The sequence below is a fragment of the Pezoporus flaviventris genome, unplaced genomic scaffold (genome assembly GCF_033815535.1).
Source record: "Pezoporus flaviventris isolate CSIRO_AGI_PZ_B2104156 unplaced genomic scaffold, CSIRO_AGI_Pfla_v1 ptg000005l, whole genome shotgun sequence".
NCBI lineage: Eukaryota > Metazoa > Chordata > Aves > Psittaciformes > Psittacidae > Pezoporus > Pezoporus flaviventris.
Genome location: NW_026892553.1, coordinates 19,752,064 through 19,894,365, shown reverse-complemented (window position 1 = coordinate 19,894,365; position 142,302 = coordinate 19,752,064). Strand labels below are relative to the sequence as shown.

Below are 142,302 nucleotides of genomic sequence, written 5' to 3'. Positions count from 1 at the left end.
CAGGGGGTTGGAACTGGATGATCTTAAGGTCCTTTCCAACCCAAACCAGTCTGGGATTCTATGATTCTACTTGGAAGTCAGGCATTGCTCCTCCAGCTGCTGGCTTTGCCAGCTCCAGAGGTCAAAAGATATGGAGGGTACAAAAGAGGCCGTACCCAAACCCGAGGTCTACACCCTGAATGTGTGTTGCTACACTGCACTGAACACAACCAGAGAGGGTCTCAATTAGGCTCACTCTGAATTTCAGGGGGGTTATCTGTGGAAGAAACATACACTGAACATCACAAACCAGCTCAGCCCTGAACATCAACCCTGAACATCACAAACCAGCTCAGCACTGAACATCAGCCCTGAACATCACAAACCAGCTCCACACTGAACATCAGCCCTGAACATCACAAACCAGCTCAGCCCTGAACATCACAAACCAATTCAGCCCTGAACATCACAAACCAGCTCAGCCCTGAACATCAGCCCTGAACATCACAAACCAGCTCCACACTGAACATCAGCCCTGAACATCACAAACCAGCTCCACACTGAACATCAGCCCTGAACATCACAAACCAGCTCCACACTGAACATCAGCCCTGAACATCACAAACCAGCTCAGCCCTGAACATCAGCCCTGAACATCACAAACCAGCTCCGCACTGAACATCACAAACCAGCTCCGCACTGAACATCACAAACCAGCTCCGCACTGAACATCACAAACCAGCTCTGCACTGAACATCACAAACCAGCTCTGCACTGAACATCAGTCCTGAACATCACAAACCAGCATGAAAATCAATGGAATTGTCAATTCTTACGGAATTGAGAGTCTTGAATAATTCTGGCCTAAAGTATTACTTTAAAGCATTAATAACCAGGCATCAAACATGGAGGAGACACAAAATAACTCATTAAGGACACTCACCCGGTGCCCCTACACCAGAAGTTGATGGAAAAAGACACACGATGCTATAATGAAAGGCTGTATTCTAATGCACAGAACACAAGAAACCAAATGGAGGTTTATTCCATAACCTTCATGGACTTTTCACCCTCAATACTGTTGTTCTGGTTGCCAGCTAGCTGTTGGCATGAGTCAAATCCAGAGGAACCAGTGTGCAGCTGAAGAGGTTACCCCCTCCCAGCTCTGTGTTTTCAAGAGGCATTTCAGGATCAAATATTTACGTACTAGTGAGCCCAATTATTTTCCATGCTTATGTCACAGTGAGCTGGAGGGAGTAAATGGTTTTCAACCTCTCACCAGTTCAAAGCCTGCCTTCTCACTTGAGGCGAAGCATTTGCTTTGACTTAATACTAGTAATGCAGTGAGCTTTACAGGGCATCTTCAAGGTAAAAATCTGTGCGAGCCAGTAAAAAAAAGTAGCATTTTACTGTCTATTAGTTCAAGAAGTAGGTTCTAAATCACGCCCCTTTGAAAATGAAGCATTTCCCCAAATGTCAAATGCACTGCTTGTTCTTCACTGCCAGCACAATGTGCGGTACAGGGCTAGTAATATCATTTCCAGGCTGTTATCTAAACAGCCTATGAACAAAGCAAGAGGGGGAAAAAGCGTCTTATCACCTCCAGCTTTAAAGCTGCTGCAAATTCCAACACTCAAGTGCCATCTCTCAGTGAACACAGAGAACAGAAGAGCTCCTCTGCATGGAAACACAACTTTAATCTCTCTTCAGGAATCACAAAGCTCATTCCCAAGGACAACGGAGGCTACAGCAGCACAAGTGCTTCTCAAGGCAGAAAAAGGGGGAAAGGTCTGCAAAGCAAAAAGCAAAGAAAGGGAGGACCACCGTGTATCAGCCTGGCCTCCTAAGAGGCTGAGCAGGAGACCACCACCCCCCAGTGCTGTGCTCTGGCTATTCATTACCTCAGCCAAAACAACTGAAACAAAGCAGGGTGTGTTTTCTACTGATGCATCAATAGCAGGAATCAACTCCTCCTTACAGCAAACACTTCAGGCAGAGGAAATGCCGTCCTCGAGATTCACCATTCTCCTGGGCATTTCTTTTCTTTAGACGAGAGCTTTATATTTGATGGGTTTTAGCTTCTTTGCTACCCAAGAAGAGGCTGAGCCACAGAACCACTCCCCAGCTGAGGGAGGACAATGCACTACACCACCCATGGAAAGAAATCCTTCTCGGGCCATCTCAAAGGCCTCCAGCCAGCTCTCACCAAGTACAGGGTAATGGCCAAAGGTTCCATAAGGAGGCTGATCTCAGCTGGGCATCAGAGACCAGCACTCCGCTGACAATGACAGCACGAATAATCACCTTCAAAGCCCCAACTGGGGGAAGCTCTGCACCTCCAGCAGCCACCAAAGCTATCTCTAGCACATGGTAGCCCCCACCCTGCTGTGCTCTGGGCTGGATGGAGGACCAGCACCACTGTTCTCTTCCATTACAATTGAGGAGTATTTAAGACCAGTTGCCAGCCCACTTACGCGGGAGACTGAGCAGACCGGAATCATTTCCTCATGCAAAGGCAGGGAAAACACATGTGCCATTTCAACTGAATTCCTTGCAAATTCAGTAGCAATTTGATTTTGTTGTTTTAATGAGGCAGATTCCAGAGAGTGCATTGATCTGATCAGCCTTCACATTCCTGGCTCGCCTCTCGGTGACAACCAGTTTCCTTGCATGCATTATTGGCCGATTCCATTTCCTTTCCCTAAAAAGAAAAGGAGCATAATTTTCCCTGTAATCATAGCAGGAATTCGACCAATACAAACATGCTGCATTAATGCAAGCTGTTCTTCAACTTGCCTCAGAAAGAGGGAATTCCAGAGCTGCGAGCTGTAACCCTAGAGGCAGCCTCGCCGTTCTCTGCTGCTTTGTGACCCTCAATCAGATTTCCTGACTTGAGGATGACAAATCTGGGAATGAAACCAGCAACAGAACCCGGTTACAATCGCTCTGCACTGCTGGTTGGTTTGCCCTGTCTCAGGGTTGGGCTTTCCTGATCTTCACTTTCCAGCCGACAGGTCTGTGTGAGATGGTTTTTCCCAAACACGTATTCAGATTATCAGTTTTCCAATTAAGATTTTGATTTTAATGCTAACAGATTAAACACGGCGATTCCTACGCCTCATGGCTCAGAGAAGATTGATTCCTGCATACGTTCCCCCATGGAAATGCAGTTATATCCACATGCAAGGGTTTTCTCTCTCTGCCATCAGCACTATTCAGCTCTGACCCATCACTGCTCCATGGGACAAATGGGCCCAATCCAGCATCACATCAAACCTATGTGAAGAACTGCAGCACAACGCAGCACTGACAGAGTCACTCTGACTCTTAATGCTGGCTTTAGCAGTGATTCAGGTAAGTGCATAAATATACCCTGAAGTATTTTCCTGGGCCTCCTTAGGATAAGTCCTGAGCACGCCAAGGTATCACCATCCCACCAACACCACTTCCAGGCACTACAGCAGAGGGGAAGCAGCTGAGCTGTGGGAAGTCAGACTGAGACACCCCTATCACTGTAGAACACTTCAAGGATAAAGCCCAAAGCTGGAGAACCGGATTGTCAGTGCCTCCAGTGCATCCAAGAGTTCCACAGGCTTCTCTGCAGCAGCTAATGCGGGAGGCTCTGCCAGCTCCGCACACTCATGTGGAAAGCTCTCATCTGCCCTATTTGAGCGGTGTTTTCACAGATTAATATACTTTCACAGTAAAATGAAGGGTTATAAATTGCTCAAATTGATTTCACGTCAGCACTGAAGTCAGAGTGAGCAACACACCTGAGGTGACCCCATCTGCTCAGGGGAATGTGAAACCACAGCGCATCGACGGCGTAATGGGCTCCACAAGAGTTCATTTCCCTCTGATGAGATGCACCATTGGCTATTTCATTGCTGGAGCTTATTGCTGCTTTAAAAGCAAAATGTTTTCTTTACAGAGACAGTCCCTGCCTTTACTGCCGGGTGCTGCCTTCTCCTGCACAGCAAATGCATTTTAATCACTTTGCACAATGAAAATGCCTCTATTTATTCTGCCAGGCCAAGAGATGGAAGGTGCCCCCGTGCCCATCTCTGCACTAGAATTACAAAGGGAAAAAAACTCCAACAAAACGTAATTTGACTGGTTTATAGTATTAGGAGGCATTTAAGAATGTTAGTACTTGAACCGTCAAAAGGTACAGCTCTGAAGGTAACTACAGAAAACAGCCCACTTGTAGAACAGAGGAAAGCAGGGAGTGAGGCCTCCTGTGTATCTCCCAACTCCTGCTCCCACAGGGAATGCAGGCAGAGGATCCTGTTTTGCCAGAGCAGCTGGGACAGAGGCAGCACCACCAGGCTGCACCATGCAGGAGACACTGCAGCATCTCAGCATGGCCATGATGTTCCTCTGCAGAGACCCTGTCTGAACATGTCCCCATCCAAAACATCTCCCTCTCCTAGGGGGGCAGAGCATCACATGGAGTAAGTGGGTGCAGCCCCATGGTCAATGCCTCCCTATGCCCCGCAGAAGCAGGGGAGCACCTTCCCCTTTCAGAGCAGAAAAGCAGCAGCAGAGCTGGCAGGGGCTGGTACCCCAGCAGCAGAAGACAGGTCCACAAGTACCGAGGAACTCCTCTGCACGCTTTGGACTGGAGACCTCTAAGCCCAGACATCAAGCACAGTGTGTAAAAGCTGCTGAAGCAGCACATAGGCAGCTCCTAAAAGCCCCCTATTAACCTCCAAGCCTCATTTCACTGATGAGGGGAAGGGCATCAGCATTTAATTGCAGGGGAAGAACAAAGAGGCAGGACACAGGGAAGGAACGAAGGAATCTCAACCATACACGTTTCCCTATGGCTGCACCCTTCAAGCCACCCCCAAAAGCAGGGGCTGGTGGCATCTCCCATCACACACTTCACTGCTCCACAGACGTGCCAGGAAGTTGATGCTAGCCCTTTGCAAAGGGCAGAACACAGCTTCCTCCTACAGCAGCCAGCCTCTGGACACCCAACAGGGTCTGCGTGGAAACGCAGATGAGAGCACGAGAGGCCATCGGCGTGGGGCTGTACTGCAGATCTCAAATGAGGACGCAGGAAAACAGCAGCAAAAGCCAACAGGCTCCATCCTGCAAGGAAGGGCCCCAAGGATGCATGCTGAGCCCTCCATCAGCTGTGAGCAAGGGCTGTGCAAAGCTGCCCGAGATGCACCAGCATTCTGGAAGATCAAGGGAAACGTGACCACTCTGGTACAGACTCAAGCAGAGGAGAAGGAGCCCAGGCAAGAGAGCAGCCCTACATCTCAGGCTCAGCACCACAAGGAGCACCGAGAGGCAGCAGCCCCATCCAGCACACCCAGAGCCTCATCAGCTGCATGCAGTGCCGTGCTGGCATTGAAACTCCAGGCAGCAAGAGGAAGAAACAAAAGCAAAAGCAAGCATCTTCCCAAATCTCTCTTCTCAGCAGTGTGCACTGCCATGCAATACTTCCAAAGCCATGGTTTATGTGGCTCAGGAGGGCAGTTTCATGCCCTAACTCCTGCATGATGGATTTTACAATTTGTTAAAGAAACTCATCAATCCTCAGCAGTCATTTTTAATGCCCAGAGCCTCCACAAACTCCTGCATTTTGCTGATCCCCCAATTTCAAATCACTTGAAACTGCTGCTACGATTACAGCTCTGCTCCTAAAGCTAAGCATTATAGCCCACTCCAGACTCCCAGCTTCGTGTGCTAGTGTAATAAACAGATTAACTGTGATTTATGAACAATAAGTTCTGGTTATTTGAAAGGAAACATTACTTCCCTATACTGATTCTGACAAACTGGGAGCTCCCATTATGCAGACAGCTCTTCCCACCTACCTGTAATCATCAGTTTAGAACATCATCGCCAACCTGGGCGATGTATCACATAGTTTTCCACTGCAAACCTGGTGTATCCCAAGCACCTGGCAGGAAGCACTGCCAAAGGCAGGACGCCAGCCTGGAGTGACCCAGTGACACCAGTACTATTGTAACGCATTAATAACAAAATCAACAACAAAAGAAGAAGCTTTCAAAGAGGACAACTGCCACTGTATGGATGGCAGCAAGGAAGGAGGCAGCAAGGCTTTAGCAAGCAGAGGAGCAACTAGGAGCAGGAATCATAAGATGATACAAAGATCTATTTGTGGTGCTTGCTTGCAAAGTCTAATTAGGTTTAATATTCTCTTTCCAAAAGCTGAATTCCTCCTTTGAATCCACTCTAAAACGTCAGCTTCATCTTTACAAGCCCACAAGCAACAGTTTACAACTTCACGTGCACTCTCACAACACACCTACAGCTTTGAAGCTGACCACCCCGCTCACGTGAGACTTGGCTACTGCTGAGCATCTGGTTTTACATGCGTTCAGTTAACCACAATCTGCTGAGCATCTGGTTTTACATGTGTTCAGTTAACCGTAATCACTTCTCTCCTGCATGGAGAAGCCATGCAAGAAGCCTCCTCCCCGCACAGTGGCCCGCAGAATGGTGCTGTGCTGAAGTGCTGCTGCCAACACCTGGGGGACCCTCCTGCACTGTCAGACTTCACTGGCTTAAAGGCACTGGAGTATTAAAGCACCCCAAACAATAGGACCTGCCTCTGCTGGGCAGCTCTTGTACCAGTGGACCCTTCCCAGCAGCACTCCCACCATGGTGCCCATCTCTTCTCACCTAATGGATGCAACGCGCATCTTGGACTCACCCACCCAAGGCATGATTACTAAAGATCAAAGGCTTTATATACTTAAACCTCTTCAACAGAATAAAAGAAGCCTCAACTCCCTCACCTTGCCTCTAAAGCAGTAACAGCAGCTCATGAACAGGGGAAAGTCTTGAAGGCTTCTGAATAAGAAACGTGGAGAGACAATCAGTGATCTTTTATCTTCCAGACTTCAAGAGGAGCCCAATTCTTCAAAGAAAACCCAATAAAGCCCAGACATTCTCATCATACCAAAATAAATAATTCAGCCATGCTTTAGAGGCCTCCACCATTAGGGTTGGCTATTTGATACATCTGTGGCTTAGGTGTCTCTAAGCTGATTAGAGATAACCTGATAGAAGCTTACAATGTCAACACCAGCTTGACTCCCAACAGGTAGGAATGGACAGTGCAAATAGCTGTAAATAACCAAAAGGGGGGCTATAGGGATGCTGGGGAGGGACTCTTCATTAGGGACTGTAGTGACAGGACAAGGGGACAAGGGGTAATGGTTTCAAACTGAAACAGGGGAAGTTTAGATTGGATATAAGGAAGAAGTTCTTTCCTGTTAGGGTGGTGAGGCACTGGAATGGGTTGCCCAGGGAGGTTGTGAATGCTCCATCCCTGGCAGTGTTCAAGGCCAGGTTGGACAGAGCCTTGGGTGAGATGGTTTAGTGTGAGGTGTCCCTGCCCATGGCAGGGGGGTTGGAACTGGGTGATCTTAAGGTCCTTTCCAACTCTAACTATTCTATGATTCTATAAGGTCAAGAGAAAGAGAGGGGAGAAAGGTGACTGGCAGGGCAGGCTCCCCCCATTTGCCACAGCAGGTTAGTTGCATAACTCAAAGGTTAGTTTGGATGAGAACTCCAGAGCAATACCATATGGCACTTGCCAAAAGACCCACGAGCAAGTTCAGCTCATGTTCATCTTCACGGTATGCAACAGAGCTGCTGTCAGCTGAGAGCCCGAACCAGCAGGTAGGCACATGGGCAGATACCAGCATGGATAACTGCATGAAAGCAAAAACACCTGCCCTCAAAGAGATTCCGGTGTAAGATTTTAGTGCAGTCAAGGCAGCTACAATCCATTCCAACGTTGTCAAATGCAGTGAGTTTCCAAAGGATGAAATCACTACTTAAATAATCTTCCTCTTTCAAAGAATGCCTGTAAGAGAAGTGCAGGAGCTAACTGTACCAGTGAGACTGAGTGAAGGGAGGATTCTTTGGGCTGGGATTTTTCCTTCTTAACTGCAATAAAGAAAAAGCCCAAGGCTCTAAAATTAATAATCCAATCAACTTTGCTACGTGAACATTGTAACAGATAGGCCTGAATGAGGCTTTCTGTAAATGCCAGACAAGTTCCCTTGATCTTTATCAGCAGCGAGGCTGCTCTAGCTTCTGTGGGAAGAAATTCAACTTGGTGCCAAATAGCAACATCTGGGTGAGATTTCACTTGTCAGACCAGCAGTCCCTTCAGATGCCAAGCTAAAAATACTCACATTCATTCTGAAGGATTTCACATTTGTATTTCCTTTTAACAGGAGTGGTTAAGGGTACATTTCCATTCCACCATCCTTGCACTGCTCTCTAAAGCAGGGTATTACACATCCCCTGCGCAGGACCCCCAGCAGAAGCAGGGGGTAAGACACACGTCCTGCAGTCCCAACTCCTGAAACCACAGGGCATCTGTCCCCAGCTTCAAACAAAGGCACCATGCAGAAGCAGGGCCTGCAAGAGATGCCTGGGGACCACGGTGGGCTCCGATAGCACTCGAGGACTGCTCCAGCATCCCCCCAGTAACCGCATTCAGCCCCAGGCACCCCCTGCAACGGGCGTCCCACGCTCTCCACCTGTGCCACAGCAACAGCAAGTTTGCCAACCTGCAATGAGCTGTCATAGCACATACCTTGGCAGTGTGGGAGGAAGCAAAGAGCACGCTGGTGGGATTTGATTTGAGACACAACAGCCTTAGTGATGTCGTGAGATAGAAACCTCTCCCCTACCATCAGCAGGGCCAAGGAACAGGAAATCAGACTGCTGTCTGTTGAATCCACTTTTTACAGCTGAAACAGCCTCTGGCACTACAGCCATCAAGCCACTCTTGAACAAGCAGCAATCAACATATCCACCTATTAACAACGTGGGTTTCTATAGACTTTGAGACTAAATTTAAAGATAACAATGGCACACAGTTTTCAAAGTCTAATGAATTGCTCTTCCAAGTCCAAACCACTTCATACAAGGTAACTAAAGCGAGCTCCTTGGTGGTTCCAGCTAGGAATTCCTCTTCTTCAACAGATTGCAAAAGACCTTGAAAATTAGTCAGAAGCTTTTTTTATAAGCAGCAGTGGTCAGGAATTCTTCCATTAAATGCTTTTGATCCCTACTACCAAGGATGGTCATTCTGCACACCAAGGCTTTCCAGAGTAACATCAGCTCCCAAATCCCTGCCCAGGAAAAGCGCTCTCACTGCCAGGGTGGAAAAACAAAAGGAAAAACATAAGAGCAAGGGATTCAGCCCTCCCAAAGAGGCAGAAAGATCCAAGCTAGAGCACCCAACTCTGCTATACTGTGCACAACCTGCAGTAACATAGGGTGTCGTTCCTACACGCAATAGGAGTTCTCGCTGCGATGCTTGTGTTAAACGGTAGGGCAAGGAGGCAGCACTTTGTATTCCAGCCAGGTTATCAATCTCTGAAGTTAGTCCACATTTCCAAGGCCTGGAAAGCCAATCTCTCAGTAGTTTTACTCCATTCTGTTCGCTGCACTGACAAGTATAGGGAAAAATACACTGTTACCTCCTCAGCAATCCAGTTGATCTCACACTGAGAAAACACAACACATTAGACTGCATCAGGCAGCCGTGGACCAGTACAGAGCTTTGCCATGATCTCTCAGGCTTCGGGTCTTGCTATTAATGATGCACAGCCAAAAATGAATCAATTACTCTGCAGAAATATCAGCATGAAGGAAAAAAAGCCCCACTTGGCTGCTCATGCCTTCTTTAAATACAGGCAGAAGTGCCATCAATAGAGAACAATGGAGCCTCAACAGGAAAGCACTCAATAACCAAGCAATCATTTCATTACCATTAACCATGGATGGAGTAAGTTTTGCTTGTGTAAAGGCCCTAAAAACCACTGATTGCAGATTCAAGTGACATGGACTCGTGTGTATCAGCAGGAGAACAGTGTTTGTCAAAGCTTAGTTTTGCCAAAAGGACAATACATCGCATTAGAAGAAGAAAATACATCAAATTATCACTAGAAAAGGAAGAGCGCTGCCACCATAGCGTGGCACCAGGTCACCAAGCCCTCACATACCCCTGGGGGATGGCACTCGTGAGCATGTCAGCCTCTCTCATGGAACAACCAACTTTGTTTTGCCGTGGATAACAACGATCAACGCGCACTCTCTTCAGTCAGATGCTTACCAAGCGTTACACTGGGGTGACAACCAGATCACGTTACTGCAGCCTGGGACTGGCAGAACCAGCCCAGATGGTGCTCGCACAGATAGGGAAACGCTGGGGGAAGTGGGGTTTTCATTTATTGTTACATTTCCACTTGAAGAGGTGCAGTCTTTAAAGTTACAATTGCTGTTTCAGTGACAGGAATATTTAGGACAAGCCTGCCAGAGCAGCCACATCCCAGATCAGGTGTATTATTTAGCAGAAATTAGCATATATAATATATATACAGTCACATGAAAACCAGAAAACTTCCAGCCACATGCACTTCTGGTTGTGAGATGCTGAGAAAGAGCACCAAAAGCATCTCCTCCTCCCTGGACCACCCTCAGCACCCACCTTGGAAGACAGCAGCGTTCTGGATGACAAGGAACTTGAGCTCCATGCTGGCAGACTGCAGGAGCTGCTCCATGGTCAGGCGGGCTGTTGCCTGGTACTTCTCCTCCATCTTCCTGGAGCAGCATGTGGAGCCCTTGGGGATACATACTTGGAGATCAGAGCCTGGAGAGGAAGAAGGGCACAATATTTGCTTGAGGGGTTGGAATTAGCAGGAGACAACAAACTCTATACGTTAGCGTCACTGCAATCACTGCTTGGGCAAATCGATGACATTCCTGGGATTGTCCTGAGCAAGCAGCTTGGCCGAAGGAGCAGATTGATAAGGCAGAGCCAGGATCGCTGAGCAGCAGCCCCTGGGAGCTTGCTTTGTACTCCTGCCAGCACGCTGCTGGCTGCATCTCCCACACATTCTGTCCACTGACGTGCCAGTGCCGAGCAGAGGGATACAGAGCATCACCCTGCTGCTCCTGCATGCTGACCAGCACGCTGGTCAGGAGCTGCAGGCAGCCAGAGAGATGGGGTCAGAGATGAGGAAAGGAGCCAGGATTTGGAGCTGTGGATTTACAGCACCAGCTACCACAAAGGAGAAACATGACTGCTACTGCTGAACCCAGGACAACAATGAACAGAGCAGCAACAACAACACAACAGGACGACACAACAGTAATTGACCATTTCTTAGTTCAGCCTTCTGAACTGTACACGTCTCCCGAGTCCTCCCAATTCCACCATTCCTTCCTCACCTCACTGCAACAAACCCCCTCCACCCATTCACCAGAGTGGTAGAAGAGCCAGAGGACAAAGGTTAGAGGAACACTGATTGCTCTAGCATCTCGAGCTGTAACCCAAAACACTGGTCAGTGATGCTAAACTCTGGTTTTCAGACATTCCCAAAGCTTTCACTCCAGGAGGCAATAGACAAATTTTAGGAAAAGTGCTGTTAGCCAAAAATAGATCAAATCTAGAAAAAAAAAGAATACTCATTGTTTGGATTCAGACAACAGGAGAAGGTGGGACAAAAGAACTGGAAATAGCAGCAACAAAAAGTCTCATTCTGGATCAGCTTTCAGTAGCAAACCTTGGCCCCACAAACACAAGCAAAGCAATGAGTTCCTACCAAAGCAAAGAGCCTTCATCATGCAGAACACATCTAACCTGATGCTGCTGTTAGAAACCCAAGCAACAACTCCGTTAATAACGGCTATCCAGGGCCAGGCAGCAGTGAGGACCTCACAGTTCAGTGGCTGCCATCTAAAGAGCATCGTACCCAGAGCAGGAACAGCTCCTTCTTAAGCTCAGCACTGCCCAGAATGAGGATTAGGAAGCAGTCCCCAAGGAAACGACCGACAGTACAGACAGGGCAAGTGCTCCCCATAGCCCTCAGCCTTCACCCTGCCTTCCCCTTTTTCCCCTCTATAAAAGTCCCTTTGGTAATTTACATCCTTGCTATGGAGGGATCACTCACCCTTTCGGGATCTCCTCTCCTCCTCAAGAGTCTTTACTTTTAGCACATCCACTCTCTCACTAATTACTACAAAGGGTCAAGTCACTTCTGTAAGCAGAACAGGATTAATATTAACGTCAGTTCAACCGTGCACCTCCTGAGGAGGAGTCATGCACACCAATGAGGGAACACCAGCTGCCAGGAGCAGTGACAGCAGAAACCCTCCTGCCTTCAGCCCCATCCCTTCCCAGGCACAGCCTGGGGGAAACAAAACAAACCCCTTCATCTGCAACATGGATATCACACACGGAAATGAGCTTTAACCAACGCACGTCCTGTCATCGCTGCAAAACTACGCATGGCAAAGGGCGAGAAAGCCCACAACTCCCTCCCAACTGCCTCAGTTTCCCCTTCAGCAACACAGGGTGCGCAGCACAAATTTCTCCATCAGCAAGGCCAAGTTGGACGGGGCTTGGAGCCCTGTCCTAGTGCCTGCTCCAGTGGAAGGTGTCCCTGCCCATGGCAGGGGTTGGAACTGGATGAGCTTTAAGGTCCCTTCAACCCAAACCATTCTATGATTCCCTTCTCCTGTTTGGAGGAAGGAAGGGGAAGAGGGGAGCAGGCACCAAGAAGACAAGCCATATTAGCTCACGGCCCTTGAAATCGCACTGTAACTTGCCACAGTAGTTGTCCTTGCTTGTGACAGGGGAGTTGGAACTGGCTGAGCTTTAAGGTCCCTTCCAACCCAAACCAGCCTGGGATTCTCTGATCAGCCCCTCTGGAGAAAAGAAGTCAGCACCACTAACCTAAAGATCGACTCTCAGTGGCTCATGAACTCACCCACTCCAGAGGAGCGCAGTGACGGGTATTTCACGCATCAAAACCAAAACCACAGGGACCATGAAACCACCTAACAGCAAGACACGGCCCTAATGAGAGCAGCAGCTCTGTAACAGCAAGCTAAAGAGGTTTTTTCAAGTCAAGTCCGAGTCAATTTACACCGCAAAGAGGCTTAGCATGGTCCCTTTAACACTACAATACAGCCAGAAATTCCTTGCTAATACAAAACTTATTTCCTCCTACATTTATTATATTAGGATACATTTCAAATGAAGGGGGGGGGGGGGAAGCCTTCCATGATTAATGGAAATTCCAATGTAGAAAATCCAAGGGCTGGCAATTAAGAGATCTGTGCAAGGTCAAGCCAGGGATAGGAAGCAGCAAGGTCATCTCCTTGCATCCCATCCTTCTTTTTAGCTATTAAGCCAATTTCTCCCCTTAAGTGGATCTTTACTGTTGTGAAGTAAAAAGACAGACATGCTGCAGCAAAGCCATCACGGGGGAGGAGGAAAAGCCTGGGAATTAACTCCAACCTCTTAAAGCATTTTACAGACACAGCCAACTAACACCAGTGACCAAACCATCATGGGAAAGGCAACAGGTCAACACAGGCTCTTACAAGCTACCAGGGACAATGTCCTCCTTGGCACAGAGTGCTGCTACAGAGGGCCAGGGAACAGGGGCCTGACTCCCATCTGTCAGCTATTTGCTGTGTTCAGCAGACCCAGATGGTGAGCAGACCCTAACAGCTCCATCTGGAAGTCCCAATGGTAAGGAAAGGAGGTTTGGATGCTCAGGACCCCAGTTTATTCATACCATTGCTTGGAGGTCCCCTCTCCTGCACTCACACTGCAGCATCACCCAAGAGACCCAGATCCTGCATCCCAAACTGTGCGTGCTCCAAAGCGTGCAGGTGCAGAGACACGGCCACCGCAAGCCTACGGACCAGGCACCAGCATGAATCAAACTGCCACATGTTCTGGCTCCATAAATGCAACGCAAAATGTCCCGTGAGTCATCAGATCCTACCCCTGCCTCCCAATCCACCTCCTCCAAGCATTTAATCTAACACAAACACCTCCAGTGATAGCTCCAACTTGCGAGATAGCGAAGCCCATTCAGCTGCCTAATGGCCCTTACTGTTTTATCTCCCAGCCTACTCACTCTCCTTTTACTTAAAGATTCAAGCCATCCCACCTTGGAATGCCAGTCTCATCCCTCGCAAACAACCTTCTCCTTTGCTATAAATCATCACACGTTCATTTTTGGAAAGAAGCATCCCACGAATTCCCCCAACAGTTTGATGAAATGGCATTTGGAAGCTCACATCCCAGACTCTGCAAGGCGATGCCAGGGGGATGCTAAGCTCAACACCCAGCTCCAACGGGGGAGAAGGAGCTGGATGCGGCCCCTTGCATCGGCTCATGGGTGCCAGGCACTGCTGTGGCATTTATGGCGTCTTGGGGAGCCACAGTGTAAATGCTGCAGCAGTTCTCACCCGTTCCTACCTGACAGAACCAATCTCTACAGCTCTGGTGATTCCAGCACCGCTCTGCCTCTTCCTCCTCCTTCTCACAAAGGGAATTTCTCCTGAAGTCCGGGTAGCAGCGAATTTAAAGAATTAAATTTGACTTTGGAGCACAGTTATTCCCAGATTGGTGGCTAGCCCAGCAGAAGTGAAAGTAATGTCATAGAATCACAGAATCAACCGGGTTGGAAAAGACCTTTAAGATCGTGGAGTCCAACCATTACCCCAGCACTGCCAAGCCCACCACTAAACCACAGCACTAAAGGCAAACTGATCTCCCCTCATGGCCGTGCCTCATGATCTCCACTCACAGACAACCCTCATTTCCCCTGATGGGCACCCCTTGCACCCCATAGCTGCCCCTCACTGCCATCCCTTATCTCCCCTCATTGCCATCCCTCATCTCCCCTCACTGCCATCCCTTGCCTCCTCCTCCTCAGTGGGTTAAATGTCAAACTTCAGTGGATTAAATGTCAACCCCCCTCCTTGAGATGCTGTGCAGGCGGTTGTGAGCTCCTTCGTGAGCCTGAAAGCTTGTATTTGGATTTCAGCATCCCAAGATAGCTCCAACCCTGTCATCAGACCCTGACGGAGGAGCCATGCTTCCCACTGGAGCACACGAGCCTGCCCACCCAGATCCAATGGCAGCTGAAATCGGATTCACATTCCCCCAGACTCACCCCAGGCATTGCCTAAATGAGAACCCGTCCCTGCCTCGTGTTCCACCGCCGCAGCCTCCTCCACAAGGAGCAGCAGAACCCTTCGCTTCCTGCAGTCGGGAAAACGTCAGAGGGCTTCATCCTGCCCTCCCAGCACACCGCTTTGTTAATGGCACCCATCAGAAAGCTGCTGCTTTCCTCTCTCTAACTGTTTCACACTCAGCATCATGCTTTAAACAGATACAAGCAGTAATTCAGCCTTTAAATCTAGTGGGTTTCCCCCCAGCCATTTCAATCATTCCTCTCTTTTTAAATCAAACCCCTGCTTTTAAATTATGTGACTAGGAGGTCATGCATCTGCCACTGGCTTTTAATGCGCAGCGTTTGTGGAGAGGGAAAAAAATGCAACTGTTGAGAAGCCAGGTTAAGTGCTGATCTTTTTAAAACCTAATTAAAGAGATATGAATTATAAACCAACCTCATTCAATAGGTGATGCAAGTTGGAACAGTATCGGTACCACATGGGATATTTATTAGTGCTTAATTAGCCTTTCTTTTCTATTCCATCTTGCGTTTCCGAGGGCCATCTGACTCTGGATGCTTCCCTAAGCCCTGCAGTGCTGCCAGGCAAATATAACGCCATAACACCACGTCTTTTAAAAGAAGAAGCTGGGGAGAAACTAGGTTTGATAGAGTAGATGTTTCCTTCTAACAAATCTATCAACGACACCATCATCTAAAGTATGGAGCTTATCTTGCGGGCACCCACTCACCACGTACGGTTGCTGCGCTCGCACGCACGCACCTTACAGCCATTCCAAAGGCTGGGAAGAACAGTGCTCGGGATGTTGTTAACATCCACCCTTGGGAGCAAAGATAAAACAAATGATCTCGCTATAAAGCCACTGCCTGGGGAGGTTACTGAGTTTTAGGGTTCTGCTCCTGCTCTCTGAACTAGCAAGAGAGCAACTTGCCAGCCTGGAATAATGAAGAACAGAAAACTCAATTAGCTAGTAAGCGAAGATCTGAAACCAGCACGCTCAGCTGAACGGAAAGGATGCATGGGGAGGAGAATCATTAGTCCCACTCAGGAAAAGCAGCATAAAAGAGTAGGAGTACAAAGGGAACCAGCTCCCGAGCAAAGGTGCATTGAATCCAGCGGGAAGAGCTGGGGTGTTTAGGTTGTGTGTTGGCACACAGCAGCTGCCAAGAGAAGAAAAGAGAGAAGAAAGCTTGACATGCTCAGGCAGCCGGCTGTAAAGCTTTACACCTCAACTCCAACAGCAAAAGGTTCGTGTCCTCTATTTTCTTTGGGTGAATCCATATTTGCTTCCATCAAAGAGAATGAACAAAAAGCTAGAAACTGCACTCTGCTGTGGGAGGAGGAGAAGAGACGCGCTGCAGGTACCACTGCCGAGATGAATACTCCTCAGCATCCACACAGCCCAGAGCAGACACATCTATCCCCTCTCCCCGAGTCATCGAGGCAACAGCTTGCCCCTTTCTCCTCTATCCACAAGGACCAGCCCCGTTATCTGGAGTGTCACCACAAAGAAATCCAAACGTCGAGGAGGAGAGGAGAGCAGACAGGGGAAAAAACAGCAATTCCAGCTACAGTTTATACATGAGAAATTATGCAGGGAAAAAGACAAAAGGAAGAAGAAAACCAAGAAGAGACTTTAGTTATTAATGAATGCAAAGTTCCTCCAGCACAGAACCGCAGGTGGCTCATGAGCTGGCATAAAGTCTCAACTCCGAAAGCCTACTAAAAGCACTCTCCCATCACCCTGCCTTCGCTCCTCTCCAGCACAGGGCCTCTCATCTAGCTTGAGTCGAGCTGTTGCCATGAATTACATCCTCCCACTGCTCCCAACAGTCAGCCACAGCTGACAGTAGTTCAGTCGTGCTGCTCCCCACCTCCCAGCATGCCAAAGCATGCTCCAGAGCTACAAAAACCCAGTCCCCAGGCTTTAGGACCAGAGGAGACCGAGTTCCTGCTCGCTGCCTGATGCACGCCTTCAGCTAGAATTATTCCCGGAACATTCGTACTGCTCATGAAACAGCATGACACTTCCCTCCCATTTATCAGAACTGCCTTTCTCCTCATTCAAAGCATCAGCCTGGTGTGGCTGGATCCTCTCCAGGGAGCACTGCACTCATGTCCCCCAAGCCCATGCACCACTGCTCCGGTAAAATGGAGCCGTGGGACACTTCTCCCGCGTGTGTTGCAGCTCAGCAGTGTTTCCTCTGCTTTAATGCCTTGAGCCACAACTGCTCCTACTGCAAAACGTGGCGTCCTGAAGTCACTTTTCTGCTTGTGTCAAAACCCCCCTGACAGGTTTGAAGTAGGTTGTTTCAAGCCTTAGTTTCTCTAGGGTGATGTGATCTATAAGCAGAGGTTCTCAGAATTGATCCTGTGCTGATTTGTGGCTGGGAGCTCCAAAACTTTTCTAATTGACAGATGTATGAAAGGAAGAAAGCCATAAACAGAAGCCTGGGAAATAGTCCTTGAGTGATGTTTCCCTATTACAGAGATTTATGCAGCTGCTACTAGGAAAAGCGAGCGCTCTGAAGTGTAATTACTACAGAGTCATGCAAGATGGGCCAGATCCAAGGTATAAGCAAGCACTCATTGCTTTAATTATGATCAAGTTTATGTACTTAGGCAAACGTAAAATCCACTTTCGATTTGATATGCGGGAACTTTATCATCATAACAAGCTGGAAGTGTTCACTTGAAACACCAGCCCTGTTACAAGATATTGATCCAGCTACCCACAGGCTCTGCAGAGAGGTAAAGGGCTCCTTCCTCCTCCTGAACAGCATTGGATGCAGCTGGGGCTCCCAGAGGGGCACCAGCAACTCCAGCAACCTGAACCCAGCCAGGAAAGGAAATCTCCAAGCGAAACCACGCACTGAAATCACAGCCTGGGCCAGGATGCAGGACGCCACTGGCTCCTGGGAAGGACCCACCACGGTGCAGCCCCCAGGCTGCAGCAGCCCTCACCACGCTCAGCACAGCTGCTGCTCACCCCTCCATCACATCTCCCTGTAAATATACACTCCAAGAAAGTTACCTAGGGATCAAAACAGGCATTCACTGCCTCCCACAGGAGGAAGGGAAGGCATTTCTTTGATTACAAAGAACAAAATCTGTTGGTTTAGTGGTGATAAGAGCAGCTCCTTCCCCTCCCTGCAACTCTCCATCCAAGCATTTAATCACAAAGTATTTCCAGTGCTCCATACTGACAAGGAGACTGAGGCTCTGCAGAACGGAGGAAGAAGAGATGCTGCTCCTGCAGCTAGTCCAAAGGGCACATTAAGAGTCTAATATTATATGGGAAGGGGATGCAAGGATAGGAAGGGGTAGGGGAGGTACTCTCACACCAGGACTTACATCCCCTCTCTCCTAGATCTCACAGCTGTTGATGACCTGAGGCATTGCTACAGTCCTAGAGCCCAAAGGATTTTGGGATGCACACCAGCAGACACTCCACCTTCCAGTCCCACCTTCTCCCCTTCCTCTCCTCCGCTGCAGCAGATTAGTGTTGAAGCAACTCTTGTGTCTCTGGCCCTGACTCCCAACACAAGAACCATAACTCAACACATGGTTATTAGAAGCAGCTACCGCTGGCGATGATCTCATTGCACCTCCCCTGTGTGTCACGTTTGCCTGCTATCTCTTCCCTTTCCTACTTTGATCAGAAGCTTTCCAGGGCGGGCTTCTCTGCTGCATATTTAACCCAGCACAACCGCCTCGGAGCTCCCCAGGCAGCTCCATAACGCAGCCACCAGAACCTCATCCTTCTGCGTACACACAGGCACCCACCCAGAGGAGCCCACACTCCCTCCCTCATTACCAAAAAGCTGCAAAAGCAGCTTTAAAAGGCAGGAATTCAAGTATTTCACTTACATTTTATAATAGGAAAGAGGCATGTATACGGAAAGCAGCCTAGCAGGGTGTAGCTGATGAGGTTTGGTGCGGTACCACCTGTGATGCTAATTGCACAGCAGAGTAACACCTCACCCTGCTCGGTGCTCGCTGCCCGTTTCCAGCCTGTTTCCCCGAGCCGTGGCATCCCCTGAGCCCGGGCTGGGAGCGAGAGTCCTGGGCTGCACAGCGAGGAGATCCCAGACCCCGATTTAAGGCAGCGCGGAGCCCGGCACCCCGAGCCCCAGCCGCCGGGAGAGCCGGCTCCGCACCGTCCCGCTAAGGCACAGAGACCCCCTTCACCCTTCCGCACCCTTCCGCACCCCTCCGCCGGGGCGCTGCGGCGGCGAGCCCCGGAGGGGAGGGCTGCAGACCAGACGCCACGGTGCCGGGCGGTCTCACCTGGCACTGGGCTCTCAGGCACCCACTTGGCTCCGGGCTGCAGCACCTGGAAGGAGGCGCGGACGGGGCGGCAGGCGTCTTCCCCCTTGGGCTGCGCGCTGGCCGGGGCACCGAGCAGCGCTGCCAGCAGCAGCAGGAGCGCTCCGCCGCTCCCGAACATGGTCCCGGGCTACTCCGCACCCGCAGGCATCGCGGCCGGCAGCGGAGCCGACTCCAACCCCGCGCTGCGCCCGGAGCGCCCCCAAGGCCCCGCCCCGCCCCGCCTCGCCGCGCTCCCATTGGTCCCCGCTCAGCCGGTTCCGCAAGCTGATTGGTGCTCGCCCCGCCACCCGCACACTTGCCCCGCGCGCGGCAGTTTCCAGCCCGCGCTGCCCGGAGCCATCAATGAACCACAGGGGCATGGGGACAATGGGACACGGGGACAGTGGGATACTGGGACAGTGGGATACTGGGACATAAGGACACTGGGACAGTGGAATACTGGGGCAATGGGATAGTGGGACATGGGGACACTGGGACAATAAGACACTGGGGCAATGGGGCACTGGGACAATGAGACAGTGGGACACTGGGATGCTGGGACAATGGCACACTAGGACAATGGGACACTGGGGTAATGGGATACTGGGACAATGGCACACTGGGACAATGGGAAAATGGGACCCTGGGACAATGGGAAAATGGGACAACGGGACACTGGGACAATGGGACACTGGGAAAATGGGACAATGGGGCACTGGCACCCCCAGCCGGGCTAGTACAACGCAGCTCCGAGTCACCATCAGGAATAGGTGGCCATGCGCAAAGAGTTGTGCTCAACAGTTGTGCTTGAATTCCAGCCGCGCACACTGAGCTGGAAGGGCCCACGCTGCTCATTCCTCAGCTGTACAAAGCAAACCCAGCAGGGTGAGGAAAGGCTTTCTTTTAAACAAAGCAGGGGCCACGTATGAAAAATCGCCGACCCTGTGTTCAGCCCGGGGTGCTCCCCTGCAGCCTGCACGGGGAACCAACGAGGGAGCAAGTATAAGCACAAGAAAAATCTATGTCAGATTTGCAGTGCAAACACAGGATCAAATCATCGCTAATGGCTTGCTACCAGCTCTTTTTCACCCTGGAATCCTGAAGAGGGATGACAAATGAGCGCCCAACCTGGGTGTTTGTTCTAAGAAAATGCCTGCCAGGAAGACATTGTTAAAATACGTTATGGATATGAGACTAATAAGCCGGAATGTGCAACGTGTCTCACTGGTGAATGGATTGCGGGAGCCTGTTGCTGTCTGCAGACCGCGCTATTTATTCCCTGTTTATCGTGCCTGGTAAGCGCTGCTGACAAGATTCCCATTAACCGGCCAGCAGAAAGACCTGGGATTCACAACAACCTGGAAATCTCATTTTGCTCTGGGGCGCAGGTGCTCCTCAGTGCAAATTGTGCCTGGTTTCAAGAGGGAGAAGGGCGGGCAGATGCTCAGTGATGAGGATCCATCCTTCACACGTTTCCGTTTCTCCCGGTTCCTCACGTGCAATACCATCACACATCCTTCAGCTCATGTGGCTGCATCGCACTGCGTGGTTAACGCATCTTCTCTGCATCTCCCTCATTGATTCACTGATGGATTTGTTATGTTTATGCAACAGTTTGGGGTTCAGGTACCGCACTGCTTTAAGTTAGGAATCAATGCGACCAAATTGCCAAATACAAAGGCTGGTGTTTGAAGCGCGGCTTTACACGCACTATTGCAATCTGCACTGTATTTATGAGCTGAATTACAGGCATCTAAAAGGTATTCACGCACCTCCTGGGTTCATCTTCAAACCTCTGTGTGTATTGCATTTAAGTACAGGAGGCTTTTACCGCTGCAGGTAAGTACACAGATGCTGTCAGGCATGCCATTAGAACAAAGAATTACACCCGGCGCCAAAGAGGCGCGTTCAGGGATCTGCACTAAGACGAGCGAGCGCTTGCAGACTTCAAACCAAATTAGCAAACAACATTAGTGCTCATCGCTGGATCTGGCTCCACAGTGGGATCCGTCATTATCCTGACAACGACTCCCTGTAAAAGGAAGTTTATTCATCCACCAGGAGCTATGGCAGAAGTGAGGTAGCGCTTGTGGAAGCGTACAACAAAACCAAGTGGAAGCTCTTTCTTTCAGGCACCGGTTTAGCTTAGGCCCAAAGTCCACTGGCAGGCAAAAAAAAGAACTCCCATTTTAACTGAGGACTCGTCCTAAGGGAGCAAGTGTTTTGTACTTGTTTCCCCCAGTTTTCACTCCAGCATTACTGACTTTCCTTGGGGTAATAAGCTCAAGGATGCAGCTGGGTGGAGATGGGGGGTGAATGGCATCCCATCCATGGACCAACAATATTGTTGTGTCCTGCAGCACCCAAAGGATGCTCTCCACCCTGGTGCCTGCAGAAGCATTCCCAAGGTGAAAACTGCAGACTCTTTGACCTCCATAAAGACTGCAACAACCCAAAGAAGATCTGAAGCTATTTCCCTGAGTACTGCTCATCCACATCACTTGTCCTTTTAATGGCTGAGGGTAGCAAGTGCAGGGTTGTCCCAGAGGAGAAAGCAGACGACTTGCTCCAAGATCAAAGGCAAAGTCACTGAGCTAGTTGTGTGCCAGCAGATGTAGTAAAAGCCAAGTTGTCTCATATCCAGGATGATCATTTCCCTTGTTACAACTGCTCACACCGTAAAAACTTCACTTCATCATCTACCTGCCGCAAGCCTGTGGGTAATGAGAGGCAGGATCATGTGCAGCTGATGGGATCAAACGCTCTTACAAAGCTCTCCACTGGGAAAACCCTGAATCAATTGAAACACCAAGGAGAGGCATAGGAGAGGGACTCGGACTCCGCAGTAGATGTGCTCACCAGGTTAGCAACTCAGTCCAATTTGTCACTGTAAACAGGGTGGATGAGCTCCATGGGGACAAGGCCAGCAGAGCCATGCCTGTAGCAGAGGGAATCGCCGTGGGGCTGGGGAGAAACGAAGGTACCTGGAGCACCTGTTGACACATGTGCATGTTTACAGCACGTACCTGACCGCCTGCATGGGCATGGTCACCGTGGCTTCCTCACCCCTGTTGCAATCCCTTATGCTGACTGTGGCCCAGCTACATCACTGTAGATCTCCTATGTCCTGCCGAAACCAAGAGCTGCAGGCAGTGATGGCTTCTCCCTGTCAAAATGACCCTTTCCATCTTATTCTGCACCTTGCAGAAGCTGCATTTTCAGGCGTTCATATAGATTTTGTGGAGGAGGAGAAGGGAGAAGCTCTTCACTATCTAAAAGTACTCACACATTGTCTGAAAAAGAAAAGCACATTTGCTATGGGGCGCTGGGAGGAATGATGGATTGCGAGGTAGCAGACATCCCTCCCCTCTTTGGCAGGATATTGTATTCCATGTGCCATATTGGAATGCTGATAGATCCATAAAGCATTAGCCTTTTCCTCACCCCAAAAAAGCAGTGGCAGTGGCTGATAAATCACTGGCTCTCCGGAGTTTGTTGGGAACAGATCACACAGCAGAAGCAGTGAAGCCTTCAGAGAGATGCATCACTTAAAGACGCTGCAGATGCCAATAGAGCTGTACATCAAGAATGCACAGACAAACCACTCTGCCTGTCCAAATGTGAGATACTCCAGAACTGGAACTGTTTCTGTCACACTCATATCAGAAATGCCTCCTAGAGCCTTGGAAAATCTCTGCCCTACAGTCCTAGGGATCTCCTCTTTCTTTCCCAAAGTGTTTGAAGAGCCTTGTCTCCCACATATAGATCACAAAACTTGCTAAAGTTACAGAATATTTGAGGGGTAAAAATCCAGCCAGATCCAAACCTTTCCAAACCAGCTCTTAATTGTGGATAGGGCACAGGTTTTGCAGGGGCAGCTTGATATACAGCTAACCGTTGTCAGAGAGTCACAGGCTGGTTTGTGTTGGATGGGACCTTAAAGCTCATCCAGTTCCAAACCCCTGCCCCGGGCAGGGACACCTTCCACTAGAGCAGCTTGCTCCAAGCCCCATCCAACCTGCCTGGTTATCTGAAGAGTTTTGCATCCTTTGTAAAACTAAAGATACAGACACAGCCATTGTGGCTTAAAAGCTTTTCTACTCCCCCCCATCACTGGAAGACCCCAAAGCACAGCAGAGGATGAAACAGGCAGTGTGCTGGAGTTTGGGCCATGCTGCTCACAAGGCACAGCCCGCAGGGAGGAAGGATGCTTGAAGCACTCCTCCCCACTGCCCAAACTGCAACACCCATCTCTCCTCCAGCCCACAGCGAGTGGGGCTGAACATCAGCAGAGCCCCGGAATGCTTTACAGAGGGAATCAAAGCAGAAAAGATGGGAGAGAACTATTCACCGTGCACTGCTGCCTCTGCTGGGAGCACAGGGCAGGCGTTTCTCAAGCTGATATTTTCATTTATCATCTCCTGGTGATTAATCAACTGAAGAGACGCTGCCAGGAGACAGCCCAGAAGGGATCAACCCAGAGCATTCATCTATGGAAATGAAGTGCTGCCGACAATTACCAACGCAGGGCTGTCACACCATGGGCACCCCGCTCACAGGGGAGCTGGGATGTAGAATTACAGGGCTCTGCTGTGAACTGGCTCTGCATGGAGCCAGCAGCCTGACGGATCGGCGCATCCAACCCTGGGCTGAACCCTGCAGAGATGCTGCACTTCTGACTCCATCACAGGCTCAGCAGCACAGAGCGAGCTCCGCAAGCAGCTGGAGCAGCAGGCGACGTGGTCAAAGTGCAAGCCTGGGTCAGTGCGGGTAACCCAGGTATGAGTTGAGTGGCTGCACGCACTAAGGGAGCCCCGTTATGGGATGTGGAGAGCCTCGAGATGGGATTTACAGCAGAACCCACAAATATTCTGCTGAACAGATCAACTGCTCCCACTCCAAAGGAGGCCGTGATGTATTCAGGTGCCTTTCCAGGAGTGCTCTTGTCCTGTGCAGTGGCACCACAGTAAAACTTGATTTATGCCTTCTTACATTATATTATTGCTTAATATTATATGCAAAAACGCTGCGAAGAGGTATAATGGAGGAGTATTTCTGCTCGGCTCATGCAGAAGCTGTCTCCAGTTGCATGGTAATGAGGTGCTTCCAAAGGGATGAGGAGCGTTAGACTGCTCCTCAAATGCTGCTTTGCGGGTGGAAGAGCGGACGGGTGACTCAGTGGCAACTTTTATACCCAATAATTCAAGGAACTACAGGGACACAGTGTTTCTGTCCGTCACTGATGAGGAATCATTGCTGGAGCCAGTGGATTTGGAGCAGCCCCAGGGAGCCATGAACCATGGCAAGGGAGGACACCTTGGAACAGAGCAATGTGAAGCAGCATGAAGAGCCTCCCTCAATGACAGGGTGGCTCTGGGGCCAGCGATGGGCTCCTGCACTGCCCAGCTACCATTTGCAGGATGGAGATCTCTGTTCCTTCTTCCCATTCAGGCTTCCCACTCTCCTCTTTCTCACCAAGGAAAATCCACTGCACACCACGGTAAGGATCAAAAACTGCAAACCAGAGCTCCTGCTTCTTGCAGCCACTTTCTCCCAGTGCCCACAGACACCTGAGGATGCTGTGAGCCCTATCCTGCAGCTGGGGATTGGCCTGACGTTCACTGGCCACACATTCAGCTCACAGCAGGGCACAGCACCAACCTGCCCCTCTGCTGCAGGCGCCTGCTGCTTCCAGAGGCTCTCTTGGCCTGTTGGGGCTTTTCCTGCTCCAGGTCTCCCAGCACAGGAGTCACATCTGTGCCCCACGTGGCTGCTTGTACGGCAGAGCCCACCTCTGCTCCCTTGTCCTCGGTCCCTGCTCCAGCCCATCATGACCTCGCACTGATTTGGTTCCTTCAGCTGCATCCATGGCCTGACCCTTCCAGAGGTGATGCCAGCAGCAGCTACACCAGAAGCCATCCAAGTACTGCTCCCAGCTGGCCAGGCTTGGAGCTCACATTGGGGTTTCTCATTAGCAGCATCCTCACTTGCGTCTGTGAGAACATGAACAGACCTCAGAGGGCTTGGCTATTCACATTGCACCCTTCTTGCCTGAGCCAAGTAACCTAATAAAAAACCCTGTAAGATTTAACACTCACCCACTTGAAGGCACTTCCCAACCCACAACTCTTTATCCCGCTGGATGCTCAGCCAGGTTTCACCTTCCATGGAGCAGGACAGCATTATCAGCAGAAGGGAAGCTTCCTTTTAAAAGGAGCCTCACTGGACATCCACGTTTGTCTCCTTGCCAAGCACAATAATGAGCCCCCTTACGTATATCTGGTTTTAAATGCTAAATCATTCCTGCATACAGTGCATCAATGGCAGGCCTTGCAAACAGCTCTTGGGGGGTTGTTTTCTATGATTACTATTAAACATTAAGCAGGTAAGTGTGAAGCAGATTCGTTTCTCCTGACATCCCCCCACCCTTTAAGTAAGACTGGAAAACATGGAAAACGTGGAAAAGCTGAGCTATGGTGTCTCAAGCAGAAATGCTCCTTAGCTGCGGGCATCTCTGTGTGTGTGCATGTTCTGGGGACAGGATGAGGATGAAAGGGCGAATGAGCTGCTGTGCTCCATCACTCATCCTGTGACTGGTGTAGGGCACTTCCACAGACTCGGGCATTACTGCAATTAGGTCAGAACTCCACTTTAATGAAGAAGGTATAAAAGCTGTTGACAAATGACTTAGAGGGCTTGGCCAGCAGTAGAGGAAGCAAAGAGAAACAAGCCCCAGCTTGTGACTGTTCGTGCTTTGGGGCTGTCTAAAGAGGTCTCATGGAACAGGAGGTGTTGGGGACCAGGCTTGGAGCTGGCACTGCCCAAACACAGGACCTGGAGCATTAAAATGTGGAGGAGAAGAGCTGCTGGGACCGAGGCAGTGCTCGGTGGGCATCTATCTGCAGGGGAACCTGAGCGCAAGTGCATTTCAGGACCTCATCTTAACCTCAGTCTAAGTGCAAGCATTTAGAAGCAGAAGTGACCACCATGTATTATTCAATGGGCTGTTTTAGGAGAAACTGAATAATTTAAGCAACACATGCTTAAAGCCAAGCGACTTTTCCTCCCTGTGCCCCTGTTTCTCTCACTGCAGCTCCTCTGAGGCCAGTAGTAAATATCCTGCTGATTCTTGCAGAGTGGAGCGAGCAGCATTTGGGTCTTACCGACAGCCTTCCAGGGCTTTGCTCCCTTGTGTGACCTGGGCAAGAGCAAGGAGGAAAGGCTCGGGGATAAAGAGGTTTGGCTCTGCTAAAAGCTGCTCTCACAAATAAGAATTGCGGGCAGTGACCGGTATTTAGGGCGAGTGGGGATGGCTTTGGTTTAGCTGCCCCTGGAACGCGAGCCCCTGATCCAACAGAGTGCATTCAGTTGAAGGGCAAAGATATCTCCTCATTGCATGGTCCAAAGCCTTGAACCGATACAAACGCACTCTGCCAGGGCAAGCAAACCCATAAAGGGTTCACTTTGCTCTGCAGACAAGTGGCAAGGGAACACGGAGCGGTTCCCATTGCAGGCCATGGTGCTAAACAAAATCCTGCCACAGAGAGGGCCTGGGCACAGCACCAATGCACTGCAAACTGCCCAGCAGCACCTGGACTTCTGGGACATCTTCCACAGAATTACTTCAATCCAAAGTGATCCCATCGGAAGCAGGCGTGAGTGCAAACCCCAGGCTGAGGTTTGGGTTGAAGGGACCTTAAAGATCATGGAGTTCCAGCCCCTGCCACGGGCAGGGACCCCTTCCACTGGAGCAGCTTGCTCCAAGCCCGTGTCCAACCTGCCCTTGAACACTGCCAGGGATGGGGCAGCCACAGCTTCTCTGGGCACCCTGTGCCAGCGCCTCAGCACCCTCACAGGGAAGAGCTTCTGCCTACCCAGGTAGGAGACTTAGAAGTGAAAAACCTGAGCCCAGAAGCAGTCACCAACAGTCTTGTTGCAGTACATCAAGCATCAGCCATGCGGTGCTACAGGAGGGAAGAAACACAAGCAGAGGTGAACATTGAAGCACTGGGGATTCACAGTGCGGTAGCTCCATCTCAAACACCTTCAGCCCAGGCAGCCCTGGGAGCTCCTTCATTGCCTTGCTCCCACACCTCTCCCTGTGCAACATGGGGATAACGTTTTTTCTCTGCTTTACCAAGGAGAAAACTTCCTAAGTGCACCAAAGAGGTTTCCTGATAGAGAGGTACCAGTAAGACGGATCCAATTAGTTCACCTAAGGGTCTGGCACGATGAGATGGGCCTAAGCATCTGAGCGCAGGATTTTGCACGAACGGCAGAGCATTCCCATAAAATTGAGAATGTAATTTAGCAATTTGGAAAGAAAATCGACAATCTTGGGAGAAAACGAATAGCTTTTGACTGTGCAATATAAGCTTACCTATCAGTGTGCAAAAAAACACGTATAAAACATTAAAGAGACAACCCCAGCCCTAAATGTAAGAATAAAACATCCTTGAATTATTCCTTATTTCCCATCTATGCGCATTTTCAGACTCCCCAGGAATAGGGAGTCTCCATGCTCCTGACAACCTCAGCAATTCCTCAGGCAGTAGGGAAGTAGCACCCTCCCTGCAAGCTGCTGCCCACTGCCCCATGGTGCTGAGGCCTCGTCTCCATGGGTTGTGAACACTTGCAGGGACGGTGACTGCATCCCTGCCCTGGGCAGCCTGTTCCAATGTCCGAGCACCCTCTGGGGCAGGAATTGTTCCTCAGCTCCATCTAAACCTGCCCTGGTGCAGCTTGAGGCCGTTTCCTCTTGACTTAAACGTCCCCTTTGCCTCTCAGGATGCCAAACCATAGGCTACGCACACTCCCCAGCAGCTAAAGCCATCAAGCACAGTGTTAACATCACCTGGATGCTCGATCTCCCTAAGTCCTGAAGCAGGGCAGCTTTGTCATCGCTGGGGTTAAAGCCACCCCAGCTCATGGGGAGAAGGAACTCCCTCCATCCCACCTCCCTGCTGTCTCTCCCCAGCATCACTCACTACCATTTACTCCTCTCCCAGGCAACAGGACAAGATGCTCTGAGAAAACACCCCTCAGCTGAGCAAAGATCCACATCTGATGAGATGGTTTGGGGCACTCGGTGCGGGAGGGCACACACTGAGCCCTCACTGATGCACGGAGATATTTACTGATCCTTAGCTGAAAGCAAAGTGCTTCAGTAGCTGCTGCGAGCATAGACAGTGAGTTCAGAGACACAGAGATTCAAGCAGTGTGAGCAGTGAGAACAAGTACAAAATGAAAGCTGCGCCAGTGTTTCTGCACTGGATCTTTGATGCAGATCGATCAGGTATCTGTCCTGTTTGGGATGCTCGCATCCCCCATCAGCTCTTTCTGGTATGCTCCCGTGTGCTAGGTTACAACAACAGCAGAAACCCAAAAGCTAGTCCCACGATGTGTGCAGCTCCTTCTGTCAGAGAAAACCTGCCCCTGTGGTGCAGGTGATAGGGTCTGCAAAGGGAATTCACTGACCCAGGCAGCCCCCCAAGCACACCCGTGAGCTCAGCAGCACCCGTTCACAAACCTGCTCAGAAATGCTGCCTATGCAGGCAGGCAGCTACAAATGCAGCTGCAGGTGGAAGCCCTGGGCATTGCAGTGGCAGTTTTGACCTTTCATTCCGGGACAGGAGTGAAATGTCAGCACCTGCTGTGGAAACACAGAATAATGATTAAATGAAGAGCTTGTGAGCCTGTGGTAGCACAGCATCACACCAGGATGCACTGGGATGAAACCATACCGAGCTTCATGGTCTGAGTTAAGGACAGCAACTGCCTGGGCTGAGCACAACAGGCTCAGTCCCTGCTCTGGACACCTGTATTTCAAGGATGGATAACCCGTAGCTGCAGCCTGTCAGCTCAGGGATTGCCATATCTATATCAACTGGATTGCTATGGTCTATAAATGCATCACAGCCTTCCACAGACGAAGAGTCTGTAACTACCGTGGAGACCTCAGCCCATCCCTTACGACTTGCAAGAGCTTCGCTGTGCTACAGCAGAACAGGCCAAGGTTAGCTCAGTGTTTAATTACAGGTCTGAGGTGCTTTACAAAGGTTTGTCCAAGGAGTTCACCTTTTGCTTGTTCTGGTTATGAAGCAGGCTGGATGTCCCTGTTGTGATCGCAGTCTGATGTCTTCTAAGAGTCCAGGGGAGGGCATGGAGCTGCTGCGAGGGCTGGAGCAGCTCTGCTCTGGAGCCAGGCTGAGAGAGCTGGGCTGGGGCAGCCTGGACAAGAGAAGGCTCCTGAAGGGGAGACCTGAGAGCAGCTCCAGTGCCTGAAGGGGCTGCAGGAAACCTGGAGAGGGGCTTGGGACAAGGGATGTAGGGACAGGCCAAGGGGAATGGCTTTAACCTGCCCGAGGGGAGACTGAGATGAGCTCTTAGGCAGAAGCTCTTCCCTGTGAGGGTGCTGAGGCGCTGGCACAGGGTGCCCAGAGAAGCTGTGGCTGCCCCATCCCTGGCAGTGTTCAAGGGCAGGTTGGACACAGGGGCTTGGAGCAAGCTGCTCTAGTGGAAGGGGTCCCTGCCTGTGGCAGGGCTTGGAGCTGGAGGAGCTTTGAGGTCCCTTCAACACAAACCAGGCTGGGGTTCTATGGTTTCTTTTTGCTAGGTTAGGAACTTGGTGACCTCTCTGAGTCCCTCCCTGGCTCCTCCTCACGCTGGCACCGGGCTCTGCTGCAATTCATTGCACCTTTACAATGCCCACGGTTAAACTTTAAGACCCAGCTCTTTCCCAGACCCAAGCGTGAACACCCAGGGCTCCTCCAGAATGGCTTAAAACGTCCAAGGAGACAGACTGCCTGACCTGCCTGTTTCAGCTGTTTGTCTTCACCTGTAAATGCATGACCACGGGGAGGGAAATCCACGGCAATCGCTGTATTCCTTGCTTTCCAACAGCTGCTGTTGCTAACACGCAGCCCCTTGGATGCTTGGCTTTAGTGGCCATTTTTTAGCATCATCCTTTAACGGTTAAATACAGCAACTTCCCTTCAGATCAAAAAACCTATGGCACCGATGCCCTTGAGCTCTCTGGGGTTTGGCCTGAACTGAGGCCAATCCACCAAACACTGCTCCCAACACCCTCTCCGAGCCGAGTCCGTGGAGCTTTGGCTCATTCCAGCCGGGATGGGCTGAAGTGCCCTGACAAACCCCTGCAGCCCGGCGCTGCCGGGGGAGCTGCTGCACGGGATGGGGCCTCTTGGCCTCATCAACCCCGCAAAGGGGATGCGCTGCCCGGCCCTGCTCCTGCTGCAGCGGTGACAGCGCTGGGGCGGCCTCCGCACACTCATCACAGGCGCCTTCATCCTCACCCGCTGCGGGGGCCGAATCCTGGAGGGGCCCGCGGGCAGCACCCAGCGCCCCGCAGCGCGCAGGGGAGGGTGCGCCCGCTGCCAGCCGGTGCCTCGCTGCGCTCTGCTCAGCAGCCGCCTGCCCTCGTGTGGCGGATGGGGAACAAGAGGACGGGGAGCTGGCGCTCAACCCATCCAACAGAGGTGCTGAGCGGGGACCGGGAGCCCGGCGGGGAGCACCTCGCACCGCTCAGGCCCTCTCCCGCTGCACGCAGCGCTTCCTCGCTCCTTTCCCTGCCTATTTCCCTCCCCACCCATCAGCTCCCCCTTCTCCCGTAATCCCCAGGTATCCACAAGGAAGTGCCCCACCAGAGCCCAGCGCAGCACTGAAGCAAAGGCTCCAGCATCTGAAATGGGGAAAACCTGCTCCAGTGGAAGGTGGCCCTGCCCGTGGCGGGGGGCTGGAACTGGGTGAGCTTTAAGGTCCCTTCCGGCCCAAACCAGTCTACGAGAAGCCCCATTTGAGTTCAGTTTATGGGCAGAACACTGAGCAGTTTTCTTGAACAGCTCTGATAACCCTTTGCAAGAGGGTACAGGCTTGGTCGCAAAGGCAATGGCACCCATGTCACATACAGGGGTTTCCAGGCAGCCTCCGCTTATTAAAGGGGATGAAAGCTTTACCCAGAATCAACATGATCCAGAATAAGTAAAACCAGGGCAAATAACAGATCCTACAAAAGAATCTTCCTCACTCCACCAACTCTTCTTTTAAACAGTGATTTATGGGCACCTTCCAAATCAGCACTGAGAAACCAGCCCTGATGCAAGCCCAGGCTGCATCGAGGAGCAGAGCGCACTGCCTGTGCTGTGACAGCCAGGACAGTAACTCAACGGGTGATGCTGCGAGGCCAGGAGCGAGACGGTTCATAGCCAGCCCTATGAATGGGGCTGCAGCTCAGACATGATCCTTGACATGCCAACAGGACACAGCGCAGCGCATCCTGCCTGGGCCTTGCAGGAACCCAAACCCCAGCAGGATAACATACCTGTGCATCCGCAGCGCTTCCCATGGGACACAAGCAAAGTGGATCTGGCTCCGATTGAAACCCAGGATCAGCTCCCACAAAGACAGGCGGGTCCCACAGGTCCTGCATCACCGCTCTTCCCAAGCCCCTTCACTGAACTCTCCCGTTTGCAGTGCTCCTCGATGGCAGTGGGCACAGCCAAGCTCCAACAACTCATCCCCGTCCTCTTCACGCAGCTCCAAAGCCTCCACTGGGCCTCTGGTTTGTGACAGCCCATTGGAAAATGAGGGGGGAAATGCCATAGATAGCATTAACCTTGGTGGCACTCGTGTTCTACAGCCTGAAACAGCAGCAGCGTTTGCATCCTGATACCCAGCTCCTGGCAGCAATGGGTCCCACAGGGAACCCTTCCTGTGAGCCCCATGGGCAGAGCAGCCACATGAGCAGGCTCAGGTGCATGGAGCAGGATGCTCACACAGCTCCAAGTCCACAGCCCAGGAGTTCTGAGCCCTGCTCATCCCATCTCCCGCCAAGAGCCTTCCAGCAGCCGGAGCATCAGCACCACAGCATAAACTGCCCGAGTGAGGAACTATTAAAGGCAGCACTGCAGCCCTGCCCACACGCCAGTGGAGGCTCTAATTCCATTTTATCTGCTTGTCATCACCTCCTAAAACAAGCCAGGCCCACGTCTGAGCTGGAGAGGGAGGCGTAACGGGGCAAGAGAGATTTTGGTACACAGGAATCCTTCTGAGCAGGGCTGTTTACAGCTCTGCTGCCTTGGGAATGGCCCATCAGCAGAGCTGGGGCAAGGCAACAACCAGAGTTAAGGCACTTAACTAATAGATGAGGCATTAGGCAGAAGTTCTTCCCTGGGAGGCAGTGCTCAAGGCCAGGTTGGACACAGGGGCTTGGAGCAAGCTGCTCCAGTGGAAGGGGTCCCTGCCCGGGGCAGGGGTTGGAGCTGGAGGAGCTTTAAGCTCCCTTCCAACCCATTCTAGATTCTATATGATGCTGTATATATGCTCACATATGTACATGTGTATATATATGTATGTAAAACCAGCACTGGTGGTTTCCCCTTTGGTTCAGTGCTGCAGTTCCCTACATCTTATAAAATCCTTTGGCAAATGAAATGTCACCTTTACAACCAACACTTCCAATGGGAAAGGTGATCAGCCAAATAACTGGTGACCCCATCGTACCTGCAGACGTCGAGCAGCTTAAATCAGTAGGAAATGTAGAAAGCCAAAGGGAACGCAGCGTGGTATCCTGGGGTGTCACTGCAGGGGGTTTGATAGGGGAGGAGACCAAGGATGGATGCAGCACAAGGATGGATGGAATCGCTCCCTCAGGCAGCAGGTCCGGGTTGAGAGCTGGTTTGGATGCAGACAGCCCTTCAGTGACCAATAGAAACAAATCTGAAACACTTACACCTTTCTGTCACCTGTGATTTTAACCCAGTAACAGATGGAAACTAAACCCAGGTTTTATGGATGCGCCGTAACTACTTTGGACAAAATAACTTGGGAGCAACAGGAGATGAAGAGCAGCAGCAAGCACAGGGGCTGGGTGCTGGGAGAGATCAGAAACGCTCACCTGGGCTTAGGGCACTGATGGAGACATGAACATGCTACAAAACTCACCCTGAAGACCATCAGCACCAGAAGATGCTTTAAAAAGCAGCGATAGCTCAGAAGTACTACGAGCGATTGGAACAAGTTTCCTTTAAGAGGAAAGTCCCCACTGGATGCTCCGAGAGATAAACACTGATTACAGCAGGGAATACCCGCACGTGTATTAAATAACACAGAGTTGTGTGGCCGGAAGCGATCCCAAATATTCCCAATCCATAAAAAGCCCTCTGGAGTTTCCAGATCCGGAGTTGCCTCTTTCCACGAGGAGCCCTCGCTCCCATCCGCGTGCGCTTGTTCCTATTTATAAACCTCCGGTAAAAAATGCCTGGTGCCGAGTCCTTTCTGACGTCCCGCTCCCAGAAATAGCCCCTGTGCCAGCTCCGGGAACAGCCTCAGCCCCTCGGCACCCACGTCCAAGGGCTGCGAGGCGTCTCATGGGTAACCAACCCCAACCCTCCTGGTTTAAGCAGCAGCCCAGCAGCGCCTGCACCTGCACAGCCACAGCAGCACCCATGTGTGGCAGGGCGGATCTCGCCCCTTTCCTCCTGTGCTGCAGCAAAGGGTTAATGCAGCCCCCAAATGGGGTTCGGGAAACAAGGAGGGAAGTTGAGGAACCGGGGTCCGGATGAGGGACCTGGGTGTTCCTCCGAGCATTTCCCACCCCTTTCCTCCCCGGGCTGGTTTACCCTTGCAGGAGCACTCATCCCGCGTCCACAGCTCAGTGCTTGGAGCAAAGTCAGTGAATTCCACCCAAACCACCCAACCTGCAACTCGGAACCGACGGTGCAGACGCTCGCCCCGAGAGCGGACACCGGCGCTGTTAACAGATAGCTCTGCTAACAGACCCTGCCACGGTGCTCGGACACCCTGGGATAACACCAGCGCCTTGCACCAAACACTGGCTGTGGCACCGAATCCCCTCTGGCACGAGCCTGGTTCACCCAGTAAGACTGCACAAGAGTATCAGCCACACAAAGCCAGGCTTGGAGCATCCCACAAGAGCACATTCACACAGTAGCAACCTCGGGTTTGGTTCCTGCTGTGAACACATCCTGATGCTTCCCACTCAGTTGGGGTATGGTGCTCTACTGTAAATCACCATTAGAATCATAGAAGAATTAGGGTTGGAAAGGACCTTGAGATCATCCAGTTCCACCCCCCCTGCCATGGGCAGGGACACCTCACACTGACCAGAAACGAGACCACCCAAGGCTTCGTCCAACCTGGCCTTGAACACTGCCAGGGATGGAGCATTCACAACCTCCCTGGGCAACCCATTCCAGTGCCTCACCACCCTCACAGGAAAGAATTTCCTCCTTATATCCAATCTAAACTTCCCCTGTTTCAGTTTTAACCCATCACCCCTTGTCCTGTCACTACAGTCCCTAATGAAGAGTCCCTCCCCAGCATCCCTATAGGCCCCCTTCAGATACTGGAAGCTGCTATGAGGTCTCCACGCAGCTTCTCTTCTCCAGGCTGAACAGCCCCAACTTTCTCACCCTGTCTTCATACGGGAGGTGCTCCAGTCCCTGATCACCCTTGTGGCCTCCTCTGGACTTGTTCCAACAGTTCCATGTCCTTGTTATGCTGAGAACACCAGAACTGCACACAGTGCTCCAGGTGAGGTCTGGATTCCATCAGGTCCCATGGACTTGTGCACGTTCCGGTTCTTAAGATGCTCTCGAACCAGATCCTCTCCTAAAGGATCTCCTATCAGCACAAATTCCAACCCATTTCTCCTCGCTGTCAACAAAAGGCACAGCCAGAAGGGCTTTGCACTCAGGGACCATCTTTGCCTTCTGTCTGTGCGGGGATTTGAAGCCCAGATTACAGCGCTCCCCAGCACAGGATTACAACTCAGCCTCGGATTAGATTCTGGGGCAGAACACCACCAGAGCCCGCGCAGGGGCTCTGCAGCTGCACTTGAACTAAGCAAGGACTCCTCTGCTTGGTGTACTCCCTGCTGTGCACAACCACCCCTGGACCAGGTCTGGGCAGACAGGGACAGCATCAAGGATCCAGTGTGGCCTCAGGCCGGCTGCATTGGCCACCGTAACCCAGACCAGCAAAATCATCCTATCAGATCTCCACAGTGCTATCAGAAACCCCCTGGTGCTGCTCATTTAACCAGAGCTGTTTGCACCAAGGCAACTGCAGCGACCACGAGTTGTGGTTCTAGAGCTCTGCCCTCTTCAAACTGGATGCTTACATGCACATTAAGAAGGCAACTGGAAAAATAACCCATCCGAAGCCTAAGCATCCCAACAATGCTCTTCCTAAGGCACCCCTTAGCACATAACCACCCCAAAAACCAAACCACAGAGCAACTTGACACACTCGAGCAAGGCAGCAGCCTCAGCAACACTGAGCTCTCACAGGCACATCATTGCTCGCAGCCCCACAACACACAGCTCAGGTCCAGCTCCCCCCTTTGCCAGGCAGCATACAGACCCCTCGAGCACAGAACACAACATCTCAGCTTGTGCGGCAGAGCCCCAGCTTCCGCATCCATCCTGCCAGCTCCTAAGCTGGAACACACCAAGGTCTCCCTGCGGTCCAGACACGCTGCAGCTCCCATCCCAACTTCCAGGCTCAGGCAGGCAAAGAGTAAACCAAAAAGGAGCGTTACTATTGCTTAGGGTGAGCACCATCACTTGAGGGCATCCTTCTCCTGGAGGAGAAACACCCCCCTTCACAGCAAAGAGCCTCCTTGAGGCATCAGCAGCAAGAAGAGGTTTGTAGTAGATCCACCTTGAGGAGGATGCTGGAGCGGGACAAGGCTGCAACCCAAAGGGTCTCCTGGATTACCTTTGTCTTCTGCAACCACGCTTCAGTGACATACATCATTAAACACAAGTTTAACGTCAAAAATGTCTTTATTGGCAAGTCCACCACAGTCATTCCCACGTTATTACAGAAACAAGCTCCCACAATGTCCTTCCCTGGACCACTGCTTGGTGTTGGCTTTGTGGGCTTTCTTTTTTCCCTTTCCATGGTAGACAAACCTTAGTATCTGGAGAAGTTTCTTTCTTCCCATCCCTTCAAGCTGCGGAGTCACCAGCGAGCCATGACAATGACTACAGCCTCCGCTGTGGGAAGTGAGGACTGACAAGAGCAACGCTGTCAGCGATGAAGGTCCTGCGGTTTACAGATGGATACCGTGCAATTTTTCTCCTACCAAACTAATCAAAATTGCATCGTGATCCACCCGACAACAGCAAAACAGAGCTCAGCAAAGTGCTGGCCGGGTTGGGGCAGCGCAGCCTGAAGACAAGTCCTCCTTTCCTCCACAGGCCGGGACAAGTGCAATACTCTACATATAGCTACAAGTAATGCAACAAATCCCCACCCATGGAGAAACCAGCGCAAGGCACCTTCACATCTTCCACGGGACACAAAAAAGAGGGGAGGAAGGGAAGCTTCAAACCCCATCATCCACCACAGATTCACCACCACCACAGTCAGTTTTGCATGGATTTGCACAGCAATCTGAGCAAGCTGGGATGCAAACCTGCAAAACTGACTGTAATCAGCACCATCTTCTCCAGAGCCTGCCCCTAGCTAAGGATGCGCTTTATCTAGCAGTACTGTAAGTGCCCACATTACAGTAGGTCCGATTCCAAGCTACCTGCACTATGAGCACTTTGATACTGCTAGGACAAAACTACTTCCCAAGCAATGCCTTCAATACCAACACCACTTGCACTAGAACTTGCTGGGCTAGAGCCGGATGGATGCATTGGGGGTGTTTTGGATGTGCAGGCAGCAGCTTGTGCCAGAAGGAGCATTTAGGGCAGTAGATTCTACGCTACTTCACTAACTGCACTAGATGCACCTTAACACAAGAACCGTTCACAATGCACCTCTAAGGTGGCCAAACAACAATCCTGGTTAGGTCCATGCCCCGCCACCGTCACCGCATCGCCACAGTAATGCCAGAAGTGCTTATACTGCAGTAGATCCTGAACTCTACCTGCACTGTAAGCACTTTTGCACAACTCAAGGCCCATCATCACCAGAGAGAAACTCTTCTTTAAAAGCTCTTCTTGTCTCAGCACAGCCACAGCATCGCACAAGTGCCTTGACTGAAGCTTGGGAGCCAGTGGTACCTGCCAAGAGAGAAGACCAATGTTAACGATGGACTAACGTTAATGGTGCAGCACACAGATACGGATTTGCTACTCGATGTAGCAGAGATGTTCTTATTGAAGCATAAGGGGAGAAATGGGTTCAGAGTTTGGAGGAGGCCGCGAGCACACCAAGCAAGGAAGCCTTTGCAAACTGGAACCAAGGTGGAAATGGCTTCTCCAGCTCCCAACGGCAGTGACAAAGCACTTCGACAGGCACCAAAACATCCCGTCCTACTGCTGCCCTGCGCTCAGTGCCTCCATACAGCACGTGAGCCCTTTGACTTGACCCTTCCGCCGGAGCTTCACCCCGTACCTTGCATCCCCCAACCAGCACGGTTCTGACACACGATCCCGCACCCCCCGCACCACATAACGCGGTGTCTGTCCTCCAGATGATGCCGCGGGAGCTGCGGCGCGGCACAAAAGCAACAGCGGGAAGGGGAACCGCGCACGTCCATACACACACGTTTAAACTTCCCTCCGCGCCACGCCGGCAGCGCCCGGCGCTACGAACCTCCCGAGGTGGCACCGAGCTTTCCCCCGCTCCTCGCCCCTTGCCGCCCGCCCCAAGGCCGCTTCCAGCGGCGGAGCCGGTCCCGGTGCGGACCCATCCGCTCGGGGGGGGGGGGGGCGGGCACCGGGAGCGCGCGGCCGCGCTCGCCACGTGCACAGCGGTACCAGCGGCACCCCCCGAACACACACACACAGAGCGGGGGGTGGCGGGGGGCACCCGGAGCATCCCCCGGGCAGGGGCCCGGCCACGCCGCACCCCGGAGCCGGGCAGGGGGTGTGGGGCGCCCCGCCACGTGCTGCCCGCCCCGTCCGGGGGGCCGCGCGGCGGCGATTAAAGCGCAGGAACAAAGCACGGTGGGAAATGCAGTTCCCCATTCAAAGACCCAAAAACGCGCCAAGCCGCGCGACCGCCCGCTTCCCACCGCCCCCCCTCCCACCACACTCCCCCCCCCCCCCCCGCCCCGCACCCCGCTACCGGCACGGCCTCCCCCCGGTAACAGCAGCGCCCGCCGCGGGTACCCCGAGCCCGGCGCTCAGCAGCGCCGAGGGCGGCTCCGCACGGCCGCGGGCGGCCCCTTTGTCCCGGCCCGACGGGGCAGCCCGGCTGCCTCCAACCGCCTCCCCCCTTTCCTCCCGCCGCCGTTCCCCCGCCTGCTCTTGCCTGCGGCCGGGCGGGAACGCGTCGGGACGCGTCCGAACGCTGCGGAACGCGGTGCCCCGACGGCGGCTCCGCCGAGCGCGTGGCGCGGCTCCCGCCCGCGAAACGGAGCCGGGGGGGGGGGGGGGTGGAAGAGCAGGAGAGAGCGCGCGCGCACCCGCCGCCTCCCGGCCGGACCCGTACTACAACCCCCAGCGCGCCCCGCGCGTCGCACATGCGCCGTGCACCGCACCACACACCCCCCCCACACCCCCCCCCCCCCCCGCACCGCACCGCACCCCCCGCCGCCATGTGCTCGCCGCGCGCGGGTCCGTGTCCCCCACCCCCCCCTCCCCGCACCGGCCACGCGACCCAACACCACCACCCCCCACCCCCCCACCACACGCATGGTGCGGGAGGGGTGTAACGGGGGGGGACACACGGGGTACACAACACACTCACACACACAACACGCGGGGTCCCCCCCGCACCGCAGCGGCCGCTCCTCAGCCCCACGGTTTGGCCTCCCACCGCGGCCCCGTCCATTGTTGGTGCCGCGGGACCCACGAAGGGGACGGACACACACAGACAGCGGCCCCGGGGTGCGGGGTTGGGGGGGGAGCCGCGGGCCCACGCGGAACGCAGGGCGAGCCCCGCACACTCCTACAGGTGGGTGCTGCTGCCCGCAGCCCGCGGTGGGACACGGGGGAGCCGGGGCTGCGAGCCCCGGGCGTGCATCCCCCCCCACACACGGCTAAGCCGCGCTGCCGGCGGGGAAAGGAGGCAAAAGCGGTAAAAACAACCCGAAAAGGGGTGCGATAAAGGAAGGGGATCGAACCCTAAAGGCGTGCGGAGGCTTTGAGCACCGCGGCGGCGTTCGGGAAGGGGGAACGGGCAAGAAGCGCGGAGGGAAGGACCGGGACCATAAACGCGTTACCTTTGAGCCCGAGCGCAGCCCTGGAATAAAAAGGGTTTTACGAAAGTGGCGCGAAGACAATATCATGTGATCGCGGCCAGGGCGGCTCCTTCCCGCACCGACCAGCCAAAAACAGAGCGGGGAATAAAGGGGGGAAGAAAGTACATCCGCTCCCCACGCCATTAGCATAATTAATTGTGTCCTGCAGCTGCCGCCGCCGCTCCCCGGCCAATGGCAGCCACCGCCGGCCGGCCCCCGGCTTCCTCCCGCCCGGGGAGGACGGCGATGGCCGAAGACCTCGGGGCTGGGGCGGGGGACACGGACGGAGCCGCCCGCAGGACGGCGGGGTTCGGGGTGGGGGGGGAGCGCTCATGGGGGTGCTGCGGGGGCTCCCCCCGTGGGGCCGCAGCAGCCATGCGGCCCGTGCGTGGCCGCGGTCACCCGGGACCCCCAAGCTCGGCGCTTGGGGGCGGCTCGCGCTCGTTTTGGGGTGAAAAGTCCCCAAATGGTGTGTGAGCGCTCCTGGCTTGGCCTGTGCGGCGGCAGGCCTTGCCCACGGTGCCAGCGGAGCCCGCACTCCGTGGCCTTCCAACGCCTGAGCACCCCGAGGGCTTTCGATACCCCTTGTGATCACCCCCACGGGTCTTAAGACACCCCCCGAGGGGTTGCAGCACGGAGCGGGCGGCACTGGGGACCCCCGGTCCCGACACTCCGGGCGGCCCTTGCAGGAATGCCAAAAATGTGCTAATTGTGCCCTGGGAGCAGGCGCCTTCCGCAGGGATTAGCAGGCATCATCGTTAAAACTAATACCAGCGATCACCAAAGCGATCGATAACGAAGTTTTGCCGCACTTTCCTCCAGTTCACTCTCTTCAGTTCGTGGAAAAAAAAAACCACCACTGTGAAGTGCCTCGTTTAACCCTAATCATCGGTATCTGGAGTTAGAACAAAAAGGTCCCCATGGAAACCGAGCAGTAATCTATCAGTATTGCGTTCGTTACACAACGAGAAAAGGGCTTTTGTCCCGCCTGTATTTACTACTGTTTAATTTCTTCTTTCACACTCCCCAGCCAAGTTCTGTCAGGTTTGAAGGGCGAGTTGTGCCGAGCTCCCCGACTTTCCTCCCCGCGCGTTGTGTGTGTGTGAGGCCTAAAACAAAGCGCTCCCGGAGCAGGACGGGAGGGCTCTCCGCGGGCAGACCCATGTCCGAGCCTGGCTTAGGATTTGTTCCAGAAGCTCCAATTTGTTTCTTCATTATCAGTGGGAATGCGCGGCCGGGTTGTGCTCCGCAAACTTCATGTTGTAACGCCTGGCGTAGATACGGGATTTACTGACTCCTGGTTGGGAGCTGCGCAGAGGGCTTCTGTAATGGAGGATGCAGGGACAGTCAGAATTGGGGTTTTCTCCTGGTGCCTTTCTGAGGTGCCTGAAAGAGAGCAAAACGCTCAACGTGAATCCAGCAATTTAGTGCGAATGCTAAAAGAGAGCAAAATGGTCAACGTTTAAATGAATAACTTAGCATGGGTGTGTAAGTTTGTTACCAATCCCCCTGCAGAAACGGTATAGGGAATTGACACAGGAATGAGAAATACAAAAGCATCTTGGTAACTCATACACGCACAACAGGATAGAAAACATCCCGAAGTAAAAGATAACTTCATGGCTAACTGTGAAACAAAACTTGTTAGAACTTGTAGCAAATGAGCACTAAATGTGACACAAGTTCTAGAAAACTGTCTTCTTTGTATGAGAGAAGAATCCTTTTGTATTACGTTGTTATTATTTGACATAAAAAGTTCTATACTGAGTGTTACCCAAATCTTACAGGCGAATAAAGTGAGCGGAGGAGCTTTGCCTCAACACATGCTGCAAACGGATCCCCTCTTCTCTGTCAGTGCAGAAATAAATGAGTCTTTCAACAAAGAGAGCTGAAGATGGTGAAATAAGTCCACATGAAGCGTGGCACAGATAAGATTAAATGGTATTTTTACATCCTCCTGCTGACCTTTGACTTGTATTTTTGTGCATCTCGGGAGTTCGGGGGGGGGGGGGTGTCTGCGAATACATCAGCTGTTCAGAAAAGGAGTGCTCGAAGGAAGAAGCACCGGGGCCTTTCTTCATCTCTGCCAGGGCACTGCAGAGCTCAGGCGTTCCTCCCGCGGGAGCTCTGCGTGTGGGGATGGCCTGGTCGCACACACGTGATTTATGGGTTGTAAGGTGGTGCTTGTAAAGCACGGTACTCGCTGTGGGGAGGTTTGGTTGCAGGTTAGGAGCATCGGTAGTTAGACTAAAGGGAGGTGTGATCCCCACACAGAGATACAGCCCAGAAAGTGTGCTTTCCTGAGGATCACTTTCCGAATTTGTTGTGAAATTAAAAAGCTCTTTTCTTGTGCCAGAAACGCAGAAATTGGGTAATTTTTATCTGTACTGGGATTATGTGCATGCGAACATGGCAAGGAGGTATTTCTGTTTCCTTCATTGCACGTTTCAGTGCTGCAGATAATTCTGTTCTGTCTCTTCTTGGTTACTGATTCATTCATAAGCCAACAGCTATGTCCAAGGATTGCCCTGGACTGTCTCTTCCACTCCTGTTTCCCTCAGGAATCAGACCTATTGTCTGACCTTTTCCACCACAGTGAATTGTGCTGGACTATCCGGATGCATAAAAGGAATTAAAATCAGGAACAAGTATGAGGGGTTTATCTTTGTGACACAGAGAATTACTCCTTCAGATCAAACTATCCCAAGCTGCGCATCGGTTGCTTCATGGGGAGATTTCTGTCAGATCTGCCTTGTTTCTCAAAACTCTGGGAAGAGTTGGAAGTCTTAAGGAGGTCTTCTGCTAAGCGTGCAGAACAGCAGCATGAAATCAGTGTCCAAAGCCCTGTTTTACAGCCAGGTCTGGAGCCTTTCACACCCCATGTTTTGTACTTCTGGAAGAAAACGTTCGGAGAGATCAGGTCACCTTAAAAAGAAACACAAAATGCAAAGGAATATTTAAGAGGAAATGCTGTCATCGTTAGCTGCAGTTGTTCTGGTCCTGCAGAGGCTGATCACTTCTCCTGTGAATGCTCACAGTCACTGCTTGGGTAGATCTTTGGGGCTCCTTAAAAATGTGTCTCCGTTTGCCTCCTGCACGCTTTGGGGTTTCCACCTAACTCTGGGTTATCTGTCATCTGCTGCTGAGCTGCCTTTGTTTTAAAGCATTCAGCTGAAGAACATGTACAGGGAAAATGATTTCCTCTTATGACAGAATAAAAAGAAATATTCTTAAGATTACAATGTGATTGTTCCCTTAATGTCAATGAAAGATTTAAGTTTTCTGAATAATTGCTATGTATTCATAATTCCCTACAAAAAATGACTGATAATAGAGGGTTTGTTACAAAAGACTTCACATTTTTGACACTGTGTTAGTAAAACATTTGAAACTGCCTTTCACCTTGTAATTTCTATTTAATTTACTCATGAAACTATTGAATATAGAAATACATGATATGAATAAGCTGTTACCTTTCATTTTGTTCTGCAAAACATGCCTATAAACAGACCAAATCCTCTCCGAAATAAGACCAATTCACATCGAAAATGAGAAACGAATGTATGCTAAGGGCATGGACTTCATGGCTAATTTTAATAGTTTTATCACAGTATCGATTGCTGTGATAAATAATGTAACGTGCTGTATCCCTGATGTGCTGTATATCTATAACTATACACTAATAGCACTAGTATAACTATAATACCTCATAACTAATAACACTAATATCTCAAACCTGTCTTTTAAAGACAATTTATTATAAACATTTTTATTACAACAAAATGCCAAGAACAGAAGCTCTTTCTCATAGTTCGTTCAGTTTGGAGCTGTGTAAATGTGCTAACCTTGGCTTTTAGCTTCCCAGTCCTTTTCATTTCTTTTGGATTTATGTTGTTTTCTAGTGTACTGAAATGAAATTTCTCTGCAGCTCCTTTATGCAGTTTCTAGAGGGTTTGATCTTGCAAGTTGCTTCTACATCCATTCACATCATGGGAAGTTAAATGAACTCATCCGTTCACAGTCCTGATTCCTTTTATTGCTTTCCATTTTGGGGTGAGTTAAATCCTGAACTTTGGATGTAAGCTGTCTAATTGAAAAGGCAGCTACTTGCCTCCTATATGACCATGTTGTGTTCACAGGATAGGGCCCTATATGATGCTGAACTCCTGTAGTGGAGACATTTCCCATATAAACATGTATTTTCCCTTTCAGATTCTCTATAGATAAGCTGTCTTGTTAGACACGTCTTCATGCACACTACACATCCCTCTGCCGTTTCACTGCGATCATGGATTGTACCTGTCCCAAATTCCTTCCTTACAGTCTCCGTGCTTTGCTATTTGCCTTTCTCATCAGGTTTTTGTTGTGTTACAACTTCCCTGCTTCAGTGCAAACGTCCACATTCTTCCCACAGACAGGTTTCCCATTTTGCCAAATATTACTGGCATTTTGATAAGTGTTCTTACCTGTATGTATTACATGGCATTTCAACAAATGCATGCACACTAATTACGAAGGACACTTTTCAGTGTTGTAACAGAAAGCAACTTCCCCTTTTGTCACATTGCTGACCAGATTTCCTTTCCCCCCGGCTGGCAATCACAGTATGTTGTGAACTGCCTCAATTTTGTGTAAACCTTCGTTTTTGGATAAGCTGCATATCCAAATATGTGCTTAAGCCCTTAAAGCTGTGTGGGTAGCTTAAATGAGGGTGTATAGGTTTGCAAACTGAAAGCTCTGTCTTGCGGAGCAGCAGTATTTCCCTCGAAACACATTGCAAAGGCAACCTACAGACGTTTTAGGTACATCCTGGGTAATGCGGAGATGAGGGATCCTGCTGATTTGACAGCCCAGTCCGTATGTGCAAGGGCAGGGAAGCCTTCGATCCCCGTCCTGCAGAGCTCTGTATGGACACTTCTCCTTTGAGTCAGTGGAACAAACAGGACTTGAGTAAATGTCTTCGCTGCGTAAATTTAAGAATATGCTCAAGTCATTTCTAGATAAGACATCTCCCTCCAAAATACACTTCCCTTACAGCACGTGACATCTGAGAAATGAGTCAATCACTTGCTGTTTGGCCACAGGTGACATGGAAAATTCATCATTTGTTGAGCTCTGTTACTGCAGGATGCAGTACAGTATTGCCCACACTGTTCTCTGCAGCCTATAGGTATTATCAGTGTTCTATGTAAGGACCTGATGAGAAGACCCGGAGCCCCAGAGCTCGTCCTCATGTTTCCATTGCAACACATGGTCTGTACGCTCCTCTTTGTCCAAATGTTCCTTCTCAGGTAAAGGAACACTTTTACCTTTCCCCTGTTGACCAATGTTCCCCTGTTACCAGTTTGTCATACACTCTGCAGGACACTTTGGGCATTGTTTCTGACAGGTGGCCTCTAAAAGGAGGTAGAGGAATGGATAGTTGTGCCTACAACATCATGCACAGCCAAAAAAACAGCTGGTCCCCAACGCTGAACTCCTACAGTTGGATGTGGTAAGAAACACCAGGATTCTTCTCTGTTTGCAGGCAGGAGCTCCCACGTTTGCCTGTTAAATGTACAAAACGTTATGGGGCAGGCTCCATAACCCCACCTGCAACTGGCAGGATGTTCATCCTTCATCAGGTCGCACCAGCACCCAGAGAATCCCCGAGGCCCTCTTCTCTGCAGCATCAGGTTGTGCTTCAAGAGCGCCGATGATCAGTGTAGCTTCAAGAGCATCAGCTGCACAGAAGCAGATGTCCTAGACAGGAACCAATGTATGCAGCCATTAAATTCAAAATCTTGGCTGTTAGGCTGAGCTCCTCGGAGCAGGGCAACGTGAAGTGGTTTTTACATCCATTTGGGGGAGGCATTTCATTATGCAGCTTGTCAAAGTTGCCCTTTGGTGCTTTCCCTCCCAAACAGTTGTGCAGGAGCTGGGCAGCGCTAGAAGGTCCAGCTCAGAGCAGCTTTCCCTCTCACAGGAGCATTTCAGAAACTCGGGGAAGAGCTGGGTTTACAGGGCAGTTAAAACACATGGACACCTCAGGCAGACAACACCAGGATGTCTGCTCCAGCCCGCAGAGCAGCTCAGGATTAGAAGGGCATAAAACCAGCTTAAACCTGCTCTGTGTACCCAGAGCTATGGCTGGAGGCATAACACAGAATCTCACCCTCATCCCGAAGCAATGCTTTTTTTTTTTCCCAGTGCATGTGTTGGGCATGCTCCAGGTCCCTACTGAGGAGATAAAATACATTAACAGTAGTTTAACACACTTCTGCATACTTTAAAGAACGATGCTGTTATGCCGTGCTCAGAATGTTCTGCTGGAGAAGAATAACGTGACAGGAGGTAAACACACCTCAGCATGAGGGAGAACGTGTAATTTATCTCAGCACAGTGGGGAAAGCGTGCTTGCTTTCAGTAATAAAGTCCACAGATCCAGTCCAGCCTGGAAGTAAGGCTGAGGATGGATGCGCACGGGAGCTCACACAAGAGATGCAGAGATGGGGGTTTCGGGGCAAAAATACTTTCTTTTCTAGGAGGGAAACTCTTGCATCCGAGCGCGGTAACTCAATGTCTAACCGAGGTAAGGGGGTGGAATTTCCCCTCCAGAGCCCGTCCCAGCTGCGAAAACCTCCACAAAGCGGCTTTTCCTCGCTGCCAGCAGCAGCCAGTGTGGCTCTGCCCCCAAGCTGCAAGCAGGTTGAAGTACAGCGCTAAGGAAGAAAAGACAAGTATCCCCAAACCCCGAAAAATACCCGCTCGCCTTAATAACAGGAGAAGAGCTCAGGACATTGGCGGTGAGGCCAGAGGCTGAAAAGACCCCCCGAGCCTGGGGTCCAGGTGCCGGGAAGTGGCTGCAACTGTGGGCTGCTGGTAGCAAGGATGTGCAGCAGCGTCTCTGCTGTGGCGACAGCAGTCCGGGGTCCGATGGCAATCCAGAACCTGACTGATGGCAGTCCAGCACTGAGGGCAGTTCAGAACCTGATGGCATTCCAGAGCCTGATGGAAGTCCAGAATCCAGTCGTATTCCAGAGCCTAATGGCAGTCCAGGATCCGATGCCTGTCTGGGATCCCGCACAGCAGCAAAAGCTTCTCTGCCCAGCTGAGAAGACTGGCTTGAAGCCACAGTGATCTGGCAGCAGATGCAGTGCCCACTGCTGCCTCCCCTTTGCCTTCGAGCAGGAGGGGCTGAGACCCGTCCCTGCCCCATTGGATCTGCAAAATATCATCCCTTTTGTCTTTGTCTTTTCCTAGAACTTAGCAGTTATCAGTTCTGGGAAGACACCTCCTTCCCCCGTATGCATATTTACTCCTACTGTATAAATTAACCTATAAAGTCTGTTTTAAAAGCAACGCTTCTGTGGTGTAAGTTCATCAACCCAAACAGAACATGGAACTGATGTGCACAAAAAGCATTTTTTCATGTAAATCAACTATCTCAAGAAACCAAGTTAATGTTTAAGAAAGAGGTTACTGTGCAGGTCATTACACTTCATTATTTTCTGGTTAAACATGAGCCATATGCAACCAGCTGAGGCACATTCACAGTTTACATGGCAGCATTGTCAGCTTTGCAAAAACGAGGGAAAACATTCCGCTTATTGTGACTCAGCTCTGGAAACTCGTCATGTTGTACCTTCCGTAACATTTCCCACCAGTTTTCCCAAGGATAAAAGTGAAAATCAAAGCCAACGGGTAGGAATTCTTGGAGGCAGGAACCCTGAAGAATTCATACTAAACTGAGTGGATAAATCAGTCCCCTAGTTCCCAAGCCCTCCTATTCCATCTGCCTTTTTGTTAACTCTCAGAGAAAAAACACCCATTATTTTCTTTAGATTTTCATGGAAATACATAAGCCAGTTCTGCAAACACCTAAACACTTTATTTAGGTGAGTAAAGTTACTCATCCACGTAGGTATTTGCAGGATGAGCCTTTAAAAAGTACACGTCAACTAAAGATACTGATATGTATAAACTCCCCTGATCAATCTGTGCTTGCCAGTACTGACTAGCACAATCGTGGCATTTCAGCACATCAAATGGCGAAAGATTTGTTAACTTCTGCCTCCTACAGGACTGAGACCGAAAAAGGGGAGTTTAATACCACAGGTAGGGCTCAAGCAAAACCCAGGCGTTCTTCAAATGACTTCACCCTCATCGCTACACTTTTTGCTCACAAAACACCACACTGAATCTACCACAATTACGTTTTCTCCCATGCAGTGGGGGATGCAAAAATCAGAAGAAACTGAAGAGAATCAAGTCCAAGAAAAGGAGCTGAAAAATTAAGTGTTAACACAGAATTATAAAGCAAAATGCAAAATGTAGAGCAAAAGAAATTTACTGTTCTTTTTCTTTTGAAGTTTCCAAACAGATTCATTGAAAAACTTGGGATTAAAACAAAAAAGTGCTCAAAATTGAAGGGCTGACAACCACAAAGCACCCAGCCCGCTGGGGTCTCCTCCAGACCACCGTGTGCTCTCATCTAAGCTGAAACACCAAAAAAGCATGGCAGCAATAATTCTTAACACCCAAATCATATCTGTCAGCAAGAGGATGGTTGTAGGAGTTCCTGAGCTCTGCCCACGAGTGAAACTCCGGCTGCAATGTGTTTTATGCAAAGCCAAGTCCACGCCATTTCAGCTCAGAAATGCTTTTGCGGTACCTCGTGGCACGGCGCTGGGTCACGACCCAGGTCTTGAGAAGCCTGAGTTCGTAGATGTTGGTTTTCACTGGGGCTTTGTTTACCCTGGACTTAGACATTTTGTATTATTAAGAATCTGTGGCTTATGAGGACATTCTATTTATCTTACCAGTCTTTTTTGATGGAAATGCCTGAATTTTCTTGGAAACAGGGATTTTATTGTGGATTCTTGGTGCCCCTTGGAGAGGCTTATTTTTCTGGACAATAGTTTTCCTTAGTGTCACTACCCTTTTGATTTCCCAATGGTCACAGGCTCTCAAGGTCGTGCAAAGTGCATCCTTTTGTTAGAAGGGACCCAGAATTTTGTATAAAAAGGCAGCAAGAAGATCTCTGTTCAGTGACTTAAAGTGTATTTTCTGCCATGTACCCCTGCACTAGATTTTGGCTGTTTTGCTTAAAAAGAAATGTGGAATTTGGAAGAGGTAAGGTTTAAAGGCAGATTACAATAGTATGCTCAGTAGGTATGTGCTTGCTAATTTATCACATATAAAAGTGAAATGTAGATTCTGAAGCAGAATTTTCCACGTGAACCTCTGTAATTTAAACATGCAATGTATCAGCGAGATTGTACCTCACACATAATGCAATATAAAGCATTAAAACAATGTGCCTTTCTGGGTTGTTTATTTTGGTTTAGCTTTCCTTTCCTTTCCTTTCCTTTCCTTTCCTTTCCTTTCCTTTCCTTTCCTTTCCTTTCTGAGCTATTCATTTTTTTAGATCCTATTCTCTCCCATTCCTTCTGAGGAGTGGCTGCATTAAAATACATTGATGGATGCTCTGGCTTGTGGCCTCACTGCATTTTGTGAGGGTGCTTTCCTTGTTTAGAAGGTAAATAGCTCCTCTCTGTACTCACCAGAAAGCACAAAACTCTCTGAAAACTGAAGATTCAGTGAGAATAAGGTGAATTCTAGTATAAATTTCCCCCTCTGTGTTTGCAATCTTCTTTCACCCTCTGTAACATCAAGTTTTGATTAAATGTGGAAAAAAAATACATCAACCTTTAAGAGCGCTTCAATCCTTTCACTTTACCTTTCAGTACAAGATTACACAGAATTCCGTAGAAATTTCTTCTCTGCTTTGTAGGAAATATATTAAATCACTTCACAAACTGCTCGAAAACATGCCTAGGAATAAGCACAGTTTATCTTCAGCATGTTGTAGCTGCATGAGGTGCCTCAGGGCTCGAGAGGTCGCTTGTAGCTTTGGGCTTTTGACGAAGTTGTGAGCACGCCTGTTAGGCTGCGGCTTTTGTTCTGCTGCTCCGGCCAGCTTTTGCATAATCCCTTTTAGCAGTGTGGTATCATCTATTCCCACTACAAAATCTACAACCAAAAAGAGCACATGCATTAGGAACTCCAAAATGGTCGCTTTGGGGACAGTTTAATTGTGATTATATATTTCTGCAGAGGTGACCAACAGTTGCAACATGAAATGTATCAGCGCCGTTAGCATCAACCCCACAAATAAATTCTCACCATCAGTTTAATTGCTAAATTACACAATTTAAAATCATCTTCACCCAATTAAATACTTCTCCACTTTCCTGATAAAAATGTAGCTGTTAAAGATGCACCTTTTTGAACTGCATATTTTTTTTCCCTCTAAATATGCTTTTGCTCAATTTTCTTTAAAGTCTTTAACAAGAAATGAGAAAAATCAGTTGATTTCCCTTTTGCTTTTTCCGACCTGGCTCCATTAGCCCAGCACTTTAACTCTGCAGATCTCTCAGTAACATTTACACACACACAGAAGTGTGCTAAGTCTGTATTTTACCTGCGCCCAGTTTTAGGAGCTGATTTTATTAGAGGAAAATGCAATGACAATGTTTTGCCCAAATGACCAGGCGATTCCCTGATACAAAGCTGATTAAAGTCAATGGAATTTTTTTCCCTTCACTGACTTCAAGTCAAATTAGAAAAAGTCTTTGGAAGAGACTTCAACAAGAAGAACTTGCTTAAATTTTGTGTAACGATTTCTGACACAACAGATTATTTCAGAGACTGAAACACAAGGCTCACACTTCATTTTATTTCTCTTTAGCTTCTATTTGTGATTTCCCCATGTTTTGCAGCCTTCGGTGGCAAAAGGGCTCCGAGCCTCAACAGCAGCTTTGCTTAATTAAGAATTTAGGAGCAGAGCTCTTTTACTTTTTGTCTTTTTACTTGAAACGTTTTCAGGTCAAAGTAGAGCTGATTCCCCAATTAGGCTCTTACACGCTGCTACGTTCTAGTAGCGATAAAGTTAGAAAGCAACAAATGCACTAAATCCTGACAAATCAGTTTCTTTTCCCATCTGCTCCTATTTGCTGGGATCACTTTTAAAATCTCCCTCTCCGATTCCCACAGAGCAGCTGAAGGATTTTCATCACCTCGGGGTTACATATTTCATTTGTAAAGAGATGATGAATTCTTAAAAGCTTCTATTTCACATAGGGGTGGTTTTTAGAGAATATGGAATTTTCTTAGAAACCAGGATTCCTTTTTAGTTTAGATCTTTTCTTGAGCTTCGGCTGATGCAAGCCATAGGCACAAACAGCTGCACAAAGGAAACTGGGATTTTATTGTGCATTCCTGGTGCCCCTTGAAGAGCTTATTTTTGTGGACAATAGTTTTCCTTCGTGTCACCACCCTTTTGATTTCCCAGTGGTCACAGGGTTCCAGGGTCGTGAAAAGTGCATCCTTTTGTTCCTCCTCGCCTAAAATTCAGTATAAAAAGGCAGTTAAAGGACCTGAGAGTTGGTTAAGGCATGGAGGGTGGGTTTTGTGGCAGAATTTAAGCTGCATGCTTTGTTTAATTACAGTTAAGATTGCAATTCCAGAGAGAAGATACCATTAAAGACACTTTTAAAATATCCCAAAATTAAATATATATTCGTAAAGTCACAGAAGTAATCCCAGAATATCTCCTAAAATGATCGCCAAGCAACAAAATTCCAGTGTTATTTTAATATCTATAATTAGAATTGGTTTAATTAATTTCCTTTTTTTAAATGGGCTTTACGATGTAATTTTGCTGAGAAACACTAACAAATCATTATCTACTGTTCCAGCTAAATCATGGTTCTTCAGGACCCTCTGCTTTTTCCAAAAGACTCATGAAAACTGAATTTGTGGCAGGAAATTTAATAGCCAAAATTTTTCATGAAAGAAATATGCACAGTTCTTAACTCTGTGTGCTTCAGTGTGCAAACACTAAATGCATTGTGTTATTTGCAATAGTCTAGCCGTTGAACATCCCCACAGCATGTTCCCATCATAGTTTCAGGTTTTATGTATGTGTATGATACAAGACAGCTCTTTAAGATGAGATGCAGCCTCAATTTCAAGGCTTGGGAATTTGTGGCTTGATGGTATCCTGCCCTGGATAAAGTCAGGACTGTAAAAGAAGAAAGCAGATGGTGCTCTCCCCTCTACATGCACATTTAAGGAGCCTAATGCAGTTTGCAAGGTCCCAGCAAGAGCAATAGCAGCTACTGGGTGGAGGAAAGTGGAAGTGCCGGAGCAGGGCTGCGAGGGGTGGGGAGGGGATCAAACACGAGGCTACATCCGGCTGGAAGAGCGGAATGTTGCTTACTGATACTGGAGCCTGGGAGAAGACACCTGATTTATTTATTGATGCCCGGGAGCCTGCGGTGCTGTGTCAGACTCTTCCCTGCTTTAGGAGTAAGGCTGAACACAGTCTTTAAAGAGAGAAAGATATTTACCAAGGTAAAGTAAACTGTTCCATGAAAAGTGTGCCATCTCTGAGCAACTGTTGCTCAGTTTAGTTTCCTAATGAAAAACAGGATATTATGTGTGAGAAACCTGGAACAGTCTAATTTGGAACAGCTTCATGGCACTTGTCAGTGGACTGCTGCATGTGCCCATCTTCCTTTTTTAGCCAAATTCCCACTAGGCAGGCAGAGAGTTCTCTTTTTCCTTCTTTTTAGGGAAAGACAAGAAAGACAAAATTTAGTCTTTTTGAAAAGACAAAATTTTTAGGAAAGGACAAGATAAAGACATTTTGCTTACAGAAAGAGCAGGATACATTTCCCACTATAAACACTGCAGTTTGTAAAGGAATGGGGTTTGTACTGAAATGTATGCCAAAGTCTTCGAAATCTTCCCTGAAAAACAAGATGAGAGAGTGCTTTAAAGATATTTTATGGATCCCTTACACTCCCTCTCCTTTCAAGGAATTCAGCCCTGCATTCTCAAGGTGGGATGCTGATTTTTCTAAGAGCAAAAGGAGGGCACCTGGAAAGAACAGACTCTGTGAAGTATTCCACGTCCAGAAGACAACTTCATCCTTACTGTTCAGACATCCTGTTACCTCGGAAATGGAAGGTATTTCTAATATACCAGAATTCTAATATACCAGTTAAACCTATTTATCTATCAGCTGTTGCAGTGCTCACATATTGGTTATATCTAATGCCAGACTGGTGAGCCACCAATAGATTGGCATCAGTCACTGATATTTAATATTAGATCTATTTTCTCTGGTTCAGTGTAAGGATCACGGTCACACAGCACGATAATTTTCTGTGCAGTTGATGACTATGACATTTAGCGAGTGAGGATTTAACTTCTAATGAAGCAGCAGTGAGTGGTTGCTACCAAACATGTCATCTTGTTTGACCACAGGGTTTTCCTAAATTTGACTTGCCCTGTCCATGTGTCCATCTCAGCCCTGAATCTTCAGTAGCCTGAAGGATTATTCCAAGTAGGATCCCATAAAACAAGCAGAAGATAATATCAGAATAAAAAGACTAAGAGTGGTTAATTTCTGCTTCATTTGGCACTTCCATTTAATACAAGAAAAGAAGCTGAAAGAATTGAGAGGGAAAGCACATTCCAATGAACGCAGGTTTGGCTTTTGCTCAACACAGACCAATCGCTCACTGCTTGATGAAAGTTGGAGGGGCTCCATTCTATCACGGTGTTCATTAGATCCTTGGCTACATAAATGCTGAAACACAATAATGTGTCACACAGTCCCATGATATAGAATCACAGAATCACCGGTTGGTTTGGGCTGGAAAGGGACCTTAAAGCTTTTTTAGTCCTCATTAAGATAAATCAAGTAAGTACTGTACAGTGTAGCTCAGAGGTATAATACACATCATGTAAGAAAGCCCATTTTTAGGACAAGCCTGAGAGGACAGGCTGCCAGTCCCAGAGACTGAGATTGTGACCAGAACTTTTGCAGTTACAGAGCTGGGGGCATCAGCACATGGCTGAAGAACTGCTGCTTCCATGTGGCCAGTAACAAAGGTCATTCTAACTCACACCGGTTGCTTTTAACTCGTATAATTTACCTCTGCAGTAGAAGAGGACAGAGCTGCACAGAGCACCTGGAGCTCTCCAGGAATAGTGGCTTCACCTCTTTCTGTTAGTATTTAATGTTTAATTTATTACACTTTCTGCACTGGAACTCAGCATACTTTTACTTTCCCTTTTCCTTTCTTTTCCTTTCCTTTTCCTTTTTCCTTTCCTTTCCTTTCCTTTCCTTTCCTTTCCTTTCCTTTCCTTTCCTTTCCTTTCTTTCCTTCCCTTTCCCTTTCCCTTTCTTTCAGAACTTCAAACTGCCTTTGATTTACACCGCTCCTCCTCTAATGTCAGTGAGAAGTATATATGGCAACCAGAGGAGAAGACACCCTCTCTGCAGCATTTGTATTTCAGTTCATTCGTACTCACACCATACAGGAGCACCTCAACAAATCATAAAGCATCTCTGAACTCATTATTGCCCAATGGTTTGGTTTTGGTTAACTGAATTATTACTGCAGTTACTTAGTTATTACCTTTTCTCATCCACAAATACAAAGTCTTTGCCCAAAATCTTGTTCACATCTAGTTTATGCTACTTATAAAAGTTTAAATTAGATTATCCAGTTCTGGGAACAGACTAACATTTATCATCATCCTTGTCAATATATTTCACCTCATGCAGTTGTTCTTATGGGATTTTAATGTAAATCCAGATAAAATTTGTTACTTTCTAACAGTGGGTAGAGTGGGTTTCATCTCCTCAGTTCAGGGCACTGAAACAAATCTGAACAAATAACCCTGAGTAACTCAGATCATAATGCACTCTGAATTTTTCACTCTGGGAGGTTTTGATTCATGTCTTAATACAGTTTTAAGTGATGAGGATTTTGGGATACCCTTGAAGCTCTTACAGAAGTTTATTTCTCCAGCAAAACTTGTGGGATTCTGTATATTTGTATGCAGATAATGGACTATGACTGGAATTTCAGGAAACATAGAAACATAGAATGGTTTGGGTTTTCTAAAGCACACCAGGGGAAGGAATCCCTGTGAGATGCACAGGCAAGAAGGTGAGGTGTCCGGATCTGTTATGGAGCAACAAAATGTCTGAAGCCATTACAGAGTGTCAAGGAGAGGTGTCTGGAGCTGTTATGCAGTGATGAGGTATCCAGAGCTGCTATGGAGCAAGGAGGTGTCCAGAGCCATTACAGACTGACAAGGCTGGTGTCTGGAGCAGCCGTTACGGAGTGACAAGGTGAGGTGTTCAGAGCTGCTATGGAGGGACAAGGCAAAAAGGCAATGTGTCCTCAGTCATTATGGAGCAACAAGGTGAGGTATCCAGAGCTGCTATGGAGTGACAAGGTGAGGTGTCCGGAGCTGCTAGGGACCTTCTCTGGCTAAGGCAGTGGCTTGCTGCAGGTTTCTGTGCATGGTCTCTGCAGGCACGTGAGGTGATGGGTGCTCCCACTGCCAAGCCACTCTCCTTGCGGGGACACCTCAGGACAGCCCTGGGTGCAGATCGCTTTGGGGCTAATTCACATAACCCCCCCAAGTTTATCCACGAAGGAGTCACAGGCTTCACTTGGATTTCCCTCCCTCTTGCACTCTGTGAAGAGCTGAGTGGTTTAGAATCAAGCAGGGCACTCTGAGCCTCAGCAATCCATATTTACATGAGGGCAAAGAAGGGTGGGAGGCATTTAAAAATCACTCGGTTCAAAGGTAGTGGCTGGTCTTTGCCTGTCTGTCAGATCTCAGAGGAGTGAGTGGATTTTCATGGAGGAATTTCATGGAAATTAAATCTCTACTGGAGTGATCCATTCAACTACTAAAGCTTCAGCCCAGTTTTGTGTCCTGGATGAATGCCCTGCTGAATAGCTTGGTAGGGATGCAAAAAGCCACCTTAAAGTAGGGAATTTTTTTCTGCTAAATTGACTTCAAAGTAGTAATTAAACAATAGCTAGCTTAAAAAAAAATAAATCAAGTTATAAGAAGCTATAGGAGCAAACTACAGAGGCTGTATTTTGGGAGGGGACAGGGGGACGGGATGCTCAAACTGGCAAAGCAACTGGGAAGATGCAGACTGCAAGAACCAAAATGGGTGCAAGGAAGTAAAATGATTTGCAGAGATTCAATCTGCAGTTGAGTCCGGAGCTGGGTAAGGGGAGGCAGGAGCCAGGCTGCTGAATTGTGTGGGATATTTTAAGCAGAAGGATCCCATTCAGAGGCTGAAGCAGCTTTCTTCAGCCTTTGTCCTGTCCTGTGCTTGAGGTTTGTCTTCTCCACCAGGCTCTGCACAGAGCTGAGGTCTGCAGAGCTCACATTCAGCTCTTCTTTTGTGGCCAAATGCTTCCTTGCTGTCAGTCTTCTCCCTCTGCCTCCCAAGCCCACAGTCACCACTGCACTCTCTCTGTTGATGACTTAGAAGCATGTTTGTCTTGAAGCTAATGAAACCAAAACGACACCAAAGGAAAGCTAACCTCCCCTGCAGTACAACTCTCTCACTAGCCTTCACTTGCACCTTCTCTCATCATGTCTGTTCTGCAAGGAGAAACCTGGAAGTTTACAACCTAATTTCATTTCAAACCTCTTCAGAGAGGGTGGTTTGCGGCTTCCCTGGGCTGTTTAAGTGCTTTTGTGGCATTACTCCCACCTAATTTGTTGTGTAGAGGATGTCACCAAATTAGCCTATGAAAGAATCATAGAATCAGAATCCACTAGGTTAGAAAAGACCTTTAAGATCATCAGAAGATCATCTTAAAAAGAGAGAGAAACACGAATTTGGCACTATCACAGTTGCTGGATTTTTACAGTGTTTAAGGTAAGGCTTTACTATTTGAAAGTGAAATGTCCAACACAGCACTTAATTGGATTAACACATTTTCTTCCTACTCCCAAGGCATTTATGAGAATTCCTGCTCACGTTCAGTCCCTGGAAGCACTGCAGCGTACACTGCCAGAGAAGCTGATCCATGGGTTGTTAAAAGTACTGTCCGTCTCTGACGTGTCGAGTGAACCCATGTTAAATAGTACTCAGGATAATGACTTTATAGTCTTATTAAAGCTAACTGCAGTCCTTAGGCTAGACTATAAGCTTAAATATTCCCAGTGTCCCAAATGTTGTACTGTTAGTGTGGTACTTACTGCTAGAAGAAAGCTCATAAAACATCATTTGCAATTGTTCCATTGCTTTTCAAATATACTTCACAGTTTATTTGCACTGAGAATTGCTTTTCATTTCTTAAACTTGAATTTAATAGGTTGCTGATAACCACAGTGTGGTGTTATGAGAGGATGAGCTAAAAACCAGCAAGAACTGTTGGATGCCAACTGTAAAATGCCGGTGGGTTTTAGCCCACACACAGATCCTCTTACTGTCAGAAGCCTTTGCTACACCTCTGTCAGAGGGCTGGTTCCCTGTCAGGCAGCAGTTCATGTGATAACTAAATTTTGTCCTCTACGAGAGTATGAAGGCAATACATGTTACTGTTCAACAACTCCTCATAAGTACTGAAAATGGGAACAAGATTCAAATGCTTCAGTGCTGCTGGGCAGGTATTCAATGGCAAACCACAAAGACTGTGCAGCAGTGCTAACATAATTCCTGGAAAGTCCACAATTTCATAGATGTTGCAATCAAACACAAAGGCAGAGCATGTGTTTTGCTGCAGCTTTTCTGCCTCACTACTCCACACCAAACAGACAACACTGCTGGAGTATAAATAACCAAAAGCTTCAAAGGGTGATTTCTATCAGCTCAGCTTGAAGGCAGCAGCGTGTAGGACAGGAGCTGGCCACAAGTCACTCATGGCCAGTGGCTATGTAAGGGACAGTGGTGTGCTGATCACTGATTTCTCTGAATAACGGAGAATCTCCATGCTTCTTCCCATGGAGAGCTCAGGGCTCTGGGGAAGCTCCCTTGTGTGCCAGATGGGTTTCCAGCATCAAACTGTTCTGGATTGTAAAACTGCATAGGGCTGCATGGCCAGCGAAGGGGAGTCCTCTCTGTGACCACATTTGTCACTCCCTGGCTCCAGCAGTAGTGCTGGCCTGAAACCAGTCAGATCAGACTGCTGAAAACTAAAACCTTTCCATCACCATCACCCTCCCAGTTAATGAAGGTACAGATGATCACACAACTCCTCCTCTGGGAAGCAGAAGGATCTAAATTCTCTGTGCGAAAGGACATAAATTACACATACGCGAGAGCCAAGTCCCAAATCATGCCCACAGAACATCCACCTCTTTTGAGAGAGCTTGACCAAAACTGTGGCCTGTTCTCTGAATACTTTAATGCTGAATGTCATTCTAACACTCACGTTTTACATAAATTCTGTGGGTTTACTTGCCTAGTGCAGGTGTTCCCAGAGGTCAGGCTTCAAAGCCATTGCCAGGGCTCACAAGTGAGTGTTTTCAGTTACATTTGACAGTGATTTCTGACATATGAAAAGGTGAACAGTGTTTGTTCATCCAGAAAGTTTAAGAATCATAGAAAGGTTTGGGTTGGAAAGGACATTAAGACCATCTAGTCCCAATCCCCCTGCCATGGGTAGGGGAACTGCTGGTCTAAGATACCTTTGTTGTCTGACTGTAAAGCATATATTCTGGATAGTTCTAGCACGTCAAAACCCACAAGGGTGTATTAAATCCATAGCAGTGAAATCCTTTTTGAGATGGAAAGCTCAGGTGTACAATCTGAGACTTGTTTGTTTATTTTTAAGGAAGTGCTGATGGTTTTAATAACATATTGAATTCAAATGAGGTGACCTTTTCCATAAGCCACAGATGGCTTAAAACAGTAGCTCCAAGAACCATTCAGTGCCTTCAACTGGTTTAATTCAGAAACTTAAAGATGGTTATTGTAATGACAGTACCATCAGCTATTTCTGTGTTGGTATGTTTTTAGCAGAAAAAAAAGTCATGTTAAAATACTAGAACCCAAGTGGTTCTAATGTCCTTCACTGATCTTTAAATGTATCTTACCTCTAGCCTCAACAGTTTGCATGTTCCAGTTACTGATTGTAACCACAAACATCTGTTGTGTATCTAAAACAAGAGTGAAGTCTAAACTGAATACATCATAAATCAGAACAAGGAGGATTTGTATTAATCCTTTTCACATTTGTCTGAAATTGTGCCATTACTTTTAGAAATAAAATCGTACAAAATCCAACACTCTTGATGTTAGCAGTGAAGTCCACCTGGATAAACCAGGGCAGCATTCATGCTTAACACAGCGCTCTCCATTTCATAGAGAAAAATCTGAATGAGGAGTTATTATTTCATGCCTCATACATGGTGTAAAACTCTTACTTCTTGTTGGCATTTTATAGAATCATAGACTCATAGAATGGTTTGGGATGGAAAGGACCTTAAAGCTCATCCAGTTCCAACCCCCTGCCATGGGCAGAGATACCTTCCACTGGAGCAGGTTGCTCCAAGCCCCGTCCAACCTGGCCTTGAACACTGCCAGGCATGGGGCAGCCACAACTTCTTTGAGCAGCCTGTTCATAACTACTTGTATAACATTGTGGCTAGAGGCCTCAGAACACATCAGAGTGCTATTACACTAGCTGCTGTGTAAGCCTGTAGAAAGAAACAGCTCTTGCTCATAAGCAGTGAGCTGAAGTAGCATTCTTCTTGAAGTGACTTGGAGCATGAGATCCTAGTAATGGATACAACACATATCATGTGAAACCTCAACATACATAATCATTTTCTAGTTGCCACAGAAAGACAAACCTGGACTTAGGTCAGCGCAAAGCACTTGTTCATGTATTAACAAAGCATTCACTGTTTTGTCTGCAAATAACAGGAGAGGGATATGAACACAGCACATAGAAAATGCATACACTGAGGTGATGGAACACTAAACTGGTGTCCTCATGGACATAGCCCCCTGTAGCACCCCACAGAGCCAACGCACTCCTGTGCTAGAGCTTCTATTTCAATTCAGTTGCTATGAATGAAGGAAGGAACCTCTGTATTTTGTAAGCCTGGAAGATGAAAGAGCTAATTCAGGCATGTGAATGCTGTACCTTACACGTATCTTTATGCTAAAACAATATGCGGTAAAATAATTGAGGTTTCAGTTACCACTGGCAACATTTGTTCTTCTGAAGCAGATTTATGGGGGCTTGTTTTGTTCCACTTTAGGTTTAAAGCCTGGATATTTCATACCTGTTTTAAGAATGAAAGAATATAAGATTAACAGCCTTGTACAAACCCAAGCAAATGCAATCAAGTATCCAATACATATTGGCTGAGAATTATTCCAGACCTTAAAATTGAGCTTCTGTTGTACAATAAAAGCAGAGAAGAGACTTGTTTGCCTGTGGTGTTCTAGAGAAGAGCTCAAAGCTTGTTGGACGCAAGATCCCCAGGCACAAGCATTTGATGTCTGTATTTGACTACCAACAAGGACAACATTACACATTATCATTTGAATGCCCACTAAGCAAATTAGAAGGTTTTTTTTTTTCTCCTGTTAAGCTAAAACTGGGGGTACCTGCAGTATAGCTGAGCAGTTCAGGATTCTCCTTCCCTGGGACACTTTCCACTCAGCATCAGTCTTCCTGTTTTATCTCGGTTTCTCTCCTCAATCCTTGCAATCAGCTTTTTGGGGATATTCTTAAAGCAAAGCTGGCAGCACTTGTCTTGAAATCTTAACTTGTAAACACATTGCCTTTGTTCACAGGGTTGAAAGCACTGTCCAAATCGAACACGAGGGTAGTCTGAGCAAGTAGCCAGGGTTGAGCTGTCTGTGCTTGGAAGCTGCCAGCACTGAAGTGATGGTGTGGGGCTCAACCTTGGTTTATTTCAGTTACATCTTGTACCTAAAACCAGACTGCAGAAAGAGTAAGATTTGACTGACTGCACTTGTTTAGATTGTACTTAAACCATGTAGCAGAAACAACAGCTAGATGTTTTTTAGAGGATTCAACTTATTTCTAACATGGCTTTACTAAAATAGCTCCCCCCTGTATATTCTAACACACTTTATACATAAATGTTTGGGGTTTGTTTTAATCAAGCACTGCTTTGTGGGAAATAAATGAGGTTTTATTACCCACCATTGTAACAAAATACCCCTAAACTTAGCTGCACACACTGAAGTCACTGTAAAATGTACTCCACTACAGCTGGGCTATAGAAAATCAACAGAACTGATCATGCCTTTGCTGAAACATGAATGGTTTCTATAGAAGTCTGAGGTCTATAAAGCAACTGGGTTAATGCTGTATCTGTGAACAAACGACAAGCTCTAGTTTGTAATTTTAGTCTTTTTAGAGTCTTGATTATGACATTTCTTCTTCTCTTGAACTGGAAGAAAGTAAATAATTGAGTTTGTGGGTGATGAGCTGCCAACCATAGGGCACTGAGAAGTTGTGTACATGGTGGTTAATGCCTGCTGGGCTCCCAGCCAAGATGGTCAAAATACTATAGCATAAAGTTAGGATCTCCTTGTGTTGCCATTTGCCCACTGCTATCAACTGGCTGCCCATAACCTGGCATTAGGAATAAAAACAAAGCTATGATGCTCCTGAATGTGACCGTGAATCATAGGATCTCTGGCTGTAAAACACCACAATGATAAAACATGAAGTCAGCTGAATATGGTGTTCCTAAAACTCATTATTTTGCCTTGCTGAGCCTTTCAGTGAAACTAAGTAGGTAAGAATTCAGTATTCATGTGAAGTATAGCATCCCCAGGGTGCTCTTAAATGCTGTGGTGTAAGAGAATAAAGCAACTGGCTATGTTAAGTTCCTTTGGAAAGAAGAGAAAATACACTTGTGTTTGGAAAATCAGACATAACGGAGGAATAAACATCTCCATCTGGTAATGCATACAAAACATTGTCTGAGCCTCCATCCTGTACTCACACCTTTGGCTCACAGCCTCTCATGGAGTCAGTAGGGTCCACCACAGGAAGCTTGTTCTGCCCAGTCCTGCAGGTGCCAGGGTACACACTGCACAGCTTCTATTTCAAATGAAACCACGATCGCAATGACCTTTAGTGATGTATTTTCAAACCGTCCCCTCTAAAGCTCCTTCTGCAAAGGACGACAAAAACCTTGCCAGGGGGAAACAAAACAAATTGTCACGGGAAGGAAACAAAATCACTGAGAAAGTTTTTTCATTCAAAAACCAAAGCAACTGTCTTGGTGGCTTCCTCCCCCAACAGCTGATACTCACTAAACATTCACGGCAAAGGAAAAACCAAGGAACACCAAAGAGAAACGTTTTCCTCAGCACACAAGGTGTTTTCTGGAACTAAATGAAGAGACAATTCTTTGCTCATAAAGTGCAACATAAAAGGAATAAAATAACAAGATGGCAGAGTAATTTCTGTAGGGATAGAACTGCAAATAAACTATAGATTATGATGTAAAATGGCAGCACCTTGAATACTTAAATGTGTATCACTATTTGAGTTTCTCACTATAGTATAATGCAGATTCAGTCAACACACTCAATAGGAAGACAACTTCCTGAAGAAAAAGTGTTATTTTTGTTATTTGCTTTGTTTCAGAAAAATAAGCCATGTCCTGGAATGTGATCCTTGCTTTCCATTTCTCTATTTCATTATTATGGCAATTATAGCTCATGGCTGTTTCCCAAACCAAAATGATGTTTTAAAAGGTTTTAGCCATGGGGAAAGTGCTTTATCAGTTTGATTTATTCTTGCACCAGTATGATACTGAGCTGCAACTTGTCTTCTACCACTGAGCACAACATCAGGGCTTTAAAATCATCACTATTCCACGGATACAACAGATCCTATCAGAGAAAACAGTTTTGCTGATACAACCTGCTACAATACAGTTTTTCTCAACACAGAACAGTTACTCCCGTCATAAATTGTGCTCCCCTGTGCTGTTGAAGCACACTGTGTGCGCTCTGTGTATCTGTTAAGCTGCAGTAAACAGTTAGAGCTCAGCTCACTTCATTATTGTTGCCATTTTTCTCACCTTGTACCTGTTCAAAGTGACAACCCACTTTGAATGACTTTGCTGTGGTGGCAAAAATAACCTGGGAGTTCCTCTGACTGTGAATGGAAAGCTGTACCCACAAAACCTGCAATCCATCTTTCTCAAGGAAGGAGCAAGATCCTTGTGGACATGAACTGCAGAAACCAGTACCAAAGTGATACCTCTGTATCTCTGCCATAAGGTATTAGTAAAAGGTAGGAACAAAGCGTAAGATCTCAGTCAATGTGGACACCACCAGCACAGCGACAATCTGCCATGCAATAACTGTGCTTTTCAGCTGAGGCTTCGCCAGTACAGGGCATTCAGCAGGGATTTGTACTGATCACTGCTGGCTCCAGCAGTTTCTTGCCCTTAGCACCTCTTCACCTTAGTTTCTTGCCATGCTTGCCTCTCTTAACCCCTGTTGTCTTGCCCAGTTCATTTCTCTTCAGCAACTGCCATTCCCCCACCCCTTCTCACAGAAAAGTACCTGGGAAGCTGCTCGGCTGTGGCCGTCTTTTGTGGCTTATTCCCCTTTCCCTCCTCTCTGGTCCGTAACATCTCTGGCTGAGACCTTGCTCTGCTGCCTCAGCACAACCAGTGATTATTTTGGTTGTCTTTGAGTCCTGCCTTTACAGCTGTGACCCGGAAGCTGTGGTAAAGCCCCGACTTCTCCTCAGTGTGAGCCCACGAACAGGGTGGGCTCCCATTTGGGCAGCCAAGGGAACCATGACCACTCTAGCTTTAGCAACATCATAGAATGATTTGGGTCAGAAGGAGCCTTAAAGCTCCTCCAGCTCCAACCCCTGCCACGGGCAGGGACCCCTTCCACTAGAGCAGCTTGCTCCAAGCCCCCGTGTCCAACTTGACCTTGAACACTGCCAGGGATGGGGCAGCCACAGCTTCTCTGGGCACCCTGTGCCAGCGCCTCAGCACCCTCACAGGGAAGAGCTTCTGCCTAAGAGCTCACCTCAAGTCTCCCCTCTGGCAGGTTAAAGCCAATCCCCTTGCCCAAAGCCCCTCTCCAGATTTGGTCCCGTAAGATTTTTTTCTCCGGAGACAGCTTTACACTACTCCACCCCGCACTGTAAAGCACAGTCAGCCCTAGCCCCCTCCCCTCGGCCACATTCCCACAGTAATGCAGGGCGCTGCGCTACACCACGCTTTGGTGCTTGGGCCAGCTTCACCAATGTGCCGCCACACAGCTCCTCGCTATCACCAGCCCTACACCACCAAGTTAGAGGTGAACAATCCCCCGTGGTACCACACCGGGTGCTGGACGGGCGCTTTGAGCCCCACTTATATACCAACCCCAGAGCCGCGCCCGGAGCTCTGAGGGGCCGCCCCCCCTCACCGCGGTGCCGCCCTGAAGCCCTCCACGCATGCGCACATCCCCCGCAGCACGCCTGCGCGGTTCCCCCGCCAACGGCTGCGGGTGAGCAGTGCGCATGCGCAGCTCTCCCCCTCTCCCCTCCCGCCGTTCCCGCGTGCTCCCGCCAATCGGGCGCCGCCCCGCAGCGTCGCGCCGTCGCGGCCCGAGCGCGCCGTGCGTGCGTGCGTCCGTCCGTCCGCTTATGCGTGCGTGCGTGCGTGCGTGCGTGCGTGTGCGTGCGTGCGTGCTTGCGCTCGGCGGCGGCGGCGGCGGCGGCGCAGCGTAGCGTCCCCTGCCCCGAATGAAAGGGACGGTCCCGGCGAGCTGAGCGGCCGTGAGCGACCGGTGGTGACGGGCTGCGGGGTGCGCCAGCGCTGCGCCTCTCCCCGGCGACACACCCGCCACACGGGTGAGTGACTGACTGAGTGACCGCCCGGGTGCCCAACCGCCTCGCTGCCCGCCCAACTGCCGCTTTGCCGCCCGCCCGGGGCAGGCACGGAGACCCCGGCCCGCCCGTCCGCAGCCCCCGCGACCCGCGGAGCCCGCCCTGCCCCTCCGCCGCCTCGCCGCCGGTGCTTGGGCCTCAGCGAGCTGCACACCCCCGGGCAGGACCCGGCACCCAGCGCTGCCTGTTCAGGGGGCGACCCCCGGTGCCGTTACCCGCCCCCCGCCCCCTCCCCGAGCCGACGGCAGCCGCTCGCTCCGCCCGCCTCGGCCCGCTCCCTCCTTCCCTGGAGGATCCGCCCCCCCTTGTCTCCGAGTCCCGTTTCCCCCAAAATTTGGTGATCGCCCTTCCCGGGAGCTCCGCGTCCCACTGAGCCCCCCTCGGCAGCCCCTTCGGCGGGGAGGGGGGGGGTCAGGCCTCGCCGGTGCTTGTGGCCAGGCCTTTAAAGGGGGAATCGCAGCGATCCCTCGCCGAAGGGCGCCGCGCCGAGCCCCATCGTACCCCCGGGGAGGCGAGCGGCAGAGGTGCCGTTATCGACCCATCTCTTGCTTCCCAGGAAGCGTGGAAACTTTGCTGTGCCCTGCCCGATCCCCGTCGCTGCGGGCTCTGTGTAGTGTTTAGTTAACCTGTTCTGCTCTTATTGTTCAGACTTCCCAGCGTTGGGCCTTCCCCTTGCACCCACCTTTACCCCCTTTGGTTTGGGGCTTTTTTTTTCCTTTAAGGAAGTTACTTGGAGAAGTTCTTATCCCGCTTTTTCTAGTGGCTGTAGGATGCTGTGTGAGCTTAACTCTTGAGTAGAGATTTCCGTGGGACTTGTGACTTTGGGCGCTCAACTGCAGACCCCTCCTTCTCCACAGCTTCACCCCCCTTCTCCAGAATAATACCCCCAGTTATGGGTGATTGACTCCAGAAACTAGAAAGCGCCTAAAAGTTTCTTGAGCATAGAATCTGGTAGTGAGCATCTTGGGAAAGATGAACACAAATGTTTCCTGAGAGTCCAAACCTCTTCGGTGTTGGTATTTTACACCACTTGTGTACTTCTCTTGTAGGTTTTCTTTACGTAAAAGTTGTGATTTTAAAGTACTATGAATCTGGAATCACACAGCAAACCCAGCTTCCCATGGGAAAGCATAGTGTGGGGGTTACTGCCCTTTGTTAGGACTACAAGTGGGGCTTTAACTCCTAGAAACAGGTGGAAGCTCCTGAAGCGTATTTAGGCAATAAATAGAAATCAGAATGCAGGTTACTTTCTGTTCCTGGATGCTGACCGATGACTCGGGCACCGAGGGCATCCTCCTTTGCGCTGCTCTTTTATGTTCCAAAATCTATCATCTAGAACTTAGTAAACAGGATGCAAACTGTAGGAGTCTGTCAAACGCTTTGTTTTAAAGGTAAAAAAGAAAGGTGCTGTTGGGGGAAGCACTGTGAAGAATACCTTAGTAGACATTAAGAAATGTGAATGTAAATGAACCCCAGTTTTGGAGGGAAGAATCACTGAATGAGTTTTTCCTTTTGTGACTTGAGGGTAGGTGAAACTTTCCCTTGTTTTTTGAGACCAAGCCTATGGAAAACTTATCTGTATGTAATCATCTGTGGTTTGTGGTACACGTGTTCAGTTCTGGTCAGGATCTCGCAGTCAGAGGTTCCGTAGCACATCACTTTCTGTGATCAAACCCGTGAGACTTTGACAAATGAGATTCTGGCAACGGGATGTTTAAATGCTATTTTGTAAGTCTTTTATTCACTTGTTAGCTTTTAAAACATGGAAAAACAGAACTAGTGAGCTGTTTGGAAGGTGCGTTATTTTTCTTCCGAGGAAATGCAGCTGAATACTTGGCAAACTGGATTGGTTGCTTTGGGGTGATTTAACTCGAGAGATGAAAACTGAATTTGGAGTGTTTGTGTTCAGAACGACTCTGGATCTGTAGCAGAGCTGCGTGACTTGGTTCTTGTTGTCAAAAAAAATGAGTATTTTTAAATGGACAGGGGAAGAAGTAGGTTTTGGCACAAGAAAAGTGGTCCCAGGGGAGTGTTTTCGCACGTTTATGGGCAAACACACGTAGTTTAGGGAGAGGTTTACAACTGAAAAGCGTATGAAATATTCCTCATGCTCATTTATTTTCCTGCAGTTATTAGAAATGCAGGAAAATAAATAGTGTTAATATCCAGTGGTAATACCCAGTGATAGAGAAAAGACTAATGCAAAGAGTGCAGGATTGGAAAGAAGACTTTTAGATATCCTCGTAAAACGCTTCCGGAGTAATTTAATGTGATGGGGAAAAGAATGTGGGTCCCCTTTCTGGTGTACCCTGATGCTTTTGGTCTGTTTGTGTTACAAATAATTAAATTATTTATAATTGAAGAAGTATTCCAAACCATAGGATTGAGGGGTTTATTTTGATTTTTAATATCAACATCAGTGCACCATGAGGTAAATATTGGCATTAGTTTTAACCTCACTGTAAGCCTTAAAAAATCTAATGATGCCAGAGTACTTGAAGAAGTTGGGTTCTGTCAGGCTGTTAGCGCATGGGAAGGCACAGAGCTGAGGGCAGCTGACTGAGCCAGCTGTGAGGAGGTTCTTTAGCATCTTGGTGCCGGGAAAGTTACTATTCTTTAAATGAATGATGATGAGAGTCACTTAATACATTTTTATGTGTTCTATAAATTGCTTGCATTTCCTAAAATATGATTTTGCTTATTAAATGGAAGGAGAGCTGGGTTTTATAGCAGGAATTCTTATTCCTGTAAGGCAGTAGAACGTGTGTGTGTGTTCAAGTAAACTCTTGATCTTCCTTTTAAGAACTACTATCACTGCTGTCAATATATTGATAATACAGTCTGAATATAAAATGAAACAGACCCAAATGGTTGTGTGTATCAAATTCTTAATACCAAAGCAGAGCTTCTTGCATTTTAACTTAATTTAATGTATTTCTAACCCATCACTATGCGATTTATGTTAAGCCTTTTAATGTGACCTGAAAACAAAAAATCTTTGTGATGCTATTTTGCCCATGTCTTTTGTAGGGTATTCTTTTTTCCTGCTCCTAAACGTTATTTTTCTTTGAGTTTTAAGAATTATGTTTAATAATTTTAATTATTGTTTTTTAACTAAAAATCTGTATAAGTTTCCTTCAGGAATCATTCCTTCTTTCTACGCAGAAGAATGGTCTTGTTTTGTTTTTCCTCCAAAAGAATACAGTATAGTAATTCTTTTGTGTTTGACACTTAAGGACTCTATTGGCACTGCAGAAGGGTGTGACCAGTTGATCCAGACTGGCACATTTTTTTGTGCAAATCAGCAAGATCTGGAATCTGTGCATTCTTCTTATGAGTATGCGTCACTGGCTCCTAAACTGCTTTCAGTTAGGAAAGCCAGCAAATGAAGCTGTAACAGCTACAGGACAGACACCTTTTGATGCAGGAGTTTCATAGTAAACATCACAAGACACGCAGTTGAAACTGAAAGCTGTTGAAATAGGAGAGTGAGATTCCAGTGGGACTGTCTTTTAGCAGGATTAGATGCCAACAGTAACTTAATGACGTTCCTCTGCTTTCGATCAGAAACCCAGTGAGTGATCCGAGCGTTAGCACCGGGAAGCAGGCAGGTTCGCCTGTGCTAATTCCAGAGCCCAGGCATGCATTTTGGTGCACATTGCCACTGTAGCATGATTCGGATGTATTGCAGCTCTGCAGTTCTTTTGAATGGATTTCAGGGTGTTTTTTCCCAACAGAAATATCAAGCTATATAGGGACTTTTCTTACTTAGATTAGTCTAATGAAGACAAAGGCTGAGGAGGATGCTTTCATTGCAGTTGTGGCAAATTCTGACAGTAAAGCGCAGATTTCCAAAGTGAAAAGCTGTAAGAAGGTCTGTTTGAAGAGAATTGTATTTTATTTCTTGGGAAATGTAGAAGCAAATGAACACAAACTACTTAATACTGGTCCAAACAGCACATTCCGTATTTCCCCTTTTTAACCTGCAGTGTCTGCCTCTGGATTGGGACCTCGGTGTTGCAGTTTAAAATGGTAACAGGTGAAAAGTTTGTGATTCCGTTGGGTTTAATCTTCAGTTACTTTTCTAATAGCAGCTCTCATGCACTTACTGAAAACTGCAATGATATTCCTAAATTGTGGGTCTTGAAAAGGTTTGCATTACAGCAGGGTAATCGGAGATAACTGCTAGAATTCGGTACCTAATGCTGTTTGGCTGGCCACGATGTATCTCTGGAGTACCTAAAATGCCCAGGTTTTATCTTGTCATCTCATCCTCATCTAAGGGTAATAACTCCTCTGCCCTGAGACTTTGGGAGCACTTATAACGTGTTCTGGACTCTGGGGTTTATCTTTCCTAGTTGAAGTTGGTCTCGTGAATTTTATTGCATGTACAGGCAGTGCATTTTCTAGCGATTTCTTTGCTGTAATATAAAACTGTAAGAATGAAATGAAAGAGTAGCAGTAACCTTTTTTTCTCCCTAAAGACTGTGTTGTATTTTCCACTTTTGTATGTTTTCTACTCTCCCCTAAGTTTTGTATTAGCATCCAGAGTTTTATATTAATGTTAAGGCCTTTTTTTGCCGGAAGAATTAATTCTGCTTGCTCCTGCAGTATTTTCCCAGCTTTTTATGGCACTGTATGTTTATTTGGATACCCTGAAGTGGCGTTAAGAAAAGGGTAAAGAGGGATAGATCGCTTTCAAGCAATCAATATTGTATTTATAAATGTAACTTAAATTGCCTTTTGTTGATGGTAACATGCTCATTGCACCTTTTTTTCCCTGTAGCTTTGAGAGGATTGGAGTGGCATTCTGAGGTCATTTAAAATCATGACAAGCTCAGTCGGACAGAAAAAAGTCTCTTCAAGACAAAGGAAGTGTGGGTTTTGTAGATCTAATAAAGATAATGAATGTGGACAATTATTGATGTCAGAAAACCAGAAGGTGGCAGCACATCACAAATGTATGGTAAGTTACCATAAGAAAAAAGCAAAGGAATGTAGGGAGCTAGTAAAAGACTACAAACCAGTGACAAATTCACCCAGCTCTGGCTTTGGCACAAAGGCTTAATCACTGTAATTTGAAACATTGGTGGGTTTTATAGATGTGAATGTTCTGTATCACTTATACCCTTAAAAAATGGGTTTTGTTTTATAATTTTAGCTGTTCTCATCTGCATTGGTATCTTCACACACTGATAATGAGAGTCTTGGTGGATTCTCTATTGAAGATATTCAGAAAGAAATCAAGAGAGGCACTAAACTGGTAAGTCTCTATTTTTTGCTCTTGAAAATGGAAGACAATATTTTCTTCTATATAGTTTACCAGGAAGTTGTTCAGTGTATTATAAATATATATAAATATGTTTTCTGGTTTGTTGTTTTCCTTTTATTTTTTAAGTGCTCCCTTTGTCTGTGTTCTGAGGCAATAGACAACTTTTAGAAGATGTTGAAGTAAAATTGGTCTCTGACCTATGAACAGAAACCCACAGTAGATATGATTATACTGACATTGAAATGAAATTTCAGTGTCTGTTAACCAAGCCCTGAAGTATCTGTAGGCAAGGATAAAAAGTAGCTTGTTTATTCCAGTCAAGTTCTGGTCTCATGTAAATACCTCATTAGAAGAATTGTAGCTTAATTATGGAATTATTAAAAAATAAATCCAGAATTATTATTTTTACGGTCACTTTTTTCCTCATTGGCAAATGTAGATGGAGCAGATAAGCCAATTTGCAATCTCATTTACAGACTATGCCCGTTTTTAATGGGCTGCATATGAACAACAGCATTCCTATATTTATGTTGCTAATCTACTGAATCTATTTTCTGTTAGATTCCAGAAAGAAACCCACATTCTAGGGACCTCATGAGGGTATTATTGTGTCTTTATGAGTATTAGGTTTTGCTGCCAAAATCTGCATTTAACTACCAAAGTTAAAGTACTTTCATTGCTTCCTTTTATATGACTTAATAGATGATTCTGTGAGTTCTGAACATAGATATGTGGGTACAGTAGTGATTACAGCTCTACATGAGAACTGAGCAGCAATGACTTTCTAATTCCCAGGAAGCTGATTCATTATTTTTTATTATTATTCTTTTTTTTTTATTATTTAGACCCAGTTATTTTCCATTTGCCTTTTTAAAAATACCTTTAACAAATGATCAGTTCGCTCCTCACATTAAACATTTTCAGCTTAGTTATTTAAAGCGCTCTAATGCATTCACCAGGTCTTGGACTACGAAGAGTAGTCCCAAGTATTATTGTAGAACTGCAGTTGTATACTAATAGTCTAATATTTCATCCAGTGTTTCAATTGAATCCTTTCCAACACAGGGAACTTTATTTGCTCTGTTTAGCTGAAGCATAAAGAAATAACTCTTCACAAGTCATTTATGTTGTGGTTGGGAATTTTCAAAGAACATGGTATTAAATGGAACTAGAGATTGGAAAGAAACTTTTTTGATTCTTGGGTCTCTTAAATGTTTGGGTTTTTTTATGGTTCTTTTTATGTCATTGATGATTTCTGTCTTTCTGCTTCTGAATCTCTTTATGTTCCTTCACTGATGCAAGGAACAGCATCGTGGATGGATATATTCTTGGAGCTCAGCAGCTGTACATATCAGGCACTTTGTTCAGCTTTCTGCAGAAATCCTGGATCTGGTTAATCCATTAGATTGATAGTCCTGAGATATTTCCTATGTGGAGAGAATTTACGAGACCATTTTAGATCCTAATTTAAGTGCTTTATCTCTGCCTGTAGCAGTCGGAGAACTACAGCTCTGAATCCCTCTCTGGAGGATTCTGTCTTTCTCCGTTGACCTGTATGGGAAGCTTAAAGTGAAATGTTTATCGTTAGCCCAGCTACCCCCTCTCAGGTCTGCTTTCAGTTCCAGCCTGTTCCTTTATGTGGGAGCTCACTGAGCAAAAATATCTCAGCGTGGTGCACTGGGTTAAGTAATTATATTGATAGCTTGGACTAAATTTGTCTGCTGACAGACTTTACGTAGTTGCCTTCCTTCAGGAGGTGCTGCTGCTGACCAGGTATGTGCTGGAAACAGGCTTGGTCCTTACTGAAGTGACAGTGACTGACGTGTAGAACCTTTCTGATGGTAATATGTTTCTGTCTGAGAAAAGTTTGTGGGTTTAAACCTTACTAGGCAAGTCATAAAAACTGAAGGACTTGTCTAAATATTTGGCAGTACAAGGCACTCGTGATATTCTTGCTGTTAGTTGTGCATGGGAAGGCTTTTTTCAAAAGGCTTACTTATTTTGCAGCTTGTCAGACTTCACACGTACCTGTTCTAACTTGGGAACGAATTAATCTCCTGACAGTGACCATTTGGGCAGCAGGACTTGTATCAAGGGGATAAATATTTTATTCCTGTCAGGAAACATAGAGCAATAAATCAATATAAAAATACCTGTGGTCTGTTTTGGTCATACATCACGGTGTTCATAAAAAGAAAGTTTTCTTTTAGTCATTTCTGGCCTTGAGAATACTCAAGTACTGACTAAAATGGATGGACGGATATATTTTAAACCTAGGCTTTTATAAAGAGCTTTGATCAGCTGTAATTTTATTTTAAGCCATAATGTATAACAAATTTATGAGGTGAAATACTCATACCAGTGAGATAACAACTGAGGAACGGTATGTAGCTAGACCATTTCTGAGCTTGCAGAGGTGCAAACGGAGATGATCCAAGACTTTGACATTTTTACTGTTCAGTTTAACTTTGTTAAAATTGAAAACCAGGATGATGATACATAACATTGATGGGGTGTTTATTTGGCATATTTGGGACTAACAAGAACTTGACTAAGCCAGTGCTGCGGACAGGAAGTATATTCCTCAAAGACAGGGTTAGGTGCATGATAGTTGATGTATCCTAAGCAATGATGAGTCTACTACAACAAGAACTAGTTTTCAGGAAAGAAGTGTAAAGCAGCATGCTCCCACTTAACCTTTTCTGTAATATAAATCTAAAGAACAAAATTTAGTATCATTGAAATCAGTTCATTGTATTTAACAACTACTTCACTAAATTCAGGTTTTGGAAATGACTTAAGGTATGGGGAAAAAAAAGAGGTAAACTTAACTGCTGAGACTAAGGTAGGTTTGCAGGTCATCAGCATTTCTGACTGCAGGATTCATTGCCAAATGGGTGTCTTTTTAATTCCTTCTACCTTCGTAATGTCATTAAGTGTTCAACAGGTACAGTTTGAGTTCTAACTTCTGAAATGGTTGGTACAAACAGCTTGTCCTTGGGAGGGAGTTATTTAGTTGAACAGCTGTGTTGCTTTCATCACATCATCAAATACATTCCATGAAAGTAAATTACTTATTTTCTTCACTTAATTGATAATCTGATGGTTAATGGTTAATCTGATAATGTAATATGATGGTTCTGGCACTGTTGCAGAATTGCAGCAAATTTCTCCTTGATTAAAACCACCCAAGAGCTGAAAGAGCAACACCAAGTGCATAACTTCATTTATTTTGTCACCAGGGGTGATTACGATGTTGGTTTTGATCTCAGTAAGCCAACAGTAACATGAATTGTGCTTTCTTGTCCTTTACAGATGTGCTCTTTATGCCATTGTCCTGGAGCGACCATCGGCTGTGATGTGAAAACATGTCACAAGACGTATCACTACTACTGTGCTTTGCATGATAAAGCTCAGATAAGAGAGAAACCCTCACAAGGCATTTACATGTAACTATTATTTATTTGTTATCTTTACTTTTGTATTTATATTTCACATTCTTTGTTTAAAAAAAAAGAAACAAAACCCCAAAGAAAACCCCCAAACCCCACTTTGGAATCTAAACAAAACTGTTTTAAAGTTTTCTAATGATGATTGTGGCATTCAAACTAGTGATGTGCCAGAAAAGCGTATTTTCCCTGCAAGATTTGTCTTGGAAGTGGGAGAAAAAAAAATGTACTGGCATTTAAATTTAAAAGATGAGTAAATAATCTGTGAATCGTGACTGACTTGACAGTTTTCAACTACTTTGTTTATAGGATTTTATGTCGAAAACACAAGAAAACTACGCATAACTCTGAAGGTAAAATTATTCAATATAAATTTTTCCCATTGTAGAAAGATACTTGGTTACATTGAATTTTTCTGGAGAATAAAAATGGTTTCAGGAAAAATCAGAACTACATTTTTTTTTTTGAGAAACAATGAGTTTGGAAGCCCATCTGATTGCTGTATTTTCTCTAAACATTATTGGTTGAGGTAGAGAAAAACCTCCCAAACCATCAATTTTAGGATGTTCAAAAGATTTCATGTTCTGTCAAAACAAATTTGGGGTAAAAGTAATGCATTCCCTTCTGGGGGAAAAAGCTAGCTTGTATTTGTAGTTAAATATACACAATATTAACATCTAAAATATATTGTCAGGTTACAGCTGATTTTTGCTATTGTTAGTATTTCTAAATACTCACTTTAAACTATTAAATAGTTTAACTCTTCAAGTAAGAAGGACCCAATAGTAAATGCAGAGGTCTGTGATCAGATCACTTACAAATATAGTTCTGAGTCATTCTGATGAACAAAAAAAGCTGTGAATACATTCATAAAACATGTGCCTCTTTGCAGAGGAGAGTAGTGAAATGCATGAGGAATGATATGCCACAAACGTAGATAAATCATGTGGTCCGTTACAATTCCAAACTAGTTGTGCTGTTGTGTATTTATGCAGGGATTTTTCCTTTTCCCATTTTTCCACTCTATCTGAATTGGGTAAGCAAACAGTTGTTAGTTTACTTTTTGCATTGCTTTCAACTGAAATGTCATCAGATTTAATTAACATGTATGTGACTTTAGTTGGTGAAGATCACATTCATAAATACTGCAGTCTCTCTCTGCCAAATATATTTTTAAGTTAATGCACTACTTTTATGCTGTGGGTAGCGGATATATTAATGGTAAGGTTTGGATGTTAGGTCAGTGTTCAGAATGATGGTGAAGGCAGTAGAAAATCCCACATGAACACTTTATTTTTTGACTATTTACATAATTATTGTGCACTTTGTCTAAAACACTCTTTGATTTTGCTATTATGAGGTTTAAATAAGAAAAGCAGTATGCATGTTGTGTTATCTCTACAGAGAGACAGGGCCACATTCTCCTGTAGTTGGCACTTTGGTTTGGGGTTAGAAATACCAAAGGCATTTGAGTCCAGAGAGAGATCAACCACTTTACCTGGTATTTCAACAGAATCTTTTATATTACCTCCCAAATGGCTCCATGTTGGACATCTACCAAAAAATGCCTCCAATTCTGTATGGACTCAATGCCAGTGGAAGAGTTCTCTGCTTGGAATTCCTTGCAGGATCTGAACTTGTGCTTTCTTCAAGAGTTTCCAGAAAACCATGATCTCCACTGCTACAATGTCATTCTCTAACAGCAAAGGCTTTTCAATTTGATATGGATATGTTTGGGAAGATGTGGGAAAAAATTGCTAGAGGCATACTGGCTGTTTTCTTAAGTGTTGGTGATGGCAGTTTATGAAAGCATTAAACTAGATTCATCCAAAGAGATTCTTAGATTGAGGGTTAGAGAAGGAGGAATAAACACCATCATTCAGAAAAACCGAGGCCGAAGAACCCAATAGTAACTTATTTAGCATTGAACTTCCCACATGGTTTTGGTTTAAGGTATTTAATTATAGAAATATGTGTAGCTGGAATTGACTCCTTTGTTTTCTGGGATTTTTTTATGTAATATTTGACTGGAATTTTACCCAGTATGTTCTAAATGTTCCAAAGAGTATGTTCTCTTTGTAGTCTGCACAGTTTAGGGAACTGTACCCATAGGATATAATTACTTACAGTTAGGGATTTGATAATGCCAAAACCCAGGTCTCTTTTGTGATAGACCTCCTTTAAATTAAAGACTGTAAAAGTACATATTGCACCTGTCTTATGGCAATGACTTACAGCATTGTATAGCAACGGTATTTTGCTCCATTGAAAACTTAATTGCCTTTAGAAATAAACCGTGTGGTTTTCAGAGCCGATGAAGGAATTTTGTTTCTTAGTACTTAAATGCTGGAATCTCCTCACTGGAATGGTAACCGGATGGGGAGGTTAAGCTTCGTAGATGTATTTTGTGGGTTCATTTCTGAAGGAAAATGTTAATAGCAAAGAGGAATTTCAGTGTGAAAGAATGGCGGAGTGTAAAACCAGAAAGGTTTTACTCTCTTGGTTTTGTTTCATTTTCCTGCATCCTTGCTCTCAGCAGTGTTTTCATAACAGAATAGTTAAAGCTCATCTGTGGTTATGTCACTCAGTGTAGGTGCACAGAGTCACTGGAATTATCAGTCCTTTAATGGAAGCTTATTGCTTCTGCTCTGGGATGTAGTTTGTTTCTGTTTTTCCCTTGGTCAGTGTAGAACAGCTGGGGGGGGAGGTTATCCTTTGTTCTCTGTATCCATATTTAATTGTTGCAGTCCAAATACTTTTATTCTATCGCTTCTACTAGTGAATGTTCAAAGAGTTTTGGGGAGGGTTCAGCTTGATGCAGTTCAGAAGAGTTCATTTTCTGTAGGCTGTACTGTTCCTAATAGTGAGATGTGGGTATTATTTCCCTTCCCTAGAAAATAGGTGCTTTGGGGGGAATAGTTGTTCAAGTCTAAAATCTGGCTGATGTTGCTTTTGTTAGAAGTTCTGGTTTAAAAAGAATATCTATTAACCATTTAATAATGGTTCAAGACAGTTCCTTGGGGCTGCACAGAAATGTGGTTGAAGGACCTGTGTTAGAATTAAAATTGCCCAATCAGAACCTAATAAAAAGGACCTCTGAGATGTTATTTATTGCTGTCATGAAGTTCAAGTGGCACAAGAATTCATCAGACTGAGTATCTCTCTACTCATCAAGACAAAATTAATGAGCAATGGGAGTTCATTTTCCTTTCATTGACAGGAGTTGCTGAACTACCTCCTGTTTTTTTTTTGAATAGGAAAATATGAAACACAGCAGGAAAGTATTGTGCTCTTAAATTCATTATCTGTTACAGCAGGTTGTTGAGTTTGTCTCATTTATGTGTATGGCCTATCCTTCAGAGGATGTAGAATGGGAAAACTGTATTTCTTCTATATTTCCTTTGTGTGTGTGTGTGTATGTGTATATATATTTCAGAGTGATTCTTCTATGCTGTGTTCCCAGTAACTGGAAGAAGGACAAAGCGAGGTGCTTTCACAGTTTGGACTAGGCTGGGAGGTCGACAGATTTGTAGCCACTCAGAGGAGCAGAGCAAGTTACTGGAAGCTTCCTGTCTAGATTTGTGTCTTGCTGGTTACAAACCTAACAAAACAATCTGACCTGAACTCCAAGGAACAGTTTAATTTGCAATTTAGGCAAGCCGTCCAAGTTTTCAGTACCTGACAGGTTGCAGGGATTGGTGCCAGTGCTTTCAGACTATCACAGCTAACTGTTAGTTGAATTACTGTTCAGTTTGATACAATTGCATTTATTCCCTTTGAAGAATAGAGTATTGTTGAACTGAGGCTTTGGAACTGTTGGAATTTATTCCAGTGTACTGGAAATAGTTGTTGAAGAGTTGGAAATCTGGTATCTTTGTTCCCTGCAGATGGAGCTGCACTGGCCCCTGTGGTGAATTTAGAACAAGTTCAGCTGCTCATCAGTAGTTTAATACAAACTAAGATAAGGATGTACTTTCATTCTGCTGTGACATAGCACTAAAATAAAAATAATGGAGAAAGCAATGTAACTATTGTGGACATTAAAGCAGATGCTTGGGAACTGCAGGGTCAGAAAATAAAGTGTCCATAATAATTCCTATTGTAGCTGTCCTCAGCGCCTCAGGGAACTATGTTTCCACAGTGGAAATAAGGACATTCCCTGTCTCAGCATCCTTTTCATGTTATTCTAAAGATTATATGTGAAATCTGTGCTTCATATACTACTGTGCAAGTTGGGTCAGGGTAATATTTCTCTGTGAGACCTTTATCAACCCAAGTACTTTTTCAGAGCAATGTAAGCCAGAGGCTAGCAGGAAAAACGGTTGCAATCTTTTGGCTTTATAGTTAGGTAATATCCTGATTCATCTGTGGATCCTTTAATCAGGGTTGGTTCATAGTTGCCTTTTCTGTATCACTGTTCACAACATAAATCGCCTAACGTTGTATGCATTAGTGCAGTCAGGTATAAAAGTGTCTGTGATGTTGCAGTTGGGTGTCATTTCAGGTCTGCTGGTGGATGGTAACAAATCCTTCCTGAGCTCTGCTAACTCAGCCTTCTTGTTGCCTGTCTTCTGGAAAATGCTGCTCTGAACATGGCATCAAATGTATGCAGTAGGTCCAGGCAGTAAGTTAGCCACCTCCTATGCAGTCTGTTCCAGACTAAAGGAGGGATTGTGCAGAAGCACCACAATGGTGTTTTCTTATGGGAAACCCCACAGCTAATTTAAAGGGAAAAGATGTAGAAGTAATTTGGTGAATGGTTTGTCCTGTTTGAGGAGCTGCCCTGTGGTGTTTACGTTGTAATTCTCCTTCCTATCTAAGCAAGGGATAATACAAATAGAAACTTGGGCAGCCAACTTCTGCTTAACAGGTTTCTCATACCAGTTGTCACCAGCTTTCTGGTTATGCAGATAGCATATTGTCTTTGCCAGCCATTAGTTGCTTGGAAAAGCATTTAAATTGTATGCTTATGGAAGATTATTTTGTTCATTTTCTATGTTAAATATACTTACTTAAAGAGATAATCTCAGGTACTTCATAACATAGCTACTATTCAATCAAAACCACCTTCTGGACAAGAGTCATCAGTTCCTGTATCTGGTACTTCTGGAACATGTATTAGTGATGGAGCTAAACGGGTAATATAGTGTTTTTTCCTCTCAACTCTTATTTTCTCCATTTTAAATACGTTTCAGGTAACTTGATCTTTTTCCATTAAAAAGAAACAAAGCCAAAAAAACCAACCCCAAACAACCTAAAAATGATATTCAACATTCTGATTATTCACTTCACGTCATTTGCTGATAAAAGCTGCTGTTATTTCATGATGGGTTTACCCGATAATGAATTTGCTTGCAAGGGGGTTTATGCAAATCTCTGGTTCTTATTAATGCTTATAGATGCATTCATGTTTTTATAAATGACTACCAGGACAATAAGGTTTTGCCAGGTTTTTGGACATTTCTTTTCAATTTGAAATGATTATGTTGCCACATATGGTTCATTGGGTTGCAGCCCTCTTTCAAGCACATCTTTCTTTAGCATGCTCGGGAGCTTTTTTCTTTCTCTAGGTTGTTTCTCTTCTAAAAATCCAGTAAGGTTGCTTTTGTTCTCTGTCATTTTTAGCCTGTTTTATCCCAAATGCACTCTAAACTTAAAATACACATGTGTGATTGCAAATTTACATAACAGCTTGTCTGAGCCACTTCCTCATGTGGCATTTTGGCTTCTTTTTATGTCAAGTCCTACTTGCAGATATATTTTGCCAGTCGTGTTATCTTCCTGGTACAGACTTGGCCCCCTTCGCTTCTGGCTCAGTCTGTTGTTTAAGGTAGTGTAGGAGATGGATACTGAGAGCAGTATTAGCCTTTATTGTATACATCCTCTTTTTATTTGCTCTTTCACAACCTTTGAATCTCTTCATTCTTTTATTACTTTGTTTTAGCTTAGCTTTTGGAAAAAGGGTGATTCCCTGTGTGTTTTGAACTGATGCAGTATAGAATAGATGGGTGGTATCTCAACCTCTTCTCTGTCAAGCCTTATTATAAGCAGCAAAACATCTTGATCCTTTTTCCTTCTAGTCATGATAAAGGAGAATTTTTAGGTTTCTCACTGAAGTCTCCCCATTAACAGTATGTGTAATCCAGCATTTTGTGGTACCTTGTACTGCTCATGGATTTCTAGCATGCGCATCTGGGGCTCGCTGCTGCTCATCTTTTCACTCATCTGAATTTGCAGTATCATGTTCTTAGGTGCTTTTTAAAACATAGGATGTTTCCTCTTGATTTCTATCCCCACCCCTCCTCCTCAGACCATATTGCATATCAAGCTTGGTGTTCCAGATACAGCACTTAGGGACTTGTGAAGGAAGCTCGTAAGATACCTCCTTTGAAGACTTTTATGTTGAGACTATTGTGATGCTTTTAACAATCGAGGCAGTGATGGGCTATGGGATGAGGGGCATTTGAAGGACATCTAGGGGGTCTCGGGGGATTCAGAGGAAGGGTGATACCCATGAGAAAATGCCATCTGGTCAGGGAGGTGTTGAACAACTTTTTGTGTTTTCCTTAGTTCAAGCTGACATGAGAAGTTGGAAACACCCAACCATCAGATGCCAGGGAAACAGGGTAAGCTGGCAGTGGGCTTGAGGGGAGGGATAGGGCACAATCCAAACTGTGTATTGAACAGTCAAGACCATCCAAGGCAGGTGTATTTTAAAGCTAGTTACAGTCTCTTCCTGTACTGTTACTGTAGTTCATAGTGCTGTTAAAAATGAGAGGTACTTCAATGGCTTGATATATCAGTTTTGAAGACAGATGTAGTAGGGCAGATCCTCCCATGTCGGTGCTGTTAATGTGTAGGTCCGTGTCGCTGTTAGTAGGAGATCTAAATCTGAAGGAGCTGTATTTGAATGAAGGGGTCAGGTAGCATCTTGATCTCAGTGAACTCTGAACTTTGTGTGGAACTGTTAGTTTGGAGCACAGAGAAGGGGTTCTCCTATGAGGAAAACCCTGCAATGGTGATGGGGTTTTTTATCTTCCACTGAAACAATCTTTTCAAAATAGAGCATTTTTACCTTTTAAATCTTAAATATTCTAGTAATTGCAGACTAAAAAAAGCACTTGATTCTGTAAGGGGGCTGTGACATCTCGTATAAAGCATGGGTTTTCATAATGTGTGCTTGGGTTTTAGCAATTAGGATTCACTTCCAGTTTTGAAAGCATGGCTGTGGAGAGTTCAGGATGCACTTTAATGTTATTCAGCAAATAAGGGTGGACTAAGAGGTGGAAAGCATTATGGTTGACAGGATTGATAAGGAGCTTTGGAAAACATAAGGAATGTTGATGAATGGACTGCATTTCGCTTCATCAAATACAGTAGGGAAATCCATGGAATGCTTTTGGCAGGAATACTTTTAACTTCTTACTGATGTTATTTAAGGGGTCATGAATTCAATAGTCACATTTTTGTAAGACCAAAGATCCACAAATTTGGTTCAGTACAAGATAAGAGATTTCTTTTCTTTGAAGGAGGTTGTTAAAACGTTGCTGTATGCAGGCTGAGCAGTGTGATACCTAGATTGCATCATCTCGCTTGGGGAATTCAGCAACTAATGATAAATGAAAAGTGATGTTAGTAAATCCTGAGAAGGAAAGGGGAAGAGCATTGTTTCAGTAGATAATCCACGTTGTCATGGATTCTGTTTTTTCAGAGTAAAAGAAATGGTACTTTTATCATCTAATTAGAAAATAGTATGTATTAAAGCATGGGAATGTTCTAATAGATGGACTGATGGATTTCAGTAGCAATTTGGGAATATCTGTGTGTATCTGAATAACCTGTCATTGTAGAACAGAAAAATTTGCAGATTTCTATTCACTTCTTCCTCAATTTTTGCCTCTTTTTGCCTATACAACAGAGTAAAGCTCTGGGGGAATGAACATGTTGTGATGCATCTGGGTTAGTTTTCTGTCCTTCATTAGTGAATGTGCAACAAGCTATAGCTTTCTTGGGGATTAGCAAAAGATACAATAGACTGAGCTTAATAGGATACACTTGTATGCAGGGCCTTGGGCAGTAGTAATCCTCTACTCCAAGTTGATGGCTGTGGAGTATGTTCAAGTCTTTGACTTCAAACTTTAATGCGGTTGAGTCAGGAAATAGGAATTTGATTTGATTTTTATGTGATAATAGATAAGAAAGACGAGTTCTGGAGAAGCAGCATTTAGTCTCAAAATAGGATGTCTTGTCTGGATCCTGAGGCCTGGTACCATGATGATAAGTGCCGTAGCAGTGCTGTAATAACAATAACAATACAGTTAAGTGGCCCATTAATGTATAAAGAAGATGTTCCAAATCCTCTGATTAGGAATTCCTTTTGTTTGGGGACTCATAACTGATGTTTGTGGTTTGGATTTTGAGAAGTGAGTTCTTTGGGGGGGGTGTGGATGCTTCTGTGAACCAGTCTGCTGAAATAGATTGTGGTTTGAGCAGGGGTGGGGGTTACGTACTGAAAGAATAAGCATCCTCCTGTGAAAAGCTGATGATCAGGAAAGCTGTTAACAACTGAGTAGAGCGGGTTATTTCCTATTAGATAAAACTTAACTACATCATACTGGAAGCAAGCTTAAGATTGCAGAACTGATCTATATTAACTGTAGAGATTTGAAGTATCAAAGGGGGGAGTCTGTCAGAATGCTGGGCTATGCTGGACCTGCTTGAGTGAGTCCAGAGGGGGCCACGGAGCTGCTGCGAGGGCTGGAGCAGCTCTGCTCTGGAGCCAGGCTGAGAGAGCTGGGCTGGGGCAGCCTGGAGAAGAGAAGGCTCCTGAAGGGGAGACCTGAGAGCAGCTCCAGTGCCTGAAGGGGCTGCAGGAAACCTGGAGAGGAGCCTGGGACAAGGGATGTAGGGACAGGCCAAGGGGAATGGCTTTAACCTGCCCGAGGGGAGACTGAGATGAGCTCTTAGGCAGAAGCTCTTCCCTGTGAGGGTGCTGAGGCGCTGGCACAGGGTGCCCAGAGAAGCTGTGGCTGCCCCATCCCTGGCAGTGTTCAAGGGCAGGTTGGACACAGGGGCTTGGAGCAAGCTGCTCTAGTGGAAGGTGTCCCTGCCCGTGGCAGGGGTTGGAGCTGGAGGAGCTTTAAGGTCCCTTCCAACCCAAACCAGGCTGGGGTTCTGTGATGCAGCAGCTGAGGTGACATTTTCAAAGGCACTTGTCAGACCTCTTTGGTGTGTCTGTATTAGAAATACCCGTTCTTACATTCTTAATGGTCTGTAAATCTTTTATCCGGAGTACTGTCAGTGTGGGTGATTTTCTGTAAGCTGGTAGCTGCTTTTAGCTGTCGATGTAAAAATACACTGTGTTAAAATGAAATCTGGGTTTTGTTTCATGGAGACAAAATACATTTCAGTATTAAAACTCGGTGTTGATGTTACAGTCAAAATGGGTGAATTTTGTCTTAAGTCGAAAGGCATCATTTAATATAAAGCAAGGAGAGAGGTGTTATTTGGATACACTGCCACAACATCAAGGGCAATTTACATTGGAGTTATGCATCTTAAATTAAAAGCTTATTTCATGGTTGAAAACATTTTCTGATTTCAGTGTAGTTTAAATGCATCTTCTTTTCAGTGGAGGTGAATAGATGTATCTGAGGGCAGGTTTGGGGTCTGAAAGCAGACATTCTATGAAATGCTAAACCTTCATATGTTATAAAGGTGCAAAGATGTGTGATCTATATAAAGAAGTAAATGTTTTCAGGATCTGCAGTTGCATGTTTGTCACAAATGGGGGAAAAGCTGCTGGTTTTATTTCTGGTTAAAATACAGGAAATACAGGTTATGTCTGGTTTGTTGGTTTGGTGTCTTTTGCATAAGATCTTTTAGAATCTTATTTGATGATGTTTTCTGACTTCTAAAGCAGATTTAGAAGAAAGTATCAATGAACACGAGTTGGAGCCTTCACCTCCCAAAGGAAAAAGGAGGGGTCGTAAGGGAAAGCCAAGGAAAACAAACTTAAAAGGGCAATCAGAAGACACTAGATCTACGTCCTCACATGGCACAGATGAAATAGAAAGCAGTTCCTATGTAAGCAGTAAATATGCTCAACTTCTTAGAAGACAGAATTGCGTGTTTCTTCTCTGCAAATACACTGTTTCTTAAAGCTTGCATTTGTCTGAGCCTCCAGCTGGTGGCCACAGGCTTTTAAAATGAAACCTGATTTGTAACCCAGCAGTATATTTTAGTAAAATGTTTTTCTTTCAGAGAGACAGGTCTCCCCACAGAAGCAGCCCCAGTGATACAAAACCTAAATGTGGATTCTGTCATGCAGGTGAAGAAGAAAATGAAGCTAGAGGAAAGCTTCATATATTTAATGCCAAAAAGGCAGCAGCACACTATAAGTGCATGGTGAGTAACAGCGTTGTTGTGAACCAGTCTATCACGTGAATTGTGTCTGAATTGCTGTTTTACATTTTAATACAGCACCCTCACATGTAATTATGCATGAGGATTGTCTGTGTGCTGATGATCTCTTTAAGCACTGAAATGTTGCAAAGTGAGCAATTCATTTATTTTCACTGTGGGCAATATGGATAGAAGTTGGCTACGTGCTAAGAGATGGAATTAGCTCAGGGCGATGCTTTAGCTTATTGAAAATGCTCCCTTAACATCTAAATGCATACACAGTATTTACAAAGGAAATCAGAAAACGGTTTCAACTAAAAGAATCCATTACAGAAATGAAATCCCTTTACTCCACAGGTATTCAGACAAAATCAGGGAAGAATCCATGAATTTCATTAATTTATTGACCAGTGAATTCAGAAGTGGGACATGGAAGTTTTAGAAAACCCTCCTTGCCTTTAGATGATCATATTTGGAGAACAGTCAGCCTGAAAAGTATCTGCTAATTTCCATAAGCATGAGCAGATATTGCTAGTCCTATGAATGAGGTCGGGCTTTGAGTAACAAACCTCAGTGGTCCCTGTTGTACCTCAAAATGAACAAATAGTCCAGGCAGTCTGTGGAGTATTAATTGTCTTCCTATACTTGAAGCTGCTGTGTGCCAGCAGCCTTGCATCTGGAAGTGTTCTTCACTACCTTGTGTACCTGAGCTTTGGTTTTAAGACAGTTTAAACTGAATATGCCAGAGTGATGTTATTAGGGATGGTACTTCTGTGCTCTGTTGTCAACCCTCAGGACTTTTCAGGTATGTTGGCATCGGCTCTGCCATGAAGCTGAATTATAACTATATCACAGGGAAGGAAATGGAATATTCCCCAAAAGTTGGGTCATGTGATTGATAATATTGCCCATTTATTGTGTTTTCAGCATGTCATTATTTCTTGTCTACTTCTTTGTCTTTTAAAATACATTTCTCCAAGGCAACGGTTAAAGCGGACGGGTAGGTACCAGGAGGAATACCCATCATACTCATTGCTCAGCATGGTTTTGTCCCTAGTTGGTAAACACATGCTGTGTGAAACCACAGAAGGGACGTTCAGTACTCTGTTATGCCAATACAGAGGAAAAATCTCTAATCGCACTGAAGTGATTTTTGACTTGCTTGTTTTACAGTTGTTCTCTTCTGGCACTGTCCAGCTAACAACAACTTCAAGGGCAGAGTTTGGTGATTTTGATATCAAAACTGTACTTCAGGAAATCAAGAGAGGAAAAAGAATGGTATGTATCTGCAGAATGGGATTCTACTAAGGTGTATGTGGCTTTGCCTCCTGCCTTTTGTGAAACAGTCTTTTCCATCTGTTTTTAAATGCAAAATCTAAATGTGTTGTTAATGTCACAACAGGTAACCAGGTAGGCATCACCTTAAAAATTAGTGGTGGTTTGGCATATAGGATTATGTTCTTTATGACAATGTACATAGTAAATTACTATTAGTCTTTCTGTAATCATAGGATAGCAGCTTTGGATCCTGTGTTTCTTACAGCACAGTGTCAAACTACACATAAACTTGGAGAATATGTTCTTGCAGTGATGTGTTTCCAACTGTTTTGATGTTTCAATACGAAAATGTATTAAGGCCTCTGAGGTGAGGACGTTGGTAAAATGTCACATTGTATTTTATTAAGATTCAGGATGTTTCTAAAGTGATAAGAAATAAAGGGGGAGGGAACAACCCCTAACAATATTGTTCCTTGAGAAAAAAACATTGAAGATTCCCCATATATTAAGACACTAACTTCAATACCAATAAAATGATCCTGGAAGTGCAATAATACATGCAATTTTAAATGCAATGGACAGCTAAATCCTGGTCTTTGGGGTTTAATAGGTTAGTATTATATAACTTGCGTTTTCCTGTATCTTTGGTTAATTTTATATTGGAAGGATGATCTGCCAGAGAAACCACTCTGTTCCAAAAGGTAGTCATAAATATGAGGAACACTAAACTGAATACTCTTCTTTCCCCTGCACAGAAATGCACACTTTGCAGCCAGCCTGGTGCTACTATTGGGTGTGAAATTAAAGCCTGCATAAAAACATACCATTACCACTGTGGAGTAGAAGACAAAGCTAAATACATTGAGAATATGTCACGAGGAATTTATAAGTAAGGACCTACGTCATTCTTGAATTTATATTGAAAGTGAAGCTGTTTTATGGCACATTTTCTGCCTGACTTGGCTTGTTAAGTATATTATTGAAATAAAAAAAAGATTTCATTTTAATTGGTGTTTTTAAGTAATTGTTGACTTTGCAAAATGCTCTTTTAACTTAAAATCTGTGTAATAGTGTTGTCATATGAGAAAATCCATTTACTTTTATTGTATTTTTCTCCTTGGTTAATCTGTGATTTACCTTAAGGAAACCCTGGGCAATTTCTGTAATGATTTTTTCACGTTGATATGTTTTATAGCTAATTTGGGGGGGGGGGGTTGGCTCTGAACTGCTGGTGTCAGTGGAGTTGCCAGAGTGGCTTTGCCACAAGAGGGCATTCTCTGTGCAGTGCAGCAGCAGTTCTCCAAACCCAGCATCACCAAAGTTCTGTTGCCTGGTTTTCGACCTTGTTTTCTTTCTCAGTTTAACTGATGCCTGACTGAAGACCATGAATGTGCTCAAAGAGTTAGTGACAGGCTTGTAGCACATCTCCAAATGACTTGGGAGGAAGGTCGGGTGTAGATACTTTCAGTCCAAGTCCTAACTGTTTCCTTTGTTGTACTAGACTCTATTGTAAAAACCATAGTGGAAACGATGAAAGAGATGAAGAGGATGAAGAAAGAGAAAGCAAAAGCCGTGGCAAATTAGGCACTGACCATAATGACATTCCTCAGCAGCAGCTCAATGGAAACTAGGTATGGAAGTTCCTCCTGACAGATCTGTTACCGAGACCGAAACGCAATATACATTTAATGTAGTTTATTGCAGTGAAGTATTTAGTGTATGCAGAGAAGTACTTTTTATTGGCAGACTGTAGAAAACTGGGGAGGATTTGTTGTTTCTTTTAAATCCAGCTGACTTTGTAACAGTCTAAGCAGGGAGGCCCTCATTTCTGTTGCTAAATCTAGCTGTAATGTCAGAGCTGCTGAATGCTTTTCTGTATGATTTTAAATTTACTATTGTTTTCATCGTTTTTCAAACAGGTTCAAGGGACAGAGTTATAGAACTGGGAATGGCTAAGACATCATAACTACTAATTCTTTTAAATTGTTTTCTAAACTCAGAAAAGGGTCAGTAACTTTTTACTGCCCGCCTCTGTTAGAAGTTTCATTGAACTGCCTGAAACGTTCATGTGTGTGAGCCTTCAGTAAGTGGCAGAGTTTTACATGTCAATATTATGTAGTTTGTAGTCTGCAGTGTCTGGAAAAAAAAAATGAAACACTATATAAATGATATGTAATATGTACAGTGTCAAAAGTTAAGGCAGACATTGAAATGAAGTAAGATCTATATTTCTGGACTGAATAAAATCCTTAAGATTTGGACCGTGTAAGTTGTTTAGTGGATTCATGCAACGAGGGAAGGTCTTAGCTTAGTTTAATGAACAACATGGACAAGCTCGTGGTGGCAACAAGCTGGTACGTTGTGATTTTGCATTCTCTTCATACACAAGTTACGGAGGCTGTACATGGGAAAGCTGCTCTCTGGTTTTGCTTGCAAAGCACACAGTAGAAAAGGACTCAGTGTACACCAAATCACGCTTGAACATTTCAGGTTGTTCCTGTTGTGATTGCTCATTCCGCCCAGCATTGTTTGCGGGAGATTTACTTGAGCAGCTGTTGGTTCTGAGCTGTGAGCTTTAGAACTCATGCCAAAGGGCTGTAGTTCATTCTTTTCCCCAAGGACCCATCCCTTTCTGTGTCCCTGATTTACAAAGAACACTTCACCAAGTGTGATTAAAACCTTACTCTACAAATGTTTGGACTCTGCAGCCCAATCTCTTTTACTTCAGAGAGTTACAACTCTTAACTCACTATGGAATTTAGCCACCGTATCTGACGTCCATACCTCAGGTGTTCTGTGGTGTGTGGAACACTTCATGTTTTGTCCAGAATATGCATAAAGGTCCCATATTCTGTAAGAAGAATGAGGAAACAAAACAACCTTTTTTTTTTTGCTAGATTGGTATTTATTTTTTAATCTTATGACCACTATATGAGAAATTTTGCTTATCATCATTATTGTTTTAGCGATTATTTTTTCTCTTTCTGTCAAGTCAACAATCGCATCATGGAATTCTACTTGCTAGAGTTTGATGTTCCTGTAGGGAATAATCATATGTAGACTATACCAAACTTAACAGGTCAGTCCTGTGACTGCTGTCAAAACACCTTGTCATTTCTAATGGCTACTAGCTTCTTCAATTGGTCTGTTAAAGCACATGCTCAGACTTAAATAAAACCAAAAAGCTGAACCTAGTCCACATGTTTGTCTGTTGCTATCGCATCACCTTACTTGTTTGTTTAGGGGTTTGACTTGTTTCACTCTGAACTCCCAACAAAACTCCTGGATTTGAAGGAAGGAAACAAGCAAAAGACACTGATTTGACTATAAACTGCTACAGTTCTTCTGTGATTGGTATTGCAAAGCCAGTTCATTTGTAACACGAGTTTCTGTAGCATTTTTTTACTTGTATTTTTAAGAGATTTAACGTGTGTCATTTGTCTTCTTATGCATTCCCTTAATGTCTTGAGGGACTCAATGACTGTATATTGGAGTTTCTAACATTTTACCTGTTAGAATTCAATCAATTCTGTTTGCTTTCCTGGAGAATAATGCCGTTTGGAAAGAACTCTTTGCTGTGTACAGAAAATATTCAGTTCCTGCTCTAAACATGATGCCATTGATCATTTTTCTTTTGTATTTGTAACTTTCACAATTAAAAGCGTGACTTGAATTGCAATGACAGATCGATTATTGCCAGTGTCTATCGAGGTGTGCTGTTTCTCCTAGAACACGACCGTTTTTCAGCCACTCAGAACAGTTTTAGAATGCAAAATGCCATCCTTCAATGTTGAAATGACTTCTAGATGCGTGCCTCAGACATGGCCCTCCCATGGTAAAAAGGCACTTTGTTTGCAGCTACTGTATTTTAACTGCGGTTGCATGGGGTAAATCTGCCAGCATACTGATTGTATTTGAGACTGAGCTCTAATTCATAGTGTGTCGGTTGCTTAGTGTAATATTCAGTCCAGTCATTCATCTCGTAGGGAATAGATTACCCCATTCCATGCCTCGAAGAACCAGAGCAGCACTTTACCTTCGGGTAGCAGAGAAGTAAGTGGCTGGTTTACCTGTTACCTCTTTGTGCTGAGATGGCCTGTCTCAAACTGTCATTAATTCATGGAAGCCAAGTCGAAAGCAAAACTCTTTCTTATGAGCCTCAAATGTGTCATAACTGACTTCAACTCATGTATGCTGGGTAAAAGTGCCTTACAATGTACAAATTGTATTTATATGTTCCCAAGTAGCATCACCTGCTGGGGAGTAATTCTGTCGTGGAGTTAATATTTAGAAGAAATGTACCTCAGCAGTGTATTTACTGTACATCTCTTACATCCTTAATTGTAGTTTTCAAAAGCATGACAATGTATGATAGTATCCAACATTTACATCGTTTTTTTTAAGACAAAATACTGCCATTACTGTCTTTTTATGTGTATTTTAGCTTGGAATTTCAGACGGTCTGTCTGATGTTTTGGGTTGGTTTTTCTTTTGGTAAAGCAATGTAATCTTTGCAAGCGTATATTGAAGATTCTTCTGGAGCATCTACCAGAATGTTAGAAGTAAAGAAAGTGCTCTATAGGTGAAATAGGTATGTTTCAATTAGGTAGGTAATGCAGTCCATTTGTTACCAAGAACTTTCTTTAATAGGCACCTTCTGCTTTCATCTCGCAATCTGAGAACTCCTGAATTTAACAAGACTTGTCTTAGGAAACTGGTTTCACTTTGTTTTTCCTTTCTTTTTGGCCTTTGGGCATTTCTTTTGCTCACAAGAGTAGTTTGTGCTGTTAAAGATGCCTGGAACCCTCTGAGAAAAGAGGTTTCTCCCCAACTCACTGTATCTCTGTATGAAGAGATCTTCCCAACTCACTGTTATCTCTGTATTAACAGATCTGTGGTTGTGCTATACCAAGAAAGGACGGTACCAAGGAAGGACAGGTATCAGAAGGGTACTGTTCAAATAATTGAGGATACAGCTGGTGTCATGCCAGAGTCTCACACACTGTAGCAGTAAGCTGGGCTGTCTCTGCGTTGCAAGGAAGGGTGAGAGGCTGGTTCAATGCAGCGAGCTAGGATGAGGTAGATGAGGTGATCAAAAGCTCTCCTCCTTCAGCAGGGCCTGATCCACAGGAGGTAGGTTTTGTGAGAAGGCTGTAGGAGTTACACCCAGACTCCACAAAGTCCCATCTTCATGTGCAAAGAGCTCTGCTGATCTAGGATGGTGTGAGTGTACCGAATCTGGCCCTAAAACATGGAATCAGTGAGGAGAGCTTGCTTCTTACTGCTGCCTGTGTGAAAAATAACCTCATGTTAAACCAGAGTGAAAGATGAAGAGGTGATAATCTGTGTGAAATATCAGACTTCTCTGGCAGGTGATAATCAGTGCATTCCAAAAATATTAATATGCCAAATCAGACTGACAAGAAAATTAATCCTCATTAGATGAAATTAATCTTAAAAGAGAACTGAAAGTACATTATAGCAAATAGGAACTCTTCTTCCATGTCACCAGACTCCACTGTATTAGTGATGGGGGTTAAAAACCAGAACACAGCTCTTGATTTCTATACTCGTTGAGGCAGTTTCTATATATGCATATATATGCACATCCATTAGCCAGCAGTGACATCTCAACCCTTAAAGAATCCTGGAGAACTGTTGCTTGTCAAAAAGCACTCAGGTTAGCCTAATGTTTGCAGCTTTTGCTCTAACATACATTTACAGTAGGTGTAAAGACAAGGAATGTATGAAAGAGGGTAAATGCATTCCTATCTACAATGTTATGTATATTTTGTTCCTGTTATATTGGCTTTACTTCCAAAGTTGTAGTTTGCAGTATTAGTTTCTTTTTATTGGTATCCTTGCATATATATATTCAATAAATGAGTTAAGAATTTCATCTTTGCATATCTGTCCTTTTTCTGAATGCATCACTTCTACAACTGTCATTTTAATGCATAAATGCTGTATTTCCTATAGAGGTTACAGACCCAGGAACGTTTTACCAGGAGAGCAGTGAGGATGCATGCTTTGTGAGTATGACACTTAGTGAAAACTCTTCATACTGGTGTATTCTTCTTAGCATGGTGCTGCTCTGCATTTACAAGTTAATGGGAAGGAGCTGACTCACTGCAGGGTCCCAATCTCACCTTTAAAGGACTTTTCTCTTTCAAAGGTGAATTAATTTAGACTGAGATACAAGGGACTGCAGAGTGTGTCCTGATTTTGGCTGGGATAGAGTTAATTTCTTCCTCATAGCTGGTGCCATGCTGTGGTTTGGATTTAGGATGACAATAATGTTGATAACCCACTGATGGTTTTAGTTGTTGCCAAGCAGTGCTTATACTAAGTCAAGGACTTCTCAGCTCCTTGTGCCCTGCCAACAAGCAGGCTAGAGGGGCACAAGGAGCTGGGAGGGGACACAGCCACCATGGCTGACCCCAGCTACCCAAAGGGATGGTCCAGACCACATGCTGTGAACCCTGAAGGCTCAGCTTGTCTCTGCTTCCACCCGTCTGCTCCGAGCTTGGGGTCAGCTGTTAAAACTGGAAGATTCATGGAAAAGAGAAACTATTGGTAAGCTACTAAAAGAAGGCTCTAACGTAGTTTGTCCTACACCAGAGTAACAAGCTTCCAAAACAGGAGAAGCAGCGGACACAGCTTTGCTTTCCATAAGGAAGCAGGGGAGCGTGGTCTGACCCCGATTTAAAAGTGAGGTTACAAAGACCTCTTTGGAAAACTCTGAGTAATCATTCATCACCCACAGCCAGACTGCACCGGTGAATTGGTTGAGGTTCTCTACACTTCTGCTCTGGTTTGATGGGGTTTTTGTTTCACTGTAGGGAGCACCAGCCCTGAGCTAACTACTGACCAGGTAGAAGACAATCACAGTTGAAAATTAACTTGATAAATTGCAAAGAGTTAGAATGGGATTCACTAAACCCAGGGATGGATTTGATAAAGCGTGTTTGTGCGCTTCAGCAGAAGCAGCATCAGCTGAACAAATAGAGGACAGGCTATGAGGGCAGCAGTTGTGCAGAAAAGTTCTCTTGAGGTTACAGCCAGGCACCAGCTGAATGGGACTCAACAGCATCCTGTTCCTGGAAACAGCACAGATGATGTTGTGGAACGTATGAACAGGAATGTAGCGTTCCTTCTTCCTCAGGTGATAGTAAAAAGCCTTTCTTGGAACGTGGTATCCAGTTGTAGGCATTGCACTTCATGGAGAGTGGGGCTTTCCATGGGCATAACCAGAGGAAAGCAATGAAAAGGGTAACAGAGTGGATGAAGGGGGCTTGTTTCAAGGTGAGGGGAGAGACATGGTTTCAAATCAGTAAGAGCTGCAGAGAAGGAAGGAAACACACTCCCTCACTGCTGCAGGTAGAACAATTAGGTTACATTTAGCTTGGACATCAGAATGGGCAGCAGCAGGAGTTCAGCTCTGGAATGCCTTTCTGGGCTGGTTGTGGGATCTCTGGAATCTGAGGTTTTAAAGGAAACATCAGTGGGCATCTTGTGGGGCTGGTGCAGATGTCGGAGGTGCTGGGGACCCGAGTGCCTCCTGGCTTATGTTTTCCTCCTGAGGCCTTCTGCAAGGCAGAGAACTACTGTTCTGGAGCAGAGCACCACTGGCAGAGCTCCTGAGCTAGACCTCAGGGTGAGCAGCCATGTGTCTGCTTTATTCATCTTTTAAAATAGCTCTTGTGGTAATAAGAGCATCTGCAGGAGGCTGCCTGGTTGCTATGAACTTCCCAACACCGCCCAGTGCAAGGCACTTTCCATGCTCCCATTCCAGAGTGTTGGGAGCACTGAAACCCTCCAGCTTTTGAGTGAACGTGTCCCACACCTTGCCTGTATGCCTATTGTGTGAGAACAAGTGGAGTGACAGCAGCGTTTCGTATGAACCTGTAGGGGGGATTCGTGCATGCAGCTCCTGGATGCTTAACTGCGTGCGCACGTGGGATGCTGCAGTCTGGAGGGACTGATCTCTTCCCCAGTTATTGCAGCAGGTATCTTAAACCTTTCCCTGAATTATTGCCAGAGGTTTCTGACTTCAAACCCCAGTTCTCTGCTTTTATTTTCCCTAAAACAACGTTCCAGCTGAGAGGAGAGCAACCAGGGCTGGTGCCGCTGCCTTTATATTCCTTGGATAGACGTGCGGGTTGCTTGGCACACGTGCAGTGCCCTATTTCACGCTGCTGGCCAAAGAAAATAGCCTGTATCCCTGTGCAGAGACTCCCATCGAGCTCCTGCCTGCCCATGGAGGACATTGCAGAGGCTTGGGGCAGGAAGAAAACTCCCTCCCTGGCCATATACTAAAAATAGGCTGATGCTGTGCAAACACTCGGCTGTGAACTTCCTCATGGCAGGCAGCCGTGCAGCTGCCCGACAGTTTGAAGCCTGGATACCTCTCCAAAACAAGTCACTGAAGCTAAACACAATCAGCAGCACTCAATCTCATTACTCCCTGCTGCGTTGGATCAGGTTTAGCTTCTTCCAGAGCACAGACAGCAAACTTGGGACATCAGTTAAGTTGGTTTTCGTTTAAACCGTGGTTAAAACTGGTGCTGGCAATGCCTGAAGTCTGCAAAGTTCAAAGCAAAGGGAGGATGCCTTTAATCGAACCCTGAAATAATCAGCTGACACATCCCACAAGTGCTTTCCTGCAGGGTTAAGAGCTGCAGTTGTTGGGTTGCAACAGGTTTTGAAACTCCAAACTGCTGTGAATGAAACACCCTTAAATTCTGCTTTAACAATGTGAAATGGGAAAGTCAGTTCTCTGCTTTAGGAAGGATAAACGTGAGGCTGGGGGCAGTTGGACTGAGAGACAGAAGTGATTCATTCAGGCTTTGAAGCCCAGGAGTTCTGTGGGTTTGCCATCTTTTCCAGTGACTTTTACCCACTTCTTAGTGCCAGCGTTTTGCCCTAAAAGAAATCACATTGCATTCTTTAGGTTTTGACTACAAAGACTGACGTTTCAGTCGATGTTTCAACTGAAGAATCAGGCTTCCTTGTTCTCTGTTTCAATAGCTGTTGATTGTTTAGACATAACAAGATTCACATTTGCCTTTATAATGATTGCTCACTCGGAGCAAGAGTGTTTTCCAAGATAGTTATTAAATCTGTGGATCATTTTCAGCTATTGCACAGGAATCACTGAAAACACAGTAATTTTGCATAGCTGTTTTTGCGTATTGTCAAATACTCTGCTTTATTTGCATCCTCTGTATCCCGTTACCTGATTTGTGCTGCAGTTAAACAGAAGATCAGTGTCATTGTACTGATGCTCTTATTCAGCTCTCATCGATAGCAGGACCACACTAGTGTGTACGTTTGTAATTTAAGATGTGCTTGGCAGGGGTTCAAAGAGACAGGAGCTCTTGGAAAGCCTTTCTGGTGCTGCCCAGCAGTATTTACATCAGAAGGGAGCTGTGGTTTGGGAAGCTTGGCCAGACTCAGAAGCAGCCAAGCAACCTGAGCCTTGGTGAGTTTAAAACCTGTGGAAAACATGGATTATTAGCCCATCAGCTACCAGAGGTTTAGTATTTGAGGAGTGGATTGCAGTCGATAGGTAAAATTAAGACAAAAGTGTTACTTGAAGCAAAATCCTCCCGGTGTCCTCTCTGTTGAGCGCTTTATGGTTTCTGCACTAGGGTCAGTGTCTGGAGCCAGGTGGGTTCAAGAAGCATCAGGCTTGTTTCAGCTCTCTGGAGAGCAGGTTCAGAGGAGCTCCTGTGGTCTCTGTCCCAAAGCAAGGCTGTTTTCTCCCCTTGCACTGGGTCCTTTTGTGAAACGCTCTCCCCCTTCCCATCCTTGTCTTGTGTAGGTTTTGGACGGATTTCGGAGGGGGGCTCTCAAGCAGGATGATGGGTGGGAGACAGCGTGCAGGAACTGCAGCTCCGTGCTACCTTGCAGGTCTGATGCGAAGGAGAGAGGAGTCCTGAAGCGCGGTTCCTGGTGTGTGGTGTGCTGCTCCTCTCCGTTTCCCTTGTGCTCTGCCTGGAGAAGGTGCCTGGGATAGTGGAGCGGATGCCACAATGCCCGGGATGGGAGGCAGGGCCCTGCCCCCTGAAGCCTGCTCTGCACTGGGACAGCGCCAGCTGGATCTGCAGTACAGCCTTCTATCAGCAGTCATCTGATCAGGGTGCTGCCTCCTGCTCGCTTGTGGCCTTCCTCATTCTTCTCCCTGTTGTTAAAACAGTCTTGCCACCTCTTGCCTTCTCACGCCACAGCCTTTTGGCCCCTTTGTCTGTGCTGGTATCAGCAGGTTTAATTTGGTTCTTAAATGATCCCTGAACCTGGTGTGTAGCTGCACAGGCAGCTCAGTGAGACGTGTGACACAGCTATTCTCCTGCAGCTTTAGGAATGCTTCCTGGGCTTTGCAGGCAGGTGGGTGAAAGCAGATTTACCTGTTCATTGCTCAGAAAGCAGCTGAGCAAAGAGGGGAATCCATATCCTAGCATCACAGAATCAGAGTGGTTTGGGTTGAAGGGACCCTAAAGCTCCCCAGTTCCAACCCCTGCCACGGGCAGGGACCCCTTCCACTGGAGCAGCTTGCTCCAAGCCCCTGTGTCCAACCTGGCCTTGAACACTGCCAGGGATGGGGCAGCCACAGCTTCTCTGGGCACCCTGTTCCTAAGTACTTGTGTAACACTGTGCCCCAGGGCTGGATCAGGGCTGCGGGGGGGTCTCCCCAGAGCACAGCAGAGGGGCAGGATCCCCTCCCTGAGCTGTGCTCACGCTCTGGGGGTGCAGCCCAGCACACGGGGGGGTTCTGGGCTCAAGCACACACTGAAGCTGGGTCAATGGGGAGCTTCTTATGAACCAGATGATGAGATGGGTAAGAGGAGTAGAAAAGGGTCAGGGGCTTTATGGTGTCCTCCTGGGTTTTCAGTGCTATGTGACAGTATCTGTGATAAACACTGGTGGTCCCCTCGTGTGGCATCAGGGATGCTTGGTGAGCAGGAAGAGGAGCAAGCCCAGACCCCGGAGCTGGGTCATGGCAGCAGGACTTGGGCTACTTGAAGTCTCAGGTGCCTCCAGAGGTGCAAGACCCCACAATACAGGGTTGTGCTTTGGGTCTGGCAGCTCTGCTCCAGTGATGGGATCTGCCTTGCTTGTTTTGTGCCATTTTCAGCTAATCCTTGTTTAAACCTCTGCAGGCCCTCGGGCTGGACCTTGGCACTCAGTAAACCCTGTCAGCAGGACATCAGCATGTCTTTATGTACGTGTCGTGCCAAGTGCCAGCCTCTATCTGTGTTGTGACAGACACTTGTGTCTGGTCCTGCTGAACAGGGATCACTCGGATAATTCCTAACAGAGCTCACCTGGAGCATTGTGTGCAGTTCTGGTGTCCTCAACATAAAAAGGACATGGAACTGTTGGAACAAGTCCAGAGAAGGGCCACGAGGACGATCAGGGGCTGGAGCACCTCCTGTATGAAGACAGGGTGAGAAAGTTGGGGCTCTTCAGCCTGGAGAAGAGAAGCTGCGTGGAGACCTCATAGCAGCCTTCCAGTGCCTGAAGGGGGCCTATAGGGATGCTGGAGAGGGACTCTTCATTAGGGACTGGAGTGATAGGACAAGGGGTAATGGGTTAAAACTTAAACAGGGGAAGTTTAGATTGGATATAAGGAAGAAATTCTTTACTGTGAGGGTGGTGAGGCACTGGAATGGGTTGCCCAGGGAGGTTGTGAATGCTCCATCCCTGGCAGTGTTCAAGACCAGGTTGGACGAAGCCTTGGGTGAGATGGTTTAGTGTGAGGTGTCCCTGGCCATGGCAGGAGGACTGGAACTGGATGATCTTAAGGTCCTTTCCAACCCTGACTATTCTGATTCTACGTTTGCAGACAAAAGGTGATGAACAGCACAAATAACAGCACAAAAGGTTGGTGTGCTCTGCAGCAATCCCGTTGCTGAGGATGGCTGGTGTTTTGTTGTGTCATTCTTGTGCCAGTGCCCACTCCTTGCCCTACTGAATGAAGAGCAAAATGTCTCTAATTCCTCCAAGCCCTGCCCAAGTGTGAAAACCTTTCCTGTACCAAGAGGCAATGATGTACATAAAGGATGCTACCCGCATCTCCAGAGGAGTGCGTTGGCTCAAGAGGGGTATATAAAGTACATTGGCATTTATTAGCTGAGCAGACAGTGAAGTCTTGGTAAGCTCTCATCATCCAGGAAGTCCCAGTCTGGAAACAAGTAAATAGACCCCACTCTCCAAAATCCATGAAGACTGTCCCTGGGAATCACTTTGATGACTAACTTCTGCAAAAGGCAACCAGACAAAGAACAGGAATAACACCATTTTAAAGGTGTTTTGCAACAAACAGCACCTATTCTCAATTCCTGAGGAAGGGCGAGTCTCCGGTGTGTTCTGGTACCTCTGGCTTCCTCTCCCTTTTGAAGTATTAGGCTAGGAGCTGATTTTAGGCAAGTTAAATTCTTAGTCAGAATGGTGGGGTTGCTCGTGGGGAAGATGGGATGCTTGCAGGCTAAACTCATGTGGTTTATGCTCTATAGATCATCTATTTAGATATTGCTTTTTGATTTTCCTCATGATGGATGATGCTCATCTCAGGATTGGGAATATTCCATTCTCCCCATTCTCTCTGCACTGGTCATAAGGGAGTCCTGGAAAATCCATTGTGCTCTTTGCTTTTTTAGGAGCCTTGTGGGAAAACCCCAAACATCGGATACATTCCCTGTGAGTCACTTGGCAGCAAGAGCAAAGCCGGGAGGAAGAAATGAGGGAAAGAGGGGAATCAGTGCATGGGGGTGACCTTGAGAGCTGACTCAGAATGTGCTATTTCAAGTGCTTCCAAAGAGCAAACCCTCAGCTGTTATCACCCGTTACTCCATGGCTGGGGCACGTGGCGTTTAAAAGCCCGTTCATGAAAGTCTGTTAATAAAGTTACTTACAAACTGCAGCCCGCACAGGTCACAAGCACCGAGATGTGCCTGACTGGCAACACGAGGACAAAGCAGGTCTGAGACTGCAAATCTACTCGGAGATAAGACATATTTACTTGAATGAATTCGCCTTCTTAAAGGCTGTGTGCACCAGAGACACCAGAACGCTGACTCTCCTCCCTTATGCACCACCCAGCCAGAAGATGCGCAGCTCCCAGGTACCCCTGAACCCCTTCCTTTCACCCTGCAAAGCCCCCCTGTACCAGCAAGAACAAAACTGCTCATCCCTAAATCTGTTGCTGATCTGGGCTAACCAGCTTCCTGTAGTATCAGCAAATACTTCTGCTTTTGTAAAGCCGTGCTTCCCTCTGTAACGGGGTGCCAGCGGGACCAGGAATTCTTTGGATCGAGGAATGTGCTGGTTGGCAGGAGGAACAAAGCAAGTGCTCACCCAGAAGGGCAAAACAGGACTAATGCTTTTGTCTGCTGGGCACAGAAGTCAAGCCAACATTTTCTTCTTGTCCTTAGAGAGGTGCCTTTGGATGCTGCTTTAAACAGCAAACATGGGTATCAATCATTAGTGAGGAACGTGTTCAGTAACAGCCGTGTGCTGGGTTGCATCCTCGTACCTTAGAGCAGCTCCAGTGCCTAAAGGGGCTCCAGGAAAGCTGGAGAGGAGCTTTGGACAAGGGCCTGTAGGGACAGGCCAAGGGGAATGGCTTTAACCTGCCTGAGGGGAGACTGAGATGAGCTCTTAGGCAGAAGCTCTTCCCTGTGAGGGTGCTGAGGCGCTGGCACAGGGTGCCCAGAGAAGCTGTGGCTGCCCCATCCCTGGCAGTGTTCAAGGGCAGGTTGGACACAGGGGCTTGGAGCAAGCTGCTCTAGTGGAAGGGGTCCCTGCCTGTGGCTGGGGTTGGAGCTGGAGGAGCTTTGAGGTCCCTTCCAACCCAAACCAGGGATTCTGTGATAGAAAACAGAATCTTCAAGCCTGAAGCACTTCTGTGGTTGCAGTCTCTCAACAGACCCTGCCCAGTGCCCCATAATGTCAGGCTCTCCCTTAACTTGACAGGGCAGCTGCTGTTCTTCCAAGGCTCTGGAAACAGGCCAGCTATGACATGTTCCTGAGATCAGTTAGCTGCAGGGCGTATTTCTTACTGCTGCCATAAGCAATTTGATAAAGCCTCCTTCCTCCCACTCCAGAGTTAACCCGCCCAGCTGTAGCCGAACACCTTAGCTGCAATAATACCGCATTCCTTAGGGATTGTGCCTATTTGCTTCGTTAAAATGTGCTTCAATCAGTTGTTTCATGAAAAGAAACACTTCTGTTGAATTTGTCGTGTTTGCTGAGCCAACATGAGTAATACTAGATCAGAGAATCCCAGGATGGTTTGTGTTGAAGGGACCTCAAAGCTCATGGAGCTCCAACCCCTGCCACGGGCAGGGACCCCTTCCACTAGAGCAGCTTGCTCCAAGCCCCTGTGTCCAACCTGGCCTTGAACTGAAGAAACCATGGATTTCCATTTGCACTGTTCTACTGTCCTTAGCTCCAGACCTACAGGAAAAGTTGACACTGTTGGGTTGGGTTTGGTTTCCCCCATTTGAGACCACTGGAGCCATCTAAGCATTTCCATGCTTGCTTATAACTTTACCTCAAGATCAAGTTTTTCCTTCAGACAACTACAGACACAGCATCGGCCTTATCTTACACCAAATGGCATGTGCATCTTCTATCCACCGTGTGCAGGGAGGTGGCAGGGGTTCAGGGGATCCCTTTCCATTTGTGTGTGGGAAGGTGGGACCTGTCACCTCCTTTGCCCTTTGAAAAAGCAGTCAAGGCAGCGCTAAGCCTGCTTTTAAATCCTAGAATCACCTAGGTTGGAAAAGCCCTTTCAGCTCCTCCAGTCCAACCCTTACCCCAGCAGTGCTGAGGCCACCTCTGCCCCATGGCACTGAGGCCTCGTCTCCACGGTGAGTGAACCCTTGCAGGGCCGGTGACTGCAGCCCTGCCCTGGGCAGCCTGTTCCAATGCCTGAGCACCCTCTGGGGCAGGAATTGTTCCTCAGCTCCATCTAAACCTGCCCTGGGGCAGCTTGAGGCCGGTTCCTCTTGTCCCATCCCTACGTCAGATGTTGAGCAGCATCTGTGAAGGGGCCACGGGCAGGTGCTGGTTGCGACTGCACTCACGGGAAGCAGAGGAGAAAACCCCACCATGTATTTAGCAGGGAGCCAATGCTGCAAGCGATCTCCTGCAGCACCAGATGTGGTTATCACGACTGTCTCGACACAAAGCTCTCAGTGCTGCTGGGGTCATGGCGGGTGACTCTGCCCTGCCCCAGCTCCCCACTACATGTGCAGGTCTGGTGGGTGTTCAGGTACCCACCTCCAGCTGCCTGTGCCAGGGGCTGCATTTGCTGCACCTGAGGAGGATGAGGATCCACCAGATCCTGGGATTTCCAGGAAGGCCCAAAGTGATCAACAAGGATGCTGTGAGGGCTGGAGCAGCTCTGCTCCGGAGCCAGGCTGAGAGAGCTGGGCTGGGTCAGCTGGAGAAGGCTCCTGAAGGGGAGACCTGAGAGCAGCTCCAGTGCCTGAAGGGGCTGCAGGAAAGCTTGAGAGGGGCTTGGGACAAGGGATGCAGGGGCAGGAGCTTTAAGGACCCTTCCAACCCAAACCAGGCTGGGGCTCTGTGATCCCCACATCGTGCCGGGGCAGATCAGCCCTGAAGGAGCAGGGATGGCGCTGAGCCGTGCACGCTGCTCGGACGGGGACAACCCCCGTGAGGGCCGGGCAGCCGCCATGGCGTGGGGGCCGTCCCCGCGCCGCTGCAGGCCGCGGCCATGTTGAGGGCGGGGAGCGCGGTGGGCGCGGAGGCGGCGCCGGGGGCCGCTGCGGGGCGCGGTGCCTCCCGCTCCTCGTCGCCCGCCGCCGCCGCCGCCGCTCCTCCTCGCCGCCTGCAGCCGCCGCCGCCTCCGGCGGCCGCCCCGCTCCATGGCGACCCCCAGCCCCTGCATCGTGGTGAGTGCGGCGGCCGCGGCCTCCCTCCCCCTGCTCCTCCGCGGGAAGCCGGCCCGCTGCACCGGGGCTCCGCATGAGCGGTGCCCGCAGCACTGCCGCTGCAGGGTCCCTCCTGCTCCCCTAAACCTGGCCATCCCCGAGGCATGGCGGCCCGGCCGGCGCGTCCCTCAGCGGCGGGAGCCGCGGCCCCGCCGAGTCACCTTGAGAGGATCCCGGCGCCGGGCCCGCGGCTCCTTCCCGAGGCTCTTTCCCTCTCCCGAGCGGGGCCGGGGCCGCCGCTGGGGCCGGGTGGAGGGGAGCAGCGAGGGCACGGCGGCGGGAGCCGGCTCGGCGGTGAAGGTGAAGGAACTTCCCGGCAGGTCGGAGCGCGGCGCGGCTCAACTTCCTATTCCTGTTGCTCTCCGCAGCGCGCTGGGAGGGAGCCGGGCTGCCCGTGGCTCCCTTAGGGGCTGGCGTTTGGGTGCGTGCCCGCAGGGAGAGCGTTTTCGTTGCGTTATTGCCCTGCGTGCTGCGGTTCTTGGGGGTTGTTTGGGTGTTTGACAAAGCCGGTGCCGACGTGTGGTGCCCGGTGGCTGAGGGCTGTGCATCCCTGCCGGCAGTGACAGACCTGCGGGAAGGGCCCCTTCCTTGCCGAATGCAGGGAGGAAAGTTTAGGAGACACGCTGGGTATAACGGTGGGTCTGGACCGCTGGGAAACGCCGTGTGTTTTGGGAGCTCCCAGCCCGCTCTGGACTGCAGGGACCCTGGTGAGGGGCTCGGTGCTTGGGGAGCTCAGAGAGAGCCTGTTTTGGATGGGAGGGTGAAGTAGACATGAAGTTCCCCATTAGGTGATCCACAGGCCCGTGTAAACAGGTCGCCGGGCAGGTAAGTGCTTCCTTAGGCACTGAAATGATTGTGCCCTGCAAGAGCAGCAGTAGCCAGAACGGGTGCTTAAAATGCCTGCCCTAGTGAACTGCCAGTGATGAGCTTCGGCTTTCCCTGTGGGATTCTCACCTTCGTTTTACATCGACTGGCATTCGGCTGCAAAACCAGAGTGAAGCAACTGAAAAACACATTGTCATTTTCAGGTTGTAGTAGGGTTAAGGCCATTCTTGATGCTGCATTTGGTATAATGACACGCAAACACTAATTCCTTGTCCTAATTACTGTGCGCTTGCTAATGTTGCAGGCTGTTTCCTACAGGGAATTTGCCCATGTGGAACAGGTTGCTGAAGGAGGGCTTGTATTTCAGATTCGGAAGGATCCTGAGCCTCCACAGTTTACACATGGTGGTCTGAGGACGCTTGTTTCACAGCAGCAGGACCTGGAGTGCTCCTGAAGCTGTTTTGTGTTCTGTTGTGGGGATTCGGACAACATCCATGTCTAAACCTCTGCTCGCTTACTTGCAGATGCAGGTTTTGTGTTACACTGGGAAAATCCAAGGTGCAGAAAGCTCCTTGGTTGTTTTTGAATGGATCATTTTTAAAGGAATCTAGCAGAACTGTGGGTTCTGTTAGGTTATGTTTTACACTGCGTTCAGTGCAGTGACAATTCCATAGGGAGGGAATTACAGTGATCCTGATGGGAGCAATGAGTTTGGTAGTTCATGAAAGGAGTTTCTCACCACAGACTTGCTGTAAGGCTTGGTAAAAATCTCACCTTGTTTCCGTTTCAGATTGGCGATGATGAGCAAGGTTACGACCTGGACTTGTTCTGCATACCTAAACATTATGCAGATGATCTGGAAAAAGTCTATATTCCTCATGGGCTCATCATGGACAGGTTGGTTTGACCTCACACAGCGCACTGCTCCAGCTGATTCCCTCATGCTGGAATAAACAATCTTCCAGGGATAGTTTTTGCTGCCTGGTGCCTGTCTAAATAGATTTCATTTAGAGACCAAGAAGTCCCAGTGCTGAGTAGCTGGTGTTTGGCTGGTTAAGAGTTTGTACATTTGCAGTTATGCTGTTGTTTGGAAATCTGACATGAAATTTTGGGGAATATTGCAATCTGTGGCTTTCTTTCCGGTGTTTCTTTGATCTTTTACCTCCTTAAAACCCAGTTAGACAACGTTGTGCCGGTTCAGTCTGAAAACAACCACAGCCTCTTGAGTTTCCATTGGATATTATTAAGAGAAAATTATTAATCACATCACCTTAGACTTTCTCATGTCTGTGTGGTAGATAAGTAATATCCACCTTCCCCCTGCCTTCTGGGATAGACATTGGCTCCTACAGGTATCAGCCTGTCACTCCTGTGGTTGCCAGAATGTATGATGTGCTGTGGAAGACCTTCCTGGAGATCTTGTGAACGGGAATGCATCTAGATCCTGTGTGGTCCTGGTTGATTAGATACAAACCTTCTTATAATTACTGCTTTTAAATACTATAAAAGCTTTATGCTGCAAGTCCATATAAAGGAAAAAATTGGACAAAGTACATGTTATTAAGTAATGGACTTAAAGCAATCGTAGGCTTTCTCTGGCACACAACAAATACATACTGTGCTTCTAAAAGAAATTACAGGATAAATTTAGAAACAGTGATTGCGGAGGAGCAGTGCAGTGTTCTCTTGCTCTGCTTCCTTGGTATTGTGTCTTGCAGAATGCCAGTGTCTTGCTGGTGTTCTGACTTGGCAAATACACTCTGTAGTTTACAGTTTGAGGGTTTCCTTGCTCCCCAGGATAGTGAGGGCTGCTGCCCTTTGGGTTGTGTTAGCTTATGCCGCTCTTTGCATGAAGCTGAACCTGTCTCTGGAAGGAGCAAACACATCTTCATGTCACATACCCAGCGTGAAACAGCTTCAGAGCGTTAAGTTTTGCCTTGGCTGAGTGTGATGTATGAAAGCAAAGGCATTTGGCAGCACTGCTGTTAGATTAACCTTGAAAAGCAGAACTTGTGTTGACCAGTAATGTGTAAAAGTAACCAAAGTGGTAGGCAATTATTGCTATGCACAACGTGTTTCCCAGTTTGCTGCTCTAAGTGAGCAGATGCAGGGTGTTGTGAGAGCTGACTCTCTCTTGGTTTTGTACAGGACGGAGAGACTGGCACGAGAAATTATGAAGGGCATGGGAGGACACCACATCGTGGCACTCTGCGTACTCAAAGGTGGCTATAAATTCTTTGCTGATTTATTAGACTACATCAAAGCACTGAACAGAAACAGTGACAAATCGATCCCCATGACTGTCGACTTCATTAGGTTGAAGAGTTATTGTGTAAGTATCTCTGCAGTGCTGTGCTGTTTCTATATGAATATGACTAACTTCAAATTACTAGCAGTCACGGTTTAATATTGTTACTGCCAGAATGTGCTAATATTAAATAATTAAGGGAATTAAGAGTCACAAGTTAATTTACTCTTTTTCTACTTTATTAGATAACCTGTTTTCTTTTGGACCTTTATCTCCGCAGCCCAGTAGAATCATGCAGGGCACAGAGACCCTTTCCATGGTCTTTACTTGTTAAACAGTTTCCTCTCCGTGCACTACTCCATCTCTAAAGCTCTGAATCTAGAATAACACAGAGATTTCTCCCACAATTACAGTTATAAAAACTTAATTCTAGGGATTTTTGTGTGGTTTAGACATCATTCATTGAACAAGAAGACTTGAAAGCTGCAAAAAACAGTTCTGCCACAGTTCCCCATCTCACCTTTTGTTTGGCTCAACCAAACAATGAACAAAATAAGCTGTATTTGTCCTTGAGGAAATAGTATATTCATAAATGTAGATTTATGATCGGTGGCTTGACCTTTTCAAGACTAGCCATAGGTTGCTTTGAGTTTGCATTTTTGGAGAAGGATTTGTTTTCATTCTGAGCACAAGGTTTTAACTTCATGGGGAAATGGAACTTTCTGTAACCTGAGGTCATGTGTGAGTTTTATAGGAGGAAGCACGAGGTTATGTTGGGCAGGTCAAAGGAAGAAGCAAGTGTATGTCGGTACTGTGTGCTTCCTGGCTTAGCAGCAGCCTGGACTCATGTTGAGGATGGTATTTATAGTTTGTTCCACCTGTGGCATGGAAATAATTCCATTTGATTTGTTTCTGTTTAGTGTTGGAATGAATTGTTTTATAAGGGTCTGCTGTGAGCTCTCTCTCAGCAGCCCTGCATTCAAGTCAGTGCTGTAGTTTATTTGCTGCAGTTGTAGATGAGTGCCTGTGCCAGTAGAAAAAAACAGAGATTACTAAATTGGAAACTCAGCTTCATCCTTCATTTCATTAAACTGTGCAACCAGAGAAGGAGTTATTGCTGACTGTTATTTGGACAGTTATTTGGACTGTCAGAGAACCTCATCGGTTCAGGACTGCTGTTGAGCTGTCTGCTAACATGTCATGGTGGAGCCCAGAACTGCGTGGGGCTTTGGGCTGGTCTGTTTGCAAGCCCAGCAGCCCTGGTGCCTGAGGCATGTACACTGCTGGGCCATGCAGGGCTTCCCTGGAGACCATGCTCATGTTGGTTGAGCACGAGGCAGCGATTTAGCTATGCTCTTTAATGAGAAGGCAAGGCTGGGCAGAAGGGTTCGTGCCAGCTTTGGTTGTATCTCACCAGGCACTCCCTGTGCTTCTGCACTGTATTTAAGTTGGAAGGGAACGCTTCCAATCACTTACTTAGCTTGTTTAAAAAGGCAACATAAAGACTGCACCCTTTCACTCTCTCTACTTGCTAACGTGGAAAAAACTAGTGGAGAAATGGCTTGAAACACCTGGAGAAAACCCTCCGTTAAAAAGCAAGGCTGCCTTATTACATGCATGTTCTTTTTGCTCATACTGGTGTGGGCATGCTTTGGTTAATTTCTTTACTGCTACTGTTAGCTGCTTTCCTCTATTACTCCACTACAGTGCCTTGATATCAATAGGGGACTGAGGGGCGAAATAAGTTTTAAGGAAATTAAAAGCCTGTTTTTGTAATAGAAAAGAATAGAGGAAAAGTGGAGGAATTTAGGCAGAAAGCTGTCTAAGCAGAATGTTTTCCTTGAGGTGTTGGCTTCCGGGTTTTGAGTTCTGTCAGCCAATTCTATAAAAGAATGTTTTCTTGTCCTAGATGAGTGAGGAGCTCCTGTTACCTATTGCCTCCACTACAGCATTTATGAGTATTTAATTTCTGTGGATTCTCTTAGGTGGTTATTAATATCCAGACATATGTCCTTAGATTGCATAACTTGATAGACCAGGTAAAATTGTCCTAACACGAGCTGTATGTAACAGATTGACTGGGTCTTCCATCATTAATAGAGTCCAAATGCTGTATCTGCTCTGTCGTTCTTAATCTGTGCTTTACTAGATGGAAGCATCTATGTTTAATGAGGAGAAAACCATCACAAACTGCCATGGACAGTTGAAAGTGAAGCTAGCTCGTTGTTGCTGTCTTTGGATGTGGTTACTAGATCACATTGCCTGCCTTTACACACTGGATAAAAGATGTTAAAAATACCCTGGGCACATAAACAAAGCAGCTGAACTTCTGTAACGGTTCTGAAATGGGTATAATTGAGGTTCTATTCTTGTTTCAAAGTGATCATTTAATATTTACAAGCATATGGGTTTTTTTTGTGTTGCATTGCAAAGTTCCTACTGGTCTGCACCCAAAAATAATTCTCTCAGAATACTGACGTGAGCAAGCTGTGATTAAACTTTGCTCGGAACTCCAGCTTTTCCAAGCCCTTACAGATGAATTCTGATGATCTGGCAAGCTGTTAAGAAAGGGGAAGATGGTGGTTGTGAACAGCCCCAGAGCTTGGTATCCCTGACAAACAGTCAGTTTTGTTTGTGCTGCAGGAAGAATGGCTTTTCCCCAGTCTCCTGTGTTTCAGCTTGGAAATGAGCAAACGTTGCTTATGTAGTCATGAAGGGCAGTCAAAAGACGAGGGATGTGTTGCTCTGTCACTTGGGGAAATAGGGTTTGCCAGTGGAGGACATGCTAAACTCTGGTCAGGCTGATCACAGTGGGTTCCTGAGAGATCTCGGGTAATCAAGCCTTGGAGCAAATGCCATAAGGATCCTACAGTGCCTTTTTAAAAGGTGAACTTGGAATCGCTTGAGTCAGGAGTTACAGTCTTGGTAAGCATTATTGTTTTCCCGTTGTGACAAGGGGGGAGGCAGTGAAAAGAGATTCAAACATAAAACTCTGATGTGTTAAACCACAGAGCATTAAAGCTTTACCAGTCCTGACATCAGAAATAATGCACCTGAAGGTAATTGAAACACTGCTTAATCATTAAAGAAAGTTCTTTCCAGTGGAAATTTGGTTGCAACCAGTGTCAGGAATTCTTTAACTGATTTGTTTTATCCTTTCATTGCTCAGGAACTCAGCCCCTGCATAGGAATGGAGGTTTATGTGCTAATGCAGATTTATGTTGCTGTTAGAAGTGTAGCAATTGGTATGGTTTGTGGTGGGAAGGAGCAGGAAAGGTTTTGATGGTTAGGTTGGTTTTCCTCTGCTCATCATCATACTTCGGCATGCCTAAGCCAAAGGTTTACAGTAACCTGCAGTTCTGTGATGTCTTGTTTGAGCATAGTGTGTTGCTTTGTAGCCAGACACATTATCAGGAACCTGATCCTGTGCATTTGTTGAGGAGTACGAGTCATCTCTGCCCATAAATTAATGGAAAACTACCTGTCATATCTGCTGTATTGTTATTTTGTAAGGAATGATGATTTTTTTACATGCTTCCATGGAAGGAGAATGAAATCCCTGTTAGCGTAGGAATAGATAAGAGAGAATCCTGTAACATAAGGCAAAGCTTAAAGAAGATAATGTTAAGATAGGGTGAACACAGGAAATGTCCTTTAGCTTTATGAGTACAGTGCTCAACTAAATCACGTTTGTGGTCGACGCAGGCAGTATCTCAGGCATTCAGTAGCAGTGCGTGTATCTGCTAGGTCAAGCAGCACCATCTGGGACGTCTTTGTTTTGGGACTTTCTCAGTGCAGTGAGGTTGCTGCTGTTCAGTTGAGTTATTGTTTGCATTGTTACAGAAGCACTGACAGTGCTTGTCAAAGTCTTTAATCTGAAATACCACCTTTTAATTTCACTTGCAGTTTCTTAGCTAGTAGACGCTTTTGGTGCCGTTTCTTGCAAGCATTAACATTCGCTGGTTATGTACTTTGCAGGTTTGATATTTACTGGAATAAAAACCCCAATTACTTTAATTCTGGTAATGCTAATGCTCACCCTTTTCTTTCTTAGAATGATCAGTCAACTGGAGATATAAAAGTCATTGGTGGAGATGACCTCTCAACCTTGACTGGAAAGGTATGGCTCTTTGTTTAAATCCAAACCAAGCCACAAGAATGCACGTACCTGCATGGTGTTTTAAGGCTGCTCTTTTACTGTGTGAAGAAAACAGAGTTAAATGAAAACTAATGAGTTTCATTTAAATATTTGCCACTGTATATAGGGGAGTGGATAAGCCCCACCACAGCTGTGAGTTTAGTCTGAACCTAACTAAACCCCATTCAGCATCAGCAAAGTTTTATGAGATTTTTCTGCAATGCCTTTAGAAGAATGCTCTTGTGGGGGTTGTTGTCTGCAAACTGCCTTTAAAAGACAGCAGCTTTATTTATTTGCTGTAGTGGTGTTTCACTGAAACAGGGAGGGGAATTCATGTTGTTAAGATGTGTAATCTGCAGCCCAGGGTACCAACGGAGACTCCTGTTACAGTCAGTGAGAAGGAAATGGGAGAATGTAAACTGGGAATCTGCTGTTCTCCAGTGACTCCGTGGAGATCACTGAGCCAGATATCTGGGGTTAAAGCATCACTGCCTCCTGCTCAGTCAGAATATGTTACCTTACCCTTCTCCTTACACATGTGATGTCTAAGGCAGGTATGTCACAGTTCAACATAAAGGATGTAGGTAACAACAGACACGTACATGTCTCTAGTGTGACATTCTGCTTTAGAGGAATACGAATGGTGTAGACTCTGTTTTATCTCATTTGCATATGTTTAGAATTCTCAAAGTCTGAATAATTTAAAGACCATTTTGTGCTCAGCATGAGACGTTGAGGAGAATCTCATTGCCAGCTAATGGTTATTGGAGCATCAGATTTGTTAACTACATAGAATTCACTGTTACGTGTGTAAACCAACGTAAGTGATGGTGGTACAACTATTTAAGTGCAATTAAAATTAGTAAGTTCGAGATTAATATATATAAAGAATTGTATATTCTCTGAATGTTAATGGAGTTTTCTTATTTCTCTTTTTCCTCCCACCAGAATGTTTTGATCGTAGAAGTAAGTATCATGTTCTCATGTGTGGCTGCGAAAAGAGTTCTAATTGAAGTTGTTCTTAAGCCAGAAAACCTACAGTTTCTGGTTTCAAGGCTTCTAGCTTCTGATTCCAGGCCTGAATTTTGCAAGTGGGCTCTGAATTTGCCATTATTCGTGCTTTGAATGTTCCAGTTGCATTCAACTGCTAAATTTAGCAAGGAAAATATCCATGTAAAATTGTTCACATTTGCTTTCAGTTTTCTGGGATTCTGGCAATTCTAAACTGCCTTTTGTTGTTTAGTTTTAGAAAGTAGCCTGATCAGGTGGTGTTAAAGCATGTTATTGTTCTGTGTTTATAAAGCAGCAAGCTAGAAATTAAACTGCAAGGCTAGAAAGATGTTCCTTGAAGGAATATCCTAAAATACATGAGAAACACGTCTGAGCCCAATGTCCCTGTGTGTAGCTTGTTTAGACAATGGTGCCACAGAGAACAGTAATTCTCCGTGAGCATCTTGCAGTGGCTAAATTCCTATTCCTCTGTTTTGTCATGGTGCTTTGGGTGATACCAGGTACAGTACACCTCAGTTTGGTTGCCTAGTTGCTTAATTCTTGCTCTCATACCTCTCTCTTGATGGGCAGAGTTACTTATATGGCTTTGACAGGGCTGTTCTGCAGTAAGATTGCCAATTTCAGGATAGGGAAGCAGCAAATGTGGATGTACAGCCTAATAATGTCTTCATGCCCCAAATAATGGAAATGGCTTGTTTGTAAGCAAAGAAACAGCTATGGCAACTGCTTCAGCAGCCAAAAGGAAGGATGTTTCCTCTCATACAATGTGGTTTTAAGGACGTTTTGTTGTTGGGGTTTTCTTTGAGAAGGTTATATTATTCCACAGGAAGCACAGTCAGTTCCAAAACTCCTACCAAAATAGTATGTATACAGCAGTCATCTCTGTGAGCACTGGTGTCCTTTGAAGTATATTTTGCTTCAGATAGGCAGATGCATTTAATTACATATCCTCTCAATTGCAGATGAATGTATGTCTTTAAAGCTCCAGACAGTTAACTAGGTTAGTTTCTCATGTCTTCAGTGAATCATTACCCCATGACTTGTCTCAGACACTGTCAAATACGAACCCTTTACAGATCACTGTTTTACCTGTCAAACAATACAAATGCACATTTATTGGGGGTTTAATATCTTATGCTCCAGAGCACCAGGCTTTCCTAGATTTCAACCCTTTAATGTGCAAAAGAAGCTGATCAAAATGGAGATTCACCTCCAGTGTACAGATAATCGCATGACAAATGCCCAGTAATAAGCTCTGTTTTACAGTGTGGAAGTAGCTACATCTGTTTATTCCCCACCTTCTGTTTTTATCTGTGTATCTGTATGCCTTTAACTTCTCTTGAGTTTATAACCCTGATTGAAAGCATTACTTGTGAAAGGTGGTATGGCTGCTTTGTTTGATATTTTAATTGGGAGTCATGGGAAAACAAGCTGAAACCAGGACATTGCTGCTTCTGTGTTATCTGCCTCCTTCACTTCAAACAGCCTTGATTCCAGGCCAGGGTATGGACTGTTCCTCTAAAGACAGTGTTATTATTTCAGTCCAGATGAGGAGTCCGTTTCTGATCCTCACTTGTAAGCCATATACTCTGTTTTTCTGCCTATCTGTGCAGTGGATGGGATAAAAGCAGTGTGTGTGTCAGAATCCCTTTTTAGCGCGTTTGAGTGTAGACTTCAGAACTGCACCCAGATATTGCCAGTGCAATTTCTCCAGCTGTTTCTTGGATCTGGGGTGTAAATTGCACTCCTTTTTCTTTCATTGCAATAACGGGTTGTTCTGCTTGTTTTCCCTTTGCTGTAACTGAGCTCAGCACAAGACTAATGTTACTCTTATCATGTTCAAATTAAACATTGTTTGTCTAATAGCTGCAAGGAGCACAAGCCATAAAATCTCCAAAAGGAGCCAAGAATGTCATAGTTCAGTAACTGCTTTCAAAGTCACAGTTATCCCCAATTAAGAACTATTGTTAATGTGTGTGATCACTTGACTGAGCATAGTTGCATAAGCACAGCGTGGTGTTACGTGTCACATATATTTGATCGCAGATAGGGTTTTGGCATATTTGGATGCTGTTGGGGATGACCAGTTTCTGTGATAGGAACTTGAAAATGCTTCTCTGACGTGGTTACTATTCTTTCTTATGTGAGGTTTTTTTATTCTCAGGATATAATTGATACTGGTAAAACAATGAAGACATTGCTGTCTCTACTTAAGCAATACAATCCAAAGATGGTGAAGGTAGCCAGGTAAGTTTTCCGTGATGATTGTTTGTGCTGTATTTCACATTAAGAAGGACACACAGTGTTTAAGGAAAAGACTGCATAATACATTTCCATGGGGGAGAAAAGGGTGGGAACACTTCTGCAGGAGTCCTATATGATATGGTCTGTTGAAGTTCAGTATATGAACTCCAAAAGCATTTCTGCTTATTATGAGAAGATATGTTTAAGGCTGGCCCTTTCCAGTCTTGCTGCTGGAGGAATTTCAGTGCTTCAGAAGGGAATAGCTTGTGTATGCCTGCTATGTGGAATCATAGAATGATTTGTGTTGGGAGGGACCTTAAAGCTCATCCAGTTCCAACCCACTGCCACAGGCAAGGACACCTTCCACTAGAGCAGGTTGGTCCAAGCCCTGTCCAGCCTGGCCTACAAAATGCCATGTCTTTCCTTATATTATGGTGAGATTTGGGGGATTTTACCACTTAAGCCCACATTAGGTTTAGAAAGATATGGAAGAATTTGAATCTTTTGTACTTAAAAATGCCCTCTGGAGTTGGTAAAGTTATTTTCAACACACATTTAGTTCATAAGTGTGGCCCTTTACTAGAAAAGGAGGTAAAAAAATCAGTGGTTGTCACTCCCATATATGCAATACCTATTCAGACATACTTGTTTCTGCTTGTGGTGTCCCTGTGCGATAGAAACCTTTTTTAGTTTGCCTTTAATGGTAGAATTAAATCAGTTTGCACACTTAACAGCATTGTTTGTGTAGTGTGCATGGGGCAGCTGAGCTTTAGAGGTCATTCTGTGACAGTCACCCAGCCATATGCTCTTCCAGGCTTTCCGATGTACTTGGATCCATTAGTTTTGAAGCAGTTTGTAATTAAATAACGTGCAAAGAACATGAAATGTTGAGGATAAAATTAGGTTATTGACCAATGTCAACATTCTTCCTACTTCCTTTTTAAAACTGCATCTTTTGCACTACTATGCTGTGGGTGTGCATTTCACAAGAAAAGCATAGTGAGTGCTGGGGATTAGAGATAAAGCAGAGCTGTGAGTGATATCTAATCAGTTGTGTTGCCATAACAATGTCAAAGCAGTCATTAGACAAGGAGAACAGCTCTTCCTGCTGATAATCTGGAGGTGACCTGCTGAAGGTGAGGTGCTTGAGGGTTTCTCTCTGGCTGGATTAGGTGTGCCAAACTTTAAGTGTTTGTCACTGACGAGTGCCCTCACACTGCAGCGTACAGCATGAATATAGGTAGTATGAGCAGAGTCCAGTTTCCTGTTGTTTGAACCTCTTGCAGCAATTTGGGTCTGTTCAAGACCTGAGCAGGCAAACGTGATCATTCTAGATAGTTCTGAGTGTAATGTTCTCAGTCACTTCACTTGCCTCTCTTTTTCTTTTTCCCCTCCTCCTCCTTGGCAATTAAGCAGCTGTAGCAGGGAGATGTGAATTAATGCTGATGTGATTTGGGGGTTTCTTTGCTCCAATCTGAGACCAATTCTCATGACTAGAAGTTTCAGAACTGTTTAAAATGGAAACTGACTCTGACACCTTCAGGGGTGAGCCGGGAGAGAAGGAGCTCCGTGCTTAATGCACAAAGCTAAGATGACCTCTGTTTCTGCTCATCTATTGGCCACCTTTTCTTTTCCTCCTAAAGCCTCTGTATCTCACAGACAGACAGATGTCAGGCTTGGGGGGTCCTCTTCTGAGGGTTGGAAGTGCTCAACTGAATAAAGAGCAAATCAGACTAAACTAGCAAGGCATTTCTCTCTGCTCCAGTACCCCCAGCTCTGTATCTCCATGCTTTTTACACCTCTGACTTAATTCTGGAAGGACCATCAGAATCAATTACATTTTCTTCATGGAGTTAGTAGTACTGACAGTAAAAAGCAGGTGAGGACTTACTGCACCGGTGCACTGCACTGAAGCAGCTGAACTTTTGTTTTGTAATACTGATGCCTTTGAAAAGAGCTCAGTTGCTCTGGCAAGATCCCAAGTTGTCACCTCCTTAGCTCTAAGATAAATTGCACCTGAAGTTCCTAACACCCTTTTCACAATGACAATCCATCCAGCTCCATATCTCCTGGCCCCTTTCTCGCAGACCTGTTAGTTACCCTTTAGGCTGTGAACCTTTTGTGCTTTGAGAAAGTTTTGCTTTTGTCCTTAGGATTTGTTGCACCTGCAAATAACAGCTTGAAATATGTGTAGTGGTGGTTTCCTTTCTGCCTACAAAGCCCCAGATTCGGCTTGCTTGTCATCAAAATGGATGTGGTTCTTTTCTGTTTCAGTTTTATATTGGTTTTCTTTGACAGTTTGTTGGTAAAAAGAACTCCTCGAAGCGTGGGATATCGGCCAGACTGTAAGTGACCTTTTGACAACCATTACTCATTTTTAAGCAGATGTCAATGTATTGTGTACCCTTTTGCTCTTACTTTGACAGAATTAATCTGGATTTGATCTCATGCTTTTTATTTTTCCTTCCCCTTAACTTTCTGTGACATTTTACTGTATGAAAAGCAAACTTTGGTATTTTGGTCTGAGTTACACCCTTTTCATGGGTAAATCCTCCCAGCTCGGTTGTAGTCAAATTGCTTTGGTCAGCAGAACCTGCTGGATACGCCTTTGACACTTGGAAGTGATTTGAGTGCCTACACCTAGTTACCTCATGCTGTTTGGGTGTCCCCAGTGATGTAGGAGGACCACGTGGGGTAGCAGGTCTGATAAAGGTTTACTGTGATAAGATGCCTAAATTGGCAGAAACCAGGTTATGTCTGGCCATCTGAATTACTCTCTTCTTGTCTTCTCCTGTCTGTCCCAAGGCCATAAAGAAAGGAACAGGATCCACAGCAGTGATACCAGAGTGACAGCTCCTTGGGAAGGGCTTTGTGTTGTAACCCTGTTCCAGAGGCTAAATTCCTGTTAATCTGAACCACGTACTTTCACTGCGGGAGTGGAGTGAATTTAGCAGCAGAATCACATCCTCTTCCTCCTTCTTTCCCGGGTTGTAAGATACTCTGGAGCTGAAGATTTTCAGTGCCTTAAAGCTTGACTGAGGTGCTCCCCTCAGTCAAGGATGCCCCTCATTGCTGAGATCTTATTATTGGCTTAGCTGGGTTAATGGTCTGCTTCTGAGCATCTTGCAGCAGCTGCCTTATTTTGCCATCTGTGCACAGAGGCAACCTGTTCAGTGCAGGACATGGGAGCTCTGAAAGAAGAGACGACAAGGCTGGGCCTCTGTGTTGTGAGGCCAAGCAGACAGTAAACATCACCTTCATGTTTCCGCAAGTGCACACAGCCTTTTCTTTGACCTGTACAATTCATCTCTGTTTTCCTTATAGAGGAAAGCACACGGCTTCCCTGTGCTGAGGAGCCTTTCAGAACAACCCAAACTACCTGTTTCTGTAACCTGCGAGTGACTCCATAGAGAGCAGAGTGCTCTTTGCTCTTTACTATTTATACCAGGGATCTAAGATGTGCTTTAGCAGTCATAGTATATTCCTACATGTCAGGCCATTGCCTGCAAGTTGCAAGAGCAGCCTCCATGCAGGCAGTTCCCGAAGGGTGAAGGGTTGGTTTCCCTGCAGTTACTCTGGGTTTGATACTCACATTATCCCATGCTCCCTCTCCCAGCCTTTCACAGAAAGTCCTATTGGACTTGAGCATCCTTAGTTTTGAAGGAGCTGACGGCTGAACCTTCCTTTTCATCATGCCTGCGGGTACCTCTCGTGCACCATGCTGCTGTGTGGGAGCCAATAAATGCCTCCATTTAATTTTGCTTTAGTTGTTAAACTAAATCAGCAAAGTCAATTAGACTTTTAAAAGAGCTCAAATGTTAACTGAGGGTACTTGAGTGGAAGAAATGAAATGAGTGGGGATGCTTATATCTCTATAGCATTCCACACTGCCTCTGTTAAAAAGGTTCAGTGAACTCTAGGAAGTGCTTTTCTAACATGATGGTGCCTTATGGTCTTTTTCAGTTGTTGGCTTTGAAGTGCCAGACAAATTTGTTGTGGGATACGCCCTCGATTACAATGAATACTTCAGAGATTTGAACGTAAGTCATTTCTTCTGTATGTTTTTGTGCATTCAAAAGCGGGGAGGAGGAAGGAAGGGAACGCTCCTCACATCACCCTCCCTTCTCCCTAAATCGTGCCTCTTGTGCAAACGTTCCATTGGGGATGCAGCGATGAGAGCAAATCCTGGAGCAGCACGAGAGTGTTTTGGAGCTCTTAGGAAACCAGAAGCTGTTTTGCTGCACGCAGAATTGAGGCGACCCATCTCCTGTGAGCTCTGAAATAAGTCTGTGGAAGTTTCTGAGGTTACCCGGTGTCTACAGCAAATAAACGCATTGGTTTGGTTATGTTAGACCTTGGATGTTAAAAGGGGTTCAGCTTCAATTCTAAGTCATTAGTTCTTCATCTGGGTCTCACTCAGCAGACTTTGGGTGGGACAGTGAGGGGGAGGAGAAAAAAGGCAATGTTGAGATTTTTAGGCAAAAAAAGGCTCTGTGTTCTGCATAAGCAGCATCACAAGTGGCTTTTGCACTGAAACGTGTAGCGTGCTTGTGCTCCTCTCAGAAGCACGTTACTGAAAATGCATGTGAACCACTGGTCTCTTACATGACTTTTCTGACTTTGTTTTCTTTCAGCACATCTGTGTGATCAGCGAGACGGGGAAGCAGAAGTACAAGGCATGAAAGCACAGTTGGAGTGCTGTGTGTGGCAACAGAGCTTTCACAGGTTTTGTTTACCGAGTCCCATCTTTCACAGGCTTCAACTCTGGAACACCAGCTAAACTCGTAGAATGCCCCCATTGTCCTGTGCTTGCTATAATTTATTGCATGTACAATATAAGAGCTCGTCTTGTTCATTTGTATCTTAGAGATGGAAACAACTAGTGCAGTTCTGCACTCCTGATTTTGATTTGCACTATGACTCTACCGACTATTGCTGCCCCTGGTTGGGTTGTGCTGTTTGTGAGCTCCAGAGTCTAACTCTTGCAGTGGTAAATTGCTTAAACCTCATCAACCCAGAACTGAAATAGTTCCAAGTACTGTAAATGTCAAACATTTTATGATAGGGAAGTCTATGAGTAATATTTTTAAAAGCTGTAATTTAAGTTTTATATTTTAATGCACAAAATGTGATTAATGGATCGTTGCACCTTTGGGTGTTAGAAAGCATGAGGAGCAGCCAGTTACAGTATCTGTACTCTCCAAGGAGCTCGCTCAGATCTCCTGGAGTTGCCTTACTGCTGTAAAGGAAAGCCTGGGTGAAAAATGTCCTTTTGGTTTTGTAGTTTTCTTCCTTTTTTAAGGAGCTGGAGTGACAAAGCAGAATGTTTAAGTTCTCAGTCTAGTGGAGCTGCCTGTTTCTGTTAGAGGTTTCTTTTGTCTTTCCAAATATCCATCAGTCAGTGGAATTGCCTTTGAAATTTAAACGATTTTAATATATTTGTGGGGAAAAAAAAAAGGTATTGTAATGTTTTACTTTCTAAGATCTGCAAAACAAAGTACTTTAAATAAAGGCTGTCTCTTTAAAATAAGCCCCATCCATCGATGCCCCTCATTCTGTGTATTAAAGTGCTCTGACATTTTCCTCTCAGTGAGGTTTTTCCTGAGTGTTTCTGTCAGTGGAGGCAAACTCTGCGTAGAGCCTTTGGGTGTTGTTGTCCTGTCTATAAGAGAGATGATAAAAGTGCTGGGGGAAAACACTGAAACACTTGCATGTTCCGTAACCAGACTGGATGTCAGAGATGGTTTAAGCACTGTCCTTCAGAGTGGAGATTATGTGGTCATGAAACACACACACACATGTAAAAAATCCAAATACAACCATTTTCTAAGTCCCTGTGGCAGGGGGTTGGAACTGGATGAGCTTAAATGTCCCTTTCAACCCACACCAGGCTGGGATTCTGTGATTCGGGTTTGTTTCATTAACACCTCTGTGCTCAGTTTCAGTTCTCAGTGTGGCAGCCCATCTTCCACTGTATGCTCAGATTTAACACTCCTCAGTGCTCAGTACACAATGAAGGTTTGGCCAGCTTGTTCTGAAGGCTTTTTTTTCTGTGGTTTTGAAGTTTGAGTCATGTTTCTGTACTTTGACTGTTGTCCATCCATGGTGTGCTCCATTACGTCCGTAGTAGTTAGCAGCAGCCCTAAAATACTGGTCTTGGTTAAGATGCTGACACAAATGCTGTGATTTGGGAAAGGGCAGGGAGGTTGAATGAGTCAGAACAAGGGGTTTATCTCCCAAACCAGAGCTGGAGTGGGGAAATCACAGCGCTTCAGGGGGTTGGAACTGCAGGGACATGTGGGGTAGTCACAAAGGTTTGGGAAGATGCTGTTGAGCTGCGCTGAGCCCAGCTCTGCCTCCTGACACCCCTCGCCTGGAGCAGATGGAGCAGGTTCAGGTTTAGAAACACCAGCTTTATTGAACGTTCCCACATTCCAAACACCGGGGAACAGGCACTTGGGTTTGGTTGTGTTTCTTCATGGAGGTGTTTGCCCAATGAAGTTTATCAGCCCAGAGGGATTCCTCCTTCAAAGGCGTTTGTTGCTCTATGAAAATGGTTCAGAGGAGAAGGTAACCGCTCTCCAGCCTCGCTGGACCAGCTCGAACACTGCAGCCATTCACAGCACCCACACGAAGGGGAAGTCTCACTTGACCAAAGCTGAAAATGCAGATGGTACTTTTATTGAGACATTTTGGGTAAAAGGCTGGGGTTTTAGTCACAACTTTGCAAGTTAAATGCCAACTTTCTGCAAGCCAGACGTGTATTGTTCAAGCATTATGAAAGCACAGAGAAGATCTTGTATTTGAACATTGATGTGGCATTTGAATTTCATTCTAGCTCCGTGTTTTATGAATCACAAATGCACGCTGGAAAAATGGGATTGGCTATTTGTAGGCACTGCTGCGCTGTCTCGCCCTCCGACATCTGCCTGCCTTGTACTACAGATGGGTGGCTCTGCTTTGTGGTGTCTCGCTGCTCAGAACCAAAGTGCTCCAGGCAGAGCTGGGAGATGGGCTGAGAAGTCTTCATGTGAACAGAGCTGGCACTTCGCTTGTGGTGGGGTGAATCCCAGTTGGAAAAGCGAGGGAAATGGGGGTCTTTAAGCTGCCCTGCGGGTGTATATCCTGAGTGATTCCATATTGGTGCTTCAGTGTGTGTAATGCTCTCCTTTCCAGGATGATCAGCACGGAGGAGCTAGCACTGCTTCGAGGGAGCTGGATGCTCATGATCCACACAGGTTGTCTGTGGTGTCTGCTGCCTTTAGTTCCCATTCAGGTTGCACCTCACAAGATCAGATCTCAACTGTCTGCAAGTACTTGGGCAAGCAAATGAGACATCACAGCAGCTGGGCTTCTTTCTTGTAGTAGTGAAGGACTTTGATGTATTGAATTTCACGAGCAGATGTTGTTTGATGACTGTTCTGATGGGGAAATTGCCCTGCAGAGTTGCCAGTGCCCAGCAAGGTCACAGTGACCGCAGCCACCATAGGGAAGAGGGCTGGAAAAATGCAAAGCTTCAGCACCATGGAAGAGCCAGCAGTGAGGATCCTCATCCCAAGGGCTGCCGGGACAAGGATCGTGCCAGTGCCAGCCAGGTAGTGAAAGGCTGGGGGAGCATGGACCTGCCTCGGTGCATGGATCATTCCCACACCTTCCTGCTGCCAAGGGGATCCTGGAGCTGCTGTCACCAAGCACTGATGGGGCTGAGCAATGTCTTTTTCCATTCACTTCCACAGGAGGCTCTGGAGCTGCTGTGCCGGGGGGGTCCCCAGCCAAGTCAACACCATCCTCTGGCTGGGGACCATTACTCAGGTCACCTCCAGTGTGGGGCTCTGGGCTTGGGCACTTGCTCTCTGAAGGAGCAGAGATGTCGACAGGGCAGTGAGGAGCTGTGATGGCATCTCTCTGCCTGCGGTGATCTCCTCATTTGTACCTCGTGGGTCATTCCCAGGTACGGACACGTGGACCCCGCTGGAGCAGCAGCTCTTTGACGAAGCGTTTTGCCAATACAAGAACAATTTCCACCAGCTGCAGAAGGAGGTAAAGCCACTGGATGGACCTGTTGTATGTGTGTGCCTTCAGGGTTCGCCTCCAGCATCGCCCTTGCAGATTGCTTCTGGTTTGCTCACAAGAGATTCCAGCTAAGACTGTCTGAATGCACTGAATGCTATTACACATTTAAGAAGATCCAGTTCGGCTGCAACCGATTTCCACTGATGGGAGGGAAGACCAAGAGGCTGCTGCAGCAGGTGGAGGAGGCTGAAGAGAAGGTGCTCAGTTATTCCCCACTTGCGACTTTGGGACAGGAAAGGGCGACTCCGCTCCCAGCACTCCCAGTCATCCCAGGTTTCTGCCACGTGCCCGTCCTCACCATCCCATTAAAGCACTTTTGGGCTCATCGGTGTTCAGGGGAGCTCACTGGGGCAGGCTCAGGCTGACAGTTGGCCTTTGTGCTGGATGTAACACATTCCCCCGGGCCCGGGCCCTTCCCAGACATTTTAAGCTCTTTTTTCCCTTCCGCTCTCCTCCACCTTTTGGGAAGAGGAGGAAGCAGAAGGAACAAGGCAATAAACTCTCTGGTTTACAGACCCTTGGCAGCCCCGCGTTCTGCCACACTGGAACCTAACAGCAGAGCAGCAGAACCGGCGCCAGGCTCCAGAGCAGCCCCGTGGCGGCGGTGACGGGAGTGGACTCCCCTGCCCTGAGTGCCAAAGGGACTTGGATTGAGCTGCACCTTTACAGCCAGCTTCCACCCCAGCCATGGGCTTTGTTTAAACACCGACCTGCCCAAACCCTCCCAGATCAGAAACTCGGGAGCTTGGCTTGAGGGAGGTGCTGGAATTGTCAGGAGGAATCACAAATCCCCGCGTGTTTTCTGACTTCAGGGCGTTCAACAGCACTCGGGGCAGGACCTGCCATACAAAGAGCCATTGCAGCCAGCCGGAGCATCCAGTGGGACTGAGCTCCTCCAGCACAGCTGTGACACCACCAGAGTGCAGCAGCCCCGCTGCAGTTTGAGGTCCCCCCCATCGTTATTCCCCTTCTTCTCATTGATGATACTTTCACTGTTCTTCCTGTTCCCAGCACTACATTATCCTTTAGGCGTTGCTATTGTCAGTAGTATTCCATTGTTATCAGTAGCGCTAGGATTCCAGTAGACATCAGCAGGCAGTAGTTCCATTGTTAAACCTTGGATACCATTATCGTTACTAGTATTAGGTTGCCCTCCAGTTATTATTATTCCCTTGTACATTATTGATGACTATTGGCGTTATCAGCACTGTGCCACTGTACTTCACCCATTAAACTGCTCCTCTTGAGCTTCCTGTTCTTCCCATTCTCATGGGGGACAGGGGCTGCGCGAGAGGCAGGGCCTGCCAGTGGCACTGACACTGAATTCCCCTACCCCTGCAGCCATGCCTTGCACCATTCCCTGCTTCCATCCTGTCCCTGAGCACCAAAACCAGTGTCCCGGTGCTCCCTAGGGCAAAAATCCCCCCCCAGGACAACCTCTTTCCAGGGGGGATCCGGGATGCGCTCACACTGGTCAAAGTTGAGTAAAACCCCTCCTGTGAAGCAATGAAGCACAGTCCCAGCTGCCCCCAGAAGGGTTCTCATTTGTCTTTAGGGGGTTCCCAATTACCTCCAGTATTCTCCAAGGACTCAGGGGGCTCCCAGTTACTCCCATTTGCCCCCACGGTCTCTCAAGGGGCTCCCAGTTACCCTCAGAAAGGCTCTCATTACCTGTAAGGGGTTCCCAGTTACACCCAGAGGCTCTCCATGGTTTCCCATTGCTCCCAGTTGCCCCACAAAGGTCCTGGGTTGCCCTCAGGGGTTCCCAATATCCCCCAGGGCCTCCCTCGGTGCCTCCACAAGGCTCTGGGATGCTCCCCATCACCCCCAGGGGCTCCCCAGTGGTCCCAGCCCTCTCCAGGGGACCTCAGAGGGTTCAGATCCCACCCTCCCAGTGCTCCCAGTGCCCACCAGGCCAGGCTGCACAGGGGCATTGCACACAAGGAGGTGACCATGGCACTGATGGAGAGCAGCTGCTGCCATGGGGCTGCTCGGGCTTACAGTGCTGGCCCCACATCCCCCCTCAGCTTCACCAGTGCCCCCATGGCACAAGGATCAGCGCAGGGCTCTGCACTGCCCTGGGCAGCCTGTTCCAATGCCTGAGCACCCTCTGGGGCAGGAATTGTTCCTCAGCTCCATCTAAACCTGCCCTGGTGCAGCTTGAGGCCGGTTCCTCTTGTCCCATCCCTTGTTCCTTGGGAGCAGAGCCCAGCCCCTCCTGGCTCCATCCTCCTGTCAGGCAGTTGTAGGGAGCCATCAGGTCCCCCCTGAGCCTTCTCTTCTCCAGCCTGAACCCCCCAGGTCCCTCAGCCCTTCCCCATCACACTTGGGCTCCAGGCCCTGCACCAGCTCCGCTGCCCTGCTCTGGCCCCACTCCAGCACCTCAGATGGGACAAGCTCAGGGCAGCCCCACGGCAGTGCTCAGCCCCACACTGCATCCAGCCCTGCCTGGGGAAGAGGCTGCACCCTTGCAATGAGCCGCTGGGCTCCACAGAGTAACCTTAGGACTTACCAAGGAGGCTTTGAAACCCTCAACACCATGGGGCTGGAATGCAGAACTGAAATCCTGGCTCCTAAAAGGTGGCTGTAGGTACTAAAAGACAGGCTTGGAGCCTGAAAATGAGGACTTTTTTGGCCCTGGAAATGGGGATTTACACCTAAAAATGGGTCTTTGGGTGGTCAAAACGAGGCTTTAGACTTGAAGAAAACCAGGCTTCGAATCCTCCATGAGTAGTCTGCATCCTAAAAAGAGGGTTTGGAGCATCAAAAGGAGTCTTTCAACCCCAGAATCAGAGCTTTAGACCCTAAAAACGAGGCTTTGGGACATTCAAGAGACCCCTCAGATGCTCCAGGCCCTCCAAACTCTTCCCATCACAGCGCCCAGCATCACCCATTGCCTCCACAGGCACCCCCCAGCTCCCTCCCCACAGATGCAGAAGAGCCAAACCCCCCCCCCACCCGCTGGGCTATGGGGCAGGCACCAGCACAGGGGTGTGGGGTGCACCCCTCTCCCCACGAACAACACGGAGCCCGCGGTGGTTCCTGCCTCCGCAGTGATTTATTGGGGTGGGAGCCGAGAGCCCCCCCCCCCCCGGCACAGCAGCAGAGCCCGGCTCCTGCAGCAGGGACCGATTTCCAGCCTCACTAAAGCAGCAATGCAATACTGGAGAGCAGCAGGCAATCCCCAACTCCAGTATTTCCGTGCTGCTAGAGCACTGCTGACAGCTGTCCATCGCCACGGCCCCCAAACCCCCAAACCTATCTCCCCCCCCCCAAAACCACAGGGCAAGAGTACCTGGGCTGATCCTTTGCTGGGGAAAGCAAGAGGTGAGGCACCAGCTGAAGGCACCCTCCCAACGTTGGTTGTGCCCACGCTGGAGGACAAAAATGAGCCTTGAGTGCTCCCTGCCTGCGGGGCCAGCCCCGCTGAGACACGCACGGCCACCCGAGCTCATAGGGAACGTATTTGGAGCTGCAGAGGATGCGCACAGACACAAGCACCAAGAGAGCTGATCTACACGTACCTGTTCAACCCAACTAAAGAGATACATGGGAACGTGTTAGCTCCCACCTCTATGATAACCAGAAGCTCACTTTCTTGTCTTATCCTTGAGGTAATGAGGCAGCCCAGAATGGTCTGTATCTCCTTGTCCCTACAAACCATGATGTGCTGCTACATCTCCTCAAAGCCCACTGAATGTTGACATTCCAAATGGTATTTTGGATTTACATATACATATATATATGTGTGTGTGTATGTATTTTGAAACCATGATATAAGGCACTGAAGAACACTCTACAATGAAGACATTGAACGTGCATGCATTACCACCACAGGACTTTGGTTTTTCTTCACGGGTGCTATCAGAAAGTCTGTAACTAGAAGAGAACAAGCAGTTACACAGGGAAAACGGTGTCAGAAACAAAGCCAGCAATTAACTGTCCCCCCCTCACCCCTTAAGCATCCTTAATATGTGGGTCCATCCAGCAGATCTGCTGCTTTTGCTGCTGTAAGGAGCCTGGTCTTTCCAAATGCTCTATGGGGAAACGTTACCTTATGCTTTCCTCTTAGGGGCTGCTGAACATCAAGGATGTTTCCAGAAGTCCCAGCGTTAACATGTCAGATAAATCAATCCAGGTTCCAACAGTTCAAACCTGTTCGGTTTGCCTGAAAATATTCTTTTTCTGAGAAATGGAAGAAATAAACCCCCTTTTTTTTAAAGAAAAAAAAGACCAATTATGCTCATTTAGTGTCTGAATGAATAAACCCAACGTGACTGGATACTAAAGACACCCCGGAGCTCCATCACCTCCTCTGCCTGTACCAGTGACCTCCAGCGTGGGGCAGGGCAGAGGCTACCGGAGGCACTTGGCTGCGCAGGAGCCATGCAGGCAGCCCGGCATCTCCTGTGCTTCCTTTCCCCTTTGCGGTACAACTTCCTTCACTTCATTCTCTGCAGCAGCAGCATCACAAGAGCCCTGGACAATGCCAGAGATGACACCGCCGGTTCTAAGGCCGGTGTTGTCCCCTCGCACTGAACACGCTGCGGGTCGGTCCCTGCCTCTGCACCGAACTCCAACACAGGATTCCAAACTCTCCTGACCCAAATCACTGCAGATCTTAAATCCAGCGTTTGCTACATAACCCCCAGCAGTTTTTCACCACTTCAGCATCCTCAATACCGAGAGCACCGGCTCCAACTCCCAGCAAACAACCACAGAACCAACAAGTACCCAGAGAAAGTTAAAGTTAAAGCTAAAACTAAAACCTGAAACCAAACAAACCCCTGTAATTACCATGGGTATTTCTGTAACATTTTACTTGACTCTACCTCTGCACTTCTTTCTTTCATCTCTTCCAGTGACTCAAAAAGAAAGCCATCGTGAACAACCAGTCTCAGCTCTGGAATCCATTCTGTGTTTGAGGTTCATGTTTTAATTGATGGTTTTATATGTATATATAAAAAAAACCCTATCTTTATCGTAGTTTGAGACGGGAGCAAGCAGGACTTTGCAAAGTGAAGGCTCAATACACCTCCATCAGCCTATTCTCTAGTGCAAAAGGAAAATCAATGTTCACACCCGTATGAAGACAGGCTGAGAAAGTTGGGGCTGTTCAGCCTGGAGAAGAGAAGCTGCGTGGAGACCTCAGAGCAGCTTCCAGTATCTGAAGGGGGCCTATAGGGATGCTGGGGAGGGACTCTTCATTAGGGACTGTAGTGACAGGACAAGGGGTAATGGGTTAAAACTGAAACAGGGGAAGTTTAGATTGGATATAAGGAGGAAATTCTTTCCTGTGAGGGTGGTGAGGCACTGGAATGGGTTGCCCAGGGAGGTTGTGAATGCTCCATCCCTGGTGGTGTTCAAGGCCAGCTTGGACAGAGCCTTGGGTGCCATGGTTTAGTGTGAGGTGTCCCTGCCCATGGCAGGGGGGTTGGAACTGGATGATCTTAAGGTCCTTTCCAACCCTGACTATTCTATGACCCTATTGGACAAGTGGAAATCTGGGATGGGCAGTGAAACACGTATCTGAGATACGTACGTGTGTGCTTAGGACATGAGAGCATAATTATGTTCAGTGCTAGAAAGTTCTGTGTTTGAATCATCCCATCTGACACTGCAGCTCCTTCCAAATCCCTCTGGATTCTCAATGTGAAATTGGGAAGACAGCGGCTGAACAGAGTGCTCTGAGCTCATCTCGACCTCTCTGAGGTGTTCCCAGCAGTGCCCCAGGAACGTTTCACGGGAACCTGTCTTTATTTATCCAGAGGGATGCTCCTGCATTTCAGAGCAGGTTGGACACGTGAACTTACCTTCCCAACTCACCTGGGGATGCTGGCACATCGGCTCCTCCTGCACTGGCCCTCCCTGGACACAAGGCAATCGCCGACTCAACAAGAACTAGAAAGCAACACAGAGAAGGGTTTATGAGGTGCAGCATCCCCTCCCGGGGCACACGCAGACCACAAAGACTCAGATGGGCACAAATAGTATTAAAATTAGGGGGAAAAAAAAAACAACAAATAATCAAGTTTTCACCTCTGGAGAGGGCAGACTACGAAGCAGCACTTACAAAGCAGTGCTTAAGAGCAACTGCATCCCTCCTCTCCCTCTGCTCCCCACTCCTGCAGCTGGGGCCACACGCAGCACTGCCACCAGGAGTGTGACTTGGGGCAGTGGTACCCAAGGCACAATGGTCACCAAACCATAACCCAGCGAGGAGGAACAGCACAGGTCCCACCAGCCAAAACCAGTGGCAGCTCTGGCGGTGAGTGGGAAGCTGCTAGGCACAAGGACAGCCAGCATCAAGCCCACCTCCCCTCCTGAAGGGGTTTAAACCAGCAGCAGTAGAACAACCTATTGGTCTTACAGAAACATCTTACGGATGTGCTAACCAGTGCCTGGGACAAGCAGGTAAGACGCAGAGAGGCTATTCAGGGCTTGGGGTTTCGTGATGGCACTGCTGGGTGCTCAGCCACTCGCTGCCAGGGGGAGGCAGCACCCAAAGAGCACCCCGCCAGCCATGAACAGGGGTGTCCTGCCGTGCTGGGTAGCCCCAAACATGAAGAGAGCTGCCCCAAAAGCTCCCCCTCAATGCAAAAGCACGGCGACAGCTCCCCTGCTGCCCCCAGCTCCGGTGTAACACCAGCTATTTCTAGGAATCGAGACTCCTACCTGTCATCCGCACAAGCCAACCACCTCCAGAGGTTTAATTAAATCCCCCGAAGAACTGGGGAACTGGAACATGCAGAAACCCATTTCTGCAGCTCCCAGAACAATGCGGCTTCGGCTTGCCAAAGTATATTGGGCAATTAAGTAACCCCCCCCTTCCCACCCCAAGCCCAAAGCCGTGCTAAGAACTAAACCAAAGTCACCCTGAAAGAGGGGGGTCCCTTAAAACCGGGGCTCTCCTCACTGCCACTGGCACCAGAAATGGGAAGGAAAGGGGGAAAAAGAAGTGTGAGAGAGAGCGCCATGGGAAAGGGAAGGAAATAAAGACAGGAGCCAGTGAGAGGGCCGATTTGCATACAGAGCTTTCACTTACTTAGCAGGGCTAAGCCCAGAGACAAGTAAATACGAGGTATTTCCTCTATGCATAAAGCACAAGAAACAACTCTGCTATCGGGCAGTCTGCACGCAGCAGACACACACGGGCAAACCCTGCAGTCATTGTTCTCATTTGAAAGGATAAAAATCAAACAAAACAGCATTTCCTACTTTGCAAAAAAAAAAAAAAAAAAAAAAAAGCCTAAAAATAAAGCATCCCCGTTACGGCTGAAGGTCCCAGCTGGACATCAGGGACACAGAATTATGGGGCTAAAACGAGCAGCACCAGTGGAACCCTTCGTGGGTGCCCGGGGCTGCGAAACCCCACCACGTCCATCCCTGCCCCATCGGAGCAGTGAAACCAACCCAAAAGTCACGTATCCAGCTTCCCAGATGTGGCCAGCAGCCGGAACCAGCCCCGACGCTCCATCCACCACCCCCCAAACGCTTCCAGCACGAAAGGCAGCGGGAGGAGAAGCGAGTGCCGCGGAGCACGGGCGGCCGGACGCAGTTCACTTGCATCCCCTCGGAGCACCCAAATCCCACCCTCGCTGAGTTTTAGACCTCACCCTGGGGGCAAGAAATGCACAAAACGGGTTTTCTTCCCCGTTTCCCGGTCAGAGCTGTGGCAGAGCGGGTGACTGCTCACGTTCCACATGAAACCCACGCTCTCCTCACCAACGCCGGAGCAGCAGCACCCCACACGGCTCCCAGCGCTATCCCAGCTCAACCCAGCACACCTTCCACCCGTTAAACCCCTGTGCACCGAGGTGGGGCCGGAGCCCCGAAACCAAAGGGCAGCTCCAAAGGGTGGATTCAAACAACGCACGGCATCAATTCGTTAACTTGGATCCCTTTGAAACTCAACCCCGGAGCGGCTCCTGCCAGCGCCGTCGGAGCTATCGCGACGGGAGTGCCTGGTGCTCAACAGGCCTGGGGAAAAGGCTGGAACTTACAGTACTCCAGGAAAACCAGTACAATCCACAGGGAAAACTCCGGGATCCACAGTTTTTTCTCACCACAGCTGAGGAGAGGAAAAGCAGGATGCTCCTTGTTACTTCCAGTTGGGTTTTTGCACTGTCATCTCATCCAGTTTTAAACAACAAGGGGCAAATCTGGAAGCCCGATTTCCTACAAAGAAGAAGGGGGGGAAAAAACCACCCAGAAAATAGGAATATATTTTTTTGGTCAGATGAGCAATAATTCAAACCATAACAAGCACACAGTAATGACATTTATTCTATGAAATCTACTCGGGTCCCTTTGCCTGCAGCAAACTCCCCTCTTGCATTTCATCAGCGGTTATTGCATTAGCAGCTCCCTTCTAGAGCTTCCCCCCCCCAAAGGGGGATAACTCAAGCTGCTGATGGCGGCTTCTTTGGGTGCCTGCACTGCAGAAGAGGATGAAACTTGGCAGAAGGACCCTCACCTACACCCGCCTGCAGCGCCCGGGCACAACTTATCCCTGGGGTTTATTGTTGGAGAGAGAAATTCCCGCTTTCACCTTGGAAAATCCATCTGGATGCAAGGGAAAAACTGTCCTTATAAACCTGACACAGAGATGGGGGGGAGAAGTTGTATTTAGGGTACATTAAGAAAGGGAAAACCCTCCCAGAGCCGCACTTGGACGTCGCCTTTGCCAGGATATTCAAATTTCCTGTACAAAGCAAGTCACCAGTACGGGAGGGGGGAGAGGGAAAAACAGCAGAAACTGGGTGCGAGTTGGTACCTTTTTAATGCATTTTAATTATTTCCACCCATTTTTTTTGCTTTATTTTCGGTTATACTACTATTTGTTAACGCATAAAACTATTTTTCAGGTATAACGCTGTATGTAACAGTACAGTGAAGCCCTGGGGTGGAGCAGGAGCCGGTGGCCACCGAGGCCTCCCGGTTTCCTTAATGAAAAAGAAGGAAACGGGTAAAAAACGGCTTTAAACGGGTAAAACCGCCGAACCCCGAACCCCACCTGCGGGGGGCGGGCGCGGCTCCCCCAAATCCTATTAAAACCATGATTACTAATGGCAAACCCATAAGGAAAAGGCGTCCGGGGGGGGTCGCTCAGCATCCACGTGGGAACCGTCCCGCTCTCGCCCTAACGGTCCGGGGGGGGGGGGGGGGGCACCGCCCCGGCCGCTCCCGCTGTCACTGCCGCTGCGTCACGGGCCTCCGACCCCCCCCCCCCCCATTAAAAAGTTCATTTCTGGGTTTTTCCCCTTATTCCCACCCCATTCCCTTCATTCCCCCCCCCCCCCCCGGTGTCGCAGCTCGTCCGCCCCGTCCGTCTTCCCCGCGGGGAGGGACCGCGCTGTGCGAACCCCCCCCCCAAAACCCCGTCCCTGCCGTCGGGTCGGGCCGAGCCGTCCCGCCCGCGGTGCTGGGAGCTGGGGAGCGGGCGGCGGGTGCCGGCCGTGCCCCCCCCCCGAGCCCGCCGCCCAACCCCCGCTCCCTCCTTCCCTCCTCACCTCCGAGTCCACTCGAAAATGGCGCCGAAACCGAAAAAACTTCGCAAATTTCATTGTAGGCGGCTGCAAGGGCTGCTGGGAACCGGGGGGGGGGGGCAGCCCGCACCGCCCGACGGGGCGGGACGGGGATGGGCGCGGGGCGGGGCCGGGCGATGGGGGGGGGGGTTGGTTGGAGAGGCGCCGTGGGTCGCGCTGGGACCGGGGAGGGATGTGCGGTACCCGGCGGGGATTCACCTGAGCCGGCCCCGGGCCCCTGCGGAGCTGCGGGCAGGGAAACAGCAGCGATAGGGGCAATCAATCTCTGCAAGTCACTGGAGGTGCGCCTCTTCCCTCCGCGGGTCACAAACCGCCCCGAGGGGGGATGATGCTCCTCCAGCCGTCCGTAGGGACAAGATGACGACTTGCTGCTCAGTGCGTGGTTCTGACCGTGCGCAGGAGGTCAGAGCCAGGTTTCTAACTGGTTTGGGGTCTTTTTTCCTCCCTGACTGTGATACTTGAGTTCTCAATCGCCAGTTCCAGCCCTCACTTCCTGACCGTGCTCCGCACCTTGCTCCGGCAGGCAGCTGGCACAGCTTTATAACCTCCCAAGAGCCATGGAGAGTGGGATTTGGGAGCCCACAACACACACCCTGGGTGCGGGATGGCGCCAGGACACACTCATGGGAAAGAGTCACGTTTTGGAGACCCAACGTACCTGAAAGTCTTTTAATCTGAGGAGTCAGGGCTTGGGAGGACGGGGATTTGACCCATCAATGTGTGCTTGCAGCCCCGTGTGCTGGGCTGCACCCCCAGAGCATGAGCACAGCTCAAGGACGGGATCCTGCCCCTCTGCTGCACTCTGGGGAGACCCCCCTGCAGCCCTGATCCAGCTCTGGGGCAGCAGCACAAGAGGGACATGGGGCTGCTTGGAGCAAGGCCAGACGAGGCCATGGGGATGCTGTGAGGGCTGGAGCAGCTCTGCTCTGGAGCCAGGCTGAGAGAGCTGGGCTGGGGCAGCCTGGAGAAGGCTCCTGAAGGGGAGACCTGAGAGCAGCTCCAGTGCCTGAAGGGGCTGCAGGAAACCTGGAGAGGGGCTTAGGACAAGGGATGTAGGGACAGGCCAAGGGGAATGGCTTTAACCTGCCCGAGGGGAGACTGAGATGAGCTCTTAGGCAGAAGCTCTTCCCTGTGAGGGTGCTGAGGCGCTGGCACAGGGTGCCCAGAGAAGCTGTGGCTGCCCCATCCCTGGCAGTGTTCAAGGGCAGGTTGGACACAGGGGCTTGGAGCAAGCTGCTCTGGTGGAAGGGGTCCCTGCCCGTGGCAGGGGTTGGAGCTGGAGGAGCTTTGAGGTCCCTTCAACCCAAACCAATCTGGGATTCTGAGTCTATGACTGTGCAGTGGGAAGCCAGGCAAGCCAAGGCCTGGGAAGAAGCGATGCTGGGGCAAAGCAGTCCCTTCCGAAGGGAAAACCCCGATGTGGAGGGTTTGCCACGTGCATTGTTGGGAATGGGCAGAGCTGTGAAGTCTCTCTCTGTCCTGGCGGGTTCGTCATCTTCCTGTGGCCGTTTTTACCTCTACCTCCACCCCAAAGAGCACGAAAAAACCCAAACCCCAAACCCTGTTGCTAAATAATTGCTCTGCTCTCACAGGTGAGCGGTGAAGCGCAGTTAATTCTGCTGCGTGAAGCGCTTCTGTGCCTCTGATGGAAACATGTAAGGGCAAAACACTATTATTTTACAACTTGCCAAGGCTGATAAGAGCGGTGCAAGCGGAAAAAGCCTTTACCACGGAAGGGTATTGCAGCCCTGCGCTTTTTCCACTCGAGATCTTAGAAACGAGCTGATGGCTGCTGCTTTTCATTTAAGCAGGGGTTTTCCCCCCACTGTTCTTAAAGCAATGCAATCACAGCTGAGTACTCTGGAGGGACCTCATCTTTAAACAAATAATGTTTCTCTTGTTGGGTGTGCGCTATTATTTTCTTAATTATCCCTGGATTTCTGCCTGTTCCACCGAGAGTTTTCTCAGATGGCAGAAACTATTGGTCTTTTTTTTTTTATTATTACACTAATAGCAAAAAGTATCCCTAATAAAAAGGCTCTGTACATCCCATAAACTCAAACAGGACCCGTTGTGCCAACTCTCACACCTCTTCATCGAGGCATCTTATACGCTGGTTTTCTTCTCCCTCTTCTTTTTTCTGTGTTACTGCTATTGTTTACTACTCGGCCTCAGTGGCTGCCTGCGTTTTGGTGCCAGACTGGAAGGAATCGAGTCATTTCTTCAGCACCAGAGCCCTCCCACTCACCCTTAGCGCCTACATCAAGGCCTCGGTGGAGAACGAATGGGTGAAGAGATTCCCCTACACCTCTCACATCTGCTTGTGGGTGGCCTCTAATTAATTTGGCTTGGAGGCACCGCTGCAAGGTAGCTGGGTTGGGAAGTCTGGCCAGGAATCTTACCTATCCTATGGAGAACTTCACTGTGTGCCTGCGTCTGACCCGCACCCTTGCGAGAAGCAATTAAAAACCCAAAGAGCCCCACACTTATTGGAATGTCAACTATAAATGTCAGCGTTTCACATGGAAGGGTATCTTGGGAGGCTCCTGCGCGTTTAATCAGCCGGTTGCACCATCTACATCGTGGGCTCCAAAGCTGCAGTGAGAACCACGAAAGGCACTGGCTTCACATCAGCAGAAGTGTTTGCCAAGCTTGGATTATGTCACTGCTTTATGGTCTTGCTTTGTAAAGGGAGAATACTCTTGGGGGGGAAAGGGCTCGGCATGCCGGATCTACAGCGAGAGCAAGGAAGGAATGCTGCTGCAGAAACCAGGGGGAGGGCCAGGGGTTGTGTTCCTGGGGTGCTTTTGCAGATGGACACTTCATGGACGCTGCCTTCAAGCTGAGATGCTCCCCACAGATCACTTGAGCGGGAAGCACAAAGCCCCACGTTCCCCAGGGAAGCCCTTTGCTGCTTGCCCCTTGCTGTCCTCCCATGGGTACCGCTGCCTGGGAGCCCCAGCTCTTGCTCCATCACCATTCTGCTCCAGACAAAGTGCCAAGCAGCACCAGAGCCTGCTGGCATTCCCTTTCCTACAGGATATAGACCCCCGGCCGGGTTGGGGCTTGTCAAACACCCAACATGTGATGCCTTTGCAGAGGTGTCAGCTACAGAACCCATTAAAAACATCAGCATCCCCACCCCATACCTGCTAAACATGGCCTGATGAAATGCTGCTCCTTGTAGAGGGGATGAGCTGTGGCTGCTCCTTCTGTGATGGGGCAAAGGTGGGAAACCCTCTGGGGAAACCAATTCTGGCCCAAGTACCAGGCTCACCTTTGGTGTCAGACAGTGGAAGGAGGATAAAGGAAACAGCTTGGATGCTACATGCCCTGTCAAGAGTGCTGTTGGTGGGGACAAGGGACATCTGAAGGGACAAAGGGCTGAAGAGAGATGTCTCTTCAAGAGGAGCCCCTGGGTTTCGAGAGCCATGCTGCCCATGCTGCCATTGCTTTCCTGCTGCAGCAAGAGCATCCTGCCCAGTCTGGAAACTTTCCACAGCTACTGAGCTCCTGGGGGAGCATCTGAACAGCCCAAAGATGCATATAAGGCAGAAGCTGTTCCCTGTGAGGGTGCTGAGGCGCTGGCACAGGGTGCCCAGAGAAGCTGTGGCTGCCCCATCCCTGGCAGTGTTCAAGGGCAGGTTGGACACAGGGGCTTGGAGCAAGCTGCTCCAGTGGAAGGGGTCCCTGCCCATGGCAGGGGCTGGAGCTCGATGAGCCTTAAGGTCCCTTCAGCACAAATGGGGCTGGGATTCTGTGATCTTTTTGTTGTTGGAGGATGGAGCCCTCCTGCAGAGGCACCCGCTCCTCGCTCTGCCCTTCCTCGTCTTTGCAGTTATTTGTGCTGCAGAACTTGCTGCATTCCCCGAGAGGTTTTGGGTATCAAAAGATCTGATTCTGCGCAGGGAGGGAATGGGTTGGTTGTGCAGCTCAAACTGCCTGTGAAGTGTTCTAACTGCATTCAGGGCAGGGAAGAGTGAGATCCTCCAGCCTGTCCCAGGCAAACCTTTGCTGTGACCTGGACCCGTGCAGAGCCTGGTGCAGTCCGGACCCATTTCCCTGGGTATTTCCAACCCTCTCGGGTCTGAGCTTGGCTGCAGTGTGAGCCTTCCCCATGGATGCAACAAACACTGAAAGCACAGAAAGGAGGGCAGGGGAGACACAACCTGGAGCTGCTGCAGAGGCTTTTTGGTGCAGTGTGAGAGGGGACAGAGGCAGGGTATGAAAAGCAGAGCTCGGAGGGGTCGGAGGGGAGCTGCACTCTGAAAAGGGCTGGAACACTTTGCACTCGGTTTTCTCTCGCTGTGAGAAGCAGAAGCATGGCTCTTCATGGGATAACCACCAGCACATCGGCTGGGGAGATGTCTTCTGGCTTTGCCTTCAGATGGGCTGACCCATTGGCAGAGAGCATCTTGATAGCAGCGCCATGCTCATGCATTTGACACAGCATTGAGACGTTATCTCTTACAGCAGTGCTCTGGCCTCTGAGTGCAAGGCTGTTAACAGCTGTGAAGATCGCTGTTTCTTCACACGCCGTGCGATAACTGAGGCTGCTGTGGTGGTTTTCCTATGTCTGAACAAGCTCCTCTTGCTGCCCCAAAGCTGGCAGGGTTCGAACTTCCCTTGACTTGTGTTACCAACCCTGCAGTTTGTCACTGATGCTGTATTCTGGAGGTGTAAGTATTGTGCTCTCCTGGCAAAGCAAGGTGTCATGATTGGGTAATGCGTTATTCAATAAAGAGCTGTAGATAAGACAGGGACTCTTGCAACACAAACCAGTCCCAAATCAGGTATTTGCAATAGTTCTTGTTATGGTGGTGTCGTAGGATAACTGATATTTCCAGCTGAATATTTGTTGCACCGTGCTCCCCCACCCTGCCCGTGGCAAGGGGGTGTTGGAACCGGATGAGCTTTAAGGCCCCTTCCAACCCAAACCAGTCTGGGATTGTATGGTTCTGTTCATAGAGAAAGAAGTAGCGTATGTATGTCTATCCTTAACACCATGGCTGGGCACCTGTCATACAATCATAGAATAGTCAGGGTTGGAAAGGACCTCAAGATCATCCAGTTCCAACCCCCCTGCCATGGGCAGGGACACCTCACACTAAACCATCTCACCCAAGGCCTCGTCCAACCTGGTCTTGAACCCTGCCAGGGATGGAGCATTCACAGCTTCCCTGGGCAACCCATTCCAGTGCCTCATCACCCTCACAGTAAAGAATTTCCTCCTAATATCCAATCTAAACTTCCCCTGTTTCAGTTTGAACCCGTTACCCCTTGTCCTGTCACTACAGTCCCTAATGAAGAGTCCCTCTCCAGCATCCCTATAGCCCCCTTCAGATACTGGAAGCTGCTCTGAGGTCTCCACGCAGCTTCTCTTCTCCAGGCTGTCGCTTGAGAGCTGCAGTCATTCCTGGGGTTTCAATGCCTCCCCTTCCCTCTGTCCCAGTGACCTGCTCCGGCTTGTGCCTACGGCTGCAGGCAACAGGAGCTCTGCATGCAGGGACGGATGCAGCACAGCTCGGGGAGATGCAGGTAATCTCCTTGCCCTGAGCAAGGGGCAGCCGGTGGGGCTTTGAGGCACCCCCCCTTACCCCAGCACCAGGGCCAGCCTCTGTGGGAATCCCTTGCAAACGTGCTGGGAAAGGCACAAAGAGAGGAGGTAACGTGGGAGAGGGAAGCAGCAGCAAAACCAGTCTAACCCAAAAGGCAGAACGCCAGAATGAGACCACCCAGAACGCATTTAATTGGTGCTTTTCCTAAATCAGGGCTTCTCTCTGCTCTCCCTGCTCATCTCTCATTCATTTCCCCCCTTCATCAGGTGTCAAGTCAAATGGGTGCGAAAACACGTTGTGGGGAATGGGAGGAGGGCGTGCAGGCAGCAAGGAGAGGGTGCGGGCAGGCATTCTGGGCTGCCCTCGGGATGGGGTGCGGGATTGGGCCCCGTGCCAGCCCCAGAGCCAGTCCTGCTGGGTATGGGTCTGGTTTTGAACGGTGCCGGTGCGGGGGGGGACGCAATGGGGTGTGATGGGGCAGAGCAGAGCTGCCTGCAGGAATGCACGTACAGGTTTAAATGCTGCGTAGGGCAGAGTCTTCTTCATCCACACTGTGAGAAGCGTGATTTGAAAAGCATGCACAGTGTCTGCGTTGACCCAGTGTTATTTATCTAGATGGTTTGGGTTGAAGGGACCTCAAAGCTCCTCCAGCTCCAACCCCAGCCACGGGCAGGGACCCCTTCCACTAGAGCAGCTTGCTCCAAGCCCCTGTGTCCAACCTGCCCTTGAACACTGCCAGGGATGCTGAAAACCAAGAGGAATCATTAATATCTTCTAATGGAGGGGTAAGGAGACATGTGCAGAGCCTGGTTCTGAGCAGCTTGGCTTCATGGGAGCATGCCAAGGAGGTGGAACACATGGGAACCCACGGAGGAGCAGGGCTGTGGAACCCACAGGGCAAAGCCGGGATGGAAAACAAGGGGAGCCCCTTTTGTTTTCCAGTCTGCTATGTGATGCGGGAGAGGTGCTGATGGGATGGTCTGTTGGAGCCGCTGCCTTTAGTTTAGTCTTCTGCACTGACTCCAGCTAATAAAATGTTCTAATAAAAGGAAATAACGATTTCTGAATCCTGCTTCTGGGACCGGGATCCACGTTTCTGCGCTCAGCATGGGAAAGAAATCCAATTCTGTTTGAAAAAGAGCGAGATTTCAGCCTCCCGGGGAAAATACTTTGGTAAAGAGACAGGAGAAGAAGCCCAAATTAGTTTCCTGATGTCAGTAAATGATACCACGAATTGGGAAATCCATGAGTTTCACTGAAACCAGTCACGGTTTCCACCTCCCCCTGCCTCTCATCTGCCTCGAAACGCTTTGTTCAGGGCCTGGAGGAGTGCGGAGGTAGCTCAGTATTTCCACATGTGCTTTGGGGGAGATTTGGAAAACTCATTTCGCTGCAGAATGAACCATGGTGGTGGGGTTTGTTTGTGTCTCCCAGGGTATGGCAATGCATGGTGGTGTTTCTCTTTGAGCACACGTGTGCCAGGGCTGCCTGGCCTGGTGCTACCTCCTCACCTACTGCTTGGAGAGGAAGGGTTGCATCCCTGAAAGGTAACAGCGCTATTCCTTACCATGGAAAGGCTTTGACTTTTCAACTCTGGGATCATGGGTGAGTGCCTGCACTGATGGGAGGCTGTCCCTTGCCTGCGCTGCAAAGGACATCACTTGTGGTGGTGGTTAGATGGGAATAGATCCGTGATGCTCAGAAACCAACAGTGAGCCCTGCATGAGCAGAAATGTCTGTGGGGCATCACCCAGTGCCTGCAGCTGGTGTCAAGGGGGCTTCAGCAGGGTGCCCCATAGCGAGGTGGGTGCTGTGGGGCTGGGAGAAGACACAGTGCATGGTGCTGGTCACTTCTAGGATGCATGAGTAGAAGGCATTGATGCCTACTGGAGGTTCTGGGCTGGTTTTGTTTGCTCCACAAACCAAAGTGGAGCCAGCGCTCACCTCCTCTCTGCTGTCCCACTGGGAATGTGGTGGGCAAGGAGCCACCGCGCTCAGGAATTGCCTTTGTTGCAGGGCTGAGCCGTTGAATCCAGCCGCTTTCAGAGAACCCCACACTTGGTTTATGGAGCTATTGTTTGCTCTGGAAAGCGGCTCCGAAAGCTGAGTCTGCACAGGGATGGACTTGGACCCTGTGTGGAGCTAACCAGGTTTTGGGGGGTGCTGGTGGAAAAGCCAGGGTGCAACATGTGCACGGCACAGCCTCCTTCACCGGTGATGCTCAGTGGGTCACTGTGGCTTCCCAGGGTGCCGTGGCAGTGCTGGAGAGAAGGAAAGGGTAACAGCATTATTGTTGTTGTTCAGTTTCCATTCTCTTCCTTCGCCCATGCCTTGAAGCTCCCCATTGTGCCAGGCGGCTCCTGGGGCAGCACGAGCCTTTCAGCTCCCTTGGAGCAGGTATTCCACCTTCTTCCCTAAGCAGCGGCTCCTCTCCAATCCCAAGAACTTCGGGAGCGTGACCAAACCATGGCAGCGAGTGGGGCAGCAGTGGTGTGCACAGGGATGGGGATGGGAACAGGAGGCTTTGAGCCGGGAAGGCTGGCTGTGCAGCAGCCTCCTGCTCGGGGTCACCCTCCGAGATGTCTGGCTGAGACGAGGCAGCCTGAGCCATAACCAGGCTTTAACGGGGCCTTGGAGAAGGTGTCTTGGCAGCTGTCACTTACACCGTGCAGTGTGCAGACCCCCACCACAGTCCCCTGTTGGCAATAACCCCTTCAAAGCAGCCTTGAAACAACAACCAGCTTTCTAATAGAGCTGGCAGACATCGCCAAGGCAGAAACGCAGGGGAACCGCACGCGATGGCGGAGCGCAGCCTGCAAACCAGACCTGGCTCTGGGGTGTCTGAGCTTGGCTTGGTGCTTCCCTGTCCCCTTCTGCAGGCTGGTGGCCACTGAGCTGAGCAGCAGCGCTTGCTCCGTGATGCTCCCGCTGGTGGCACGTTGTACCTGTGCAATGGGAGAGCACTCTGACAGCGGTGGTATCCGTGCAGGCTACACAGACAGCGCTGGTGCTGGTGCAAAAAGCTGGTTGTAAAACGTGGGTTGACAAATCATGGTATCCCAGTCTGGTTCGGGTTGGAAGGGACCTTAAAGCTCCTCCAGCCCCTGCCACGGGCAGGGACACCTTCCACTAGAGCAGCTTGCTCCAAGCCCCTGTGTCCAACCTGGCCTTGAACACTGCCAGGGATGGGGCAGCCACAGCTTCTCTGGGCACCCTGTGCCAGCGCCTCAGCACCCTCCCAGGGAAGAGCTTCTGCCTAAGAGCTCATCTCAGTCTCCCCTCTGGCAGGTTAAAGCCATTCCCCTTGGCCTGTCCCAAAGCTCCTCTCCAGGCTCCCTGTCACCCCTTTAGGCACTGGAGCTGCTCTAAGCCCTCGCTGGAGCCTTCCCATGTGTGACAGCTCAGTACAGTGGTCCCTGCAGTGCCCGTGCAGCCTGTGTAATCCTCACCACAGCCACGTGTTGTAGCCTTGCTCGGAGATAGATGTGCTTTGGGGTGTTGCTGGCCCAAGCGCTCGGCGGTGCCGGTGCGGGTGCTGTGCGGGGCCGGTGCGGTGCGGATGCGGTGCCGACGGCGCCGGGCTGAGGACCAGCAGAGGGAGCACAAGAGTGCAGAAATCCCACCTGGGAGCTGGGGGGACCACGCCTGCGGCCGTGCTGGGGTGCACTGGGGCGCACTGGGGTGCACTGGTCCAGTGCGGGCACTACGGCACCGCTGCCCTACGGGCGAGACACCCGCTGCCCCATCCCCGAGCCCGCGGGACCGGCAGCAGCCTCCATCCCTTGTGCTGGCCGCCAGCAGCCCCCGAGCCGTGTTATCTGGTGGGAGACAGTGGAGATAACGGCGCTGAGCACAGCCCCTGCAGGCACGCAATGTACGGCATCGGCACAGAGCGATGTTTCAGGCTCACCAGCTCTCATTCCAGCGCAGATTTTCCTGTCCCCTAAACCAAGCTGTTCTCCTCCATACGCTGCTGGGGTGAGCAAACCCCAAACCCCAACCTGGCTGGGGCCAGGGGAAGAGGCAGCAGGTACGTTCTGCACCCCCAAGGGCCGGCTGCCCTCCGGCCGTGCAAAGAAGCTTTCAGCACCTCCAAACCCGACTCAGATTTGGAATTGGCTGTGTAAAAGACACCGGGGCAAAGTCCAGGGGGTTGGTTTTGATGGAAAACTGTATTAGAATGAAACCAGAGCAGCCACTCAATCGTACCCAGAGGACGTGGTGATATCCCCGCTGCAGCTTGACGCTGCCTTTCTTGCTGCAACGGTTTTGCTCCCAGAGCCAAAGATACCACGAGGCTCCAGTTTGCACCAGGTTATTCACAGGGAGGGGGGATCTGCTCTCGTGTTTCATGTCCGGAGCTGCCTGTCTTCATCAAATGAGTCTCTGTCTGCATCTGCAAAGTGATGCCCGTGATGGGACCTCCCTATGCTTAGCAGCCAAGATCCTTGCACCAAACAGGCTCTTCCTAGGCCAGGCGATTGAAACAGGGGCTCACAAAGGGAAAAGACAATTTCCAGCAGCAGTGTGGTGCTGGGGGCTGGCTTTGCTTGCTCTTTCAAGCAGAGGTGAATTCCAGCCGGGAGGAATTCTCTCCTCGCCTGTGCTAATGTTAAAAACGTGCTGGATGGTTTAATTTTAGGCCGGGTTATCGTTCTCACCGCAGAGCTGAGCACAGTTGCGTGGCAGGATGTCTGCAGAGGTCAGATGGGAGTACGGGAGGTGTTAGTCACTCCAGAGAAGGAATTAAATCGCACTGGGGAGTTTGCACAGTTACTTCTGGTGCTGCTGTGGGGAGAACCGCTTGCTCTTGTCTAGCAAAGCTCCAGCGTGCACTTAGGAAAGCATAGCCAGCGTTTTGCACCGTTTTGGCTGCTTTACACAGTGGGGCAGTGGGTCTGTGTCCCAGCCGTGCCGAGGGAGGGTGATTGTCCCATTGTGCGGATGGGAAGTGCAGAGCTGTGTTCAGAGGCTCACAGCAGCTCAGCTTCAGTCTCTGGGGGCCTTGGCCTGAGCTTTAACTTCAAAACCATCTCCTGCAGCCCTCCGTGTGCTGAGCAATGGGTTTCACAGCATTCCCCTGTCCTGTTCATGACCCTTTGCCAGTGGTTTCCGTGTGCTTGCAGCCAGCTTTCCCAGAGACCAGCCGGGCTCCAGCTCCAGCTTGCCCTGGTACCCATGCCCAGCTCCAGACCCCAGGTCTGGCCCCTGGGATGTAGATGCAGGTAACACCATGCATGAGGTCCATGAAGTAAGAGTGAGCTGAAAGATCCAAGCACCTTCTCAGCTTAAAACACAGACCACAGAACACAGGGAGCATCCACCTGGAGCTGCCATGGAGGAAAGGGACTGAGCTAACACCAGGGTTGGAACTGCATGAGTCAAGCTTGGGTCTGACATTGCAGATAGCAAGGCTGAGATGTGCAGAATGTGCCGGCTCCCTCAGCAGGCACGAGGGCTCTGGTGGGTGCATCCTCGCACCCACCACCCCGGGGCATCCAGACACACAAGAGCAATTGTGGCTTCCTCGCTGTTGGGCAACGAGCGGGGCCTGAATATTGTTGTGGCTTTCAACAGAGAATGCTTTCGGATTGAAATGACCTCGATTGCAGCTGGTTGTATAATTTGCTGTGAATAAGGTTCTGTGCGAAGTTTGGCATTTTTGATTTCATTGCATAATAATCAGTGATTACATTTTTTTCCAGTATTTACCCTGTGATCATCTCGATACGAGCCTGAAACACCAGCAGTGTGATGACAAGAGCCAGCATCCGTGCCAACAGGGGCACTATTTGCTTTCTATAGGCCAGGAACACCAAGCAACTCAGAATGACTTCCCCCTCAGAAACAAACAACTCTCTGATGCCCATTTGGCTATTTTTAATGCTATTAAGGGCTCAGTGAGTCCCCCACGGGGACAGATGCAAATGGGGAGATGTGTTTGTCAGGCCTGCACATGGGGGGAACAAAAACTTGCTGCAAATATGTATTCCTGTGTAAACCAGTTCATTTGTTATTGTTATAACTTCCCATCATTATGGGGTCATGGTTTTAGTCATGAAAACGGGGAGGAATGGTCCCTGCTCTTTACAGCGGTCATTTATATCAGCAGAACACCCTGTGCTCTCGCTTCCTCTGGACAAAAGTGTCCATGGAATTATTTAAGAGAAAAACATCAAACATCAGTGACCATTCAATGACTGGCACAGGGTGCCCAGAGAAGCTGTGGCTGCCCCATCCCTGGCAGTGTTCAAGGGCAGGTTGGACACAGGGGCTTGGAGCAAGCTGCTCTAGTGGAAGGTGCCCCTGCCCGTGGCAGGGGTTGGAGCTGGAGGAGCTTTGAGGTCCCTTCCAACCCAAACCAGGCTGGGATCTGTGATTCCTAGAAACGTAATTTAGATTCAGTGCATCTTTTTGCACACCATATGGATCTATAGACACACATGGAAATGAATTGCACTGATTAAACTACAGATGCAGCGTTTAAGATGGAAAAAAACCCTATAGAAGCACCAGTATATCTTACTCTGAGCTAGAATATGCCCCATTTAAATTGTTTAGGAGTGGGTTTGAAGTAAGCTACAAAAAAGCCTGCTCTAAACCACCCCCGTCGTGCCTGTGCAGGAAGCTGCTTCAGTGCCTTTGAGCCGATGCAACCTGGCGTGCAGACAAGCCCTGCGTGGCGTGTCCTTGCGGAGGGTCACAGCTCGCTCACAGCACGCTGTGCCTCTTGTGCTGCCTGCAAACCAGGGCAGGAGCTGGAAAACGTGGGAGATCACTAAGGCTTGTCTGTGGTGATCGAGGGGCTGGGGACAGAAAGCTGCACTAGGTCATCAGCCGCAATGAACTGATCATCCGGTGTTGGTGGCTGTTCTGCTTCCTCCATTGGATCTCACTGAATGGTAACATTCACATGAACCTTATAGCATTTGTAGGAGCTTATATACATATATATGTATATATATGGCATTGAAGAAACTTCATTTTTAGGTGAACTGTAATTTCTTTGGAGGAGGATTGTGAATTGCAGTCACTAACACCAGTCCTTGCTTTGACTGTCATCATGGTAGGTTGGCTGACATGAAGATGAGCCTGTTGGCTTCTGTATATGCTCAGGCTGTTGTACAGCATCGACAGGGCTTTGGGACCTACTGCTGCTTTGAAGCCAGCAATGCAAAGGGACAACTTCAAGTATCCACAAGGATCGGGTGGGAAAGACGTTGTTGAAGCATCTCCAATGGGGCATCTCCAAGGGGATGCACTGGGAGATGCACCCATGCCTTCCTGGCACAGGCAGATGCAAACACAGAGCTGGAAGGTGGATTTGCAGCTGCAGAGCCCTAGAAGTAAGGCTTGCCCCATGCAGGAGTGGGAGATGAGACCCCTCTGGCTTCTCCAGCCCGGACCCAGGGGAATCCATCTGGCTCAGCTGTAAACGTTAGTGTATATTTATGAACAAGAGCAGGCTGGAGGGACGACGTGGCTCTGTTTACTGCCAGTGGCATGTGAAAGTAAACACCCCGGATGAGCTGATCATTAACTCGCCTCCCCTGCTTTGCTTTCGTGCCTTCTTATATGAATAGGAACATTCCCCCTGTCTGCTCTGTCTGGTTTTGTTTGCTCCATCTCCACAGGGCTGATTTAATAACCCTCCTTGAACTCGGAGGAGGCTATCATTTGCTTGCAGATCAAAACAATGCTGCCTGCCTTATATCTGCACCCCCCCCCCCCAGCTTCAGCTTTACGGCCGAGATAAAACCCCTCCTCCGAGCTTCAGAAGCAGTGAAACCTTGCGTGGTCCGGGACAGCCCCACCAAAACCCAGACTTTGCAGCGGGTTTGGGAGCCGGCCAATGCGATGCATTCATCTCAAGGCATAAATCACGCAAAGAAGAGATAAGCACACGTTTCCCCCCGAGCAGCTCGAGGCCTCTTGGCTGTGAAAGCCGCGTCCTGCTCAAGTAAGGAGCGGGAGACGCTTGATTCCGTGCTTGCAGCCGGTGTTTCTGCAGGGGCTGCGAGCGGAGGAGTGGCTGAGCGTTATCAGGCATCTCCCGAGGGGCCGTGCTCGG

The 142,302-nt window shown here is 47.7% G+C and overlaps 3 protein-coding genes and 2 long non-coding RNA genes across 8 annotated transcripts in view; 2 read left to right on the top strand and 3 right to left on the bottom strand.

The window, feature by feature from the left end:
- GPC3 (glypican 3) overlaps nucleotides 1–19,459 on the bottom strand; it is a 134,709-nt gene extending 115,250 nt beyond the window's left edge. For both annotated transcript variants that reach the window (XM_061446230.1, XM_061446231.1), the window contains exons 1-2: nucleotides 19,282–19,459; nucleotides 10,478–10,639 (exon numbers count right to left, since the gene is read on the bottom strand). In XM_061446230.1, the coding sequence (XP_061302214.1) occupies nucleotides 10,478–10,639; nucleotides 19,282–19,441 (322 nt within the window). In that variant the 5' untranslated portion in view covers nucleotides 19,442–19,459. The remainder of the gene's footprint in view (nucleotides 1–10,477; nucleotides 10,640–19,281) is intronic.
- A 20,905-nt stretch (nucleotides 19,460–40,364) lies between these two features.
- LOC133265569 (uncharacterized) lies at nucleotides 40,365–62,429 on the bottom strand. Of its 2 annotated transcripts, XR_009742022.1 has the most exons (5): nucleotides 61,316–62,429; nucleotides 59,940–60,278; nucleotides 58,415–58,477; nucleotides 49,212–49,504; nucleotides 40,365–40,876 (listed from the first exon to the last, which is right to left on the bottom strand). It is a non-coding gene; the product is annotated as an uncharacterized LOC133265569 (long non-coding RNA). The 2 variants fall into 2 exon arrangements; XR_009742021.1 differs by lacking the exon at nucleotides 58,415–58,477.
- A 1,580-nt stretch (nucleotides 62,430–64,009) lies between these two features.
- PHF6 (PHD finger protein 6) lies at nucleotides 64,010–90,523 on the top strand. 2 transcript variants are annotated; one of them, XM_061446281.1, is made up of 11 exons: nucleotides 64,010–64,185; nucleotides 69,008–69,187; nucleotides 69,383–69,484; nucleotides 72,809–72,942; nucleotides 73,252–73,295; nucleotides 82,862–83,028; nucleotides 83,206–83,349; nucleotides 84,520–84,624; nucleotides 85,380–85,513; nucleotides 86,126–86,255; nucleotides 86,544–90,523. In XM_061446281.1, exons 2-10 carry the CDS (start codon nucleotides 69,050–69,052, stop codon nucleotides 86,253–86,255), a joined length of 1,098 nt encoding a protein of 365 aa, XP_061302265.1. In that variant the 5' UTR covers nucleotides 64,010–64,185; nucleotides 69,008–69,049; the 3' UTR covers nucleotides 86,544–90,523. The 2 variants fall into 2 exon arrangements, with proteins under 2 accessions (XP_061302265.1, XP_061302266.1); XM_061446282.1 differs by having other exon boundaries at nucleotides 64,011–64,185; nucleotides 82,865–83,028; nucleotides 86,126–90,523.
- Nucleotides 90,524–100,377: 9,854 nt separating this feature from the next.
- HPRT1 (hypoxanthine phosphoribosyltransferase 1) lies at nucleotides 100,378–116,582 on the top strand. Its single transcript, XM_061446288.1, has 9 exons — nucleotides 100,378–100,547; nucleotides 102,202–102,308; nucleotides 103,560–103,743; nucleotides 107,714–107,779; nucleotides 108,746–108,763; nucleotides 110,973–111,055; nucleotides 113,351–113,397; nucleotides 115,016–115,092; nucleotides 115,687–116,582. The coding sequence occupies exons 1-9, from the start codon at nucleotides 100,521–100,523 to the stop codon at nucleotides 115,732–115,734; spliced, it is 657 nt and encodes a 218-aa protein (XP_061302272.1). The 5' UTR covers nucleotides 100,378–100,520; the 3' UTR covers nucleotides 115,735–116,582.
- Nucleotides 116,583–122,161: 5,579 nt separating this feature from the next.
- Nucleotides 122,162–123,347, bottom strand: LOC133265227 (uncharacterized). The gene is made up of 2 exons (XR_009741908.1): nucleotides 123,180–123,347; nucleotides 122,162–123,004 (listed from the first exon to the last, which is right to left on the bottom strand). It is a non-coding gene; the product is annotated as an uncharacterized LOC133265227 (long non-coding RNA).
- Nucleotides 123,348–142,302: the final 18,955 nt, after the last annotated feature.

Bases quoted from the DNA above. Each gene is read 5' to 3' on its own strand.
- PHF6 (XM_061446281.1), top strand. From the start codon at position 69,050: ATGACAAGCTCAGTCGGACAGAAAAAAGTCTCTTCAAGACAAAGGAAG. The intron at 69,485-72,808 runs GTAAGTCTCTAT...TGTCCTTTACAG, and splicing joins TCAAGAGAGGCACTAAACTG to ATGTGCTCTTTATGCCATTG. The intron at 84,625-85,379 runs GTATGTATCTGC...TCCCCTGCACAG, and splicing joins TCAAGAGAGGAAAAAGAATG to AAATGCACACTTTGCAGCCA.
- HPRT1 (XM_061446288.1), top strand. From the start codon at position 100,521: ATGGCGACCCCCAGCCCCTGCATCGTG. The intron at 102,309-103,559 runs GTTGGTTTGACC...GGTTTTGTACAG, and splicing joins CATGGGCTCATCATGGACAG to GACGGAGAGACTGGCACGAG. The intron at 111,056-113,350 runs GTAAGTTTTCCG...TTTCTTTGACAG, and splicing joins AAGATGGTGAAGGTAGCCAG to TTTGTTGGTAAAAAGAACTC.